This window comes from Xiphophorus maculatus, chromosome 2 (genome assembly GCF_002775205.1).
Source record: "Xiphophorus maculatus strain JP 163 A chromosome 2, X_maculatus-5.0-male, whole genome shotgun sequence".
Taxonomy (NCBI): Eukaryota; Metazoa; Chordata; class Actinopteri; order Cyprinodontiformes; family Poeciliidae; genus Xiphophorus; species Xiphophorus maculatus.
The window spans coordinates 1624872-1759029 of NC_036444.1; the positions used below are offsets into that span (position 1 = coordinate 1624872).

A 134158-nucleotide genomic window follows, 5' to 3' on the forward strand; every position below is an offset into this window, starting at 1 on the left:
AATAGGGAATTATACGGCACATAGCAGAAAATAGATGCAAACATCAAATTACAGAGACAACTATGTAATGAAATCAACTTCAATTCAACATCTCTCACCCTGATCTCTATCACTGCTTGCACTGAGAACAATTTGTGAGATGGAGAACTGAACCACAAGCTCCAGATTGGTCTGTTGGGATCAGTCCTGGTGGAGGGAGGGGGACCCGGTTCTCGGGAAGCCTTAAGATGCCAGAGGGGGTCTTAATCCAGAGCTGCGGGAGTTGGCTTGTGGGGAATTTCCTCATGAGCGTACAGGTGCTCTGCTGCAGCCCCAAAACTCAGAGGGCCCCACAACTCAGAGGGCCCCACAACTCAGAGGGCCCCACAACTCAGAGGGCCCCACAGCTCAGAGGGCCCCACAGCTCAGAGGACCCCACAGCTCAGAGGGCCCCACAGCTCAGAGGGCCCCACAGCTCAGAGGGCCCCACAGCTCAGAGGGCCCCGCTGCGTAGATCCAAGGCATCGTTGATCCGTCTCGGTGACAGTGCAGACCTTACAGAAGGAAAAACCCACTTCTCTTCTTCTGCAGCCGACCGATGCTTAAAGGTCCATCTCATGTCACCATCTTCCTTTTTCCATTGGTTATCTAGATGAATAGATGATCTCAGTTCCACCCTCGACTTGGAGACATTATGTCATGTCTGTGTATTTGTCCCCGGCCTGTTCGAGGGTCACACTCCATCCTTCAGCCTGCAAACCTTCCTTCTCTTCAGCAGTCTGGTTTTGGTGTAGTTCCTCTTTTTTGTGCTGGGCTGTGCTTTTCAGTTCTCCTTTCTCCTAAACTCCCACCTAGAACATCCCTCCAACACGACATCAGTGATCTTTGATTGCAGTTACACATTTTACATCATTTCAAGTTCATTATCAAAATCACATCTATAACCTCTTCAGCTTCTCCAATTCAGCATCAAAACAACATTAATCCAAATATTTTGCACCAGTTCTTATTCAATTACTCAAAATGTTTAGACCGGTTGCCATGGCAGCAACCGGTCTAAACATGGCTGCAACAGTCATCAAGAATGTATAACTATTTTATAATCAAACAAAATGTTTAGTTTTCAGATCAATATTTAGCTAAGATGCAAAATCATGTTGCTATCAAAATAAAACCTTTGTATTAAAAATCAAACATATTGAAATAAACTCCCATTTAAACTGCAGTTCACCAGCAGGAGTTTATATACAGGTTTGCTAGACAGCTTTTATTTTGGTAGTCCACTTCCGGTTATCAGAAAGTGAATTTGCATATTAGCATTTAGCTCTCGGCTAAATACTGAGTTAAATATTTAGCTGATATGCTAAATATTTAGTTTGAAACTGTGACATTTATAAATAAATGAATAACATGAAAATATAACTTTGAAAAATGAAGCCTTTTTTTCTCCTGTGAATCTAAATATCCAAAATTATTTCTGTTAATTTTGATTTTCCAGCTTCCAAACAGATGTCAACGTCCTGCAGCGTTTCCAGAGGACGTGGCGTCCAGATGGAGATCTGCGGCTAAATCATTCCTGTTGTGTTTCCATCGGCCTTCATGTCCGTTTGTGTTGTTTTGCTGCAGAATGCATGCAGAACCCATCAGACAACTGTGTTAGAAATGTGACATCTGAAGTGACTCCAACCTTCACACAGCGCTGTTTCCATAAACATGAGACAAAATATTGTAAACATGTCAAACTCAAGCTGTGTTTAGGAAATCACAGAAGCTCCTGGAGATAAACAGAGCTACAGCAGCCGTGCCTGTAAACACGGAGCTCCGCCGGCTCATATTTACTGTTCGGCTTTTAGAAACGACTCTTTCAGCTGAGACGGCTCAGACTGAGCCGGAGAGCCGGGAACGTGACGGATTTTAAATCAAGTCTGTCTCGTCTCACAAAGTTTTTCATGTTCCTTAAACACATTGAAACCATTTTCAGTGTTATTGGGATTTTATGACAAACCAACACAAGTGAGTGGAGAAATGAATTGATGCTTTTCAAAATGGTTGAAAAATCTGAAAAGTTCATTTATTCTTCATTGTAGTTCAAAATGGTCAGATCCAATAGCTGACCATTACAAGTTATATTTAGATTATGAAACATGGAAAAATGGAGGTGGCGCAGTTGGTAGCACTGTTGCCTTGCAGCAAGAAGGTCCTGGGTTCGATTCCCGGCCGGGGTCTTTCTGCATGGAGTTTGCATGTTCTCCCTGTGCATGCGTGGGTTCTCTCCGGATACTCCGGCTTCCTCCCACAGTCCAAAAACATGACTGTTAGGTTAATTGGTCTATCTAAATTCTCCCTAGGGGTGTGTGTGTGTATGGTTGTTTGTCCTGTATGTCTTTGTGTTGCCCTGCGACAGACTGGCGACCTGTCCAGGGTGTACCCCGCCTCCCGCCTGGAACGTAGCTGGAGATAGGCACCAGCAACCCTCCCGACCCCATTAGGGACAAAGGGTGAACAGAAAATGGATGGATGGATGGATGGATGGAAAAATGGAGGAAGTATTAAACCTGTAAAGTGGAGATATTAAGAAACTACTTTAGGTCAGTATAATCCTTGTTCCTTCCTATAATATCATAAAGGTGATTTTTACATCTTGTATTTATCTTGAGATAAATGACACAAAAAAACACTCAGTGACTCCAGAATAAATGAATGAGTCATCAAACCCAGAGAGAGACTCACCTTTAAATGATTGTTAACATTTTCTAGTGACTCCTTGTTGCAGAAGCTGCAGGCAGGAAGCCTTAAAGGAAATCAAATGAATAAAAAATTATATTTTCCTTCTTCAAGTAATCCATAACTGAGCAGGCAGCAGATTCACCTTCACAATCTGAGGCTCAAATGAACAGAGCAAAGACAGACAGACAGACAGACAGACAGACAGTGAAGCAGCTCCAGTCATCAGACGTTCAGCTGTCATCAAATCCTCTCCAATAAAACGACGGCTGGTGAGATCCAATGAGACTTCACTCGTTTATTTAACCTTTAACCTTCAACATGAACAAACAGGCTCAGAATGTTAAAAAGTAAATTGTTTCAGACCTTTTTATAGTTTTAATGTGACAATTACAGTTTGATTAAAACTAATTTTCTAAAGGAAAGCAAAGTTTAAACATCTTTTAATTCAATTCCAGGATTCGGTCTTCTTGGTTAACCTTTAGCTCAGAGTAAAGAGGTAACAGAGGATTTTATTGTAAATGTCTGTCAGGTGAAGGTTACAGGTACGAAACCGACCCACATTATTATATTTATTCCATGTAGGTTATGGTTGGGACCAAAAAAATCTGCCAAAATCTCAGAAATGTCAACAAAGTTCTGATGTGACTAATCACTGATTTCTTCTAAATATTTAGAAGAATAAAACTCGGATATTCTCTTAAAAAATTGAGTTTGCAAAAAAAACAAAACTTTTTAACTTTTATGATTAAATCCAAATTTCTGACAGTTATAAGAAGTTACTTATTTCTGATTATAAAGTCAGAAATTTGCAACAAAAAGTGACAAAACTCAAGCTGAGGAGGTTCCAAACCCTCAGAGAGTCACATGAGGGGAGCATCCAGATCCGAACGGCGCAGCAGGAAGGTTTAAATACCCAGAGGGGTAAGGAGGAGGCGAGGGGCAGCTGCAGCTGAGCAGGAACCAAGATAAAACCCAAACAGTAAATTACTCAGATGAGCATCTGGATGTTTTCTAAGTGTAACTGCTAGATATGGGCCGGCTGGATCTCTCCCTCATTTTTGTAGTTTCCTCTTTGCTCTGGTGCTTACGATTCAGTACCGTCTCCATGGCGACGTCAGAACCTTCCACGACAGTCGGCGGATGTTTTATTTTGTAAACTCAATTTTGGGACATTTCAAATAGATTCTGTATCATAATAGATGAGAATCAAGCAAATTCATTTGTATATATCATTTCAGCATCAAGGCCGTTCAAAGTGCCTTAAATCATAAAAGCACAAAAAAGTCATAGAAGAAACAACAAGTGTGCAGCGCCGTTGTTACATATCAAAATGTTGATTAAAGTTTCATTTTGAAAGTTTCAGAAGCAGCTCAAAGCAGGAGCATTTCAGTCTAGATTTAAAGGAACTTCAGCGTTTCGGCTGTTTTACAATTTTCCAGAAGTTTGTTCCAGATTTGTGGTGCATAGAAACTGAATGCTGCTTCGTTAATTTCCTTTTCCGTAATAATCTGCTGTAATCCAGGCTGGTCAGGAAGGCTGCCACCTTCCTGTCTGTTGGATCACCGGAGGTAATCTCCTCTACGGCAAGCTGAATGGTTCATGTTTATCGTCGTGTTTCAAGTCTCCTGGAGACTCAAGGTTAGAACCTTAAAGGAACTGAGAAACTCAGCTGGTTCTCACAAGAATTAACTTCAAATATTTTCCAGATATTTCCCTCTCAGCATGGAGTCGGTCCGTTTGTCTGACTGGGAATCCAGCTGTCATGGGAAGACTCTGTTCCTTTGACTTTGCTCCATGTTTTCCACATCTCGCCTCTGGAACGAATCAATTCTGCATTCCTGATACGGACAGGAGGCACCTGCTCCATGGACGCACTGTCATGTCTCCACTACACAAACACTGCAGCTTTCCAGTTAGCAAGTTTACTGCTTCACAGGAAAAGAATCAGCGAGAGGGATGACAAAGTTGAAGCTGTCCATGTGGACAGAAAACATGGACAGCGTTGTTTTCTGCAATGTGTTGGGTGTCCAGAAGGCCCTCCAGGCTCTGGCTGTAAACAGAGGTCTGTAAATCCTCTGAGGCGGCCATTTTCAGGAGACCTGGCTTGTTTCGGTTACTGGTGCTTTTTGCTGACGTGGGCCACCTGTGTAAGCACCGGCAGCCGGGCAGGACGATCAAACAGCAGCTTGTTTATTACAGGAGCTGCCGGTTAAACGAGGCAGTAAAGTCAAGGAGGGGAATAAAAGTCCTGCAGCAGGTCGCCAGCAATTAGTCAAACATTTAATGGATTCTGGTGGTTTTTCTAAAGTTTGGCATTAGAACTTTAAATCGGATCGCAGGATGTTTGGAATCACATATGAAACGTGTCACTGTGTGGGTTTATCTGCTGACTGCCTGGAGGAAAAAAAAAACCTTAATGTGTTCATTTCCTGCCGTTTGTCAGAATATTCCCAACATATATGCTAATTTCAGTGATAACGTCCCAAAGTCATTTAGACCTGGTGTTATGAGTTTACATTCTTACTTTATTAAAGCAAATTTCTCATAGTGACACATTTCTCAAGTGTCACTGTGAGAAATGAGTTTTGATAAATTATGCTTACTGCACTGCTGAGATTTAATCTGGGAGTTATTGAATATTAATTTCTTGTAATGCATCAAACTTTTTTCTTGGCAGCAAAACATAAAAAAAGATTTTATATGAAAGAGCCACATGAAGTGGTGAACAGTTCTCTGGTGGAAGGAACATAATAATAAAACTCATTTATTTTCATACGTTTCAACTTTCACTGCAGCTGCAAGTCTCTGTACATCCTGAGTTGGATTTAGGTCTGGACTTTGACTAGGCCATGTGTTAGAAGAAGAAGAAGAATTACTTTATTCATCCCAGCAGGGAAATTATTTCGCAGTTACAGCAAGAATTTTTTATACACAGATTAACACACACACGACGGGAGCTGCGTCTGCAGGCAGCCAGCTGAGCCGGCGCCATTTTTGAAGGAGGACATGCGGCAAAGGTCGAAGGCCTCCAAATGTGGGGCGTGCTAACCCCTGCGCCACCACAGCACGCCCCATGAATGTGCCCCATGAACATGAATATGCTTTTATCTCATTGTAGTTCCAGCTGTATGTTCGGGATTGTTCACCTACTGGAAGATTAATTTTTACCTATTCCTTTCAGGATGCAACTCAATTAAAAAATCCAAAACTTTTTAAATCCAAGGTTTCGTCCACATGGAGAAGATTGTAGATGGATTCAGAAAACGTCTTTCTCGTTTTGGCTGATCCACATGGATCTGGCGTTCTTGGGAAATGAGAAACGATTATTTTTGAAACCGGGTTCCAAAGAGGCTGAATTTCAAAACGCTGGTTTCATGTTTCCGGTTCTCATGCTCGCCTTGTCGTTTTTTAAAAATGATGACATTGTAGCACCGTCCATCTATTCCACATGCTCCTCACTGTCACAAATATCAAATATGGCGCCATTCTATGCTCCGTGTGTCGAGCTCTGGCAGAGTCACAGCGCCACCCAGTGGCCTGGCATACCAATCGCATCATTTTCTATGGCGCTGCAATGTACATTTTTTCTTAATCATTTACAAACGTTTACTGTGGACAGGGCCAAAATATTGTCATAACTCATATCATCCAGGTATCGTAAAGAGTCGTGGTAACAGTCAGTCATGCAACGAATGTGAAGAGGCCTCTGACTGAAGACTGTTGCTGTATGACAGCCTCATGGTGACATGCTAGCAGCTCAATATTCAGCAGCAGATGGTATTTCACAGTAAAATGTCCTGATGACATCATCAGCTGTTAGCAGCTCTGCTAATCCACCTCCTTTGTGTCAAACTCAAACAGTTTTTGTTCAAAATGTTTCAGTTTTTAATCTTGTTTTGTGATTTCTTTTTCTCAGTATTTTGACAAAAGACTCACACTGAGCAAAATGGCAAAAATAAATTTCCTTTCTTGGACATGAAAATGCTCCAATAACCTGAGGTGAGTCTGTCTCATGCCGAAGCTTCATTTTAATGCCTTTTCTATCAAACAATAACAGCCTGTTCTGAGTCCAGAGGGAAGGACTTCTCAGTATCACGCAGAGCCGGCCCGAGCTGAGCCCAGCGCTCAGCACCACCAGATCAAAGTAAAGACACTTTATCAACTTGTACTGAAAAATATTAGTCTGGCCGATTTTCCAGATTACAGTATAATAAAATCAAATCCTTTTGCCCAGTTTGAAGTGTTTGGAGACAAAAGGTCAAAAAGCAAAACGTTATAAAACTGGAAGACAGACTGTTTATTTCCTAGGGTGTCTGACTCAGATAATAGAAGTTTTATCTAAAGCCATGAAGGATAATAAATGAAGACAGTATATTAAAGAAAATACAAAACCTTCAAGAATTGTACTTTCCTTTATCTGTTACCCTCTAAGGCAGATTTTTCCAGCAGGAGAGTGAAACAAAATGTGAAACATAAATCTTACATTTTGTAACATGTTGATGCTGTTAAAATGAATATATTTCCATTCTGATGTTCAGTAGAATCCAGATATTTACATTAATTTTATAAATTTTTCCTCAATGGCACTAAATCAGACTGAACTATGTTTCTTTTCAACTCATTTAAATGCAACTTTCTCCAGCTAAACAGAAACAGAACTGAAGTTATTATCTTTGGATATAAAGAGGAACGATCAGCGCACAGCTTCAGTTATTACAGCTGGAAACTGGAGATCAGGGATTGACCTCTGACCTGAACCTTCAGAGCCACATAAACACAGTCACAAAGTCGGCCTTCTATGAGCTGAGGACCATTTTAAGGATTAAAGGACTAATGTTTCAGTAAGATCTAGAGAAAGTCATCCATGTTTGATCTTTAGTCACATTGATTACTGTAACAGTGTTTCACAGGTCTGAGTAAAAAAGTTAGACAGCAGAACCAAACATGGAGAAACAGCATCCAGCTTTTATTCTCCTTTAATCTTGAACAAACAAACTAAAACCAGGTCTGCAGATTGTCTTTGTTTCAATTTTGTTTGAATTGCTGCAGTGAATGAGGATCTTTCTGGATGATTATTACCATTAACCTCAAACACTCAAACGTTTAGGATTTGGAGGAATTGAAGGCAAACCAGGTCATGAAATCTCAGAAACATAATTTCTTCAATAAAGTTTCCTGACATTAATATAAATAAATATGAACAGTTTGTGTCTGCTTCGTTGGTTTTCCTAAAGAAGAATTTTCTGCCAGGATGGATCTGTTAGGCTCTTGGAGGTCAAGTTTCACTTATATATGAAACAGCATTCAACACATGCTGGTTTACTTTACTGAATGAACAAAAATAACCTGAAACATGGAACTGGTCATGATGCTAATGAAAAGGCCATGTGTTTAAAGGGATTTTATAATAAAACCAGACAACACAACAAAGAGAAATTTCAATCTGCTGATCAACAACAGATCAAGAAGGAAGGTTATGTTTGTCCGAATCCCTTCCAATGTGTCCCGTAGTTACAGATTAATATGTCAAATCTGCAGTTCTGTTTGTTGATGCAGTTGCAAAAAAAGTTAGAGAAACTTCAACGGCTCCTTTTCTTCCTTTTAAAAAAAGCTTTTTGGATTCTGAGTGCCAGTCAGGTTTTATAGTACTGACCATGTTTAAGCCTAATTTATCTCCATAATAAAAAATACTGTTTATTGTGGTTTTTGACATTTTTTTTGGCCCATGAACTTGAGTACTTTATCCTTGATGATTTTGGGCCCTGTGACAAAACGCTTGGACACCGGTGCTCTAGAATTTTACGTTTTAATCACATAATTTATAGATTTGCGGCTCTTAAATTAATCTTTCAATTGCTTTCTACAACATGAAAGATGAAATGTGTTCTTGTTTCTCCACAGACTCAGTTTCTTGTTGTGATAAGAAGAAGAGTCAAAGCAAAAGAGACGGAGTGAGCGGCGTCCGGTCCAATGAGGAAAGCCGGGCCCCGTGGAGAGTTCGGATCAGGGGAGCAGAACCACGGCAGACTGTTCTGTTCGCAGGAACGGCCCGGTGCTGATCAGCAGGGTCTGGGCCGCCATGTGTTCACACTGCGCTGCCCCGTTTCCATATGGGATTATTTACATGTCGGCTTTGTTGTTGAAAGATCAAAGCGCGGCAGAGATGCAGCTGAGATGATTTTATGACACATTTTAGCAAATTTGCGAGGAGAAGACTTTATATGGCCCGTAAACGCTGCTCCACAGCAGAGCGCCACATGAACTCTAATATCCCACAGGAATAAAAAGCTACATCACTGAAGCTGCGGACTAAAAACCTGGCAGGTAGTTTTTGTTTTGATAAGCGATATTATCAAGGGACCCCCAACACACACATACAGTAAACTGGACTTATTAGTACATAAAACATGTCTTGTTAATGTGCACTCAATAAAAATAATACTCCGCTTCCCTATTTTGTGTTTCTATTTTACATGTTTGAATACAAGAGTGATATGGCCTAAAAATCCTGAACTATTATTTTGCATGAAAAGCATAACTTTTAACATAATGAGCAGATTTTTGCTCATTGAATTTATACGTTTCTAACTGAAATACATGATTTATGCCTCTGTAGCCACAAACAGATTAGCAGTTAGCCGCTGAGCTAGCGAGGAAACTAGCATGTTAGCTCCAAAATGCTAACACAGTAGAATTACTATTTCACTCTCAAAAACATATGATAAAAACTTTATGGTAATCATACATATGTGCTTGGTGAACAATACCAACCTGTAATTAAACAAAAGTAAGACGGAGACACTTTGATGCTTGTGCTCGTCTTCATGCTAATCCCAGGATGAAGGCCTCTGGTTTTATGACGCTCATCCAAACCAGAGAGCAGAACTATCAAATGTATGTAATGTAAAAAACAGGATGAAAAGACTTCTTCTTGCACATTGTTCAGTTTTTATTTTACAAAAAAGGAGAACAGGGCTACAAATCCTGATAATTTATACAAATACAACACATTTCAAAAATAAATTTTAATTTAGTAAATTCTCTGTGAACAAGTTTCTGCAATAGCCCACTGCTTGAGATCCCTGAGCAGAGACACAGAGTGAAACACTTTTTCTTTTCACACCTTTTACAGACATTAAAAATCTTGTTTCCTCAACACTTTAAATATTTACACCAGGAATTAGTAATGAGAAATCAACGTGAACTCTTAACGTTTCCTTTCCACCATCACAGTAAAGAAAGCACCGTGCAGACGACAATATGACTGCTTCATATAACTCCACATATCAAAGTCTCAGCCTCCTGAAGCAGGTGTTGTGTAAATAGCTACATTAGCCGTGTTTGTGAATTTTCTTCAGTAACGACCAGAAACACGCAGAAGCTCCATCAAATGATCTTCCTTCATTTTACATGTGAAAAAAACAACACAGTTCCAGCTGGTTCTGTTAACAGTTGGGATCAGGATCACAACTGTTGGTTCTGATGGTTCTGTTAACAGTTGGGATCAGAATCGTCCCAGTTGGACCCTTCATTAGAATCAACGCTGCATACAGTGCTATAAAAAGTTTCTCTTACAGGTTCTTTCATGTTTGCTGTTTCAGAATATCAAACTAATTTTAAAATCAGCACAGATAACCTGAATACATGCAGACAACAGAGTGTACAGTATAAATGATTATTTCAATTAATGAAGGCATTTAAAGGTTATGTGGAAATAACTCTGGGGAGAAATTTCGAATCACTGAAAAATTGTGTCATTTCAGCCATATTGGAGGGTTTTTGAGTATGAACCGAATGTTTATCATAGCACAGTATATTAAATTGGAGATATGCAAAAGCTGTTTTTAGCCCATAAATACATTTTGTTGTGCAGGAAAGTTGGATTTAGTCTCTCCTGGTGCTGCGTAGATATCGTTATATTCTGTTTATAAAGTATTTGCTGCAGAACTACTAAACAAGGTCATGGATTTCCTTTGTTTTTGCAGATTTTGTCTTGGGGAACCCATGATCCAAACGCATTCAGTGACATTCTTGGTGCCAACATTGGCTAACTCTAACTGTGCCTTGTTTACAACACGTGTTCATTCATAATGTGGCAACATTTCCTGACTCCAAAATGAAAGGCTGGATGGATAAGTCATGTGTTGTTGACATCTTTTAATCAATTTGGCAGAAAAAAGTTTTTGCGTAACAAGCTAATCAAATCTCCGCTATCTGCAAATTACAAAATGGCAGACCAGAGTGAAATCATCATTTTAGTTGTACTTTATTTATGTTTGTCCAGTTATCTTTGTCTGAAAGAAAGGTTGTCTGTTTAATAAATCTGAAACATTTAAGTGACAATAAATCTAAAAAAAAGTACAGAAATCTTTGAAGGAAATACTTTTTCAGAGCACTGTATGAGCCTCAATAGTAGCTTTAAAGTGCAGTAAAATAAAAACAACACAAGCATGTTTATTCTCAGTTCGATAAAGATTTCTTAATTCACTTTGTAACATATTTCAATCTTGTTCCAGTTGTTTTTGTGCTTTATAAACTCAGAAATTTTCTTAGAATATTTAAGTGATTCGGCTGTTTGTGGGGACAAATGAGAACAATATTCAGCTTCCAGTCTGTCTATTTTAAACAGACTGACTGGAACCTCCCCAGTAAACTCTAATCACCTTCATAAAGAGGGCCTCATTGGGGGAAACCCAGACCTGCTAGATCAAAAGGAAATGTGCTATATTAGTCTTGTAATAAACATGAGAATAGATCGGGATATTTAAAAGCTGACAGCACAAAACGCCGCCCCACGCCCCACCGATGGTCCAGCTGGATGAAGAGTCTCAACAGGAAGTATCTGAGGTCTTGATCTCGATCATTTAACAACGCCTCTCTCTGGAGTCCGATCTGGTACCTGGGTTTAGTTCTGGACAGTGGTGGGTACCACTAATTAAAAATGTTAGCTGAACTGACCGCAAAGCACTGATCATAAATATTAGTTCTGGTAACTTGCTACACCGACAAAGCATTGAGCAGAAGCTAATGCTTAAGCGCTAAATTCAACCATGTTGGTACCCAACATGTGTCAATGACACATGTGTTACAACATAGTACATCGCCCTCAACAGGGTGAAGTTTGTCATTACATGCCTAACAGTACGGTTTGCTCTTCACAAAGGAATTTTTATTTTTCACTCATGGTTTCAGTTTTATAGTTGTTGAATTTGCTAACTCTGTTGCTAATTTTGCCTAAAGGTAGGGCTTCAGTCAGAAAACACTGGACATTTTAAACTGTTTACTGTAGAACTACAGCAATGCATTCTGGGTAAAGAATGAACGTCATTTGCTGCACTGCATCGTGAGTGAAGAACATAAGTGGATACAAAAACACTGGATATATGCACCTTATATATGCACCTCAAGGTAAATGTATATTAATTACTGCTCTGAAATCATTGTATTTTATTTTTTGATGTTTTGAGAAAAACAATTGTGAGGACAGGAAGTGGAACAGTCTTCACAAACTTCAAAATAAGAGCAAGAAGAGAAATGTCTGACTACTTGAAGAATTCTTGACAGTCGATAACAAAAACTTCAACTCAGATGATGAACTTTATTTAAATGAAAGTTTCCAAAACAGGCAACTAAATTAGCGCTTCAGGATGTATCTGAAAATATTAATTTAAGGGAAGCTGAGTGTGCTAAGAGTTTTCAAAGTTAGCAAAAATGCTAAAACGCTCAACAAAAAATGAGCTCTGCTACTAACAACAGTACCCACCACTGGTTCTGGTTCTGGATATCACTAATCACAGGTAACAGAGCAATAACTGTATGAGTAGGACTGGGGCCAACAAATAATAACAAATACTGTACAAACCTTTATGAAGGTGGTATTTCTTTTACTAAAAACTGACATAAACAACCAAATATATGAAAACAAATATATACAGATGAGAACAGCTGTAAGGATACCAAAAAACCCTTTACTGTATAGTAACAAGCCAAACTCACTCAGTTAAGGAGCTACAGTTTGCTGTGTTGTTCTGTGTACTAAAACATGGCAGCTATATATTAATATTTATTCAAATGACATAACTTTACCTAAGCATAAAGGCATTTAAACATTTCCCTTTCATCGAGCCGTGACTGTGTTGATCCATGTAAGGATAAAAGTTGGACACTAGCTTAGTGTTAGCTTAGCATTTCCTTTTGGGAAGGCTTTCCATCTGCAACCTGAAGCTTTCAGCTTTTAATGGTGATGGTCGTTTAATATTTAGAAGTGAAGAATAAAAATACCACTGGTAATGAAGACGATTTCAAAGCTTGCTAAAACAGATTAGTTAGATTAACTGCAGCCCTTTGCAGGCCTTAGTTAGAGACTCTTATTGTGCTGAAATAGTTGCTCTGCATTCCCTTTTTATGTTTTTCTCTGAATATCAGGTCAGTTGCTACTTTAGGAATCAATATGTGGTGCAATTTCAGATTAAAGTGACCAAATGAGAAGGTTTAAAAGCAGAGACTATAAATTAAATTTTAAGAAGTTAAATTGTGTCCATGTCTTCATATGTACCTTCTTTCCTTCATTTTCAAGAAAAAACACAAAGTGAAACTAAAATTTGACAGAAAGTCCTTCAGTGCTCCCCTCTGTGTTCTTCATACCTCATTTTGCGGCAGCGATGAACCTGTGGCTTCACTTTAACTTGAAATATTCTTGAATAAAAAACGAAAGCAGTAAATCTGCAGAAAGAAATCCAGATACCACGCAGGGTCTTCCTGACTGTAAGCAATCCTGAGCAAAGCTGCAGGCCTGAGGTGTTTGCAGAGCTCAGAGGTGATTAGTGGGGGAGGCTGAGCGGCACAATGTCTATCCAAACGTCCTCCCTCGGTCTCTTCCTTCTCTCCTGGATGAGAAAACAGAACGAGGGCGCGTAAGCCGCCCGTCTCCCCGGGTCTGGAGTGCAGATGGCGTGTGGGCGGGGCGGGAGATCTCAGGGACTCGTGGTCTTCAGGCCCTGCTTCTCCATGATGTTCCAAAGCTTACGCAGATTCGACTGGGTGATGGTGTCGTCTGGTTTCAGCTGAAGAGCCAGGAGGTAATTGGCTTCGGCTTCTTGCAGTTTCCCGTTGAGGTGGAGAATCGCTCCGAGGTTCATCAGAGCTGCAGGGTACTGAAGCAAACACAAATGACCATTTTAGGACCCGATCAGCTATCATTGAGATATTTAGCTGGTGCACAGCAGCTACTAACTACTTGAAGTTTTCTACTATGCTTCCTTGAACAGGTTAGGACAAGCCTATGGACTATACAAAACATGTTCATGACATTTTCTGCACAAAACCATTCTTAGATGATAAGATTTCAGTCTGCCTAAAACAATAGAGTGAGTTGTTTTAGGGCCTCTGTCACTTTAAATCCAACTCATCGTTTACATTTGCACATGAAAATGGCTGCAAACAGATACGCAATTATATAAACATACATCTTTGAAAAGCAGAAGTGGAACCTTCTGCACAACTAACAACAATGCAGCAAGTGGTTTCTGGATGGCAAGTCAACAACAAAACATTGACCTTTTCCAGCAGCCATTGTACAGCGGTAAAACCAGCTGATCAAACGTGCTGGAACTCAGTTTGGGTTGCTAGGTTACGGTATGGTGCTTATTGAATGTGACTTAATCAGGAGCTTTTGGAAACAGTCCATTTTCCAGACACCAAAAAACATAAACTTACTGCCAAAAACACGGCAGAGTTTTCTTTAAAGTCCTTTGGTTGTTTTTAGAAGCAGTTGAGACCTAAATTGTACAGCAATGTGCAAAACACAAATTTTACATAAACGTTCATCTCTAATAGTCGACAACCAAAACTTCATCACAGATGTCAAACTTTATTCAACTGAAAGATTAAGAAACTACTGAGTAAATTAGCAGATTAGAATTTATCCTGAAACATTAATTTAGGGGAAACTAAGTGTGCTTCAAAAACACAAGAGCGCTAAACAACAAATTAGCAGATTAGTGGATGTTTATCCAACACTGGAAACAAAAGTCAAAAACTAAAACTGACAGAAATTCTATTGGGTCCCTTTAAGAGATGAGTAGAAAAATCCTGAAAAATCTGAGCGTTTGGAAGATTTCCTAATTACTAACTCAGTATGTTGGATGCTGACTGAGTTCTGCCGAAGAAGACTGGATTCTGAAAACGAATCGATCCGATCAGCTAACAGCACATAATGGAGCTTCCTGAGAAAGAGCTGACATACTGTCTAAAGCTGATGTGTTTAGACTGGAGACGTAATGAGATTAGAAATTCACATTTCACCACATCAGTGCTGATGAATAATGCAGCCTGTCTGTTCATACTGAATATTTTAGCAGGGAATGATTTGTGGTTCATCGAGTGACGACATGCAGGGAGTAAAACTCCAAAAAACACAAACGCTGAATTTCCTCACAGTCATCTTAGCTTCTGTTACAAACATCTGATCCTGCAGATGATTCAAAGTGTTACATGATATGCTCTTTAGCCGTAGTGGAGCATTGAGTCGTCACAGCAGAGCCTCAGCGATACGAGCGCCCCGTTGTCAGATCGGCCGAACAGCCTGTCCCTGCGTCTGGTCTGTGGCCATCGATGTCAGAGGGAGCAGCCGGCGCTTTGAAGTGGCTCGAGATGTTTATTTCTGCTGGTGCCAATGGGCAAAGTCATAATCAGTGTGACGGATGAGTCATGGAGATATAAGTACAGGAAAAGTGCCTCGGGTGCAATCATGTCAAGACCAAGAAGTATGTAGGCCAAGGGAGGGGCAACATCTGATCACCATTTTGGTTAGAGATGTGGAAAAAATGCCTCATTCAGCAGACAAGCTCCGGGTCTGCTGCTGAGTTTATCAGCATTTCTGCCTTTCATAGAAGAAAAATCATTTTGTTCCTTGAAATCTGTGTTTTCTATGTAATTATTAACCAGTTGCCTTGAGATGTCTCTTTAATCAGCTGAGGTAAATTCAATCTCTGAATAAATGCAGCTGTTCTGGTTCTGGTGTCAGAGAACAAGCATCAGAGGAGACAAGCAGATCTACCGGGACAAGGACGTCCACCTGGACTGACAGGATGGACAGCGATAACCAGAAAAGCAGCACAGAGATCCCTGGTAACTCTGGAGGAGCTGCAGAGAGCTACAGCTCAGGTAGCAGAAAACTAAAACCTTTAACTCTAAACATACAGCAGCAGCTGTAGCTGCAGCTAAGCGTAGGTCACAAAGGACTCAGTAAATATAAATACAAGCCACACTTTTCAGATTTTTCTAGGTAAAAAAGTCCTAAAACCAAACATTGTTTCCTCTCCATGTCACAATGATGAGCGCTTTGTTTAGATCATCAGAAAAAAAGATAAACATACTCTACAGATTGTGATTGTAATAGAATATGAGTTAAGGGTCAGAATGATGTAAACCAACTTTTTAAAGCTTTACATCATGTTATAATGTTCTTCCCTCACCAAAAAACTACCTGCAGTGTTGCTTTGATTCAGTCATGCATGTCTGAGGAATCTTTACATCTCTCACAAGGTTTTACTAAGTTTACTGTTTCCATCAATCTTTCCTTATCAGATACTTCAAAATAAAAAATGTTGATGGAAACAACTTTAGTTACATTGTGCTATAAAATGTCACAATGCGCCAGGAAAATACACAATAACCCTCGTCTAAGGGGTGTGATTACTTTTGAAAAGCTCTGTATCTGTATGTATGAGTGGAATAATTAGAAAAATAATCAAAAATATGTCAAATTTGGGTTACAAGACATTTCTACCTCCCAGAAATGAAAAAACTGAGATGTGGGGAGACTTAATGATTGGAAAATGAAAAGGAATAATATATTCTCCTTTCCTAGTTCAAAATCAAACTAACAAATAAGATAAACTTTGTTACTGGTTGCCCTGTGGCCTGATCTGATCGATCTCCTCTGACTGAATCTCCGCTGCCTTTCCTTCGTGCTGCAGCAGTTGCAGCAGCTGCAGCAGCAGCCGCAGCTCTGTGACGTAATGGCCGCAGTAATTCTGAGACTGTTTGTGCAATAAATTACCTTCAGCTTGACCTCACTGCTGTAGGGCCACATCACAAAATAATGCTTGGAGATGGATTGTTTATACACATGGACATGATTTGAAGTAATAGTAGTAATGAACAGACCTCACACAAACACTGCATCCAACATCTCCAGGTGACAATTAGGTGTTTATTGTATAACTATAACTTTAATGTTTTACTAAAGATTCAAAGTGCAGTCGCATTTTATTCTGAGTTTGTGAGCTAAGTGGTTTTAAATGGCGCATTAATCAAAACTCTAGGTTGTATGAGGAGAGTGAAAAGCCCTGCCTGGACAACGAAATGGCAAAATAATAACTTTCCTCTCAACACCGTCACCGTAAGTTAAAGCTTCGCTGCAGACAGGGAAGAAAAGGGCCACTGAACAAATACAAATGCTCATTTTTTTAGATTGAAATCAACTTAAAATTTGCAGATTCAACTAAATTCAAAATGTTTTCATTTTCTTGTTTAAAACCTCAAATGCAACTGAAGTGAGCAACCATATGTACAAAGCAGGAAACTTCAGATTAGCAGCCTGGTGGTGGCTTGTCTATGTTTGTGAATTAAATAAAGTTAGAAGTTTAAAGAGAAGAATAACAAGTAAAATCTACTGCTATTGTGTTTGAAACTTTGAAATGAAATACAAAACAAACAGTATTTGAGCAAAAAGATTTATTTTAAAATATCTGCAAAACCAAGTTGTCTTAATTTGAATTCTATAAATCTTCCTTCATGTCTAAAACAATCTTCTGCCTTTCTCACTTCATATATCTGAGATGTTTTCTTTTACTTATACCCTTTTTTCCTGGCTCCTCCAGATTCTGCAGAAAGTTGCTGTTTTCAGAAGCCTTTATTTCTCTTCATCCCCTCATTTCCTCCTGCGCTGCAGCCTCTTTGGGCACAGAGCAGCAGAGCATGGCCACATGGCAAACTGACTGAGTTTGACTTGACCTTCATGACTTTAGAAAGAATTTGAAGGCATAAGAGGGAAAAAGGCTGCAGGTTGCAGAGACCAGATGGTTCTGACCGAGAATCAAACTGGATTTATCTCCTGCTGAAGGACGTGGTTGGGAATGGTTTTCTCAGTCTGACAGTGCGCATATGCAACGTGATTAATGCAAAACAGCTGCGCTGATTAAGAGCCGAGTAAATTATACCATGTATCTTCCTTTTGCTGGGTGGTGCAGGAAGATGGGAAGCCGCAATAAAAAAGTTTGGTAACACATCTAACAGTTCAGATTTCATCATTTGATCACAGGAAAACTGCCACGACTACAAAGGGATTCACTGTTAGTTTAAAACTTTATCTGAGACACATTCAACAGATAATATGAATCTGTTGATTCACATTATCAACAGATAAACTAGTTTTTATTAATTTAAATAAAACACACAGACATTGCCGTGTCATTCCTACTGCAATGTATCCTGGGTAGATGGCGCTAGTTGCTATGAAGCTAGCTGTATCAAGCCAGAACAGTATTTATTGCTCAGTTAGCAACCTTCAGCCTTTCCAGTTTGAACTAGAATGCTTTGAAATAGAAGGAAATTGAGAAATAAAGAGGAGACAAGATGAGAACCAAACAGAGGAAGAGGAGAGAGTCTTGTTGGTTTTTCTGCTGCTGCAGTTTGAAAACGCCGACCTGAAAGGAGAGCGAACGTTGCATAACGCTGATTATGCTAACTGTGCTTACAGTTAGCATCGGGATCAAAACATTTTCTCAAATATATTAGAATGGTTTGTTACAAAGACTCTCACTTTAAGCATCCATTCATTATCTTTTCATTTGTTTTGCCGTTTGCTACTGCTAATGGTGTTAGCACTACCTGACGGTGTTAGCTCTAGCTAAAGGCGTTAGCACTGGCTGATGGTGTTAGCTCTAGCTAAAGGTGTTAGCTCTAGCTAATGATGTTAGCGCTAGCTGATAGTGTTAGCTCTAGCCCCTGGAGGGCCGCTGTCCTGCAACATTTAGACGAGCCTCTGCTGAACCACCTGAATAGAATAATTAGGTCATTAAGGTTCTGGAGAACTGATCTACACAAGCAGGAGGTAATGAAGCCGTTTCATTCCAGTGTTTTGTGCCTGTGGCTCATCTAAAGCCTGCAGGACTCCGGCCCTGGAGGACTGGAGTTTGACACCTCTGCTCTAGCTAATCAGAAGCCAATCACATTAGCTTGTTTCAACATATATCTTGTGTACAATGATTTATTAAAACTTTGAGGCAACTTGCCGCAATTTTGTCAACAAAATGTGTGTTTTGTTTCTAGGAGAGTCCAGTAACAGCTACACACATCATGGACCCAGCCTGCATGACCTGGTGAAGAAATATCGGAGCCAAAAGCTTTCTGAAGCTTCTCACATCCAAAGTGCTGAAATCGACTCTTGTTGATAGGAAATGGAGAACAAAATGATAAAAATCGCATGATTTTGTTCAGAGAGTAATTTACTTTCTCTTCCCTGTTTCTGTTTGTGCCACATAAACATTTTTATATTCATCTCATAGTCCTGCCAGTTGCTGGCTGTGCCTGTTTTTCACTCAGTCATAGAAAGAGTTAACAAAACTCTAAACCATCATGGATACTTTCTGTATAAGAGTTGGCTGACAACAAACTGCATTAATAATCAATAACATGATTAAAATCACAGATCCTGTTGTTTTACTGTTTAACAATCTGTTTCCACTTCTTGAGCTGAGGCTGAGCCAGCAGGAGGCGGAGGAAGAACCGCATCTTGTTTTGATATGATGAACCGAAACCTTCCTGACTCATGCAGCGACTTTCACAACAGAACTGTGTCTGTTTTTAACGCCGTGCAGCCTGGAGGTTCTGCTCAGATCCACTGCATCAGGGGAATTCTCTGGATTCTCTATAAACTACGTCAAACAGGAAATCTCCTCCATTTTTCAGTTTCAAAACTAATAATTTTTTTCATTGAACTTGTTGAATCCTTCTAAATCTTTATTTTTAGAAATGATCTGCCTATTTTGGTTTCTTAATCATTATTACTGACATTTTACACACAGGTCTTCCACCTGCAGCTTTCGAGCCACATGAGGAACTTTGGACCTTCCACAGTGGTTCTTATTGAATTGGCCTAAAAGTTACTAATGATCAGATAAATGCAAGTTTTAGCAGTTTTTCTAGTTTTTTTATTCATAATAATTGCCTCTACTAACACAACAGGATGACATGTCCTCATGTTGGGAGCCTGGTGCTTTATAGTTTTTTCCACAAACATCAAAACATTGCAAAAGTTTTGCAGCTGAATTCTTGCAGCTTCAGGATGAGGCAGATTTCTCTCATTTGCTCTCTGGGTTTTAATTAGACGTTTGGAGAGAAATCTGACTTTACGTTCACATTTTTGCCACCAAACCTACTCAGATCTGAACTCCGTGACTTCTGTGGAGTCCTGCCTGCTCTTGTTTGACAGCCTTTCTTCATATTTTACCCGGGTTTGTGTGCAGAAAAGGCCAAACTATGAGTCCTGTAAAACATTGTAAAGATGTATTTGATCATCAATCCACAGCTGTCTGTTTCCAATCAGTGCCGGGGAACAAACAGGATGACCGCATGCTAAACACTCTCCCCCCTCAGACAAGCGGACCCGTCCCGTCAGGGCTCCATTCAGTTTCAGGATCCCCGTCCTCCGGCTCGGTGTTCGTATCGTTATTCTTTCCAATCTGCTTACCCCGGCCCCTCCTTTGAACTTGTTGATGGATGTTGCACAAGCAAACCTCTGAGCTCAGGAAAACTCAAGAACTCATTATTCTGAGCAGGACTGACAATGAATCCCGTTGTTAGACGCAGAACGGCCAGTAATGATATTGGAAAGTCAGTCTGACCGTAATTGCAGCGCATCCATCAAAGTAAAAGGTAATGAGGAGGAATAGCGAGTCAAGGTTTTACTCACATTGGGTCTTAGGCTCGCTGCTTGTCCGTAATACTTCTCGGCTGCTTCGTTGAGCTTGGCTTGTCTGAAAAGGGAAAAAAAGGGAGAGGCGATCGTTAGTCAATTTTATTGCTGCTGGCTTTGGCCCAGGCCTTGAACCCGGAGTGTTTACCGGTTCCCAGGGGTCACGGAGAAAATAACATGGAGGAACTGCATGAAGAAACGCAACCAGAACTTTCTGCTTTCTGCTCAAACCTGCAAATCACTCGACTCTGTTTGAGGATGGAAATCAGATTTACGTATTACGGCTTGAGGGTTTATTACTTGAGGAGTTTTAGTCCAGTAAAGTCATTCACATCTAGTTGATTTGGGATGTTTGGTTCACTGGATATTTAAGAGAAATTCACTTAAAGGGGATAAAAGCATACTGATGGATTTCAAGCATTTATTTCAGTTCATTTTAATAAAAACCTCAAATTCAGAGTCTTCAAAAATTTTAATATCACATCAGATCAATGAAAAAGTATTTTTAACAGAAATGTTTAGCTGCGACGGTGGAGGCAGCTGCTCATTGGAGCAAATAAACACAATCTGAGTCATAACTGGTTAGTGTGTATTGCAGTTCGATATATTCAAAGATATTGAAAAAAGAAAATATGATTACCTTGTAATGAGATTAAAACAAAGAAAACGTCTCGTTTCACTGTGACAAACAGGATTTGAGGAAAGGTCGTTTGTCAGAATTATTACCTAAAAATGCGACACCTGAGATGAGATCTGCAGTCAAGACATAAATATTGTGTTTTATTTAAAGTCTGTGGCGTCTCGTTCTCAAACAGCAGCAACATTTCCTTTATCTGAACTAATGCTCTGCTCTCTCCAGAACCACCTTCAGGATCCACAGCTGCAGCTTTTTCCCTAATGGCAGTAACGTCTAATTGCAAATAATTTCCCTCTGACAAAGTCAAGGACAGCAGCTGGACGGCTGAGTGAGCAGCGCCTGATATTACCTGGATCAAAGCCGGCGGCCGTCTGGACCCACAGCTTCATTTAGGATGTCAAAGTCTGTTAGCGAATCGACGTCAGTGAGGATTCAGGTCAGAGTCAGACTTCAGAGTCAGACTCCTTCAATCCTGGTGGGTTTATAACCAATCAGCTTTCTTGTGGTTTTAATTTAAAGTCTTCACTTTGAACGGATAAGCGGAAGAAGAAGGATGGATGGATGGATGGATGGATGGATGGATGGATGGATGGATGGATGGATGGATGGATGGATGGATGGCTGGGTCTTCACTTTGAACATGCAAATTAACAGTGCTGGACACACTTCCGCTAATCCACTAACGTGCTAAAATCACAGCTAATTTTTCATTTAGCACGTTTTTGCTAACTGTGGAAACTCTTAGTGCACTTAGCTTCTCCTAAATGAATGTTTACAGATAAATTCTAAATTATTTTGCTGTTTTGTAAACTTTCAGCTCAATACATTTTGACATCTGTGTTGAAATTTTGGTTACCGACTGTCAAAAAGTAGCTTACATTCAAGCTCTTATTTTGAAGTAGCTTTGGGTCACTTTGGATTTCCAACGACCAGCTCAAGATTTACAGGAAGTGGGGGTTTTATGTTGAGAAGAACGGCCGATTTAATCACCTGAGAGAAAAAAGGAGGGCTACATGGTAACGAAAAGCAAAAAGTTTTTGTTTTATTCTGAATTAAAACGACAACTGCTTTGTAATATTTGGCTTTACCCAACTCCTAACCATGAAACGGTTTTGAATATCAGTCATAATACAAATAAATAACCTGGAAAACATGGCAAAAACTTTAAAAATTTTCCCTAGCATTTCTACATTCACATTTTCAGTGATGCGCTAAAGGAGGCAGGCGGGAATTATTAGTTCAGAATCCAAATGCTGACAACCTGAAAACCCCAGAGAGCCATAAACAACATTTACACACTGGTAAGTATCTGCTTCTCCTTCTAATCTCTTCTCTTCTCCTGCGCAGATTCACTTCTGTCTGCATCAAGTAGAGGTCTTTCCACGTCCGTGTCCAACACAAACACATAAAGAGCCTGAGCTGCAGAAGAGCAGGACCCCATGCCAAGCAGGCGGAGATGAGTTCAACCCAAGCATTGCCTGAGAAACGCTTAGGCTTCCAGAGGTCTCTACGCTGAAGGTCTCTACGCTGAAGTCTGTTCGCGGTGTGGATCCCACAGGATCCCAACAATGACGCATGAGAAGTTTTAACTAAGATGTCTCCGTTGGTTGAAGTTGTGTTCAGCTTTGACACTTTTTCCAATCATGACTCATGTTCACCGACTCTCCGGCCTCAGAGCTTTTCTGCTCAGCCTCATCAAACAAATACACTTCCAAGTGAGACTCAGATCCAGAGACAGCTGAAGTTTGAACATCTCTCGCTGCGATGAGTTAAAGCTTCAGTTCTGGATTCTACCACCGTTCAGCGAGAGGGATTACAACGTCCAGCCAAGAAAATCACGCAGGCGGAGAAATGGAGTAAGCCCTCGGATAAAGCGTGCAGACACACTGCTTTCGGCAAGCCAAGGAAAACCGTTCTGAAATACTATGCAGCATCTATGTGCGTGCACCTAGACCGCGGAAATCAAAAATAAGACAGAGAGGTCTGTGTTGAAGGCCGTACCTGAGCATGTGAGCGGCGCTGAACACCACATCGAACTCCCCGCCGTCGAGGCGGGCGGCCGTCTTCGCCATCTCCGCTGCTTCCAGGAGCCGCGACTCTTCCAGTAAAAACTGACCTGCAGGAGAAAACAGCAGTACTGTTAAAACATGAGCAGGTTCTCCTGAAGGCTCAGAGGGACACGCTGTAACAATGTTTACTTTGGCTCAGGCCTGCACTGAAACACCAGATAGGAACTTTACACACCATCCCTGTTTGGTCAGTGCAGATTAGCTGACCCTGATAGGTCAGTGGATGTTTGGTGAAAGTGTTTATTGGAAAAGATTTGCACTTTAATAGGCGTACCTGACTTACACTGAACCTCTGATGGGATCATGGAGGACCAGCAAGGCTGCAGATTCATTGATCCTTGGAAGGTCCAAAATAAAGAGGAATTATCACCTTGTTTGACTTTGTTAGCACCATCACCGCTGAACCACCCACTGAAGTTCAGCAGATCGCCTGATTGACTTCAGGGAAGTTTCTCAACCACTTCTGATTGTAAAAAACTGGTTGAAGTCACAAAAAGCTCAGCAGCTTCAGAGGCTTTTGATAAACAGAATATATTTTTCTTAACTCAAATGTTTCTGTTTCTAAAAAAGCTTTTTCAGCAGTGAAAATAAAATTAAAAGAAGGACAGCAGGTGAAACATCATGGAAGTTGTAGGCATACATTTAAGTTTGGAATGTCACCAGCGTCGCTAAAAAATAAAATGTATTTATTTTTTACATTTTTATATTTTTTTCTGATCTTCCCTGCAGCTTTCTGAGACTACTGAGTCTTCATGGTGGCTCCCACTTTGAAAAACCCTGTCCTATAACATCTTTATTCACATCATTTTCTTATATTTTGTAATAAAAGCCTTTTGCAATGACAGTCAGCTGACATCTTTAAAGAAATATATGATTTATTTAACATGATAATCAAATTGAATGTTTTTAAGAGATTTAAAAATGACTGAAGACAAGAGAGACGCTGAAATTGTCACGTTCCATGTCCGCATCAAACTGAAGTGAACAATAAGAGGAAATCATCCTCTGTTCTCATAAAACTCTCTAACCACACACAGAAAGAGATTCTTGATGTTTGGAGGAAGACGTGACAAAAGGGTCAACAAACAGGCGTCCAGACAGGCGTTCAAAATGTGTAAATTCCTGCCTTTGTGCAGAACATCTTTAACAGCCAAATCAAATAACTGAGATGTGAGAATAAGAAGTCAGGATGTGTCAATTTGAAATAAAAACAGAAATCTCACCGTAATGCATGTAGCAGTTGCCCTTAGTGGGATCCAGTTGGATGGCCTTCAGGAAGTAGCGCTCAGCTTCTGTTTTCTGCCCCTGAGAGAGAAGGATTAGAAGCTGCGTCATTATTTCTGCACCCACTTCTCAAAGCTGCTCATTATGAAAACACCAAGGTCTGCTCAGCAGCCCAGATACCTCTGCATGAACTGAATGCCCCCCACCTCAACCACAGACTGCTGCAACATTAAATCCCAATAAACGGACATGAAACATGGGAACCACAAGTGTTATTCTCTCCTCCTCACGTGTCATCCGTCAAAAGTGCACGGTGTCATGTTTGGCCCAGAGAAGGCTCATTCATTACCGCTTTAATCTGAGGGAGAAACACTTCCAGAGCAGAAGCACCGGAGGCCAGCATGTGTGTGTGTGTGCCTGATGAAACAGGACAGTGTGTGGAAAGTGTGTGAGCGCAGCCACAGAGAACCTTATGGGTCTGCAGGGAGTTGGAGACTCGCATATTTATAAGGATCACACAAGTTTTATTCAATCGAACATTTACTCCGGCCTTTAGAGAGACGAGCGAATCGATTCTGGAGGCTGGGCGAGTTGGAACAGCCGGTTTAAAACTCTTCAGATGCAGAGAGCTCCTTTACTCTCTGCAGATTGGAACAAGGAACCAATCACAGCTCAGACTGACCAGAGCAAGCAGAAAATCTGAGGATGTTTAACACCTGAAAGCCCAGTAGACTCAGTTCGACTGGAGACGAAAACAGCAGCATTTGTTCCACCTCCAGCTGGTTCTTTTTCTCTCTGCTCTGACTCAAACCAACCTGTTCCCCTCCTTCCCTGCGGGGGCGCTGCACCGAGAACCACTGACAAAAACCTCTGAAGAGCAACTTCCTTCTTCAACAAATGGAAACAAAAATGGAGTCAGATTTTAGAACTTGGTGGATTTCTCTTTTTTTTTTTGGTAAAAGACATTTCTCCCACTACTGCTAGGCTAGTGTGTTTGTTTTGTTTGTATTTACCCAGAATGCCCTGCGCTGTAGTCCACTGCCTGCTTTTGGAGCGGTCTCCAGTCTCCCTGGCGTTCACATTATGTATTCAAACTGAACCATAGTTCACTTCATCCAAACCCAGAGCGACGTTTCCATTCAGACCTCCCCAGCCGAAACGGACTTTCTAGACAAACGGACTGGAGTTAGATTAATGCGAACTGGAGTTGGATTAATGTGGACTGGAGTTGGATTAATGTGGACTGGAGTTGGATTAAGGTGGACTGGAGTTGGATTAAGGTGGACTGGAGTTGGATTAAGGCGGACTGGAGTTGGATTAAGGCGGACTGGAGTTGGATTAAGGCGGACTGGAGTTGGATTAAGGCGGACTGGAGTTGGATTAAGGCGTGCATTCATCGGTTTCTAGTACGGCCATAAAGAAAATGCTGCTTAGTTTGTCGATAGTTTTTGATGACAATGTCATTAATTACAGATCCTGCAATTAATGAAATTAAAAGCTTCATACAGTGAGTTACAGTCCATTTAAAAACCACATCTTCTACTGTAAAAATCTGAAAATCAGGTACATGTTTACCAGAGGAGGCGCTGAGTGGTGGTGTACCAGTCTGGGTCAAAGTTCATGTCTGACCAGCATCACATCTGTGCATTTTTGTTCTGGTCTGGATGGAGGGATGGGTGCCTTTAAGGCCCAAACGCATTAACAACAACAGACTTAGAGAAACAGAACAACATCCTCAGAGGTAGAAAAGCACAGAGAAACTTTTGCAAATAAATGTTCCTGAGATGAGTCCGCTGTTAGCTTCTCTTCCTCTTGTGAGAGAAACTCGAAAGCATAATAAAGCCAAGAGGGGGTTGAAAAGACGGATGAGAAAAGCAGCTGTATGCGCTCTTCCTCTTGCTCCAAACATGGCGAGCTCACTGCAGACTCCTCACACCTTAAATCCCTGATAGCACCAGGCGAGCTGCAGACGTAGCTCCCACTCTGACGTCGGCTCTTACCGAGGAAGTGACGGAAAAATGTCAACATGCATCCCAGCCGGCGGCGCCATCATGACCTGAAACCCAGAACTGATCTTCATCATTAACTTCTTCATCGCTCCAGATGTCAGCTACCTGCTCAGCGCCACCATCCTCACCAGACCCCTGTGTGACCTCTGTGTGACCCCTCCGTGACCTCTGTGTGACCCTGCAGCAGAGCGCCATCCGGCAGCCTCCCTGCAGCTCGCGGGGAAGTGAACCTGAAACCCGGTCAGCATCTAAAGTGTCTTCATCATGAAGAGTTGTTCCACAGGGAGCGAAGCCTGAGGGCTGCAGGCCGGTCCACTTCCTGCTCTGCGTTTCATCATTTTAAACGCTGCTGACATGCGAGGCGGCAGCGATCAGGAGCTGCATGCCGGCAGGAACGGGCAGCGGCGGCCAGACACGGTTCAGATGATCGAAACTCTGTTTTCACCTCAAACCAGCTCACACAGCGACTCTTAGCTCATCTGTTTGTTCAGACAGTCAGGGTGCAGAACCGAAAACTCATCCAGCCTGATGCTCAAAACCCAATTTAAACTTATTATGCAGGTTATTTAAGAACACATCAGGGTTTATATTCAGATTAGAATATTTTTCTTTTGCTATTACAATGATGTAAATGGAAATGGAATTATTGTTTTTGCTTTGCTAAGAAGTAAAACCTGAATTTATGCCAAACTATTTTCTGAACAGAACCTCTGAACGACCAGCTTGAGGTTTTACTCCTCAGTTTCTGCATGAACTGATGATAAACCGAAACTTTTAAGGTTTTTGAGAACAAAGATTCCCTGAAAGATTCCAAGACTGATAAGTGAGGATGAACAAGAATTAATAACAAGGAGAAAACTGGAGATGCACCAATCAAACACTTGATCAGTGATCAATACTGAAAATCTGATTTTATTTTCAATCATTAAATGCATCAAACTAATAATTCCCATCATTTGTCACAAATACATACAACAAACAGAATCATCGTTCCCTCCCTCTCTACAGGCTGCATGGTTGTTGGTATTCTAAGGAGCAGCATAATAAGTACAAAGGAGCAAATTTTAACTTCTGTTTAGGTGGGAAATTGAGTTCAGGAAGTTTTCCGTAGGAACAGAAACAATGTCTTTTATTCATGTCTGTTCCTTTAGGGCCAGACAGTGACAGAGAAAGAGATTCAATAAAAGATGAATCTTTGGAAACTTTTTCTGCTCATTGAGATGCAGAAGGAAGCCAAGCAACTACTTTTTTATTTTTTACTATGTTTTAGGAAGTTGGTTGTCTGTTTCATCAAATATGCAACATGAATGAGATTTCAATGAAAGAAGGTTTTAATGTTGAGCTGAAGCCTAAACCTGAGTTCGGGTTCTTCAGTCACTATATCCTGAAACGTTTGGCTGCTGCAGCGCAGCTGAATCCCCTCATCAGCAGCCTTTCATTCAGCTCTGCAGGCTGAATGAAAGGCTGGCATGTTGGAGAAGAGACAAGTGGAAAAATCACAGGACAGTAGATCTGGAGGATTGGAGCTTCATTCCACCAGTATCAATATTGTGATGGGAAAAACCTCTCCACAGAAACATAACTGTGAAATAAGAGCTAATGAGCTAAAGCTAGTTGCTGCATTGAATTAGAGAACGTTCTGAAAGCTGAGTATGATCCAGATTACTTATTTCGGTGCAAAATGTTTCAAATGAAGTCTTACTGTGATAGCCAGGAGTTTTCCGTAGGTGAGGTGAGCAGGAATGTGGTCTGGCTTGGCTCTCAGAGACTCCCTGTACCAGTGCTCCGCTTCAGGCAGCTTGTTCAGGCGCATGTAGGCTTCACCTGGGGGTCACAAGGTCAGATCAGGGGTCACAGAGTCACAGGCCAAGACACCAAACTGCTTCCTGCTCTTCTTCTGGTGACAGTCCTCAAACGGTGGCTGACAGCTGCAACCGGCAACAAGGGGCCGGAAGAGCCAGACGCTTCAAAACACACAACAGAAAAACACTGCAACCAAAAAACACTGCAATCCCAGAAAATAGAAAAACACCCATACAACTAGCAAAACAAATGCAAATGGAAAACGATGCAACCACAAACAAAATTCTGCAACAGGAAACAGGAGCTAGACGGGAAATGCGTAAATTCATAAAAGCAGCAGCAAAAATGAAAAGCTGCAAACTCACTGAAGGAAAAGATTGTTATACTTCATGTCTTTTTCAATATTACTGAACATCAGCGTCTTAACTTAGCTAATATTACTGATTCCAGACTCCCCCTAGTGGTCTGGAGGACTTCCTTATTATGTAGCAAGTTGGCAACATTTTGTACATGTAGTTGTTTTTGGCAGTTTGCAGTTTTCTCGTTAGCTTCTCCTTCCTGTGTTTGCTGATTGTTTATTCACATTTGTTTTGTTAATTGCAGGTGCTTGGTTCTATGTTTTGTGACTCAAACAGTTTTTATTTGCAGCGTTTTTCTGTTGCATTTCTGCTTTTGTGTTATGGAGTTTGATCATCCATGTGTTTTACTGTTGATGTGTGTTGTACGTGTCAGCCACTGCACTCAGTTGAAAGGGAAGTTTCATTCCAGTCAAAGACTGACTTAATTATTTTTACATTCCACAGACAAATACAAAAATATAAATACATAAAGTTCTTCTGATATTAGATAAAAGCCTGAATAATTGTTTGACACGTTCTGGATCAGATATCAGGTTTCTTCCTGTTAACGGGTAGTTTTTCCTCTCCACTGTTGCTACATGCATCCTCAGTCATGTCAATGACTCAACACATATGATTGTGTGCTGTCGCCCCCTGCTGGTCCAGAGGAAGGAATTCTGCAAGTCAACGACTGGATGAGCTGCTGAGTTTCCTTAGAAAATTTTTAAGATAATTTTAATAATGAACTGAAAGTATGTGTGATTGAACTGACTTTGTTGAAATGGCTTTATAGAAATAAAATTGAATAGAATTGAATAGAGCTACAGTCTGGAAGGCAGTGTGTTAAAACCTGCTGATTGAAATAATTGATAATTTCATATAAATGTACAGCGGGTTAGAATTGGAAAATTAAGAATATGGCTCCATCTATTCAGCCTTGTTTTTATCAGGTTGAAGATAAATTATTTATGTTACATTATCATGAATGTGGTTGCTGAGAAACTGAGATTTATAGGAGATGAACGGTTTCTTCAGAAACCACAGGGTTTCCATTCTGTCATTTCTTTTTCATATTCCTACTGCTACTATGCAAGTTTTGAAACTCAACCCGAGTCCTTAACCTCATTTTGAATTCAATAAGGGAGCCCTGCGGTTACTCCAATAAATAATTATTGCTGTAACTTTAATCTGAGTGTCTGTACAGTGAGGTTTATCTGGATTCTGTTATTTACAGGTTTTTATCTCTGACCTCCTGTTTTATTGATGGGTCTGCTCCCTGGCAGAGGTTCTGTGTCTGAGATAAGCACAAAAACTAACATGCAATTAGAAGTGACACTGAGTCCAAGGAGCTGCGAACCGGTTTGAGAGTGAGCAGCATTCCTGAGCCCACCAGAGAGCGTTGGAGGGAGACCAGCAGGGTGCAGATTACCACCCAGGTCTGCCTCTGATGAAAGCTGCTGCTCGTTGGCGTCTGACAAACAGCATGAGAGGAGCAAAGTGAGCGAAACTGGAAACAGATATGAGCACCAGAGCCAAATGTGCAAATCAGTCCAGTGAGGAAGCGGCGCTAAGCAGCAGAAATCATAGATCTCTGGCCCAGCGCCTCCATTTGAAACGGCATGTCGCCCCTTAATGGTGCCGGGAGCTTTAATCAACGTTTTGACATAATCTCCAAAGCTCTGTCATATTGTATTCTGCCAACACACAAACAAGCCCCGGGCATTACAGACATCCCAGGTTTCAACTGTTTGTCTCTTTGTGTAAATATTAAACAGCAAAGGTTTGAAAGGAAGAAGTGGGAAGGTTAGAGGAAAGATAATGAAATCAAGAGCAGAGGAATGAGTCTGAGAACAGCTGGTGTACAGCTGTAGTCCAACAACCAGAGCTGCAGATTAAATCTGTTCAACATGTTAACAAAAATCTATTACTGCCTTGTTAAAACAGGCTTTTCTGTCAGAAGACCCCCATTCAGGTCAAACTTCTCATTTCACAATGTGAGATGAGATAACGTTTTGGTTTTTGAGAGGCGGTTATTGACCTGAATATTTCAACATTTCTGGGTTTTTTCTTTGCTTCTGGTAAATACCATGTTGGTATAGCATTTAGCATTAGTTTCCGCTGAACTGATATTGTGCTTTAGCAATAGATCCAGATATACTGTGTCAGTATAGCACTTTAGCATTAGCTTCCAATAAATACTGGTTTTAGCATTATATTCTGCTAAATACCGGGTTTAGCTTGTCCACCATCGCACACAGGAAAGCAAAGTGTTTGAGGTGTTACCTTAATGCATGTTCACAGGTATCAACCCAAACATTGTGAATTACCATCATCTTTCTCAGACTGTTTAAAGGAACAGTAATAGTGTTTTATTCTCATGATCCGGAAACAAAAGCAGCACTCACCCAGCATGTTGTAGAGGCTCTGCGGTGCAAATTGTCTTGGCATTTTCTGTATTGCTTCTTTAAACATGGAGATAGCCTCCTGTGAAAGAAACAAAGAAATGAGAAAAAGAAGGTAAGGGTTGTTTGTGTAAGAAAAAGCAGATAGACTCTCCCAGATAAAAAAAAAACTGGCTTTGGGGAACTGCTCCGGCGCGGCCGGGTCCGGCCAATATGAATACCCAGCGTGGAATCGGGGGTCTCCGGTTGGGTGGTTCATACAGAGCTGAGCACAAAGCCTCTATCCTGCACGTCACGGCTGTTAGCACAACCAGAACAGTGCTGGTTAGATGTGGTGCATGTCAAAAAATTGACCTCAGAGGACCCCAAGTTTAAATGGGGACTGTTTTAGGTTCAAGCATGCAAACAGTTTATAAAGTACTGAACCAGCAGAACTACAGCTGCAGCTTTGATCGAATCTACAGCATCACTGCTTATACTCAATATAAACGTGCAACATTGGAAAAACGGCCACTGGGTCTTTAGGGGCATGAGATAGAGTGAATTTGTTCAGAACAGCCTGAGGATTATCTGTGCAAACACAACGTCCCTTATGAGCAATTTAAAAAATGTCCGTATAAAAGCAAGTGTTTTACTCAGCGTCCCCTGAAGGCTCCGTCAGCAGCATCCTGCGCTTCATCTCAGTTTACTGTGGTTTGAAATCGTCCTTTATGAAGGGAATGAAAAGCAATTCAACTCCCACAGCAGCAGGACATTTATCAGGAAAAAGTATAAAAACTAAAACTGATCTACACTGCTGTATAAAGTATAACATCAATATTGAACTGGTAATAAAAAGAAGCTAAATGTAATTTACATAAAAAATTAGAAGAATTAATAAGAAATTGTTACAATTTATCTTACTTTAGAAATAGAAATTTCTCACCATTTAAAAAAAACGTAAATCCAGCTTATTAGGGCTGCAGATTCTGGTTCTGATTACAAATGTGAGCAAAACTTTGTCATTAGTAGCGTTTCCATTAAATCAGAAGCTCAAAATCACATGTGAATATGCAATAAGTCATTATAAAGTATATTGTGATCTTCCAAATACTTCCTGTCGTCTTTGTGGTTTGATTATCTGATCCGTAAAAACTGCTTCCATTACAGTTTTGCAAAACAGATCAATTCTGATAAGGCCAAAAAAACCCTGCTGACAAAACCTTTTGTCAAATAACTAGAGTTTCTTTAAAATGATGTTTCCATGAAGCTAATTTACTTTCTAATAGTCAAATTGTGTGATTACATGCTCAGTGGAAACAAGGTGTGCTGGCAGGTTTGCTGAAGGCGTTTGGGTGTGGTACCTCCTGCTGCCCCTGCTCATGCAGCAGCTTGCCCAGGTTGTACAGGCAGCTGGTGACTGAACTCTTGTGGGCGTGGGGGTCCTTCAGGTTCTCATCGGGGATGTCGGCGCAGGTCAGAAAGGTCCGCTTGGCCTCGTCCAGACGGCCCTGATTCATGAGGATGATGCCCGTGTTCAAGTAGGCGGCTGGAGAAAAAACCAACAAGCAGGAGGTGAAGGTCAGGCTGATCTCTGGCGTCAGGCGTTTATCATTCTAATGGACTTGGTCTCCATGCTTTTTACTGCATTACAACAGGACTGGACAGAAATGTGACTGTGACCAACTGAATGGTATTTACAGGATTGAATTAGACTGAACTGGATTATTGCATGTATCTGCCTGGGCATTTGTACATGACTTGTGTGGACTGGTGCCGCATAAACAGATCGATCCGACAGCACTCAGCTCAGTGATGGCTGTTTATTGATTTCCATAATCATATTACATCCCTCGCAGCTGTAGATCCATTTCTTTGTGGTCGCCTGAAACATCCGTTTCTCTGTGTCAAACGAGTTTTATTCCTTTATCTTTCATGACAGCAGAAGCATGTTTACAACCATTAAAGCTGTCCTGACTCAGAAGGTTTGGATGCTTGATCAAGATGTTTGATGAAGACACTAAAATAAAGTCATGAAGGTTTTTTTCCATCTCTTTCCTGGTAATTTCTGCATTTCTGTTTGAAACAGACGATTTTCTGGGATCTAAAAACGTTTCGGTGTCTGATCTCCCTGAAGATGCCTCAGTTTAAGAGCTGAGGTTATCCTGATCTGTCTCTGCTGCTGCTAAGAAAAAACTGACCATTTTCCTCACTTTCTTCTCCTACTACTCTCCAACTTGTATTATTTGCCATTTCATCTGTTAACTTTATGTTTTCTCAGTTACAGAAGCGACACCTGACTCGGTGCTCTGCTGGCTTTCTTTAGACAGAAACGTTTTAAACTAATTTGAATAATTAACTCAACTTGTTTGAAAACAAATTTGTTGTGAATTGGCTCTATGGAAATAAACTGAATTGGTTTAATGTGTGCATGCTCCTCAGCTAATCCAGTTTTCTGAACTATGATCATGTGAAACAGTCGACTGACTTGAATATTGATTCATTCATTTTTTTTTAAATAACTCAGTACTTCATGGTGGTTCTGAGATTGTGGATATTAAAACACGATCTATTTAGTAAGACGATATTTTGTGATGAATTATCCAGTTGTTTGTATGTTTTTTGCATTTGATCATCTCTAGTTACATCTGAGCTGCACATAATTACACCCAACAGATATTATTTGAAACCCAGTCTGAGATTGAAACCCAGAAGTTTTATTCTGTTGGGGAAAACACAAGAAAGGATCAATTTCTATTCTTCTTGTTGCAGCTGGATCAGATTAGAACTGATCAACGCTGGAATGTTTCAAACTCTTTATGGGTTTTGTTAAACTTGTGAAATCCTGTTTGTGAAAACAAAAACATTGTTAGTGTGAGTTTTTCTAAAATCTGGCTGAAGTTTTTCCATCTTTTCTAGTTGACAGCAGGCATTATGCCGACTTATCTGGACTGACAAAGATGGGATCTTCTGATCAATACCTGCTGGTGAGTAATTAGTCCCAGAGGACCTTCCTCTTTAAAGAAAGCCTGGTGGTTAGAATAAATAAACTGGACGCATCGGATCAATCTGCCAGGCTCTTCAAGGCAGTAACAGCATTATGAAGGTAAAGGAGACGAGTTGGGAATTAAACAGTTTCTGCTGTTTTTATCTCATCCTGCACATTTTTTATCTGTTCCACTTGATTCTGCAGTAAACACTTTCCTTTGTGAAGAATTAATAAAACACAGAAAGACGGGGCGTGCTGTGGTGGCGCAGGGGGTTAGCACGCCCCACGTTTGGAGGCCTTAGTCCTCGTCGCGGGTTCGACTCCCGGTCCCGGCGACCTTTGCCGCATGTCTTCCCCCCTCTCCTCACCCTCCTTCCTGTCTGCCTACTGTAGAAAAAATACGAGCCACTAGCGCCGCAAAAACTCTTCAGAGAAAAAAAGGAAGAAAAAAAAACACAGAAAGACAAAACAGTCTTTCAGTAAAATTTAAGCACTTTTCCAGAATTTTCAAGGTAAGTTTTCATACTTTTCCAGCACCAAAACACAAATGAACACAGAGTGACAACAAAGTTTTAATTCACTATATGACGTAATAACTTTGTTTAATGTATAAAACATAAGCCAACCTTTACTTTATTTACACAGATCAATAAGTGACTGAGCCATTAGTAATAATAAATATTCTGAAAACGAAATAAAAAATGTTCTTACTAAGTTCTCTAGCATTTAGCAAATGTAAATAAATTTGGTATTTCTAACAAACATAAAACAAGAAAAGTTTAGTGTGATTTAACTTCTGACAGTGTGAAAAAAAATGTGTCTGTAAAATATCTGGTTCAACTGTAAATAACATTTTTCAGATTTAAGCTTTTAATCAAAAAGATTAGACTTCATAACTAAACTGTGCAGTTTGAATGTTAAGCTCCTTCCAGGACTTTAAACAGAAATCAGACACTTTCTTAAGCTTGAAAAATTCAAGTATTTTCAAGGCTTTCAAGCACCTGTGCAAACCCTGACAAAAGGAAGTCATTTTCAAACCCTCCTACAAGCAGCCAAACAAAACGTTTTTTCTAATCAGAGAATAAGATGTGGGCTGAATAAAAAGCCAACAATGTGCCCTAGTTAGCTCACAATTAAGCAGTGAGTGATGGTGTAACCTTGGAAAGAACACTGTCGCATTAACATTCTGCGTTCAAAATGTCAGCAGCTCGGAGTAATTAACTGCTATCGGCTGCTGCAGATTGGATAATTGCTGAATTAGAATTTCCCAGTTTTATCGCAAGCTTGATTAGATGTTCAATTACTCCGGTGGAGGAAGGACGAGACGTTCAGGACTCTGTTTATCTGTCTCTGACCGAAGCCTGGAACTGGGAGGAAGAAATAACGGAGCAGAAGGTGAGAAAACTGAAAAAGATCAAGACTGAAGGAGGAATGAAAGCAGAGAGAGCGCCGCGGCCCGAATTCATGGTGAATGACATCATGCATTCGCTTGATCTGTTGACATGCGCGGGCTCAGAGAGCTGGTCACACAGCTGTGCTCGAATGTTCAGCTCCGCCGTAGACCCGCTGCCCTTTGCCATCCATTACTTCCCTTTACATAACCACAGCCTTTGTTCACTGTTGCCTGGACACGGCACAGCCACAACCACCAGGGCTGGAGGCTGTCAATAAAAAGACAAGAGCTGTACTTACAAGCCAGCGTTGGCCGGCTCCCAATGGCCAGCTTATAGTAGTGGAGCGCCTGGGAGAACTTGTTGCTTTCCTGCAGCAGCAAACCTCTGGAGCAGACAAAGAGAAACCAGGACGACATGTGAGACGGTTTACAGCTCAACGCAGGCAGTGTGCAGAGCTAAAGCTCCAAATCAAGACAAAAGCAGCTGATAAGAGTGGGAATCAAAGGAATCCTGGTGTTCTACATTTCCTCTTTGACTAAAACGGCATCATTAATACTCCTGTCAGCAACAACACGATGGGGAATATGAGACAAGAGGGCAGTTTCTCAGAGAGAACAGCTGGGATCAAAGCACTGCGTCTCTGGTTCTGCAGCCACTTTACAGAAACACTGACATCCACAAGAGCCAGAGGAAAATAAACCCAAACGGCACACAAGTATGAAAATACATACTCACAGGTTATACAGCATGTCGGCCATGTTGCTGCGGTAATACAGAGCGTTTCTGTAGGCCTGCTCAGCCTCATCCATCTTCCCCTGGCTCTTCAAAACATTTCCCAGGTTGCCCCAAGCTGACAGGTTACAGAGGAAAAGATTAGCTAAATGGTAAATGATGAAGACTTTGTTAAAAACAGGAAGGACCTTTTGTAATAATGTTAAGTTTGTTAAGCAGTTTTTAACGTCTAAAACGATGCAGTTCTGCTGCAGCTGGTGATCTCACACAACAAATGGCTCTGTAGGGGAGCGCCATGTAAGAAAAAACGGTTTTCCAGGGACTGAGCCTGAAAGAAAACCACCGCAGCGCCACTGAGGAGCCGAATGAACTGCAGTTAACAGCAAGGAACAGAGACTGACAGGTGATGTTCGCTTTTTCCACTGAATACAGTAGAAAAGTTTATAAAAGATCCTTGATTAGTGTAAAATAAATGTAGATTAAAACACAATAATCATGGATGTAGTATATGTACTATATGTGAACTCTGATTTTATGTGGCAATAAGACCTAAACTCCACAAAGTTATTAATAATAGATCACAACATTTCACAGAACATCCTGCCTCTAATACCTGCTGTTGGTGTCGGGATTTTGTTTTGCATGATGGGTTTTTATTTTTCTGATCACTTTTAGAATCCAGGCATATAATTCTGATGATTCTTTGTTTATATTGAAGCTTCAGTGGAAACAAATGTCCCAGGGGAATGAAGAAAGAGCTGAAAAATTAATTTAGAGAAAACTAAGTGTACTTAACGTTTCAAAGTTAGTGGAAAGACTAAATGAAAAGTTAGCTCTGCTGTTGGCGCATTAGCAGAAGAGCTGAAACCGAAAGGGAAATAAAATCATAAAGCATGGTGGATTTGTTTCTAGAATCATGACAAACAAGTTTTTACTACATTTATTAAACTCAGTATCATTGCATGTTATTTAACTATTGGAACGAATTGGTTGGATGGAATATTTGGAAGGAGATCATATTTCAAGAGGTGAGCATGCAAATTCTGAAAGATATGAATATATTTGGTCTGCTGGATAAACTGCCACTGATCTTTATGCCAACATTTGATGCATAATTTAAAAGCTAACTCTCACAAAGACGACAAGATAATGGTAAACAGTCATTAAATGTGGGCTAATCTGTCCTGGTCTTTAGAATCTAATCAGCGTTTTGACCATCAATAAGGAGAAGTTAAAACAATTCGAGCTACAAATCCAGACTGATCTGTTTTCTTAGCAGCCTGCATCACTTTTTCTATTTAAAAAAGATTGTGTGGATTTCAGCAATCCAAACAGTTTGTGTGTCTGATGTTGGGCTCCCTTCAAATCTCATATTAGCTTTGTTGAATGTAAGGCGGGACATTGCTGCTACCGTGTCGGCCTGCCAAAGCAAACAGCTGTCATGCCTCAGCTCCGCTGCAGAATCTGAAAGGGAAATTAGAAACTCAACGTGTCCTTCTGCTGCGCCGTGAGGCCTGCGCCTGCTGCACTGCTCAGCAACTCCGCAAACTTAGCTATGGGTTTAAATCTGCGTCTGATTAGTTTGAAGCCTTTTGAATATTTTATGGGCGGCTGGTAGTGACAGTCGGGGACAGGCGAGGACGGCGTTCTGAGCAGGAAACGGCAGGAAAGTAGGAGAAAATACGTCATCAAGACTGACAACTCCGTTTTAACTCACAGCTGTACTGAAGGCAGGTGAATAATACCATATGCAGAATTTAACTTATCCTACTTTTACTCTGTGCACTAAGGTCTCCGTCTATCTGTGGTGATCCTGAGTGAAGGAGACATTTTGAAGCAGATTCACTTTAAATTATTTAGTATTGCAGAAAACCGATGGAGACAAGAACACATTGAAAGCTGAAAGACCTCCTCCAGTTATTCAGGTAATAAAATGTGATGTGTTGGACGCAGAGATGTCTGCTTAACTGTGGATGAGCTTAAGTTTAAACACCGACTTTAAACAATTAAAGGCAAGGATTAGGACTGTTTTAGTACTTGATCATTTTGATGATTAATCTGATTTTTAAAAATTGGCAGATTTTCAATTCAACCAAGATGCAAATAATCAACTAATTCAATTCCTTTAAAATAAGAAAATAAACATTTTATTGCATAGAATGCAATAACACATTCCTGGTTCATTTGTACCAAAAGATGATTCTGCAACTAAAAAAATACTGTTTACTGATCTGTTGATTGTATTTTGGGTTAATGATTGAATAGCAAAATATGCTTAATATATTTTCCTTTACAGAATTTGAACAGGATGAAGCTAAAATCACAGATAAAAGTTTTTTCATCTTAAATGTAAAAAATATATATTTTTTGTACAGTTTTGGTTTAATTACTCTTTCAACAGACGGCCATTTTTAGAGTCTGTATAGGTTGACTGTTATTTCAATAATCGATTAATCACAATTATTACAACTAATCATTTCAGCAGAGTCAGGACAGTCTTACCTTTAGCAGGATTGACGTAGATCCCTGACTTGTAGAGCATCTCCTCGTTCTGCCAGTCCTGATTCCTCACCACAGTTTTCATCCCAAACAGAAGGAGCATGGCGCCGCTGCAGAGCAGCAACAGCCTCCTGCAGGACCTGCGTCGCACTCGCACACACAGCGACCGCAGCCCCACAGCAACAAGCAGGCAGAAGCCCATGCTGGGGATGTATAGCACTCTCTCTGCTATCACAAAGCCAACATAGAAAAACAGGTTTGTAGCAGGTAGAAAGGGGATGGCCAGAAGGCCCAGGGAGAAAGAAACCACATTCTCCGAGGTCGGCAGTGAAGTCCTGCTCTCTGAGAGGCTGCTGGTTCCGTTCTGGGTGAAAATATTATTGGTGTCTGTGTGAGAGTTGTTTGTGTGTTCGTGGTAACTGTGTCCATTACTGTTCCCATTCCTGCCGTTAATGTAATGGTGGCTTTTCCCATTGGTTTCCTTGGTCCTGGTTGCTGAGTGCATCCACAGGCCAAACCAAACCAGCAAAAGCAATCCGAGGTAAAAGAGAACCGTGTGGACGTTCCTCCAGTCGGCCAGGCTCCTGATCAGAGGCAAGGCGTCCATCGACCAATCAAAGCTCAGCGTGTCCGGGCAGAGGAGGAGCCAGAAGTTGACAGCAGGTAGGTGGAAAAAGGTCAAAGTTCTGGAGAGGAGCGAAGGCGAGTCAGCGGCCGGGTTGTCTGAGTTGGAGAAGTTGGGCGGCTTGTTGCCCATCCAGGAGAAGCGGCAGGCCAGTAAGACGACTCCCCACACGGCCAACAGAAACACGTTCAGCAGCAGCTGCTGGTTCTTCCTCTGCCAGACACAAAAACACAAAACTGGGTCACACAAAGCAACAAACACCAGCCAATAGCATATCAGCTAGCAGAGCATGGATATAGCTGCATTTTCTTTCAGATATGTTTTAGGAATAATCTTTTCTGGTATTAGAACAGTTAAATATTGGGACAGGAGAGAAAACGGCAAAATAAGAATGAAAGTTGGACTGAATTGTTGTATTAATTGTTGTATTGATTCCAGATTATTTATGACATGGTTGGTTAAGTTTGTCATCGTCAGTTATTTCTATTTGTTAAACACCAGAAAAATGAGAGACAGAATATATTTCATTTTACTTTTGTCAAAATGAGAGGTTTGTGTGTGAGGTAGAACCTCCTCTGGTTCTAACTCACAGAACCAGAGTTCTGCAGTCCAAACTGTTCAGCTCCAGTCCGGATCAGATCGTTCAGCTCAGCCTGCTTCTCTTTATTGAAACCAGAACATTTATGATGAATTAATTCACTGATTGTTTAAAATAAAAGGGAACAGCAGAACTTTTCTTTACACACATCATTTGTCATCTAAACTTCATGGCCTCCGCAGACAAAAGGAAACAAGCACAGCTGTATGAACTCCATTCATCATAACAGAGTTGATATTCAACACTTTCTCCAATGTGTGGAAATACTGATGAAATATGTAAAGTGTTTGGCTGTTCAATCACTTGTTGGTGGAGAGCTGAAAAATGACCCGACATATTTCTGCAGAAGATATGTCCGATGTTCCGACCAGGCGACCTTCCTAAAGTGTCCAGAATACTAGGAAACGTGCAAAAGTTTCCAATCTCCTCCGTAGTTTTAACTTTCTGAAAATTACATTCAGATATTACATTTAGAGCTCAAGGGAAAAGAAGATACAGAATATAAAAAGATGAACTGGAGGTTAATGAATGCTGGAATAAAAATCTCCAGAGGGATCATAACATCACATTCTCTGATATTTAATCATTTAGAAGATCGTAACATTATAATACTCCAAAGTTTGGCCCAGAAGATGTGATGTTTTAACCATCACAGCTTCAGGGCTGTACTATTGATTGCTTTGTCATTTACAAACTGAGTCTGTAAAAAGGGGCATCATTAACCTTTGAATGCAGCTTCTGTCTGCTAATGATCGCTGACAGCGCCGGGATCTGATGCCTGGAAGGAAACGAGTCCAGAAACATCCGGAAAACGCCATGACAACAGCCTGAACCAACCGCCTGTTTCTGCAACTTCTGAACCGGAAAGATAAATCTCTGGAGCTGGAGCCCAATGTATCTATGACGATTTATGGAAATAGGACAAACATCACACAGAAAAAAGGTCAGGACTGAAAACGACCCCAAGTGATTCTGGGTTTCACGCAGACGGGCAAGGAAGCTGTCGCGTTGCTTAGCAACAGAAGGTCATATTTTCAATCCAGATGAGCATTTCACATTGATTTCTTCTCAGAAAAAAATAAGAATTCAGTGGAAAATTTTAATAATCAATATGTTAACAGAAGTGAGTAAATAAATGAACTGCTTGTTCAAAGTCAGTAAAGAAAAATCTGGTTTTTGCTGAATTTCACACGGAAACTCCAGGTTTAGTCAAATATTATTTGAATGTTACAAAATAAGAAAAAAAGACATATTTCTGTTCAGACAATAAAACTGTCTTAGAAACAGGAAGGATGAAATGTTGATGCATAATTAAAATAAGACTGGAGAAACAAATGTCCTGAAACGTCAAGTTTCAGAATTAAAATGAAATCTAAACGGTTCGTTTGAAAAGACGTTGAAAACCAGAGAGTCTGTGCAGCTTGGAGCCGATCGGCAGAACGCCGTGACCTGAAGCTGGTCAGAGTTCACCAAAGATGCTTATGGGACAGCGTTGGACGCCAGGTCCTGCTGCGCCTCAGATTTACTGAGATTTTCACCTGGATCTCAGGACCTCTGGCAGCTCCAAACAGCAGCTTACAGGAAACCCAACTGTGGGGAATCCAGTCAGTCTGGAGAACGTTTCTCTAAAACCAAGCATGAATCACACAACACCCTGATCTCTGTTGAGTTTGTGACTCATTTCTGCAGGTCTGTTCAGCTGCCGCTGTGATGAGAACCATGAGAGAAGCCATAACCAGCGTTTTTATTTGAATTAAGCGTGTTTGCCTGTTTGGGATCCACTGGTGATCCACTGGAATCACCCCAGGACATGCTCACTCCAACTTGGCTCAGCGATGAACAGATATGTCATCCCCACTCTTTCCAGACTCTGTGCACACTCAAACGCTGCCATCCTAACTGCATCCACATGTCACGTTTTGCTTAAAATTCTTCTTCTGCATTTCAACGTTTGGGTTTTCTTTGTGGAAAAGAACATTTCTGGGCTTCAGTGAAAACATAAAACAACCCTGTGATTGCACTTCAGTCCGTAGCTGTGACCTCAGTGCTGCTGCTCAAGGCTTAAATCACCAAACGCTCCGACTTCCTAAGAAAAATAAAAGGTGACAGCAAAAAATAGACTGCCTGCATTGTTCCAGGAGTGTAATGAGGCACAAACTACAGAGGCAACACAATCAAGACGTGTATTTTCTCATGAATAAATAATCTTGTGCATCTTCCAGTTAAATTTCCATCAGTTGAACCACCAGCCTGGAGCTTCAGCCCCCATTATGCATGAAAACTCAAGACGTCCAGCTTTGTGTCTTTTGTCAATAATCCAGTTTAGCCTGAAATAAGTGGTTTAGCGAAACCCCAGGGAGGTTGAGAACACACTTTTTTCATCTCTTCTATGCTTCCAGCACATTCAGTTCTAAACTGATATAATTTAAGCTTTATTTGGCATGCGGACAAAAAATCCTTGGAGAAATGCAAAACAGGCTAATTAAGGGAAACCCTGCTTTGAGCGCGTTCCCGCCTCTTTTAGCTGTGGCTGTGTTTTTTCCAACAGCACCTTGTTTGTTCTGAGCAAAGGTTGCAGCAAAGTGGAAATGTAATTAGTTTAGAAAACATTTTAGAGAACATGCACAGGTTTTTTTTTACAGATAATTGGCCACTGTGCTGTGCACCACACATGTAGCAGGTTTTCAAGAGTCTCCTAAGAGCAATCCATCACACAACACATCTAACAAGCCCATCAAAGTGCAAAGCCATGTCTGGCTCACACTCCAGTGAGCACCTGAGCAGGAATCCTGAGAAAGAAATGGCACGTCTGACCCTTCCCCTCCTCTTCATCATTACTGAGATCAATTGTCTACAGAGGCTCTTTCATCAAGATCCTGCCTTCCACTGATAGACTTGTAATGGAAGTGAAAATGAGCTCAGGGAACCAATCAAACAGCATTACCACCTTCAAAGCCTTCAGACGAAGGGACACATAAACACAAAGGAAGCTCAGGTTTAGTAAGCACGCCACATTCCCTCCACCTCTGCATAAATCTTTCTGAGGAGGTGATGGATGGATATGAAGTCTGCTTTTGTCCTTCCTCCCTAACCGCTGGAACAGCTAATCTAGCCCAAACTGAAACTTCTCCATCCATCTCTCCTCCTTATCAGACACAGCTGGTGTGATCCTCCAACACAGAAAAGTACCTTTGGCTGGAAAAGCTGAACAAGATAAGAGTCTAATTATTAATTTCCCAACATGTGTTTAGGATTACCAGCAGCTGGCACATAAAAAAATCGCTCATTAATAAGATTTTACAGTTTGTTCTGGATAGCATTTCTGACAAACGTCATTAATATTCCAGATATGCCTGTACGCGCATCAGGAAATTATCATCACCTGCAAAATAGCGTGTTGGTCCAATTTTTGATGCCATAACATCTCTGAGTTGCGGAAGCACTAACTTCCCGCAGGACCTGAGGAGTTTTATCAGCTGCACTGCTTCAGTCCAACACACCACAGACTCTGGAACTATCTGGACAGTACTGGGGACGGCTAACTAAAAGGTTAGCAGCTCTAACCCTAAAGCAATAATCATAAACATTAGTTCTGCCGTCGGTAAAGCGCTATACGAGCATAGTATTTAGCTAACGCTAACACGCTATACCAACATTGTTTTGAGCTAATGCTAAAGCGCTATACCAACATTGTTTTGAGCTAATAGTAAAACACTGTACTAACTTGGCATTTAGCTCATGCTAAAATGCAAACTTTGGTAATAATGATACCTACCACAAGCACACAGGATATCAGTAGATTTTAAACTGTTTACTGTTGACCTACAGCAAGGCATTCTGGGTACAGAATGTCACACAGGAATAATCTGGAAGAAAATGACACTTTATTCATAGCAGCATCTGCAACAAAAACCTAATTTCCATATTTAATTGTCTTCAATTATATAGAATATCCATATAGAGTCATACAAATCAAATTTAAATGCTTATGCCTATCAAATTATATCCGTCTTTGAAAGACTATAATCCTTGAGCACCAATTTAGTTCTGACATTATAATTTACATGTTTTATAGCACCCGTATATATTGTATTTATGCTTATATCTTATTCTCTACCAGCAGAGTTTTATTTTGATCTGGTATGTTTCTTGTTTTAAATTAAGTTATGGGAGAAAAAAGAGAGAACGTGAAGAGAGGAAACGAGCCGCTGCTTAAAGGCTCTTCACACTCTTAAAAATAAGAGCATGAATATAAACACTTAACTGCTAGAAGAATTCTTTCCAATTGACATCAAAACTTCAATAAAGATGTTGAACTTTATTGAACTGAAACTGAAAACAGCAGAGAAATTTAGCAATTTATAATTGATTTAGAAAAATGCATTAGGGGGAAGCCAAATGTGTTAAAAGTTAGCAAAAGCACTAGATGGAAAGCTAGCTCCACTTTTAGCAGATTAGTGGAGATGTGCCCACCTCCGTTTACCAGAATATTTCTCATCTGCTTCACATCTATTTTCCTCTGCCTGCTCCCTTCTCCAGCTGCACCCACTCACTTCCAATTAGCTCACCTGGTTCCTTTGTCTCTTCCACTTCTCCCTCAGTATTTAATGAGTGCAGTAAAAAGCAGTTTTTGGTTGTAAGGAGTGATATAGAGTATTTCTATTCAACTGCTTTGAATTCACTGTTAAACAGGTTCAACAATGTGACCTTTTGCTGGTTTTTATAATGCCACAAATAAAACTTGGGCACTGCTTAAACTTCCATTAAATTAGTTTAAGCCAGATTTTGCAAGCACAGTGTTTCATTGTGAATATGTTATTTTTAAAAGTAAATTATCTAAGCATCACTGCAACACATGCAACATCAGTATCAGTGCTGACTGTTGGCATTGGCTATGTCTGGTGACATTTTCCTACAAATTTCATACAGAAAAAGAAAGTACTCTCAGTGTTTCTACATTAGCTGATGCTACCATCACCATCACAGGCCACAGACTTGATGGAATCACACAGGGCTCTCAAACTTTTACCGACTGAAATTTCAGGTTCAACCAAGTGGAATTTTGTTGCCACGATGACCAGAGAGCAGCACTTTTCTCCTTTATCAATGGATGACCAAGCTCACAAGACTAAACTGGGTGCATTTAGTTGGCTTAAGTGTTTAAGCCAACTTAGACATTTGAAATATTCAAAGTGAACAAATCTTTCAGAATCTATTGAAAGCACAATGTAGAACAAATTCCACAGAAAATTATCCAAAATTCAACTCAAATATTTACAGTTGCAACAGAGAAACTACATGGATCAGTTTAGGATACGAAGCTGAGTTTAGGTCACGAGGTGAAACCTCAGAAACCTCCTCTTGATCTGCTCAGGACCAAACTTTTAACTCATGTGAACCCGTCAGAAACCGTCCAGTCAGTTCATCTGGCTGGTCCACAAACAGCCGAGTCTGAAAGAGAAAATCACTGGAAAAGAGCCAATAATCACCAGAGGTTTATTGGAAATAAAACCAATTATTTAATTGACTGGTAAATGTTGTTTTTTTACTGCTGCCCTGATGTCTGAAGGTCTACAGTGGAAAAAACAGAAGAGCTTACACCCAAATGACTAAAGCAAATACATCTGAGTAAGAAACTTTCCAACCGAGATGTTGTAAAACAAGCCAGATTATGCTGTCTTGGTCAGATTTTATTAACCATAATCACTGGACCAACGTGGGATTCATTTCTTTCAAAACCTTCACTCAACATTCCAGCTTCCCGCTTCGCTTCACTGAGCCTCCGACCCTAAAACACTCTGTGGACGACGCAGAGTGATGCTGTAAAAGTTGCTCTCTTAAAGTTTAAGCAAAGGGATTTTAACTTAGGGGTCACCAGGGGCCTCCCTCTAATGGACTGTAAACTGTATGAAAAAACTAACTTTTTTTCCTATTTTAACATTTATTCAGGCTAAGCTTTTCTGGTTTTAGGTCAATTGGGATTTGCAAACATATTTCTGTTTGGTGAAGCTAAAATAATAAGAAAAAATTTCCCTCATTTTCAAGAGTTGCCAAATGTTTGCTGGAATTTTTGTTCGTTCCTCCATGCAGAGAGAATCAAAACATGGACTCGGTCGTCTTGGAGACACTGAAACTGTTTGGAAGAGTCATTTAAGTCCATGCTTGTTTGTGACCCGCACCAGTCCCTCTTGTAGCAAAACACAATCACATCATGATGGGAAAACATTTTCAGGCTGGCAAGCTTCTCTCTTTTTGCCTCTAAATCTAAAGATGATCATTATGAGCAAAAACTTTAGTTTTAATTTTATCAGACCAAGGGACATGTCTCCAAAAATCCAGATCACTGTCCCTGACTCTGATGAGAAATAAAAATATCACGAATCTTTTGATACTGTGTATGTAAACATCTGGTTTCTGATGTAGAACCGACAAGAAAAAGAGCAACGATTCTGTTTTTTTTCTCTCAGTGGAGAGAAAAAAAACAAACGTCTGGTTGAATGTAAAATGTTTGCTACAGGTATGCAGGATAAAAATATGAGCAGCCCATGAAAAAAAGAGAACAAAATCTCATGATCAATGGAAAATTCTCCACTTTGCCAAGTTCTCAGAGGTTAGTAAAACCTGAGCTTGAAATATGTGGGGAAGAGCAGCAAAACTTTTGGCAAATATGTCCGAAAGTAGAAGCTGCTGTTGTAAGAGTTGACCTTCTACCTGCTGAGCTGGAGGGGTGAGGAGAAAAGTTTTCCAAAGGTTTCTGCTGAGTTGCAAAGCTACAAGATTGTCAAATATAAAAAGTAATCAAGTGAAAAGCTTTAAAAATGCAAAACAGACTGTAAATCTGTCTTCATTTGCTCCCAGTGCAACATTGGATGAAACATGGCATTAAAGTGAGCATGTTGCCTGAACAGGTGAGTTTGAGTCCAGGTTCAGGCAGAGGGAGGGAAACACGACGGAGCTGTCGACTGTGAGAGAGAATTTGTCAACCTTTGATCTTATGGATTTTGTACCAATGAGGAAAAATGTAGTTTAGTCAGAAATTGATTTGAGAAAGTTTGAGGTGAGCCTTCAGATCGGCAGAGCAGGGTGTCGTCCTCCAAACAATGAGAATGGATGCTAAATATACGGAAAATATTGGCAAAGGGGAGGATGTCAGAAAGGAAAGGAAAGGAGCACCAGGACAGAACCCTGGGGACACCTGAGGTGACGCAGGAAAGCTGAGTTGGATGAACTCTGTGTTGTAGTTATTATATATGAATATGTTGTTTGTTGCTATGGTTCCTCAGTTTTGTTTTCTCTCTTTCTGCAGGTCTAGAAGCAGATTCTAGACTTGCTCTCTCCAAGCTTCTTTGTCTCTCTACTTTTATCTCCTTCTTTCTTCCCCTTCAAACATTTTTCCACATTCCTTTCTTTTCCATCTCCATCTTTATTACATTTGAAATAAACCCGGAGAAAATTTGTTGGGCTTCATCTAAGCACTCAGACAATAATTATACCAGACATAACACATGTTAAAAAAAAAAAAAAAACATACTAAGTTTGAACACTGCTTCGTTCCTTATGAATGAATTTACATGCCTGTGAATTCAGGTATGTGTGCACCATACCTGGCTTTCTACTACCAGTAGGTGTAATGCTCAAATTTATTTAAATGTAGGTTTGACTGCAAAAATACAAGTGCTAACATTTTTTGTACAATTTAATGTACATTCAGGGATTATGGGGTTAAATTATTCTGAAAACCAAATCAGTCAAGCAGACAGAGCAATAAGAGCTTAATGACAATGGAAAACCAACGTTGACACAAACCCCTTGACGTTTCAGAGGAGTTATTTATTGAGTGAAACCACAGTAATGGTTTGAAAAATAAACCCAGTGTGTCTCGTTTCTGGCCTTTCATTTCCCCCATTTATTTGTACTCTGAGGGTCAAGTAGACTGTGTGACCACGACTGCAAATTTACTGTGACAGGATGCTGATTCAAGCTTCAAGGCGGAGGAGGAGGAGGAGGAGGAGGAGGAGGAGGAGGAGGAGGAGGAGGAGGAGGAGGAGGAGGAGGAGGAAGATGAAGCAGGTTAGTGCTGCGGGCTGGCTTTGTGAAGCACAGGATGGAGGGGAGAAGTCAACAGAAAAAGTTTGTCCTGTGCATGCAGGGATTCCAGGGATTACTCTGTGGAGGCGGTGAGTTCCTGCAGCATGAATGAGTCCAAGCTGGAGCTGATGGACCGTCCGACGGCGAAATCCTCCTCCGTCTTCTCTTCCCTGGTGGCTCAGGTTACAGGGTGACCACCAGGCCTCACTGACACCACAGCATTTGTTGCTGTTGTTACTGGTGAGAGGTGAACGTGACTGGAACTCTGCCAGCAGCACAAAGATGGCTGCTGGTGAGATGTGATGGCTTCCAGTGGCTGCAGAAAAATCAGAACCAAGATGGAGAAGATGCAGCCTGCAGCTGCCGCAACGTCGCCAAGCAACATTCATCAACATAACAGGAATAACATTATAATAACAAAGTCATTATGTTAGTAAAATAAATATATAAAATTATGGTAATTGGTCTCTATCATTATTACTTAAATTTCATAATATCAGTTTATTCTTGTGATATTACAATTTTTTTCCACTAATATTTTATGACTTTATTCTCGTAATATTACTACTTTATTTTGGTGTTATTTATTCGTTATCATCCTATGACTTTATTCAAGTTAAAAAAAAATTAAATAATAAAGATAAGGAAGGAAATCAAATTAAATTCTAGACTTTTCCAGACTACAAAAGAAACCCTGCTAAGATTTATTTATTAATAATAATTAATTTATTAATTTATTTATGTTTTCATAAGTAAATGTGCTGACTCCACTGACCTTGTGTAGCATTCTAGTCCAGCTATCTGCTCCAGTAGAGCCTGAGATCAGCTGCTTAAAAACAAAAGTCAGCAGATATTTTCCTTCTTATGAACATCGACAAAGAAAATCCTCACTTGGATGGATGTGAAGAGTTACTGTGCCAATTAAAAATCTAATGTTTACTAGAGAAATTTGTTTTTCAAAATTTTTTAGAAATGAATCTACTGTCTTGTGTTTTTTATCTTGACAAGTTTGCTGATATATTAAAAAACATTTAAATGTGAGAAAAGTGAGGAGATTTGGTGAAGTGTGTGTGTGTGTGTGTGTGTGTGTTGCTTTTGATGCATTTCTATTCCTGAATAGCTCAGATTTATTGGGATCAGTGATGTGGAATTCCCAGTGTGACGCATCGTCATGGTCTAGTGTGGAGACATAAATCTTTTAAAATACGTGTTTTGCAAGTTTAATTTTTTCACTAACTGCTTCAATATGTTGAGTTTTAAATAGGATTTTTCTACAATATTTGTATAAGCGCACTCCACTGCTCAAAACAAAATCTCAGTGCCAGGTGGAAAAGTAAGAGGCATTTGTGACGATAAGAAAATAATTCAACCTTCCCTTTAGCTCCTGCACAAGCTAATAAAAAGATAACATCATCATAAAAGTGACTGCAGTATCACAGAAACCTTTTACGACTCGCTGGATTGCTTTAATTCTCAGTTTTCAGTTTAGACGGTAAATCAAAGATGTTCACAGAGAAAAAAAAAGCTCCAGTAAGAAAACACAGAGCAGGTCGGGGAAAAAGAAAGACAGGAACAGAACGAGAGATGAAAGAAACCTTTAATGCTGTGGGAGTATTCTGGGCACACCACCCAAGTTTCTCCAAGTCTGCAAACGCAGACTCAAATTCACACAAGGGCATAATAACTCACTTATTATGCTGAACCGGTGTGTCCAAAGATTACCACTGAGTCTGACGACCGAGAGAAGATTTTCCAGATGTGGAAGCAGAGAAAGAAAGCACCGTTATCTCCTTTAGCTGCAGCAGAAAGCCGAAACACAAACTAAATGTGATTACTCCAACTTTTTTCTAAATAATACACCCCGGCGTGGCTGGATGTCGTGCTAACAGGTACGATGTTTGATGACGCAACAAGCTGCTTCTGAGATGATTTTTTTGCAGATTCTCTCTCCAGGAGGATCTTTCCACCGTCTGCGTCCGTGTTTATGACTCCTGACCGTCCCGTGTGGTTTAGTTTCACCACTGTGATAATCATTCCAACATGTCACAGAGCAGAAATTAGATCTGGGCGTGGACCAGCGCACATTTCACTCAGAGCAATCCAACCAATGTTTGAGGAAGAAAACTGCAACTCAGCAACTTCACAAGAAAGAAGAGAAAACAATCAGGTTGTCCTGTGAGCGTTGAGATGAAGGGAAAAGCTGCCAAAGAGCGACACTCGGCTGCATCAGAGTGGCCCAAAAAAAATCAGCTGTGCTTCTTCACACAGGCTGCTGTGAGCCTCAGAGCATCGCATGGCTGCTCATGCATCACTTCCTCTCTGAATACCAACGGAGCATGTAATGCGAGAAGGCAACCGCAGATCTAAAGTGACACGAAGAGGCTCAGAAATCATTTAAATAAGAAATGAAAAAAATCAGGAAGAAAAATGTGTTGGAGCAGAAACGAAATGCTGGAACCGTCTCATCGGAGAATGTCATCCCTGTGTGTTTGTTATTAAAAAGACAGATTATAAGGTTAGATTCAAGACTATTTTATTGCAAAAAGGCGTCATAGAAGCTAACAGCACATCGTTCCTGCTGTAGTCAGGTTGTCTTAGTGAACTAATGGCCACATCAGTGATTTCCTTTTCAGCATCTTTCAACACAAAAAAGGAAAACAGAACCGATAATCAGCAGATTTCCTTTATCTTGTGATAAAATCTACATTCATGTTTTTGCCTCAGTGTCACTGCTGGGTAAGAAAAGCTGCAACATGATGAACCAACATGGAGCAACAAAAATCTTCCTCTGAAGATGTCATCAAGATTTTAATGCCAGACCAAGTACTGACCCGGTTCTGTTTGGCTGTGGTTCCTTCCTGGAGGACTGCATCAGCTGGCATAATGCTGCCAACACCAAATCGCTCTCACTCTCCTGCTGCTAAATTTATACTTTTCACATCAATAGTTCTCAGTTCTTCTGTTTCTGTTTTTGTCTCAGCTCCGTCTTCTCAGCAGACTGGTTCTGGTACTGAGCCCGGCTCTGGTCCTGGTACTGAGCCCGGCTCTGGTCCTGGTACTGAGTCCGGCTCTGGTCCTGGTACTGAGCCCGGCTCTGGTCCTGGTACTGAGCCCGGTTCTGGTCCTGGTACTGAGCCCTGTTCTGGTCCTGGTACTGAGCCCGGTTCTGGTTCTGCAGGAGGTTTCTTCCTGTTAAAGGAAAGCTTTTCCTCTCTACTGTCGCCACATGCATGCTCTGTATGAGGGATTGCTGTAAGCGATATTGATCGTCTGCCATCGCCCCCTGCTGGTCAGGAGGAGTGAATGCTGTAAGTCAACGACTCGATGCTCTGCTGGGTTTCCTCAGAAACATTTTAAACTAATTTGAATAATAAAATGAACTTAATGAACTGATTGATAACTAGGATCAACTGGAATGATGTGTGATTGAAATTGAGTCGTTTTTTATAAAGTTCCTCCAGACAGTGAACTGCTGTCCTGCATGATCCACCCAGACTCAGCAGGTTGACACCATGCAGGCGTCTTCCACACAGTCAGCATCCCAGGAGGGAGGCAGGTGGGTGAGGGCAGGGGGCGCGAGCCGAGCCCACCGGGCTCAATCTATCACGCAGTGACAGGAACCATTAGAGCACAGAGGAGCATCTGTGGAGTCGCAGGGAAAACGCCCGGCCTGGCTGGGTTTCCCTTTACCGCTTCTAAAACACAGAAACTGTGTTTTAGCGCTGGTTGTCATTTGTTCTGGGCTTCTAGGAAGATACTGCAGGCTGTTTATTGTTATTGAACACAAAAATTCATGATATTTACTATTTTATCTGCTGAAACGATGCACGGTTTTGTTGAAGCAAACAAAATAGTTTGCTGATTTTTTTAGGGAGTGATTGTTTTCTCAGCCCAAATCTGAGAAAGAGTTTCTGGATGTTTGTGGTAATATAATATTACAAAATAGCAACAAATGTATAACTCTGGTCAAAGAATAAGAAACTTGTGTTGCACCAAACTTTTTTTGTAATTTTATGGTATAGTTGGTCTGTAAAATTTGTTGATCTAAAAGAAATAAAAAAGGTTGACCATTGCCTCTGCTTACAGATCATCTCTGCCACACAAAATCATCCAGAGGGCCACATTCAGCCCCCCAGCCACACTTTGGACACCGTTGATTAACATCCATGGAATGAAAATATATTGCAGAGAAACTGCAACATCTCACATCTGGAACTCCGTCAGCTCTCAGACTCTCCAGCGTTCCTGAGGTCTGGCCTCTCTGGCACGACCCGCTCTGAAACACCTGAGCTCTTCACCTACGTAAACTCCATCAGCTGCATCCCACACACACCCACACCCACACACACCCACACACACACGCACACACACGCACAGATACCCTGAGCAGTGACCTTGAACTAACGGGAGAAGTGCAAACAGAAAACAGGAGGTGAGAAAAGATGCAGCCTGACTTCCTCTCAGAGCCAGCTGCGTCTCGTCCCAGATCTGGGAATTATTTTTCTGCTGTGTACTTTGATGATTACAGAGGAATATTTGGAGTTTCCATGGAAGCCTTTCCAGGAATGGATGGATGCAAGGAGCTGACATGACATCAACAAGATAAATCTGCTTCCTCCAGTTTACGGTTTCAGAGTGTTTCGTTTCAGTAAAGCGTTTTCAGAAGTTTCACTGCGGTCGTGTTGGAAGCGTCGGCCCCTCAGTTCTCCGGCTGATGTTCAACGCTCCAGAAATCACAAACATATTCCTCTCCCAGTTAAAAATGTGACTTTAGACAAAGGAACAGTGGATGCTAAACTCCAGAGAAAAGAGGCGATGCACAGAGCGGAGTTTTTCCGGAGGCGTTTACACTGGACCGCCTGCCGAACAGGAATTGTTTTCCTATCACAGCTCTTTCATTTCAGGGTCATTTCCACATGTTTAACATTCATTTTACTGCTTAGTAGAAATGCAGAACAGAGCTCTGTATCTGCTAAACACCATCTGACTGCATTTGTTCCTCAGCTAAATTAGGAACTCTAATCGACTTTCAGTGTCTTGCACAGAAAACGAGCCTATTAACTAACGCTGTGCAGGAAAGAGCCTCATAAAGAGCCTGTTTTCCACATTAAGCATGATTATGGCATCAATATGTTACATTTGAACTCCATCAACTCTCTGCCTGAGTTCGCAGCAGCAAGCGGCCATGACGGGGTTAATAAGCTGCAAACTGGAGGGAATCAAAATAGTAAAGGTCTGTGAGTAAACAACATAATGACACTCTTTTCAAGGCATCACATAATGTGGATGTTTTCATACTTTAGGACCTGACATTACCATTTAAAGGATAAATCTACTCAAAGTTCTCCAGGCGTATCTCGTTTCCTGATGCAAATTTTTTTTTTTTAATCAAACAATTAACTAAGTGAAGCTAGTTAGATTCCAGAAGAGCAGCTCCTCTTCATCGGCTGCCAGGCGTCACACCGACAGGCAGAAAGCAAAACGCTCTGAATATGCAGCAGTGACGGATCATCAGCCGTTTGGTTCAGAAACACTCCTCCATGTGACCAGCGTCTCTTTGCTTCGCTCACCGGAACAGGAAGTTAGCATGACTGCGTCTGATGGAGGTTTTCTAAACGTCAGGTTACTGGAACCAAACTGCATCACATTTTAACTTTAGAAATGTTCTGCTTTAACTACTTTCTCTCCCATTGGAGGAGGAAGATCTCCAAAATGAAAGGACAACTCACACAGTGTGTCATCTCCCCCTTTATGAAAGAGAGCAGCAGTGTTTGCAGAACTGATGATCATAATTCACGTTTTGTCTTTGAGTAGAACAGACTGATTTGGTGTAATTTTATTCACCCTTTCATTTGAGATCTAATCTTGGTGAACTTTGTTGATGTCATAACCAATCATCACCGTCTACCATAAATACGACTTTAAAGATATGAACTACTGAGTTTTTAACATTTTAGTTAAACATCTACAAAATTACGACACAAGAGTTCAGGAGTTGCAACACGAGTGAGCAAATACTAAAAAATAATGAGGAATATTTAGATTAAGAAATGAAATATTAAGGTTTTTCATCTTAAATGTAAAAAATATAGATTTTTTGTACAGTTTTGGTTGAATTACTGTCCTGTTCTTTCAGCAAATGGTCATTTTTAGAGTTTGTATATTCGAATAAATGATTCATCAATTGCTAAGTTAGTTTTTTTTTATTTCAATAATTGATTAATCGCGATTGTTTTCCTGATATTGTGCAGCTCTGTTCTCAGCCTTTCCCAACCTCAGCAGCGCTCGCTCCCATTGGCTGATTTAGAGCAGCCTGGGCAGCCATCTTGTTGGATCTGATATGTTGGGGGAAAATGTGGACGGCCCAACAAACAGGCAGAAAATGGAAAATGCTTCTGACAGGTGCTTATGGGGAAAAGGTCTTCTGTACAGACCGGGCGCTACGGCAACAAGGAGTTATAAAACGGCCATCACATTTTGTTATTTCAGCTAGTTCTCCAGAATATTGCTTTCTTTTCTTTCCTTTCTTTTGTTGAACATGTGGTGAAAGCATGAAGCCACACACACACACACACACACACACACACACACGCACGCACGCACACACACACACACACACACACACGCACACACACACACACACACACACACACACACACACACACACACACACACACACACACACACACACACACACACACACACACACACACACACATAGGAAAAGCCACAAGCTTCGTGCAAAGAGCAGCTTCTACAACACATATATCTAAAATATGCACCAACCATTAAAAACAGACACACTTCAGTTTCAGCTATTTTGCATGTTATCCTTCATATTCTGAGATCTGCTGAATGATTTTAATAATGCAAATCTTTAAAATGTTCTTCTAAGGCCACAGTGAGAAATATTTACAATCATTCAACACACATTTTTAGAATATTTTCTAAATATTGTAAATATTTGACTCTCAAGTCAAAGAAAGACTTTACTAACAAATCTAAAGTTTTCATATTTACGACTGAACGCTGACTCAAGTTTGAAGTCTTGTTGTCACATCTGGTGCTGGATAATAAAACATTTTTAATAATTTAGCAAGAAACATTTTAAGGGGAAGTTTTTAAAATACAATAAGAGACAATAATGTGGCCCAACAGGCCGGAGGTGGAGCCATGATTTGAAGATTCAGTCGTAGTGTGAACCTGATTTGCATTATTTTCTGGTTTTCCTCAGACATATTTACACTTTTAAACATAAATGCAAATAGGATTTTTACATCATTATGTTGCTAACTGAGAAAGTGTCGTTAATAATCCATCAGGTGTTGTTTTGAGGATTTTTTTTAAAAGCAAAGCTGTATAAATGGGACGCAGTGGAGCTCCAGGGCAGACTGTGAGCTTCAGAAAACATTCATTTTCACAGAATGTTTTATCAGGTACAGGATATAGAGCTGCAATACATCACCTGTTAGATAGAGCGCCACCTATCTCTGCTTCAAGAGGAAACTTAAAGAACATCAGGTGCCTTTTAGGAACTTACTGTTTTTGCGAATATTTCATGGCAAATATCAATTTATAAGCATCTCAAAAGACACGAGGCCTTTGATATTGATATCTTAAAATACTTTTTCCCAACCCTGTAATATTTTATTGCCTTTCTGTTCTGTTATTTTTGCATGTGGTGTTGTTTGTTTGGATTCTAATTAATCTGATGTAATTAAGGCAATATTTTGCCTTCATTAATATGAATATTGAAACAGAAACTGAACCTGGATAGAAACCATATCCAGATAAATATCACTAAATATCATCACCACGTTTTGTCCTGCAGATAAAGTGCCGAAAATATTCAGATATAATTTTGTCATGCTTTTATTATGAAAAGCTGTTTGTTTGTTTGCATGCCAGACATAAATATATTCCTCTCATATCAGCCACCAGAAGCAAATGAAGAGCTGTAAACCATCAGCACTGTTCTGCTTGTTCAGGTTGGTTTCAGTGATCCCTGAAGGACGCAGCTGTTCACACACTCAGAACAAACCAGCACTGCAAACACACCTCTGTGTGATCCACCTAACTTCCCTCTGAGGCAGAAGCAAAGAGTTTTACCTTGTAAAGCAGCAGAATGGTCTGTCTCAGTTTGAGTCTGTGGAAAACGCAGACGTCGTATAAAGCCGCTACGGCCAGGACTGTGACTCCCAGCTCCTTCCACAGCATGCTGCAGGCGGCGCAGGCCAGGCTGCTCAGGAGCCACGCTGCAAGCCGCCAGGGCCCGGCGTGGCCCCGCAGCCCGCAGTGTCGGACGTAACACAGCAAGGACAGCAGGAAGAACAGGGCGGCGCCTTCGTCGGCCCGCCCCACCACGCCCGCCACCGCCTCGGTGTGGACTGGGTGGGAGGCGAACAGCAGGCCGGCCAGCAGGCTCCACGGCCCCCCGCCCAGCAGCAGGCGGGCCAGAGAGGTGAACAGGACGGTCACGGCGCCGTGCAGCGCCACGTTGACGGCGTGGTAGCCCCAGGGCTCCAGGCCGCCCACTGCGTAGTTCAGGCGGAAGGACAGGGTGCAGAGGGGCCGGTAGGACTTGTGGCTGCCGCTGTGGGTCAGCAAGGTTCCCCAGAAGTCATCGTAAAAGATGTTGGTCCAGGGCGTCTCCGGAAGCAGGTCCTGATTGGTCTTAATGGCTCGGCTGAGAAGAGACAAACAGAAAAACGTTGATATATGACAAACCAGTAGCTAAATGAGCAAAACACAGTCCATAAATATGATCCTCTGCATTTTACAAGCAGAAAACACAATATTTCATTTTTGTTTCCAATAACAGTCAGAAAACGTGATCACATGGCTACCCCAAACCAGAAATGAAGGCGAATTGGAACAGCAGGAGGACGAGACCAAATCTGACTTTTCATTTAGTCTGAATGGAACAATTCTGATCTTTTCACCACCAAAAAATCCAATTTGTGTCACATGGAGCCAAATCGTTCCTGATAGTATTCAAAGCGTCTGCAGCGTGAAGGTCATGTTGCATTTTATCCGACTTCTACGTGGTTGATGTGAGACGTGCAGCAGAACTCTGCTCCAGGAGAAGCCAGACTGTAAATCTAAACAATGTTTGAAGATGATGATAATGAAGTAATGAAAGCAGTCTGAGTCAGTGAACACGTCACAAACTGGACCAACAGTATACTGAGTCACAAAGAAGTCTGATTCATCTAATCATTAGAATGGACAAACGGGAAAAGAATTTATTTCAGCAAAACAAATTTTAATTGAGAATCAAGACCTGCTGTGAGAACAGAAAAGGAGCGAAGAGCCGTCTGGTTACTGGCCAACTTCACATTTTACTGAGCAGCTGGATTTACTGGATGGACCAAATTTAAAACAGCTAGTTTGCTCCAACAACCAAAGACTTCTGAATTCACAAAAGCACAAGAGAGAAAACTGATTCTGGGATTCATGGAGCCGTAGTTCTCTACAGCCAGACAGAGAGCTAAAGAGGTGGATTAGCAGGGCTAGCTAACAATTGATAATTAGGAATATTAATCTTCAGAGTGTCACACAGAAATGGTCTTCAGTCAGGGGCCTCTTCAGATATGTTGCAGAACTGACTGTTACTGGATTAGCATCATCATCCACAACAACTCTCTGTAGATACTTTTATGATGTGAGCTGCAACATTTAATTGGGAACATTTACTGTCCCTGTGGGAAATTTAAAGTATTTCTTAGCTGAACTGAATCAAATAAATCTGTATTTTAATGAAAGATCTGAGCAGGACAGTCATCACAGCTCTAAGAGTTGCTGCCTTTAGAACTGGAGAACGGCTCGACATCGACGGTCAGGAAAAAAACACTACAGGAGGAGGAAGAGTTTAGAAAGAGGATGGCTCCGGGAGACTGTTTGCTCCTGCTGCCAGGATCAGGCCAGAAGGGCAAAGCGTTCGATACATCCATGTTTAAAGGTATTTAAGGACAACACATGTGGACATTAGGTTTCTCCTTGTAGGCAGCAGCATTCGCCAAAAGGAACAATTGGACCAGCCCTTTGTGTGGGATGAGCCTGCGTGACTTAACCCAATGCTGCTTCATCAGCCACAAGCTGTGTGTGTGAATGGCTGCTGGGGCCACCAGCAGGGGTCAGGGGTCAGGGAGGGTGTGTGTCTCTCCAGGAGTCCTTACAGAGACGGCGAGGCCTTGTCCAACGTTTCCTGCTCCTCTGACAGAGCAGCACCCCCATCATGCTCTCCTTTCAGACAATGATGGCTACAATTTGCTTAATGAGCCCCCCTGTGAGAAAGAAGCTGCAGCAAAAGTCGAGCGGAGGTGTTGTAATTACAAGTTTGATAAATGACACATGACCAGTGATAACAAACCGAGCGAACAAGGTTGTAATCTCCCTGTGGTAGTCACAATTTACACACGTAATTAGCTCAAGGAGAAATGGGTGGAGAAAAGGTGGAGGCATGAGTGTGTGTGTGGGTGTGTGTGTGTGTGTGTGTGGGGGGGGGGGTTCTCCTCATGCAATTCATCACATTTTTATTATGTGGGACAAAAATTGAATCATAGGAAAGAGAAGTGAAGTTAAACACATTTAAAGGTATGAATGCATGAAATAAGACAGCCATGATCTGAAGGACAGTTTTTAAATTAAATCTATATAAATCGATTTTTAAAATATGATCCTTTGTCAAGAAGAAAATTAAATTGTTCATTAAACTCCTCTTGTTCTCTTCTGCTACATTGTCTGCTATAACTTCTGTAGCAGTGTCTCTCCTGCATTAAAAGGACAGCAGATCCAACATCGGTCATCGGTCCAGTGCAGCTGGCTTCATATTCCAGAAGAATCAGATTGTTGTGAGGTAAATACAGCGCCAACTAGTGTGCAAGTTTAATGAAATATCCTGATTTCTTACCAGGATAAGAGTGGAAACTCTAAATATGAACACTCTGAATTTTTCCAAACGTGAACAAACATAAATTTTCCTCTGCGGATGCAGCATGGCGTGTCTGCCCCACCTGCAGCATGCCACCTGACTCTGGCTTTGTGCAGCCAGGATGCTCCACATGATGCTGCTACAGACCAGCTGCGTCTCTAAACAACAGGAATGTGGTGGAGAGTCACCAGAAAGGTGTGCATAAGATGGGTGAAAAGTTTCTCTGTGCAGCATGTTGTGGAAAAAATGTTATTTATCAAACACTAAAAGCATAGCGAAGGATTATTGGCAAAACTAGAACTACTGCACATCCAGTGGTGGCTACTTCCTTACTGCAGGAGGTCAGATCCATTCCAGATATTTGAATAAAGATGGGATGGTTCTGGTAACTAAGCAACGGCTGCTGGCAAATGAGAAGGAGACTGCTACCGTTAACTTTGGAGAAGCTAGTGACTAGCATGCTGAGGCTGGTCACCCTCTGGGTTACCTTCCTATTCTGGCAATTAGCTCAGATATGCTAGCATTAGCCTTGGTAGCCAAAGTGACTTTTTTTTTCTTTAACACAAATTTTAGAAAGGAAAATGTTTGAGATGCAATATCTGTAACGACATCTATTAAACGTTGTGTCCTTTTGGCTAAGTTTCTATCATAACACCAACCATAAACATACAGAGATGAAGTTGGTTTCTGAATCAGCAGATGACTAAAGGTTTTCCGCTATTGTTTCTCTACTTTACTAATAGCATCTTTAATTTGATCTACTTTAAAAACATCAACACTGAGAATGTAAGTCTAAGACTCTTCCAACATGGACTGGATTATTCTACCCTAAAAGCAGAATATTTCAAACCTAGTCTGTAAAATGTAAACACACTAAAATGACCCTTTATTGAACTTCCATCAGTAGAAGAAGAAGTCAGTCCAGTGGGTTTTCAGCTTCTCCAAAGTTAACGTGTGTTACTGGTCTCCTTCTCCTTTCCCAGTGTGAACCGCTCAGCTATCGGTGCCGGCCTATCATTAGTCAGATCAGTAGATCTAGCTTCCTGTGACAAAGAAGTAGCTACTGCTGGGCATCAAATAGCCTTAATTTTAGCACCATGTTTATTAGGAATCTTGCAAAAGACAAGAGCAATAGTGTTAGCTCTAACTTAGAGTTTAAAACATCTTTTAGTCCCAAAGACACAAACTTCAATATTTATAAGACAATATACGAGGACATAAGAAACATATTCAGCTTATCTGACGCCTGCAGCTGCAGACCTGATCCGCTCCAGCAGGCGGCATTCAAAACACAGCAGAAATAAAGATTCATCATAAACCATGTGTGTGGCCAATGCAGAAGGTCATGTGACTTCAGAAACTAAAGTTCAACACAGTCATAAGGACTTTAGCACAATCATTTTTCTATAACAAGCATCACCATGACAACTTTACAAACAGCAATCTTATGGCGCTCACTCTAAGATTTTGGAAAGCAGTAAAAATTATGAACCTGCAAAGCTTTAAACTGCAGCACTTTGATGTATTCATAAATATTTCTTATTAAATTTATGGACGTTGTTTGGTTACAGACCCATTTCAAAATGCCAGTGATGTCTTCTTAGGTCATAATGAAAGTAAAATCCCTCTAAGACTGTTGGGATGCTGCAGAGATTTCCAACCATAGATTGCAGCATTCATCAAATCATAAAATGCGGTGAAATAGTAGAAATTGCAGCTCTTGAACATTAGCAGCCTGCAGGAAGCCTGGAAGAGTGCTGCAACAATCAGCAGAGAGATGGGAGCAAACTGCTGAGCTCCTCAGCACACAACCGATGGGGTTTCTGCATTTTCCCTGGTCAGAATGACGGAGGTGGTGCAGCTCAGCTCTCTACTCCATCCTCAGACATCCCTTTCATTTTCCTCAGTCTATTTGTCAAGTGAGGTCTTTATTCCAGCCCAGGAGGTTCATATGAGGCTCTAATGGTTCCATGACATGTCAAAGCTTTTCTGGACTCAGCTTGGCCCGGTGCTGCCGAGCCGCTACAGCTAGATGCATTAATGCTGCTGGAAAACCACACCGGATTCTTCTGGCAGCCAAGCTGAACACATCGGCAGAGTGAGGCTGTCAGAAGCCAGCAGCTCTTACATCCTGGCATGATGAGCTGCCACGCACACGTTTCACTGCTTGGACTTTCTTCTGCTCATGTCGCAGATCCAAGCAGCACCTGACAGGCTGACGGCCGAGTAACGGAGTATAAAGACGGACGTTTTTAACTCAGCAGATAAATGAGAATTGTTTGCATTATAACCTACAGCTGGGATTTCAGGCTGCTTTCTTAAAATATGGCTAATCCAGTGGTAGATCCACTCCGGCTAATCCGTTAATAGCAGAGCTAATTAATAAAGAAATCATATTTTAAATTCTAAAGCACTAATTTACTTGACTGTTTTGTAAACTTTCAGTTAAGTAAAGTTTGATATCTGGGTTGAAGTTTTGGTTTGGGAATTCTTGAAATAGGTGTTTATATTCATGCTCTTATTTTGACGGGGGTGAAGACTGTTTGTCCAGCAGTTCCAAACAAACATGAGTTGGACAGAGGAATTCATCACTAACACCAGAAACAACCAGGGTGTTAATTAACCACAGACATGCAATATTCACATATTGCTTTATACCATGCTGATAGCGTTTTAGCATTAGCTTCCAATAAATACTATGCTGGTATGGCACGTTAGCATTAGCTTCTGCTAAATATTATGCTGATATGGCGCTTTAGTGTTAGCAGAACTGATGTTTACGATAAGTGCTTTAGGGTTAGCGTAGCTAACTTTGGTGCCCACCATTAGGCAAATCATTAATCCATGTGGATGTTCATCATCATCATCATCATCATTGTCACCACCATCTCCTGCTCCTGTACCAGAATGGAGGCCAGCTCTGGGCTACTGGCTCGGCTCAGTCTCTAAGCAGAACTGGCAGCAGGAAGGACCTCTGTGTGGACTGCGAGTGTTTTCCAGCAGGGAGCACATTCCTCCCCAAACCGCCAGCCTTCACATCGACTCCCAGAGGAGCAAAAAGATCATGTGGCCTCTAACAAGGGAGGCCACTGAAAAACTTTTACTTCTTCTTGAAGCTTCAAGGCTGCAGCCTTGAAGCTTCAAGAAGGCTCGGTCTGTCGTTCCTGCTCAGCTTGTCACAATGACGGCTGAGGCAGAAACATTTTTCAGTTGGTAACTTTCCAAAAGCTTGGGCTTTTTAAGTAAAGGGCGACTGACTGATAAAGAACTATTCATTGAATGAAGAGACGTTTCTTTGTTCACGATAAAAAACTAATTTGAGAAAGTTTGCTTTTAGGCAGATTCCATAAAAAATGCACAGTAAGATTTATGATGAGAAATAATCAAGAGAGAGCAAACCACTTTGTCAGTGAAGCAAGTTTCAGTCATGAGATGAATGCAGTATTAGGATGGAGGTTAAAAAAAAGGCAGAACAAATAAGGAAAAGATCGAAGATTGATTTGGTGGTGCAGCAACCAACCAACCAGAGCAAACACGAAGCCAGGCCGGATATTAGAAAAAGACTGAAAGCCCAGGACAAGTCATCACGTCATCAGGATTTTCCAAACTCAGCGACTCAAAGAGTCTGAGATGAGAAACCAGGCAGAAAAAGCTGCATGACCAAACTGTGACTTTAATATCCTCCGAAACACAGAGAGAAGGTCGGCCCAGTTTAGGGGTGGAAGAGGCCATTGATATACGCTCTTCTTATTTTAATAGTTCAAACACCAAATATAGCTTAATATGCATCAAGGCACACATTGGAAACCGTCTTATCACTAAAGTAGAAGCTTAACAGTCTTTCTTTTTCTCTGCTGTTCAGCCAATCAGCAACAATAAAAATAAATACTGCTCCTGGATTGGCCACTTTGCAAATGCCAGTCAGTAGTGCCAAGTAGTGTTGCTCCAAGAGATTTCAGTTTCCTAAACTGTATTTTCTTTGGAATATTTTATATCTAGTCTACGGAAAACCTGCAAATCTGTAGTGGTGCACTGTGGAAAAGCATAGAGAGGGTCCCTGATAATCTGGCACCAGAAAACACATGGAGGAAGGAGCAGACATGAAAGAAATAGACAGATTTGATTTTCAAATCCTAACCGTAAATCCTCTTAAGTCGTGTGAAACTGCTGCATTACAAGATCACCAGGCAGATTTATTATGGGTCCAGTTAAACCAGTACAGCGCAAAACACCTCCATCCTTCCAGCCAACACAAAGAGAAATAAAACAGTAAACACAATTGAAGGTCCAGTTTAGATGAATTTCCATATAGTTTATTTAATTCCAATTCACAACACATGACATCTCAAAACACACAAAAAAACGTTAATTTGATCCAATCTAGAAGTGGCGCTGTGTGCTCTAATGCTTTTAAAATACAAGGCATGTAAAGATTTCCATTTGTTTCCGTCTGTTAAAATAAAATTCAGTCTGGTGGAAGTTTGGTGAAAGTGATTGAACATCTGTGAGTTATATGTCATCATCCAGATCTAATATCACAAAGCGGCTCAGGCGTATTTTTAGAGTGTAAACGGAGAAACCAGGATATCCCTCTTCGTGTTTCCGGAAAGTTCTTGTCTCGAACTTTCTAGGCAAACAAACTCGAGTTCAATTGTAATTGCACCCATAAGCATTTAACGCCAACAAAACCTGTACAGCACTATAGCTGGCTCAATCCAGACAGAGAGAGCAAAACATTCAGCAGATAACAAGAAGGATGAACATGTAACTAGGATCATTTTTTTCATTTTTGTTAGATTTACTTTATTTACAGATTTATTTAAAAATAAAATCCTCTTTTCCTTAATTTCTTTAGCACAAAAATAAACCAAACGAGAACAAACACCATTCTGTTTGTTCTCGCGTGGTTTCAGGGTCACATGACCGGCTGCTGCTGTAGGTAAGCTTCTAGCTGATCGTAGCCTTTAGCAAATGTCTGTAGTGCTGTTTTTCACTCATATGCCTCTCAACCTTCAGATACGCGATTGTGGCTCAAAACTTTCTATGATCTCACGGTTGGACCAGTGGGAACTGGTGAGTTGTGTTGTTTTGTTCGGAGCTAGCATGCTAGCGCTAGCTCCTGGCTATTGATTAGCCCCGGTCACTATAAACTGATATTATGTTTTATCACCTTGATGACGCATTTAAACTGAAAATACTTTGAACTGTAAAACACAATCCATTGTATGTTAATGAAATGAATGAATACTCGCATGAGTTTAATTGTTATAAACTCATTTCACTACAGTGATGAGAACAACATGTACATGTATGATTTTTATTTTTTTTGATAGACAAAACCCAGGGTTGATAATCGGCCAGGTTTCCGTTTCCAGATCCAGGATTCTGATTGTCTGTTGCCAAGTGGGCCAGACTAAGCTAAACCACACAGAACCAAAAAGAAACGTCACATCCTGTCAACTCCTTCCCATCTGGTATGATTCATGATTTATGATTCATGATTTATAATTCATGATTTATAATTCATGATTTATGATTCATGATTTATGATTCATGATTTATAATTCATGATTCATGATTTATGATTCATGATTTATGATTCATGATTTATGATTCATGCCACAGCCAAACATTCACATCACTCTGGACTGGATCCTTTTTTTTCAATCAGTTCTCTCACCTCCATCATGGAGCTGAACTGGTTACATTTCTTGGATAAAGGAAAAAATATCTTGGATCTCATGAATAATTTTGAATAACTTGTCTGTATATATTGTAAATATCAATACATTTCACTAGTTTTGCACCATTTTGTTGTCGGTGTGTTTTGCCACTCCCTCCAGCAGTTGAACTCAATAATTTTTCTGATTTAATGTGATTATTTACTCAATCATTCTAAAATTATATATAAGTAATATATGTTACAAACAGAATAAAACAAAGTAGACCTCTGCACATCTGGAACCCTGGTAGAAACCTCTCTGATCCTGCTGAGCTTATCTGACTCTTTTAATCCTTTTTTTAATCATATATATATATATATATATATATATATATATGAACAATCAGAATCTGCAGCAGCAGGTCAGAGAGTTAAAACAAAAACCCAAACCAGTGAATCTACAGTAGTTACAGAATAATCTATTAGAATAAATTCAAGAGGTTTGCATTTACCACTGCCAATTCAAAATAAAATATTCACTTATTAACCACTTTCAGAACAACTAAAGCTTTACAAGAAAGATGTGTTCGCCTTTAAGGACAAATACAGTTTGAAACTCAGATGATTAAATTTAACTGAATTTATAATTAATGGTTACATAATTGTGTCCCAACTGCAAAAGTAAAATTTGGAAAATGCAACCAAACTGGTTTCCATTGAGTAAATGTTCCATTCCAGGCAGGTTTTTAGTAGTGGGACTGGTTCCAGCTCGTGTGTGTGTTTCCTCCCAGCCTGACCCATGTCTAATGCTGAGGTAGTCACTCAGGCCCGGCGTGGGGGGGGGCAGCTCTCCTGCTCACAACAGGAGGCTTTTGTCACGGTCTGACCTTTCTGGCCACATGGTAATAAATTTGTTTGATTCGTTCCTCCTCTCGTGTTCAGGCTGCTTCTCTTCACATGGAGAGGCAGATCAAGCGAGGGGAGGTTACTCTTGTGTTTGCGTTTCATTCAAGACCCATCCAGCCCTTCATACCAGCGGCCTGTTTACATTCTAGTTTGGGTTCAGAGGATGTTGACCTGCAGAGCGGGTCAGAAGGACCTGTGTAAGGCAGAGATAATGTCTGAGGCAGAGACAGAGCGCTATGCTTGTCGCTCTACCTAGACCTGTTTGTGAGGAAAAGGTTTTAAGAGCCTCAGCCGGCAGCATGAGCCTGCGTCATGGGACATCAGCAGAGGCCTGCGCTCACTGGGGTTTACTGCAGGGAGATAAAGTGCAGGAAGTACCTCTGAAAACAGCAGTGATGGAAAGAGGAGAAGTCATCTTTAATGGCCAGAACTTCTCAGACTGGTACATTTGAACCAGCTGTTTGCTACTTGTTCTTCTCACTGCAGCAGTATCTCTGTTTTAATATTAATACCTCAGTGAAACCAAGTAACGGGACACTTGGTGTCCTGTAGAGAGGAGGCTTAAGCAACGGTGCACTTTTCAAACCTTTGCTGCTGTTTAATGATACTGTTTAATGGTGCATTCATACCAGTTCTGCTCAGTTTGCTTTAATCCAACTCTAGTCTGTTTGCCAGAAAGTCCGGTTTGTTTTGGGAAGTGTGAATGAATAACCCAACTTTGATTTCCTTTTCACACTGGACCCATCAGATCAGATCAGATCAGGAGCACATTGTGACCTTAACAGCTGATCAGCGTCCTGAACACTGATTAACTTTTTATTGCTCTCAAATCGTTTTTAAAAAGGCCAATCAGAGAAACTTAGAAATAATATTTAACTTAAAATATGAGTCTCTAATTATGTTATTACAGCAAAAGAAAATGAAAGCTGAAGTCCACCGTTGTCTTCCATTCGGTAAAAAAAGTTTCAGCGTTCATTTAAACCAGGAAGACAGCTGAACAGAGGAGAGGAAAACAAACAATTAACCTAAATATCTCCAGTAAAGCTTGCCGTTGCGTGAGAGCAAAGCCTCGTAAACCTATAAACATGTCCAAGAAGAGAACAAATAGCCCCCTATGTGTTTTTAAATGCTTTGTCTTCCACATGGTGTCAATTTGCATTTTTGCAAAGGAGCCCATTTAACAATTTACAGCCACCAAATCACCCAAACCGCACCACCCCTGAAACCATGGCTTGTGCTCTTTACAGACTCTGTATTTCACTGACTTTTCCATTTGCAGAGAGCAGAATCTTAAATCAGTGGCAGTAAACACTGGCCTGACACAAGATAACTCCACGCGCTCAGATGATTCCTGGAGAGCTGCTGAACAGTTCACTGTTATTATCTGTGGTACAATGCAGAAGGCGGATGTTTCATTTGGGTTTTATTTCTCCAAGACGGACGGTGAGAAATGTGTGAATCAGTCAGAACAGAAAAAGCAAAGATGCTGCTGAAGCTGGTCAAAGAGTTTCGTTATTCACAGAGAAGCAAAGTCCACCAGCTGCTGTGGCTACATGGGCTGAAGGGCCGTTTAGAGGAAGAAGCCATTAAGGCTTTGGAAATGTTCGCAGGGATAAAGAGTTTAGTTTTTGGAGACATGTCCTCATGAAACTGGAACGGAGCGGTCCAGTTTGGAGGTTAAAACAGACTTATTCACATGAAGTTTTAATTGCATTTCTTATTTAATGGAAACCCCGAAATTGCAAACTTGTATTTTTTTAGTGATTAACAAAATATCGACGTTTTGTGCACACAGTGTCAAGAAAATCCGAGCTCATCCCACTTCCCCATGCTGGAGATTTTAGTTTAACAGTAATAATAAATAAAGTTATCTTTAAATTGAATCACTCAAGTGACATCAAGGCCCAACAGTAGACTTAAGTGTCAATAAAATAAATCTGGTTGTGTGTGTTGTTTTTGTCTCATGCAAACTTTGCTTTAATTCTACTTTTCTCTATTTAATCATAAGAAATCATAGTCAGTCAGAGAGAGTCATTAAACAGGAAAAGCAGGTTTCCTGGAAAAAGAGGAAGTAAGTTCCAGCCTGCAGATTTATAAAAATAGCTGAGACTATTCTTTATTTCAAAGGTAAAGTTTTAAAGAATGAAATCTAAACATTTTGAGTAATTGGATAAGATTCAAAGTAAAATACTTATATTAATATTGGTTTACTTGTAATAATACTTACACTTACATTTGTGGGAACACTTACAAGAAAAACAAGTAACTGTAACTTTGGCATCAAATAATTAGAATCATGTATTATTCTTGGTTTCTTTTCAGAAAAACATCTGTAATAACTCACATTAGGATTATAATAAGTATAATTAATAAGTTATGGTTATAAAATCATAAATGAATGATAAATCAGAGAAGCTGAAGAAAATAAATGTGATATAAGTTATGGTTATAAAATTATAAATGAATGCTAAATCAGAGAAGCTAAAGAAAATAAATGTGATATAAATGTGATTTTGACATTGAACTTGAAATGGTGTAAAAGGTGTAACTGCAATTAAACATCACTGATATGTTGGAGGTAGAGAGTAGGTGAAAGGTGAAAGGCAAGGAACTAACAGGAGAGCAGAGATGATCAACGCCTTATTTAGGTGAAAGGTTGTGAAGACAACGGAGATAGGAGGTTGAGCAACCCTGAGACATTAGCACAGACATCAGGAAATGTCTGTAAGACAGTGATGGATATGAGATCATCTGTCTAAGCAGACAGCCAATGAAAACGCACCAAAAGGTGGAGAAACCCTATAAAAGGTGGGTGCAAAAGAGGAACCTTTTGTTGGATCCTCCGGGCAGCTTCGAGCCAAGATCGAGATGGACAAAGAACTCTGCAGCTGAAGAAGAGCCGGGGCCACGGAGCCGAAGACTGTCCGGCCATGGGGACCAACCCGTCAGCCCTACAACCTGTGGCTTCGAATCGCACTTCTCTCATCGGCTGGGTTCAGACCCCAAAGACAAAGATGAAGACAAAGGCAAAGACAAAGAAGAAGAACTGGTGCCTTTTTTCCTGCCAGCACCAAGTCCTGTGTGACCTCACCATCCATGCGGAGAAGAAGCTCATCAGACCTACAGAGATTCCTGCCTTCGCCGATCAACATCTTCCTCCTGCTGCAACACCTTCTTCATCATCAGACCTGCGGAGATCCTGGCCTTCATCGATCGGCGTCTTCCTCCTGCTGCAGCACCTTCTTCGTCGTCGTGCCAGGTCTGGGGTTCGAGGCGCCAGGCTCCGTCCGTCTCTCTCAAAGGTTCCCTTTTTTAGTTCTCAGTGTCAGCAGTAGGGAAAGATAGACTAGATGATTGATTTTACTTATTTGATTATTTCTGCTACTGAATTAAGCTGTACTGACCCTTGCAAAACTGCCTTACTAATAAAATATTTAGCATAAAGAAAATCTAAAAGATGTTGTGGACATTCAGTTAATGAGTCACCTTAAAGTTCTTTGATGGTTGTAAAATAGCTGTGATGTTTTATTCTGGAGAGGAAGAGGTGGAAAATGTTTTATAGGTTGCTGGTAGCCCAAATGTAAAACAACATCCTTGGGACTCGCCCGAGTCACTAAAACCTACCTGGTTCAATAACAAATGCAAGTTGTAAAATAGAGAACGAGCGACCGTTAACAGGTGTGCTCTGTGAAACTAGTTGGCTGTAGGCTGCTCAGTCTGGCTAATTCACAGGGGGAAGAAGGGTGGGACACCTGGATGTTGGCCGTCAGAAACCAGGCGAATCGTTTCTCGAAACCAGCTTAAACAGAGTTTACTTCAGTTCTGGACAGGGTAAATCCCAGCAGATTTAGGAAACTCAATTAACCCGTTAGAAGGAGAGCTGGTAGCACATCTCCCCTCTCAGAAGAGGAAGTACGAGAGTGAGAGAGTAGAGACAGAGAGGAGGGGGGGGGGTGTTGCGCAACAACAACAGCTAGTGAGGGAAAACAGGTCACATGTGAATATCTGTAGCTAAGGTTAGTTTAGGTCTTAAGACGGAGGAGACAGAAGAGTCATCCTCCTCCAACAGAAAGTTTTCCTCTGTAACTTATCCTCCATTTGGTCACAACACCACAAAGGCTTCCCATAGCTAATCTTTTTTCCTTTCAAGCAAAAACATTCAGAGGCAATTTTCTTCTGTTCCCATTGTGGGGCTAAATTGAACTCTGCACTAAGATGCAGCAATTCTGCAACTGTCAGCAGTATTGGATTTTCTAAAACCATTTAACACAGACCGTCCTGAACCTAAAGAAAATCCTACCTACAACAGGTCAGACACTAAAAAACCTCAGTAGCAAAGTAATTATTCATCCTGATGAGACTATCATTCAAATTACAGTGGAATGAGCCAAACAGAACCACTGGGATAAAACAAGAAGAAATCAGTGTGCTTTATGGGCATCTCATCTAAAAGTAGGAATCACACGATAGTAATCTAATCAGCTGCTCTCCTCAGGGAAACTCTGTGGTTTAAACACACAGCTGCTTGTTTTCTGGTTCCTGAGTGTGTGTATGAAGGATCTGTGTTCAGCAACTCCATAAGGAGATCAGTCCAATTTGAGTCATGAGTACCGAGTGAAAAACTGGGAATTGTTTTGTCCTAGATGCTGATCCAATTTAAGATAAAGATCAGGCAATTGATGACACGGCGTCCCTCCCTGATACCGCTTTAAAGCTAATAACAGGGAGATGCCTGGAAATTCAGGAAGGTTAAAGTGCAGTAAGACAACAAATGACATTGAATCAGTTATACGGTTTGAACTGCTGCTTCAGAGCTGTGAAGTTTTCTCTGTGAGAATAATGAGGCTGATATTGATCTGACAACATATCGACCAAATCAAGCCTTCCTTCATTTAGAACAATATTTTGTTCTTTAATGATTCAGCAGCTCTGGCATGACACAAACATAACTACTGTTTATATGATAAAAAAGGGGAAAAAACTCATTATGATATAAACAAAATGAAAAGCTCTGTTAAAATTAATATGCTGAATTTCTAATAGAATGTATTTTTTCCAGTGTGTTTAATAAAGTGTCAGTGTGGGACTGGTACCGCAGCATAATGAAGGGAGAAACCTCATGAACATGTGTGAGACATTAAACAGAAAACATATCAATGAAACAAACTTTATAAGCCCTCATGAAAACATTTATAGCTTTAAAATGAAGACAGAGTGGCACAAGGCATGCTACTTTTCAATTACTCTGACGTCTGCTCTTTCCTTCTCAAGCATGACATTTTAGTTAAATTACAATTTCACCACAACTGACGGAAATTAACTAAACTTGAAGCAAACACTGTTAAAAAAAATCTTTCTGGCTGAATTTTAGCCAATGAATAATCCACATTATGAACCGAGCTCAATACCAACAATCATTAGCAAAACCTTGAGAGGCCCAGAGAACCACAAGCCTCCTCACTTCGCTCTTTACTTTGGCACATTCAGGCTAACAGAAAGAAATGCATTCATTACATTTCTGAAATACTTGTTGGTGGCATATTGTAGGTGCAGCGAACAAAGCTGAGGGAGTGGACTCGGAGGCACCGGCCCCCAGAATGCCGGACAAAGGGCCCAGAGGAGCTCAGGCGTAGTGAAAGCCAGCAGACAAAAGGGTTGGAGGGTTCTTTATGGCTGCTTGAAGGAGGCAGTGCTGGGGACCCGGTGCCTGTGTCCGCCGACCCAGGCTCAGGGTTTTGCTGAGCCGCTGGAGTACGACCATGTGTGGTCCACAATCACATCCAGCGAGCGGTGGGAACCACGCCTTCCTCTTTCTGACTGCTCTGCAACCTGGTAAGAAAAGTCCAAGGAACAAAACCCATCACCCCCTTCCTAGGAGGATGTGCATTAAAAGGTCACAGAAGCATGTCTGCCTGGGTCCACTCTTCCTCTGTGGAGGACAATAGACTTGACAGGTGCAGCAGAACCAAAGACAAGAGGAGGGAGACGGATGGGTCTGAGGGAAGAGAAGGAAGACTCTCCTGAGAAACTAACGGCTTCCTGAGAGAGTTCAACAAATAGGTGTGCCATGCATTCCTAATTGGCTCATTGACTGATGAAGTTAACAACAGGAACCTGCTGAGCGAAGTGGGTCCGTTTGGCGATTCTTAACCTTGTTTCTAAGGCTGTGGGTCATTTAATGCCCCCCATGTAGAACCTATGCAGTACTTTTTATCAATGTAATTAGGAAATGATGAATATATTTTTAACGATGGTTCAGTATTTTCACAAATTATAGTGACCAGGGGCTAAAGCGCTAACAGCGGAGCTAGTTTTCTGTTAAGCGCTTTAGCGTTTTTGCTAACTTTGAAATCATTGAGCACACTTAGCTTCTCATAAATTCATTTTTCTGGATTCATTCTAATTTACTTGGCTGTTTTGCAAGTTTTCAGTTAAATAAAGTTCAACATCTATGTTGAAGTTTTGTCACTGATGGGTAAGAAGATGTTTATATTAATGCTCTTATTTTGAAGTAGTGAAATTCAGCATTTCCATTTCTGTTTTCTCTCTTCTGTTCCCAACAACTTTATTTCAAACAACAAACAGGAAGAGAATGAAGCGCAGAAATACAAAGATTAAAACAATATATAAAGCATTATAAAACATGTAAATTGGTGCTCAACAGCCACAGTCTGTCAAGTCAGGTATAATTTGAACTGAAGATAGCATGTTAGCATTAGCTTATGCTAAATACCATGTTGGTATATTGATTTAGGGGTAGCATAGCTAACTTTCAGCTAACAGTGCCGACCACTGGAGTTACATAACTGTATTTCCTTACTGTAAACTGTGTGCAGAGCAAAGAAAATTAACTTAAAAACTTTGAATCACTGACTTTCATTAAAGACACAAAACTTCCCTGATGGAGATGCAAATTGACACAACAGCTTTTTTCTATAATCAAAAAATTTACAATTGTTATAACAAAAACATTGTGGAAATTACCGAAGTATGAAACGGTGAAGTACCAACCACTGCCTTTTATTTTCTCCTCTTCATTTGTAACCATGTCTGGCTCAACCTGTCCTTAGATGAATCTACCACATGCGTAACTATTTTTAGCCTCTTGCATTTCAGCAGAAACGTTTGTTACAACATGAAAAGGTGGTGACTCTTTCTTCTGCTCAGTCACTTCTGTTCCTAAAGTCAAGCTGTGAATGCTGCAGCCTTTGGGGCAGGAAGCAGATGGAGCTGTGTCCTTCATCGCATCTAAAATAAAACAGAGGGCACTTAGCGTCTCTTCTTAAGCGACTCCCTGCGTCACCTGCTCTTTGCACCGTTTCCAGGTCAGCTGCCAACATGAGGATGAGGAAAGGAAACACTTTTTCCCAGGATACCTTTCCTGAAGGAATTAGAGTCAAAGAGAAAGAGCTGCTGACCTCCCAAGAGTCCAGGATCAGAAAATCAGGAAGGAATGGAAGGAAGATTGAACAGACACTTGCGTCATTCGTCATCTGTTCCTGCCCTGCATTTGTTGACAAGGTCTCTTACACAAGAAGATTTAGAGATGCATTATCTGCTGCTAACAGAAGATAGAAAGGGATTCAGAGGCAACCAACCAGCCATCCCTCTTAACTGTCACTTCACATCTGTCAACATTGAGCAGAAATAGCAGCAAACATGCAGACTGAAGCAACGGTCTGCAGCTTTTAGTGATCCAGGCCTGCAAGTAGCCAAGAAACTTTAAAGTATTCCTGTTTTCATTCACTAAGCCATTTGGATTCAACTGGGAGAAGTAGAAATAAACCGCAGCATGCTGGGATGCTTTTAGTTCTTAGACAAGGGTCTTTGTGTTCTAGCTGTAAAACGATGCAGTTACACATCTATTCTCATTATTGCAAGACACAAAACAACAACTGATCCCTGCAATGTTGTTTGCTCTGAGATGAATCATTCAAGCACTCAGGAAACGTTCACGTCTTCTGAAGTCCAGAGGGAGAAAAGGGAAACTCGTAAAGAGAACAAAGAGGCGTCGGGTAACATTCCTAAAATCTGCCAATTTACATAAAACACATGTGAACAGCTAAAAGCAACATAAGTAGAGACAATGCTATAGTAATATTCAATAAGTTATAGTATAGATTTTGATGAGATACTTAAATGTAGCTTTTGGAAATCACATTTAAGCAGGTATTAAACATCATTTTATTAGTCTCACATTTCTATTTTAAAAAGGTTTTTATTGGTTTGTTGCTCAGATTTCAGCCTCAGTCTGTAATCAAACCGACTGGATTAGGAAACATCAGCTGCCTCTGGAAAACTGCAGTTCGGATCTGTCTGTGGAATAAACACAGAATGATGTTTACAATAAGTAACGGTAACCACGGTAACTGTAACAATTACTAATATAAAAAAAAACCTGCATAAATGTCACCTTGTAAACACTAAGTGGACCAGAGACCACGCCAAAAGCAGGAAATGGACTACAGCGCAGGGCATTCTGGGTAAAAAAATCCAACCAAAGCCAGCGCAGGTTTGTGAGTCTAACACTAGCAGGAGAAACGCCTGGAGGTTTTAAAGAGGTGGTGTTTACAGAGCGGAGTGAAGAAGGAATTTGCTCTCAGTGTCTTCAGAGGTTTTAGTGTCGTTTCCTTCAGTGGTTCGTGGAGCAGCGCCCCCACAGGCCAGGAGGGGAACAGGTTGGTTTGACTAAGAGCAAAGAGGAAGAGAACCACAGCAGCAGGAGACAGAGCAGATGATGAAGTTCTGGTTCCTAATCGGACCAGGTCTACCAGACTATCAGGTATTAGTCAACTAGTGAAACCTGGAGACTAAAGAAACATCCATGACTGTTTAGTGGTTCAGTGTGACTAATTGTAAACCAAACCCAAAGCATAACAACGCGGGGAAAAAACCCACCTAACAGCATCATCTCAGATCCAGAATTCATCACAGTTCAACAACGCTCTGTTCTTTGTAACATGAAATATAGACAAAACTTCAAGGATTTTTAGTGTAAAACAAACACAAGTCAACACAGAAACCATCTTTCATCAGAAGGCCAAATGTTGGCTGAAACAAACGCAGTGATGCTGAGGAACAGTAATGAGGTGATCATCTAAGAATCTCCAAATGTTTTACAGCAAAATGATCCTGTAGTTTATTTCCAGCTGACTGATGCTTTGTCACACTATGAGTGCAGGAACATGTGCAGGTAAGAGCCAACTGTATCCAAACTGACTAACGACACGGTGATCTGTTTATCTTCACTCAGCCTTCCTCGCTCGTCATCACTCGGCTCCCACCTCCACGTCAGATAAAGACCCGACACCCAGATATAAACCCAAGGAAGCGGATCAAAGACGGCTCAGAGCTCGCCTGCCAAAAACACCATTCTGAGCAGAGAGTCTCTCTCCAAGTATTTCTCCAAGCAACAAACTGTCAGCTTCAGTAAGTGCTACTGAATATAATTTGCTTGGAAGTTCTCCTCAGGTAGGTTTCTCATCTTGCAACACCTTTGTCTAGATTTCGCGTGGAACCCCCAGACATGCAGAACATGAATAAATCTGGATAGAAATCATCCACAGAACTGTTTTTGGATGTTTCTTGGACACTTGGGAGTAATTTGTTATTGCAGGTGGGCCCTTACAAACCCAGCGTTCCTTCTCAAGTATCCAAGAAAAAAAGAAAACAAAGCCTCTCAGGGTGAAAGTACAGCACTTGATTTAATTGCTCTGTGCAGATATTTCACAGAAAAGGTTCAGCTTTTGATGATGAATCATTTCTGTTTTTTTTTTTGCTTTTGTAGCAAATACTTTGCATGAGCAAATGAACAGCATTAGATCAGTCTAACCCTAGTTTTCCATAATCCCCCTCAGATGGCAAAAGGAAAGGATTTGTGGGTCAGCCCTGAACGCCTCCCCTCCCCCACCCAGACAATCATTCAGACACATGCATGCATCCCGCCCCAAACAAACCAGAAACAAATCGCATCAGAACAATGACCTACAAACCGCATCCCAACGGGAATTATTCTCAAACTTTCAGATCAGATTCCATGGAAACCCTCAGCAGCAGCAGCAGCAGCAGCAGATCAAACCCAGGAGAGTCCATACGTTCTAACATCACATCAGCCAACGAGCTCAGATTAAAACGAAAGACAAGCTGCACACGGCGCTGCTTCTGGCATCCCGTAGAGATCCATTAATGGATCTGCAGTAAAAGATGTCAGCAAACATCTCAAACAAAAGATGAAGAAGGAAAACAGGAAGTAGAACATGATCTCATTTCTGCAGAAAAACCCCCAACAGATCCTGAGGCTGTCAATTTTTCTGGGTGAATCTCTGCAGCACAATTATATCTAAGTTTAGTTGAACTAATTAACCTCAGACAGCTAATTACTTCAGTTATTGATAACAATGTCTGCTGGAAGAAAACCACAGGAAATAAGTAGAAGAAAGATGTATACCATCTGGAATTTACTAAAATGGAAAAGGAAAAAGATCTTCTTCATATTTCTTCATTGCATTAACACAGAGTAGCATTAATGATGAAGAAATATGACATTTGCTGTTTACAGGATGGAAAGTAAAACCTTCATAACATGACTGAATGTGTTTCTGCGGTTTTAAGCCAATGATGCTTCAGCTTCACCTCCATGCAGTTCACTCTGAAGTCAGGATGCAAATCATTTCCACATGAAACCATATGAGGCAGGAGAGTCTGCAGACACTGGCTGCATACACTGAAACATCAGACATTATGTGGTTTAATATTTTCAGATGGAAAACTTTACATTGCTGGACATGTTGACCAATCCGCTCTTCTTATTAGCTCACAAATACATTGCTATTAAAAAAGCAATCTTGAAAACCAGCATGGCTGTGCAGTTTGACAAATCAATTGTAATAAATTTAACATAAATACATATAAACACTGAAAAATCTAAGCTAAGTACAATGGAAGGCTCATTCTAAGTTCTGCAGAAACTCTGTCTACACTGAAGAAGATCACAACAGACTGAAGGATTCGGCTAATAGATAAAACTCGGAGCAGTAAAGCGGAGATGATGAGTTGATGAATTATGGAACAAAAAAAGTAAAAGATGTGACGATAAGAGGAACATCCTCAGTTCTTCACCACACTGTGAGTTTATTCACATCTTCAAGACTAAAAACTAAAAGATGTCAGATTAAAAGTTAAATTTATGAACAAGCAAAGCGAAGTGCTGCATATTTTAGATTCTATGCATTAAATTTCCATTCTGTCAACACTGGATTTACTGTAGTCACATTAGACCTTCTCTCAGTCTGCACTGATGATTTAGATCATTACAATGTTTACGCTGCAGTCCCACATGCTTCCACTTGTGTCAATTGAAACAAATACAATCATTTCTGAATATGATTAACTTTAATTCAACAAAATCAACATGAAGATGTTTGAAACGGATTTCCATGGGTGGCTGCGAACTCTCCACACATTCATGGATCAGTGGCTTTCTGCAGGAATTAATGTTTGCCTCAAGCAGACGATTCTCTTGTTAGACGTACTAAATCTGTGTTGAGTGGAATAACATAAACTGGACCTGCAGATGGAAACAATTAACAGTCAAACCACTTTTTCAATCCACTTTTTTGTTCAGCTGAGTAAATTGTGTTTTATTAGGCCTTCAGACTGGGATGAACAAATTAATTTGTTTACGGTTTAAATCACAGGCTCTTTACTCGAAGCCAATATGTGTAAATCAGTCAGTGAACTGTGGGCTTTCACACATCTGTGCATTAGATAATTTATTTAGCAATAACTTGATCCTGTTTGCGTTTGCATGGTGCTGGAGGCAATCCCAGTTAACACACAGTGAGCGCGAGAGCTCCCAGTTAAAACCAGCTCAGTCACGTCAAAGATGCTAAATTCACTCTGGAGGCGACTGTGAAACCCGAGCTGATCCCGGAGATGCTACGTTACCTTTTTATTGAAAGGGAGAAGCATTGCTACTGGTTTTTAGAGTCTAACTGGTTCTACTGGTCGTCACTGGTCTGATGATGAGAGGCTCATCAGTCTGGAGGCCGCAGACAAAAAGTCCCACTGGCTGTAAACTAAAGGCTAACTGGAAACACACTCAGATGGGATCATAAAAGTGTACACAACATTTACACACACACACACACCTACACACACACACACACACATACACACACACACACAACTCATCAATGTACCCAAATGAACATTTTACATTTAAATGATTGATCCCTGAGGAATCACAGCCTCATTATCCTAAAACGTTTTGACATTTTAACTGATTTAAACTAGATTACATCTTTAGTCTGTAAATGTTTTGATTTAAATTCATTCATTCATTCCTTTTGAACTTGTTCATATTTTTTTGTGTTTAATGTTTTTGAATGTGTTTTTGTGACAGGTGGACACAGTGGTCATTTTCCCATCAGAGTTTCTTCTGCACATTTTTCACATTACATTAAAAATGTTGATGGAAAAGGCAACATTCGAAAACTTCTACTTATTACAGCCACGCGTAGCGTCATCGTCTGATGAAATCGCGCTTCATGCATCCTGGTTGAGTCGCTCCACACCAGCAGATGGAAACACGCCTGACTCACATTTTCTTTTTGAAGAACGGGGAAAATTTCAGACTTGTTGTGTAAAGCTGGTAGAAGCAAAAACGTGATGCTGCAGAAAGGATGCTGAATCAAAAGCACAGTCATCTTACCTTCTATTATTATTCACTACTCTGCGCTTGTTTGTCCCTAAAAACCCAGTAAAATACACTTTAGTCTGTGGAAAAACATGACAAAGTTCAAGGAGTAAATACTTTTTCATCATATTTCCATTTCAATACTGCAAACAGGAAACTGTTACTATTTTATGACTCTTATCTCAGATCCACCTGAGCTGAGTGTTTGCATGGATCCGGCCTGCTGGGTTGTTTTCTGCCGCCGTGTTTGCTGCTCAGGAGGAGAACGTCAGCCAGAATCCCAGCAGCCCTTCACAAGCTCAGGTTGCAATGTTTTACATGAACATGGGAAGTTTTTCCAGAGGTAATGAGATTCTGTGCCAGCTCATGAAAAAGTGCACTCAGAGGGCCCCAGGGGCAGACAAAACAGCATTTACTATTAAGGCGGCTTAAATGGAAAGAAATTTCCTGTGTCAACCTCATTTCCCAGTCAAGGAGTGAGGAAGCCATAATCTGCAGGGGAACATGTTGACAGAACGGCTGTTTTCAGCTCATGGTTTGGGTTTTGGTCATCAATGAAACAAAGAGGTGTGAAGGAAATGTCCTGGCTGCGGTTTGTGATCCTCTGACTCGCATATTAAAGCTTCTGTAGCAAAATGATGAATATATCTGATGAAGCTGCATCATAGAAACACACAGCGGAGAATAAAAACTAGATCTACTAATGGAATTTACTAGAAGCTAATGCTAAAATACTAAATTCACCTATATTAATACCCACAATGTGTCAATGACACAACATGGGTTACAGGCAGAGCTGGGTAGTAACTAGTTACATTTACTTTGGAGTATTTTTACTGTGCTGTACTTTTTACTTTTGTAATTTTATTATTATTATTTGATCAGTTACTCTTGACTAGACTTTTTACCAAACACTTTTTTGATAAATTTCTTGGACGGATGCACGAAACGTTCTTAACAGTTAATAACCAAAACATCGACACATCAACACTTTGTGTTTTCAAATTTATCTGGAAAGGTTCGTTTAGGGGAAGCTAAGTGGGCTAAACGAAACATTCGCTCCATTATTAGCAGAATGTGTCCAACAATGGAAACACATTTTATTAAACAGAAAAAGAAATGCAAAGTTTTTTTGAAGGACAGTAATATCAATGAAAAGAAAGATTATTTTCTGATTTTTATTTGTTACACTGATAATCTCTGGGGATTATCAGTGGGCAAAGTTTCCTTGACTTGTTGGAAACTTGAGTTATTTCTGGCTGTGCTGTGATGTCATGTGGAGTTGTAGCAGATGCTCAAAGTGTTTGTGTTCCTGTTGTTTTAGTGTCACTGAACCGCGCAGCTCCATTAATCCTCTGCTGATCTAATCAGGTTCAGAGAGCAGCGTGGCCTCGCTCTGTTTACATTCTGTCCGCTGCGGAGGAATCATGTCCGCCACAAACATGGACCTCAAATCAAGACGGAAAACAGCCTGTAAGCCCGCCGCATGCAGCTGTGATTAACGCTGAGCTGATTTAATCACATGACGCTGTGAACAAAAGATCTTTGATAAGAGAGTTCAGAGGAGGACGAGTTTTCTCAGAGGAAAACATTTTCTGCCTGTTTGACCTGAAATAAGTCAGGAAAGAGGGAGGATTCCTTTCAGCCTCGCAGTCGTTCATAATGTTGAATTACAGCTGCAGCCAAAACTTTCTGGCCTCATGATGCAAACTCTAATTCATCTCCCTTTTTGGATTTTGACTTACAGCCCAGGTGCAGACAGAGACATCCATCTAAATGTTATTACAGCGTTTGCATCAGTGGACGTCGTGTTGCTGGATGACCAGCGTATTTCACCGAGGTGATAAGCTCAAACTTTTCTTCACAACATTAAAAACAAAAATGTATCATGAAAAGACTAAAGCTTCACTTATATTCCTCATCTCAATCTTAATTATAATAAAATAATCTTTCTACATCCAACACCATAAACTTAACAATAATATGGAATCTTCATTTAGCAGGACTTTTACATAGTTTTTAAAGAATTGAATATCTTTTTGTTGTTTTAGAGCAACACAATTATTATTAGTCAGGCTATCTGCACATGTAGCCTGACTACATGTCAGATACTTCATAGGCAACTTTTAAATAGTTTTACCTCAATATGATGTGTAGTACATCTTTAGTTTCCAGGACATGACTGTCCATGTGTGACCACACCTAGAAATATTTCAAAATGCCTGAATTTTCTCCTTCTCATAGTCGTGGGATTAAGGTTCTGGCATAATTCATCTGTAGTCCTGATGTCAGGTATGACTGACGTAGACGGGTGACCAGAACCACTATTTTGTTCACAGAGAGCCATCCTCCTCCTCCGCAGCGTGTCCTGTGATTGGTCAGAAGTTTGTTGCCTTGTTCTATGCAGAAAAAGAAATGACGACATTTTACTTTAATTAGTCCAGTAGCTGTCCTGAGTCTCTCTGTCGTCCTGCAGCAAAGCGGCTGAAGTCGAACCACAGCAGGTCCGTTCCACTTCATGTTCACGTTGCAAATGAGTCACATGTGCAAAGCTGAGAAACGATCAGCGATCAATCGATCGATCAACGCTCGCTATTCCAACTCCTGACTCTCCACCAGGGGGCGTGTCTGAGTGACTTGGCTTCACACCTGAACTGGTCCGAGTGACACATCAACGAAGCTCTACCGTTATAACCAGGAGGAAAATTCAACTGCAGTAGCCAGCGTTCCACCCTAAGAGGGCAGCACTGAGGCGGTTTTAGGCAGAACATTGCTGACTTGAGCAAGTTAACATGAAAATGTCATAATTTACACAGAAACATAAAGATTTCTCCCTTCAGGACCAATTTGGACGGTTTATCTGGGTTTAGTTACACTTTAACGTTCGAGGTGCTTCAGGAATGAAGAGCTCGTACTCCGTTGGGCCCGTTTCTGCATTTTCACTTTATGAAAAGAATTCATGGAGTTTGCCAGAGAAAATCATGCAAACTGGGTGGAAAAACAAAAGCCACGTCGTGCACACAGTTAGTCTAGCTCAGCAGCAAAGGATTCGTGCCAGACTGCTGCCTTTCTGGCGTAAAATGCAGTTTTTAGTGTTTTAGAAAGTCTGCAGCTCTGGACTCGCCAAGAGCCAGCAGGGAGATGCAGCTGCATGTTCAGCCCATCAGGACGGAGGCTTGTTTATTTTTTTAAATCAGCTGCATTTCAGGGTAAAGATGAAGCTGTGCGTAGACAGACGGTATCACTTTAAAGCCTTCACTCCTCTTTTTAAATCCAGAGATCATTGTAGGGAATCTTCAGCAGCAGCACTTGAGGTGAGCTCCTCTGCTTTTATGAGGTGCAAAGTGAGGTATTACTCCCTGAAAGCGTTCAGCTGCTTTTCCTCAGGCGAGTTATTCTCTGAAAATACTCCTGTGCTGGTGTTTATGACTTGAAAAGTGCCCCTGCAATTGACCGATCGCCTTTCTTGGCTGAAAATTGCTGACTTAGAGGCAAATATTGAAAAGTCTTAGTGGCTGGTTTCAAAGCCAAAGACAAAATTTTTTGTGTTTCTTTTTTTTAACGCCTTCATATCATACAATTCTTTGCTAATTTTTTTTATGCAATACCAACAGAACAGAAGATTATTCTTTGTAAGTTTTGTTTTATGAAGTTTCTGTCTTTGAAAGTGATTTAAATTTAATCAGGATTCCCAACAAAGACGAGTAGCTAAAGAAATATTATTTTCTTGTTCCAGAATGGTACAAGAAAGAAATAAAAGATCAATTCAACAGCAGTATGTCATTCTATCAAGTTACAAATTTCATTAGAAGGAAATAGTTTCTTGTTTTAAGGATATATAAAAATACGTCCCTCTGACAGATCACACTCATTATAAAAGCGTAAAGAGTCTTTATGATTCTCCTTCTACTCGCTGTTTCTTCTTGCTGACGTCTTTAAATTCCAAGTGGTGTTGCTGTTTTATTTTCTTATTTAAAAGAAAATAAATATTTTGGTTTTAATACGATATATATCAAGTCTTTTTAAACCTCGTTTAAAAAAAACATTGCGGCTGAATTTATTTTCAATCTCTGACAGTGAAAAGCTTCCATATAAATCTAATCAAACTGCTTGTCTCTTATTTTGGGTCAAACTGTTGAAGGTTTGTTGAATGGTTGGATGATGAAGGTTACATGCCGTCTAAGAGCTGCGGCCCAGTTTTTCACAACCTCGTCACGTCGTATCGATCTTCAGACTGCTGGTTCTGACTCCGCTGCCTTCAGGACTGGACCGTCGTTTAGTTTCAGCATCAGAAGGGACGGAGTCACAAATCACTTACAGGAGGGACGGAGTCCCTCTGTCATGAGGGGACGCCTTAACTAGTCCTCAACGCCTTAACTAGTCCTGAACGCCTCAACTAGTCCTCAACGCCTCAACTGGTCCTCAACGCCTCAACTAGTCCTCAATGCCTCAACTAGTCCTCAACGTCTCAACTAGTCCTCAACGTCTCAACTGGTCTTCAATGCCTCAACTAGTCCTCAATGCCTTAACTAGTCCTCAATGCCTCAACTAGTCCTCAACGCCTCAACTAGTCCTCAACGCCTCAACTGGTCTTCAACACGTCGGTCTGTTTACTACACCTACACTTCTGGTGAAACTTTATAATAAAAATGCAAATAGTGACTAAATATTTCAACCAACATCTGGAGTTTTTCAGCTCTGAAAAACGGTGGAGATTTTTCATCTTAAATGCAAAATGTTTTTATTTTCTGTTCAGTTTTGGATTAATTGCTGCTTTATGTGTGTTGTCCTCTCAGCAAATGGGATTTTTTAGAGTCTGTACACTCCAATGAATGATTAATAGTTGATCATTTTAGTAATCGATTAATCATGATAAAACCAATTCATTGTTTCAGCCCTACGCCTAACAATCTGTAGATATAGTTAGTTTGTAGAGAAAAGCATCTCACAGGCGTGTTGATGGAGCCTCAGGTGGATTTTCCTGTGAAACTGAAGCTCAAGCTGGCAGGAGGACAGTCATAAACCTGCCAAAGACTGCGCCACCTACAGCTCAACTTGCATCACTGCAGCCCTACAGATTGTCAAGGTGAAAGCTCTCAGCTGTGCCAACTCTTCAATCCTAATTTATTTCCTGCAGCAGTCCAGGTTTTAATGGACGGTCCTGCGAGGTGAAGGACTGCAGGGATGATGCACTGCAGCGCCTGCTGCTTTTTAATCACTGAACATGAGAGCAGAAAAACATCAGCAAACATTCAAAACTCAACAAGATGTTTTTCTGAATATTTGAACTGGTGGTTTTGAGCCGTCAGACATTCGCTGCGTTGAGGTCGAAGCAGCTGGAAAACTGCTTCTCATCTTTCCTTCTTTCTTTCTCTGGCTTGGATCAAAACAATGTTAGGATTCTTTGATCTCTCGTCTTTTCCAAGAAGAAAGTAATATTTGCTTCATCTGGTGGCACTTTGATCCCAGTGATCATTTTTATGGTGAAATCTCTGATGCAGATCACTTCAACGTTAAAAATACAAACATTTAAGTGTTGTTTTAGGAACTCCCTCCAGTAAATGAAATGAAAGCACTCCCTCAGGAGGAATTCATACGAGGAGATGAACGCAGGCTGAAAGATTTCAGCATGAATCTGATTCAGACTGAGGATCTCTGGAGGTGCAGAAACCCAGGAGTTCACTGACGATCAGTAAACCTGAGAAGTCAGATGGGAGAAAAAGCAACGGCTTGTACAGAGGATGCAGCATCATCCATCTGCTTTCTGATGGATGAAGAAGAAAAGTTCTGCTTTGACTCCCTGCAGCAAAAACTTTGAAAAGAAACCCAACATCTGTAAGAGTTTCTATAAAGACGTTTCTCAGAATCAGTTGGAGAGAACGGATGAATGTTTGTATTACACAATGTCACATCAGCACAGTTTACTTTAGTCATATAAATAAAATGTGATTTAGTTTGAGTCACAATTAAACCTCAAGAATTCACATTCAGTTACGTTTCTTTTAAATGCAATTGAATAAAATATGAAACCATCAAATGAACTTTTGTCATTAAAGACAATTTAAAAGTTTTGTTTGGTTTTGGTATTATGACAAAGTTTCATCAAAAAAGATTTGATAAAAACATTGAATGTTTCCAGCTTGTCTCAACTTTTCAAACAACTAAAACTAAAATGTGCATTATTTCTGCCAAAGTTTCTGTAGAATGGAGTATTTTTTTCTAAATTATGAAAATGAAGTAACTATTTATCTTTTTATGTTATTCCAAAAACCATAGATTACAAATCAGCCAAAAAAGAAAAAAAACAAAACATTTAAACCCATTTCTGTTTGAAATATTCATATTTCCATAAAGAAAATGATGGTTTAAAAGGTGCTTTCTTTCAGCAGGATGAAATTACAACCCTGATAAGAATAATTGTAAATGTAGAGAATGAAAGCCAAGTTTAGTGTAAAACAAGAGAACAAAAGCAAATCGTGTTAAAACAAACAGATGACAAAAGTCAAAATGTGAATAAGGGATAATTAGAGTGTTATGTTTAAACTAAATCAGGTTTAATAAAGTAGCTCTGAAGTAAACAGTCTTCAGAAACAGTGGAAAAAAAATGCTGCACCTACTTATCCAGCTCTTAGCTTGGTCTCAAATGTTTGATTTATTATTTATTTTATGTTATTTCTGATCCTGAAGCTACGTGTAAATATTCAGGTTTACCTGCAGCTTGAAGCATCTCAACAGTCTGAGTTATTCCTCTTGTATTCCTTCCCAGAGGTTTGGTTCTCTGATTCCCAAATAATTCCCTGATGTGGAGTTGTTACCGCAGATTAAAAGCTCATTGAGGAAGCGAACGATGCCAGTTTGTCTCCTGCCAACTCGTCTGTTCAGGATGACAAGCAGCATCCATCATCCATCCTCTGGATTTACAGCCAGACATCTCCAACTCTGACACGCAGACGCCTTCTAGACAGATGCGATTTTAAGTTGCTGGCCACACGAAATAGATAAAAGAAAAAATTTGGGGATGTGATCCAGAACTGGACTGAGCTGCAGGTCAATCCGGGTCCAATCCGTATGTTTTCTGGCCGCGTTCAGAACCAGCTCTGTCAAACTAGACCTGAGTGCTGATTTTCTACACATTAATAATTACAATGTTCAAAGTTTATGAAGTATGCAAGGAACTCTTTGAGTATGTTTTGTCCACACCCAATTAAATACGACTGCAAATGAAAAATGTTTTCTAATAAATTATTGCTCAGAAACATAAAAACTGAGGCAGAATGCTAACGTTGCCCAGAACCTCAGAAAAACTTTGTGCAGTGATTTGTGCCGAGTCAGGTGGTCAGACAGAAAAAATATTACTAAACCATTAAAACATCTCAAGTTTTACTTTGAATTCAAGTCAGCGCTCTAGCATTAGCTTCTGCTAAACACTGTATTAGTGTAGAGCTGTAGCGCTAGCAGAGCTAATGCTTATGATTAGAGCGTAAGCCTAGCAAAACTAACGTTTATTTTTTATTTTTTACATACAAAAGTCCAAGCAGAAACATAACTCTGACATTACAAAGATTATAAGTTTGCATTTAGTCAGTAATTTAGCAGCAAAAAGCAGTTTTTGAATTGAGAATGTTGCTAATTTTGTTGATGGATGTTTTTTTGATTAATTACAGATCCTGCAATTAATTTGTTGACATTTTTTAATCGAGTTTCTCCACTAAACCTTTTTCAGCTAAGAAGAGCCAATCATCTGTGTGCTCACACACAATGAGCTGCTGACTGTAGCTGAAAACTCATGAGAAGAACAAGGTGTTCAGGCACCAACAATCCTCCAATCACAGTCCAGAGTCAGGCCACGTTTCCAGGAAGCGGACAGGTTGCTGAGGAAGACGACCGCAGCCTGTCTGCTTTCCTGATGCTGCGATGTGGAGCAGCATTAGTCACCAGCTCCATCAGGCAGGTGGAGTGACTTTTGTGCTGCATCAGCAAATATTTCAAGGTGATATTAAACAATGTTTGACAGAAGTGAAGAAAATCTGCTGTGATTCGTTTGTTTCTTCTCATACGAAACCAATTTGTCTTTAGAAGTGCGGCGCTGTGCCGGTCCTGCCCTCAGCGGCTCCGTTGTCCTTTTCCACCACGGAGCAACGAGTTTCTAAAGCTTAAAACAATAAACCGGTCCATGATTCTAGAGGCTAATGTGTTCTGGCAGATTAAACAAAGGTTTTAGGTGTCTGACTGGCAGCTTGTTTAAACTGAGATGCACAGAGGTGAGGCTTTTCGTCTGGGGCTCCAGCAGTCACTCACTCAAATGAAAATAAAGTTCTTAAGCCAGGAAAGGTGAAAATGGACGTTCCCCCGGAAACGGCTCTAATTAAACCGGCTGCTGATGTTTCTGCCATGTGCAGTGAGGAAATGTTTCGAATATTGATGAAAGATGAATCTGGTGCAACTCCCAACCTTTCATCAGGTAGAGGCAGTAAAGTTTCCTGCTGCAGGAGTTTATCGTCAGGACAACACATGACAACCTCTCGAGCGTTTGAAGCATCATGCTCAGTTTCTCGCAACCCAAAAAACCTGAATCCATCTGAGAGGGAGAGGAAGAGCTCAGTTCCTGGAAAAGTCAGGGTGAAAATCAGAAGGACAGAGATGGAGAAACAGCTCAGCCTCAGTCTGATGGAGCGCACGCAGCTACAATAATCAAGCATGATCCCATCAATCAGTCACTGGTTGATTTTATTCATGATGACACGGCCGCTGAGAGAGCTGGCGGACTGTGAAGCATAAAACACAGCAAGCTGTTCCCCTTGTGGAAATGTCACACTCACCAAGCCTGGACTGAATTTATTCAATCTGCATTTGATTGGATTTCATAAAGTGACATTTTATTGTGGTAAACATTATTAGAGAGCTGTGTGATGTTAGGAAACCATGTAATGTGATGATGCTGGTTGCAGGATTAATGTAAATCTGCTGAGTCCAGATCACAAGTCGTCCACAAACAATCTGCTTAAAAACAGATATTAATTTGAATTTCCACCGTTGAAAAAGTTGCTTCTGGTAAATTGAGGTGGGTGATACAGACGTAAAATTTCATCATATTTTGTGTGATTTATGGTGATAATGATAAAAAATGCTAAAATGATAATGTATTAAAAATATTTACGCAATGAATCGCTTTTTTTTTAAAACGCACAAAAGTTCTTCAAACCACTGAAGGAAACAAGACAGAAACCTCTGAACTCAACTTCCACCTTCACCAAACGGAAACAAAATGACGTCAGATTTTAGCAGTTGGAGGATTTCTCTTTTGTCTTTATTAAAAGACAAGAAAACCATTTCTCCTACTAGACTTATGCATTTGTTTTGGTTTTATTTACCCAGAATGCTCTGCTCTGGTCTGCTATGTATTGGAACCGAACCAGATTTCACTTTTTTGATCCTGGATACCTGAAACTGAGCTACACCTGGTGAAACCCACAGCTTTCAAGAAACTCACTAAATACGCCAACAGTCAAAGGTTTGGACACAACTTCTCACTTGATTCAGTGAGAAGCTGTGCCCAAACATTTAGCCCAAATCTGTAAAATGCCCAAAATAAAACACTTTACTGAAACACATGTGAAGTATCTGCAGATGTGACTGATGAAGAGGAGGTAATGGATGAGTAGGAACAGAAGCAAAAACCTCAAACTACTAAGACAAGCAATTTTGTGTGAAAAACTGCTGTTGAGTTTTTACGTCCCCCCAGGCTGAGAGTCTTTAAAAACGCTTGCTGAAGACTTTCCCATCATGTGGTGAATCTTTTTGTTGTTCTGCATCCTCACTTAAAAAAGCCCATCACATCCTGGACCAGACTGGTTGTCTGGTTGTAAATAGGCTGCGGCGTCGCAGAGGGTGGCAGGCAGGCTGTTGAGCTTTGCACGCATTCTGCAAAGAACTGAAACCACACTGAGCGTTCCCAAGGCTCAGCAGTATCAATTAGAGGCAGCTTGTGAGAAGATGTGCTTCCTCTGCTGCTGTGGTCGTAGTAGAAGGTGGGAATCAGGAGAGAGACTGGGAGGAGCAGCTCTTCCAGCTGGTCCTTTAAACCTCTGCTTTTAGTTTTCTCATATAAAAAGCAACCAGACCATCCAATTACCAATTTTCGTTTTTTTCCCACTAAAAGCAAATAGCAATAATCCTGGCGGACGAAGTACCAAAGCAAATCCTACAGGAGGAAAATCTTAGTGACTCAGAGTTAGAGGTTAGGCTGAGAAACCACAGGCCCTCCTGAGTTATAACACCACCTACAGAGCGCTGCATACCTGCTTTCATACGTGGAAACCGCCTGAACCGCAACTACAACAGAACATTTCATGTTTCCTCCAGGGAATTAACGGCACACAAATTATATAGTTCAAATGTCTGATTTTTAGAATGAATGCAATATATTAGGATTTCTGACACAATCTGTCCTCCTGAAAAAGCATGTGGAAAAATGGAAAAAAATATTTCCGTTTGAACAAGAAGAAATCTCCAGCAGAACCAGAACCGAGCTCAGTGAGAGCGTCCGTCTGCCACAGCCGACGGAGAAAACAGAGCAAACACCAAAAAATGAAGCTGCTATAAATATATATATTTGTTTTATACCTTTGCATTAAAACCATTAAATGGAATCCCATTACTGCCATGAAAGAAAAAATAAAACCAAACAGAAAGTTGTAATTATGAGTTTTAGTCATAATCATTAAAATAAAAGTCACAGCTACAAGTTTAAGTTATAATTTTGAGTTGTAAAGTCATAACAAAAATAAGTAATAACCACAAATTTTAAAGTTTTCATAAAAATAAGTTAGAATTACTAGTGTTCAATTCATAATCATGAGCTTTAAAGTCATAATTTTGACTTTTAATTATATTATAACTACAACAATAGACAAAATTAAGAGTTTTTAAAAAGTTATTTTCAAACTAGACATAAAACTGGTCATTATGACTTCCTGTTGGGTTTTTAATTTGTTCCTTTATGGCAGGAATGTGCTTCCATACCAAGAAATCCTGAAACTGCTGCAGTTTCATTCAAAGTTGTCGTACTGAGCTCAAAACGAGACAATATTCAACCATTTCTGCTCCAATCCTGCTTTCTAGTTACTCCTGACTTTAGCGTTGAACAAAGAAAGAGAAATAAATACAGTAAATAAACTTTTCCATCTGCTTTACTAACTGTAGGGTGTGTGTTTCAACTGGTTCCAGATGTTCCCACTAATTAACCCGTGTCACCCAGAACCAGGGCCAAGCTGGCAGATCCACGACGCAACATCTGTGAGCTCATCATCTGTGAATCCTTCGTCCCACTAAAACAGAACCAGAACTCTGTTCTGGAGCACGTACGACTGGATCAAGTTTACGCGGCCGGTTCTGACAGGTCTGGCACCCGGCACTGCAGGTCCTCTGCTGAATGCCGAGGTCTCGCATTTTTGGTCCTAATAAACAACGAGGCAACAGAACAGGAGATTAATTCTCCTCAATTTGGCGACAAATGATTTCCCTCGCTGAGTCCAGGCAGAACAGACGGACCACACAACCCCTTCTTCTGACAATACACAAAGACGCTGCCTCTGAACGGGCCAGCTTGTGTCATAACCTTTTCAAATGAGCCAGCGCTCCTCGATAGGGAACAATGCCCCAGAGATGGAGAGGGGAGGAGGACGTTTCCGTCTCCAGGCTGAACTAAAGCGTCCCTGCTGGATCCTGGGGACTGGGGAGGTTTTGTGTCTGATGGCTCGGGGTTCTCTGCTCACACGTCGTGCTCCCTCTCATCAACAGCGCTGGTAATCCCATTAATATGAAGAGGGCCAAGAGCCTGAGAGTGGTCACTGCTTAAGAGCCATCAGTCGGCATTAGCCCAGGAAATCCAAACCCTTGTCGGGACCCATTAACAACTTAGTCTGGCGAGTTAAAAATCATTTCAAACCCGTGTCAGCGGCGAAACCTGAAGCCAGCTGTTGCTAATTGGTGGACCATTTCAAAACACTGTTGCTCACACAACACAAGTTTAATGTCGTTTAGTCAGAGTCTTGGCTAATCCTCTATTGTTGCTGCAACGACCCGATCCATCCGTCATTTTAAACTCGGTGTATTTCTTGGCAGCTTTGATGCTTTTCTCACATAACTGAACACCGTCCTGAAGCTCTGCCACAAATAACCAGCCGAGAGGAGGAACCTCTCACTTTAACATGGCAAATTATTTCCATTTAAGGCAATTATCTGCAGGTTTCTGACTGTCTGCAGCATGTGGTCAGTCCGTGTGCTGCCATGACCACATGATGTCTCAGGCAAGATAATCTGCTGGCTTTTAATTAACACAGAAAAGAAGGAAAATATAAGAAGACTGGAGGCGATCAGTAAAGCGTCATTTTACCAGACAGCGTCTAACCCAACATGCATGCCGCATATGGCCAGATTCTGGTCTCACTGAGGACCAATCAAGTGATTACAGAGCATCAGAACCTGATTAATGCAGCTTTAAAACAGATTACTCCAACGTGGCCAGCAGGCAGCGAGGCCACTCCAGAAACGCTGACCCTGGTGACTCCTACACTGCAGCATTTGGTAGTCCAAAGATATAATAGTGCTCAAAGTGTATGACATAGCATCACAAAGGTCTGCTTGGACGCCATCTTTGGTTGGAAGTTATAGTTCAAGAACTAAGGATGCAACAGTTTGGATTCAATTTAAAAATACTTTATTAATCCCAAAAAGAAACTAAAAGTTGTCATAACTCAAAGCATCCAGGTATCGTTTAAAATGTCGATTTTTAAAACCTGAAAGGCTCCACACAAACCGCTAGAAAACCGAAGGTTTGACCGAACAGAGTGGGCCGTGGACTCACATGTCAGGAACAACAAGAACCGATTTCACTCACAAATATTCAGATGTTGGACAGGAGATCTCACAAAACCTAGAATTCAGATTAAACGAGCCTGGCCGACTGGGAATAGCCATGGCGATAGTTTAAGGACAATATTTAACAGAGAAAAACGATACTAAGACGTCTCCAACATCCACCTGATTTGCTGGTGTGTCACGGCAGCATTTTTATTTTTAGTTTCTGATTGGCTACCATCACAGTCAGCAGGCTGAAACAGCATGAAAATCATTTTGTGTGAATTCTGGGTAACAGCTCAACATCCGGGCAGCAGAGGAGATATTCCACAATAACATCTGTTAACGAGCTCTGCTAATCCACCTCCTTTTCTTTTGCTGCTCCTCTTTAAATCTTCCTGGCAGTAAGGGGGAAAACGTAAGAGAAATGTGAGTTATTCATAATCAGTATTGTTTGAACATCAAGTTGCCCTAAAAAAACCAGCTAAGATCATAATTCACTAGAATGAATCTGATTTCTGTCATTAGCCTGGAAAGCTGATCCAGTGTGATCAACTGGACTTCAGCGGTTCCTTCAGACTGCAGGAAGTCTAGACGCCATCTGGCCCTGCAGATTACTGGTTTCTGGGCCTGCAGCTTACTGGTTTCCAGCAGTTTGGAAGGACCCGGTTCTGTGTGAAACGACTTCAGCATTACAGCGGTTTAAGTGACAACAGTTTGGCTGTTAGTGATTATTAACAGGTGCTGCAGGTCAGAATATATTTCTGTCTCTGGACAGAAATATCTTGAAAGGCTTTTTGAGATCAAATTTCCTGCAGATTTATTCTTTAGATCTGTATAGTTAATTATAAATCAAAGGTCAATTTGTTCAGTAAAGAACTTTAAAATCTAATCTAAAAGCTCATTACAAGACAAACACAGATCTTTAACTGGAGCTAATGGAGCTTCTTTCTTCTAATGTTCAACATGTCGGCAACATGAAAATAGACTGAATTTATTGTGGATAAAATAGTGAGAGTATCAACAGGACATAATCTCTATATTTTTGTCCAACTCCACTGTGACTTGAGAAACACCTGATCCTCTGAGATTTTCCACGGGTCTCACAGAACCATAAACCCAACGCTGTATTAAAACCCATTAATATGGATATCTGATAGCACAACAGCCGTCAGCTCAACCTCTCGGCTTCTGCTTTACTTTTATTTGGATCAACAGAACTTTGCTGCTTTGTTTTCTTCATGCAATATCAAAATAAATCTTCCTATGGATTTCATGATAAATCTTTTTGTTTGGATTTTAAAACTAAATATTCTAAAACTAATAGTTTTACTTCTACACTAGGAGAAAGGGCACTGAAAAAAATCCTTCAGCTGCTTCAGAGACTGAAAATCAAAGGGATCTGATTCTTTGGCTGGTCTATGGTTCACCACAGGACAGAGCAAACGGACCAAACAAAGTAAACAAAGCAAACGGAGGCAAGGAAACGTCACAAACAATATTAATGTGTTTTTCTCTCTGAGACAAACAGAGAGACAGACTGAGGTTTGTCTGGAATAATGTTCTTTAGGCAGATGAGCCAAAAGCTGAGAGAAGTTGACCTCATACCTAAAGCATGGAGGTGGAAGTGTCATGCTTTGGGGTTGATTTACTGGAGCAGGACCTGACCAGCTTAACATCACAGAATCCACCATTCTACCAACAATCCATTCTACCAAGTACCAGATGATGTTTGAGTAAAATGACCAAAGCATTGGGAAATGGGGCCTAGTCAAAACCCAGAACAAAAAACACCTCAAACATGTAAAACCTGGAGATGAGGAGAGGGACAAATCTTCCTGAGACCGATGTCAGAGATGGTGACGCTCCTCAGTGAGGTCAGTCCAGCTGATAGAGTCATTCCATATTAAAGAGCCAAAATATTTAATGGTCTCTCTTAATTTTTAATACCTGTGTATGTCACCTGGTTTTCAAAGAAATCAAATAAATATCAACTGTTAACTCAGACTAGAACACAAAGCAACCTGTGGAGATGATTCATCAGGGAATGAAACGGTGAAAAAGACGCTTCCTGTGAGGTGGGAAGGATGAAACATTCCTGTAAAATGAACGTCTTCATACTTTTTACAAGCACAGAAATCAGCCAATAAAACACCAAGACTAGTTTTGCACATTTTCCACATCTTTCCTCACCACAGAAAAAGCAGCACAAAGGCCAACATGTCTAAACTCTGCTGCTGTCTGCGAGATCATTAGGAGACTTTGAGTGATTGAGACATTTTAAGGAGTTGGTCACTGGAATAAGAAGTCAGTAGTTTTCTGCTAACAAAAATACATTTTGTGAGATTTTTCTGAGCAAATTAAGATTCTCACAAACATTAAAACTCCTCACAAGTTGTACTCTGTTAAGCAATTAACTTTTAAAATGTCTGATCTTTCAATTTGTGGTGAAAATGATGCAAATTTGAACCAAGTTTCCAAGGTTTAACGTACCCTAAATAAAAATGGTTTTGTGGACTTTGTCTCGTCTTCAGTGAGTTTGACCTGAAGGCATTGTGGGAAAAAAGAGAAGTTTGGGGCAAAGAGCATCCAGAAATGTTTTGATTTTACTACTAAATTTCATAGCTTTATTTTATAAATTGGAATCATTGCAGAACATTTACAAACTAGAGCATAAGTGAATTGGTGTGACGTTCGGGAATGCTCCCCTCCTCTCAGAGTCGATGTGTTGCAGAACAGAATCCAACAGAACTCATTTCTGTTCTGCCAAAGGATGTTACTCCCTCTGAGAGTGAGGGCAGCAGAGGGAGAGGATGTTCATGCCATCCTCCCATCGCTGATACATCACATCTGTAGGCGTCTTACATGTGACATGTTACGGTTCCTTGAACAGATTAGGATTGGTCTATGGGTGACACAAAACATCTCTACATTTTCTGCACAAAATCATTCTTAGATAATGAGATTTTAGTTCGCTCAATTCTGCCTATTTTAAGCTCCTTTCAGAATGAGCTGTTTTAGGGCCTCTGTCACTTTAAATAAAACTAAGCTACTCTTGGCCACGCCCCCTAACTCAACGTTTACACTCACACAGGAAAATGCCTGCAAACAGATGCACAATTATAAAACTGCACATCTTTAAAAAGCATCAGTAGAGCCTCCTGCACAACCAACCAGAACGAAGCAAGTGGTTTCTGGATTGAAAGTCAACAACTAAACATTTATCTTTTCCAGCAGCCATTGTACAGCACATACAGCTAAAACCAACTGGAAAAATTTACCTGGAGCTCAGCTGGGTTTACTAAGTAATGGGCTGGGGTTGCTAGGGAACATCCTGGGCTTTACTGGAGTTGCTAGGGAACAGGCTGGGCTTCACTGGAGTTGCTAGGCGACGGGCAGTGCCTGCTGGTTTGTGACTAAACATTCTGGTTTTTGAAACGACTCATTTTCCAGTTACTAAAAAACATAAACTTAATGCCAAAAACTGACTGGGTGGATTTTTTTAAGCACTCTGGTTGTTTTTAGAAGAAGAAAACCCAAATGGAAGTAAAAGAAAATGTGAATTTTGCTAAATCCGTCACCTTTAATTTAAACCTGCAACAGAACTTGATTTTTCAACACGGGTGAAATATAAAGCTTTCTTACTGTAGGATTAAAAAAATTAAGCTTTTTATCCAAGAAGCCAAAATTGAGTTGAATGTTGTTCAAAGATTTATATCAGTGGAGAAAACATCCAATTAATAATTTGTGAGTTTTTTGATGCTGGTTGCATCCATGCTGATATAATTTATGCATGAGCCTCTTTCTCTCAGTGCTACCTTCACTCATTCTGTTATTGGCTGACCGGGTCAGGGGAACATTGATGTCTCTATTCTGGCAAACATCACATTTTATGTTTGAATCCACTTCAAACGATCCCTTCACACTGGTGCCAGCCGGGCACATCTGGAAGCACTGGATGATGGGAGCTGGAGGCCCGAGGAGCTGAGGAGACAGCGGAGCCACTGAATACACCGAACCGTGCAGCCAGTCTCAGCCTGCAGGCTGGAGGGTAATTACAGGATCCAGACGCTGAAGTTTGACCAGAGATACTGAGGCTGCTGGGTTGCCGCCTTTGGCCTCTCAGCACAGCAGCTCTAACCACCTTAACCTAGAGAACATGTGAGTCTGGTTCCACACCACCGCACAGAGACAGAGATACGCCGATACCGGGCCAGCCGGGACAGTACAGTTCGTTCTTCATCTGAGATGGACCAGGTGAAACTAGAACTCTGTTTCTGCTGCCCTTCATCAGCTGTCCTCTCTCTGTGGATTCAGGAGTTGGAGTAGTTTTGCTGTTATCTACAGTTTGACTCCTGGCTATAAATCATCCGCTACGCCCGGGGAAGCTGCGTCCTTCCTTTTGACCTGCAACCTTCACACATCCTCACCCAGCCAGGTCTTACATTACCACACCAGGACAGAGTAATGACCAGGATACAGTCCGTCAAACATGTTGCCGTCCTGGCAGGAGGGTTAATCCATAAACCCTGTCTGTCTGAGTGGAGGTGAAACTTACAGAGCCTTGCAAAAATGATAAACATTTTCTCACTAGACAAGGATAAACCCACTTTATTCACCCTTTAGGTAAGTGACCAACAGTGTATAATTGTGTGGAAAGAAAATGCTAATTTGAAACCACCTTTTGCTGCAGAAACAGCTGCAGGTTTTGGAGGTTTGTTTCTACCGGCTTTGAACATAGAAGTTTCTGTCCAATCGTCATGAGCGAACTTTAAAATGAAGCAGAAAAGAAAATGTGAAATAGACGTGCGTCCATCTATGATTCTGGACCAAATCAACCAGGCCACATGAAACAAGATTTTATCAGATTCTGACTTGAATCAAACTGTAGCTGTAATAAACAGAAAGAGATTTCTAACTAGCATGATCAACACATCTCAGAGATTTGCAAAGTCGTCCCCTCCGAGCTGAAGGTTGGGACTTAGAAATGTTTCCAAGCTTCGTGTCTCATAACGGCAGATCCACCCGTGGATGGGAGTTCGCTACGTCAGATCTTATTCTGCAAATGTGTTTCCATTTCCACTTTGCCACATTGAGTCTTTTTCAGAAAAATCCAAGAACATATCAAGCGAGCGTAAAAACTGAGGAAGTTATTTCAAAATGTTACTGTTTCCATTAACTTTTTCATGTGTGATGGCTGGAAAATGTTAGCCGCGCAGTCCGTGAAGCACTAACCATAAACATTAGTTCTGCTAATGCTTTAGCATCTCAGCAGTTAGTAGAAGCTAATGATAAACCGCTGAACAATGACAGAACAGCTTATCACCCTAAAGAGGATGTTCGCCAGAGTGTATCTGTGAACAGCAGTTTTTAAGTCTTGCCACAGATCTGGACTTTGACTAGGCCACTACAACACAAGGACAGCTTTAATTGGAGCTCTGGCTGTGAGTTCAGGGTGTTCTGCAGCTTCTAACAGGTTTTATTCCAGATTGTCCAGATTTAGCTCCATCCGTTTTCCCATAAACTCTGACCAGCATTACTTCACTGTGTGTTGGTCTGACGCATTAAATATTAAAAGAAAAAGTTTATATTGAGCTTTGTTTTAGGAATATTACAAAATGTAAATCGTTGTGTAACCTCAGCACCACATAATGTTCTTTCCTCCAACTTTATCAGTGCTATCCACTGCTGTCAGACCCGCAGTGGACAGCAGCAGAGATATGAACTAAATGACTCATTATTTCCATTTTCCAGTGCAGGTGTCAAAGCTGGGTTGATGAATAAGGAAGAGGAAGAGCATCCCCTGGGGCGATTTGGCACGGTAGCACGGGTCACTCCTCCAGGAAGCCATTTTTCTGCGGAGAGCTGCTGGAACTGACTGCATGCTCACAAAACTGTTTTGGTCGTTAAAATCTGACCTCCTGGTTGGCCCGGTCACTAGTTAACTGTAAAATCCGATTAAAGTGAAACCACTGAACACACATTGGAGAGCAGCTTCATCTTGTTTCTGTGAGCCAATCAAACACCAGGAAAGCTGAGCGTCATCAATCATCTCAGAGATCAATGTTACTCTGTGACAAAGCAGCCAGAATCATTTCCTGCTGAATTATCAACAAGATTCATTCAATTCTGCTTGGAGGCACAAAATGGAAAAACATCAGCAATGGATCTTCCTTCTCTCTGCATAAAACGTTACATTATCTATGACTGATGTCTTTGCCAGTAAATTATGTACACCTCTGGTCTACATGCCTGCAGGGTGTTTGTGTAAGTTGATTTATTGCCTTCATGCATTCATCGTCTTCCAGCTTCTTCACCAGTCATGTGAGTTTTATCTCCACTCCGACAACATTAGCAAGTTAGATCAGTCTGTGCATCCCAGACTGTTTCCCTCCTAAACAAATATATAAATAAACTGGGCTGCAGCCGGCCTCCCCTCTCTCCCTCTGAGTGCAGCCCGTGGAGACATACGGCTGCTAATTGCAAGCCTGAACGCGTGGCGTTAAAAACGGATAACGCTGGATGACAGATAGCCTGAGATGAAAAAATGATGTCAGTTGAGGCTGGCTAAGCAAGCCGTCCGCACGCTTCATGAGGAACCTCCAATTACTCACACCAAGACAAATAAAATATGACTTTATGACAATATTTTCTCATAAAAACAAGAATATGGCTTTGTGAAATTATCCAGCAGACCCCGCCTCTTTTTGCAGCTTTATGGACACAGAAACAGAAACAGAGCAGGAACAGCCTGACGTCTGATAAACTTCACTGTTAATACACCATTTAAAACCCACAAATATAACTTTAAATTCATAAAGAAAAACAAAAATTAATAAATGTACTGCAAAGATTTATTGGATTATTTCTAGAACAGTGTCACTCTGCTGGTTCTGACTGGTTCTGTTTGGAGACTTTTCTGGTTGAATTGTTGCTGTTTGGAAAATCATTCCCTCTGGTTCTGGATGCTGTGCAACTGAGGATTTTAGCTCTTGCTTTTTGATGTAACCGTGGCAACAATATATTGTTTTTGCAAGAAACTGATTAGCATCTCAAAAGCTCAAATAACACCTGACCTTTGACCCCGAACCCCAGAGGAGCTGAAGAGGACGTTTCATGGATGCAGAGCAGAGAGAGAAGGAGGAAGTAAAAAAACACCTCAGAGATTTAAAGAGAAGAAGCAAAAGCAAAGGAGCTGGATTAGCAGAGCTTGTCGACGACACGGAAGACGCGTTACTCTGGAATATTCTCTCTGTTCAGATTTTCAGCTGTTAGAATGTCATGACGGTCAGACAGCAACATTCTGCAGTCAGAGGCTTCTTCAGATTAGATGTGAGACTGACTGCTACTGGAGATCCTTCCTGCCTACAGCAGCAGCAGCAGCGACTCTTCAAAGATACTTGATGTTTCCCTTTGGGATAAATAAAATATTTTTGAATTTTAACATGATAATGCTATCTATGACAGGTATTTGCTATTATTTTCTATCATAATTACAGTTAATTATGCTTGAATATGAGCAGTATTTTCATTGCAAAGGATTAGTTGGATCCTATATTTAATAGGCAGAATTTTTCACTGTTTTATAATATTGAAGAAGAATGAACTTTTATTACCATTTTTACCCTAACTTGATCCAGATCTTAGCGGCTGAGATGCTAACGCTCAGAGAAAATCTGGGTTTTATCGTCTCTCAAATGTTTAAAGATGTTTTTCAATTTGTACAGTTTGTGATACACAGAACAGAACGAAACACCTGCTAAAATTTGAAGTAAGTATCAGTAAAATATCTTTCTGCTGCTCTGCTGTTTGTGCAGGAATGGAATATAATTAGTGGAACCAACTAAAGACTGAGATCCCACTTTTACTCCTGGAAATGTTTCCAAATAGGTAAAATGATCTTTCATGTAAACAAAGAACAAATGTGTCAGCCTCCATTCATCCAGCTAACTGGCAGTGTGCAGCTAAAGACAGGAAGGGGATGGAAGGAAAGTCCAGTCCCTGCACAAGTTTCTCTGGCATCTTCAAGCATTTCTGTTCTTTTAAAACTGAAAATTAAACAACTTCATCCCAGAAACCAAACAATGACTGGTATAAAATGAAGCGAGTCAAATAAATATGAGTAAAAGTAAAGCATCAGTTTGTCAGCGGTGGAAGTCCTGAACAGGAAGCGTTTTAATCCGCAGCAGTCAGTGGAGTGGTAAAGGAAACAGAATGATATGAGGGAAGTTAATTCACTGTTTGTTCCCTGAGATCAACGTTAGATTCACAACACGGCAGAAAACTGAGCCGAACATTTAATAGCTTCAATTAAAAGATGAGGTGAAGACAGGAAGCTCATATGAAAAAAGGAAATGATTGTGACCTACATCAAGACATGGCTGGTGAATAAAGAGCCTGAGGCAGTGACAAGCATTCAGCCGTCAAATATCAAAAGGCCAGCTATGAGTAATGCGTTAGAGCCAGCCGGGCCCCCCAGCTGAGAGGCTGACTACGCTCCATATTTTTAATAATAATAATAATAATAATAATAATACAATATGCTGCTCCCAGTTTCACATTTTAAAAGTCTGAAACTGAGGCTGGAGACACGTTGATTCAGCTGCACGACTCCAGCTTCTTCTGCGAGGCTAAAACACGATAAACTGAGACATCAGGTCAAAGTTTCACTGCTAAACCTGAAGGAAGAAAACTGACGATAAAACGATGCATTCAGGACGGCAACAGATGATTGTTTCAGTCATCCATCATTCTGATGATTAATCATAATCGATTAATTACTCGTGAAAATTTCAATCATAAGAATTTTGATTTGTTTTTATCTTGATAAATTTCAATTAATATAAAAAAACAAAACTGATCTTATCAGAAACACTAGTTTTATTTTCTCCACTGTTTGTTCCACAAGATCAATAAATATAAGCAAATTTGAAGAACATGATTAAATGTAGTTACTGTGTAGATCTTAGTGATATAAACCAAACTTTTATTTAAGTAAGGAAACTATGATTATGGTCACATCCATACAGATACTAAAAAAAGAACCAATAAATAGTTTTTCCACCACAGTTTTTATCTTTTGTCATAATAGACCCACAAAATACCATAATAAAACTTCAAGTCTATATCGCCCACCGAGAAGTTGAGGATTAATCCAATTAATATTCAGTTCTGGAAATATCGCTGCAAAAGCTTCAATATCAAAAATATCCTGAAAATACTTTCAGGAAGTTCTCACTCTCGACTCCCCTGAAGGATGTTTGCTTATTTACAACTTTCACGGTTAACTTAAAAGGAAAATAGATCTACAGAGATCCACTGCAGATTTCAACTGGATGACGAAACTAGAAGAGCCGAATCCACCAAAAACACGTGTGGATAATCCGGCAGATTCCCGAACCTTCAGAGCCACATTCCTCTCCGATACCTGATGCTCGCCCTCTGCTGCTCGGATTCATGGGAAGGGTGAACAGAACCGAGCCAGAACCGGTTCGGAGTGCACTTCATTCAGTGAGGGAAGTACCTGTCATCGTAGCAGAAATCGGCTCCCAGAGTGTTGACGTACAGGACCAGAGCCACGGCGCCGCACAGCAGTTCAGCGAACATCTCTGCTCCACGCAGACTTCAGGGAATCACGTCAATAATCAGAATAAAAAATACAGGAAAAATGGAAACAAAAAAGAAAAATGTGCAGAGAGAGTCGGACTGGGGTGGAGGGGGGGCTGCCGATCCCGGTCACTGTTCAGTCCCCGTCTTTGTCAGGATGTCTCTCCGAAAATAAGTCCATTCTGTCCCCCCCACCCGAACCCTTCATCCTCCATGAAGTGCATAAAGTGGATAATCCATAGGTGGCTTTCTGTCTAACCCATGGTGGGAGCTCTACACCCTGCTGGGAGTTGGGCAGAAAATAAAACAGCGTTCAGTGGATCTGTGACAACATGCTGCACGCCTCCCCGACACACACACTCACACATACACACACACCCTCACACACACACACACACAGAGAGAGAGAGAGAGAGAGGAGGAGGATCAGCGCTCTGATGCTCTGAGCAACGGCCGCCGCTGCTGGAGAAACGTCGTGATTTACGCTGAGGTCAAACTGCTTGTCATAAAGCCGCTGTTTCCGTTTACACTTTCAAAATAAAGTAAAACTAACATGTAAAACAAACAAACAGCCCATTATGACCAAGCGTTTTGTCACGTGGGCCAGAATCATCAAAAACAATTAAGGTGAAAACTTTTCACACCTGATAGTCAGATAGACTCGATTCATTGGAGACCAAAACTGCACATAGGGGGCAGTAGAGAGTATGTTGTTGGGAAGCTAACCAGGATCTAGACCAGCCTGTTCTGGAGGGAAGGTAACACACTGAACTATTGAGGCCTCAGATTTCAGCCACTGTTAGTTTTCCATTTTGTATTTGGTAATAAACCACGAGCCATTTCTTACGCTAGCCCTAGACTTGTATTTACCCAGAATGCCTTGTGTGGTGTAGTCCACTTCCTGCTTATGGACCCGCATCCGGAGTTCACTTCAACTGAACCGAGACCAGGATAGTAGGCGGACTAAAGTTAAATTGTTTGGTCCACATCAGAGTTTGGTTATGCCTTCACATCCCCAAATGAACGGAGTGTCTACTAAAACAAACTGGATTAAATGGGTTAAAGTGGATTAAACCGAGCTGCTGTGAATGCACCACAAAACAACAACAACAAAAACTACGGTACATCGTTTCACTGCTCAAGAATCTAAAAATGGAATAATTTTCGTTAAACAGGTCTGGAAAATTACTGTCAGATTACACACACGTTTGTTTGTTTGTTTGTTTGTTTGTTTGTGTGAGGGATTAATTGATTAAACAAGTGGTCATTTTTTGTTGTTTTTAGTTGAAAAGGGAAGTTTATATTGTTCTAGGTCCAAAACTAGTTTTTTGCATTATTAAAAGAACAACCAATTTGCAAATTCTTTTGGGCTCAGATGAAAAACACACACACCCCTACACGCACGCACACACACACACACACACACACACACACACACACACACACACACACACACACACACACACACACACACACACACACACACACACACACACCCCTACACGCACGCACACACACACACACACACACACACACACACCGGCTCTTCTGAGCAACAGGATCTGGGTCAGTCTCTCTTTAGAAATGCTTGCTGTATTAAGCCAGATTTAATAAAGTAATTAAAATTGGATTTAGGTTCTCTAAAAGCCCAAGTGGAAATAATTTAATAAATGTGGTTTTTACTATTATAGAGAAAACAAAAAGCTTAGTAATTGAAAGACAATGTTTTTGCACTATTTCCTATTATTGACATTTTAATTTGCCAGTAATAATTTTGATCTTATTGTAGAAAAAATATCCACCTGCTCCAGACACTTTTTCTGAGGATCCACACAGAAACAGTCAACAACATGTGATTTACCAAAATCAATACAGTTCACTGTTTCAGTGAATATATACATTTATGTTTCCTGCATGATGGCTTCTGGTTTTGTTTGCTTAAAACTTTATTAGAAATTCAAGCATTACAAAATAAACATAAAATACCAGGAAGTTTCATGAGATAAAAAAAGAAGAGTTAAAATCTTGCTTCAGTTTTGCTCCTTCTTCTTTTATTTTGGTAGTCACCTACTCAACTTCCGTTCCTCCGCCTGGTATTTCTGCTGTTTTGTCGCATTTGTGACCTGAACTCATGTGGCCAGGACATCTCCAGCGCATGCGCAGACCTCCTGTCATCAAGTGATGGCGGGGGTTAATCCGGATTCTGAATCCTGACGCGGAGAGTCACTGAAGACTGTTAGCAGCAGGCTGCAGTTTGACTTCATATCAACACGCTGTGGGGGGTTGCCATGACAACCGCTGGACGCTTTCACGTGTTGCCATCATTTTCCAATAAGCAGTGACAATAAAGTAGTGAGGCCAGTTTGTTCTGCAGTTTAAACATGCAGGTGAATTCAGACTCTAAATGATAAGTAGAATTTTCATATGAAGTTATTAAAATGTGCAACTAAAACAAACACGTTTTATTTAGAAGTAATTATTTTATTAACCTGTTAAAATAAGTACATGGTTGTTTGAGGTAATTTATGGATTTATAAAGGGATTTATCGCTAATGTTGGCAAATTCAACCTGATTCAAATATGGAAATTATAAATCAACCCAGGAATGTCTGAATTATAGGTAGATGTTACCCATTCACTCCATGGTGGAAAGATTTGTCACTTTTAATCAATGAGTTCATATCAGAGGGAGATAAGTGCAACGCTACAATTTGATCCAAGAAAGTTCAGCTCTGGATTTGTTCTAAGTGATTAATTTCATAAATGTTCACATATCTAAACATAATGACATCCTGGCTAGAGAGAGAGAAAGAACTGAAACAAACAGAAAACAGACATATTGAGAAATTAAGAAGACAGACTTTATTTGCTATACCATATTTGGTATAGCAAATATATCAAATATGAATAAGACAGGCACGTCCAAAGTCCGGCCCGGGGGCCAATCACGGCCCGCGGTCAGACTTCATACGGCCCGCAGCTTCGGTTTTATAATGTATTATTTATGGCCCGCCTGCACTGTGAAACAGAATAAATAAATCATAAAACTTGAAACTGTAATTCCTCCTTTCACCAAATGGTGGCAGCACCACTTTTAATACTATCAGTCTCTGCCTCCGTGCAGCGAACCGCTCTCCACTCATTTCTGCCATGGCCACTGCAAAGAAAACGAGGAAAGTTGACAGTGAGGGCCGCCGCTTTCAAGAGAGATGGGAATTATAATACTTCTTTTCTGAAAATCAAGGCAATTGTGCTTGTCTAATTTGTGAGACGGTTGCCTTGTTTAAGGATTTCAACGTATAGAGACACTACCAGACTAAACATGCTAACACATACAACAAGCTAACAGGAAGTGACCGTGCTGAAAAACTGAAGCAGCTCCAAGCTGCCCTGGCATCACAACAGCGATTCTTCCCGCGGGCCTGTGAGTCAAAAGAAAATACCACCAAAGCAATGAAGTTAATGTTAATAGCTAAACATGGCAAACCTTCTACTGAAGGTACATTTATCAAAGACTGTGTTATGAAAATGGTGGAGAACATTTTGCCCTGAGAAGAAGCAAGAATTTGAGAAAAATGTTTGCCTGGCAGTAACAGTGTGGCACTGAGAGCTGAGGACATGAAACTGAGTGTTTTGAACGGCAACGTCTGTCACTATCAGCAGTGAAAAGCCAAAAAACATTTATGCACTTGGATTTATGGCACTTATTTTTATTAAACTCTTGAGTAAGATTTGGTTATGAACCTGTAGATATAGTAAATGACGAGCAAAATTCACTTGTTTTAAGATTTAATAATAACAGACAACTTTGCATTACTTATAACTCCTGTTTAAAATGTTCTTGAGGCAAAGATATTTTTAAACTCATGTAAATTTAAGGTATTTCATACAGTTTGTTCAATGTTATCTGACTCTCCAGATATGAAAGAAAGGCAGAATTTGGGTTTTTAGAGTTATTCTCATTTGCCTGAGTGGCTTATATTTGTTTTTTTTGTCATTTGAAAAATAAAGATAATTGTGACAATGAAAATTGTGTATTTGCATGAAACTTTTGTAGTTAAAAAATGTCCAGGGCGTGCCGTGGTGGCGTTGGGCGACCCATATTTGGAGGCCTTGAGTCCTCGACGCGGCCGTCGCGGGTTCGATTCCCGGACCCGATGACATTTGCCGCATGTCTTCCCCCCTCTCCTTCCCTGTTTCCGGTCAGCCTGCTGTCATATAAGGGACACTAGAGCCCACAAAAGACCCCCTGGAGGGGTAAAAAAAAAAATCAAAAAATGTCCGAACAAACTATTGGCTCCCGGGCATCTTCACTTGATCAAATCTGGCCCTCTTTGCAAAAAGTTTGGACACCCCTGGAATAAGATCATCCCAGACGTTTGTGGCTCCTGTTTGATGTGACCAAGTTAAATCATTTATTCACACACATGTGTTTTATTTATAAAATATCTAAATTATTCTAGTATGCAAATATTGTTTCATCAGAAGACCAAAAAGTGTAATATACCACACTTAGAAGAAGCTCTGAGAAAAAAATATGATGTTGATGAATCTGTATTTTATCAGCAGGTTCAATGAACTCAGTTGTAGAAGAACAGTTCTTCATTTACGCTCTCCTGTTTTATAATTAAACCTCAATTCTTCACTAGCAAGATCAACACACTGTCCCAGTTTACATTAAACAATATTGCAAAGCAAAACCAGCTTTTTGCCCTGCGACAAACTGGCGACCTGCCAGGGTGACCCCACCTCTCGCCCGAAACGTTCACTGGAGTCAGGCACCAGCTCCCCTTTTGACCCCACTAGGGACAAGGATGTTAGAAAATGGATGGATGGATGGATGGATGGATGGATGGATGGATGGATGGATGGATGGAAAAACCAGCTTTTATAATGAAAATCAAAAGAAGTGTGTGGCTGTTCTCATGCCGACCACTAGAGGGCCCACTGTGCATAATGGTTTTACTGATTGGGAAGAATGTACATCTTGTTTGGCAATGATTCAACCTCTATTATACAATTAATGAATGTGTTTTTAAACTTTTGCTAAAAGCAATATATTCTTTTACAAAAGCGATTAAACTTTGATAAGTTTAGTCATTTCAATTCAAAAGGGGAAACTGATCAGTCTCTAAAGTTTGAAATCTGGATGAAAAGTTTCTTTTCTAAAATATAAAGCATAAAAAAACAGAAATATTTTTCATGAATCAGATCATCTATTGCTCAATAAGACACAGAGAGTAAAATAAGTTGACAATTAAAATGCTGAATTGTATTTGGAGCTACTTCCTGTCTAAAGCTTTACATGTTTTCCTTCTTTGCTCTGTGGAGTCTTGGCCTCCTTTAATCAGGGAAAACATGCAGGCTGCTTTGTGAATGTGCAGCTCCCAAATATTCGTCTTGCTATTGCTTACTCAGCAATAAACTGTCAGCACTAAATTGCTTTTCTGCTCAGAGCTAATGGTGCAGCTGGAGGGAATGTGAAGCTGTCGGACAGATTAAGTGCAGCAACAGAGGAAAATGTCTATCAAACATGGAGAGGCGGCGGTTTCATTCACGCAACCCTTTGTTCGTTTTTAATGACAGAGTTAGCGGGTCTGATCATGTTGGCAGGCCCATTAGTTCTTGGTTTTTATAGATTTTCTTTTGTGGAAAATCATCTTGTAGTTTAAATTGATATTTATAGTTACAAACTGTCTAATTTTTTTCATATCAGAACAAATCTTGACTTTAACTGCAGTCCTACATCTGCCAGCCAGATCTCAGCAGAGCCGACATAAAAGCATTTTCAATTTAAAAAGAAAATTAGCCTCTGATCAGAAATGAACCTTCCACAGCAGACCTCCATTATCTTATTGATTATCTAACCCAACACCTTTTCCACCTCTTTCTTTTGCTTTTCCTTTTTCTTTTGATGTCACCACAACAATCTGGAGACTCCAAGGCAGGGTCTGAATTTTGATGATCCTGATACCATACAGCATCATCATCATCATCATCATCATCCTCATCAGCATCAGCCGCCATGCTGATCTTCCTCTTGAAAGGCAGGTCTTCATCTCGGTTACAAGGAGTGCAATGCTGCCTTCAAAATAAGATTTAAAAAACACCAGATCTGAGGTTGATTCTTGTCTTTGCTGGTGAATTTTAAGCAAGTTGCATTAAGTCAGACATTGAATTTTGATGCAAAGGTCAAAGAGATGCGCCACAGCTTCAGGGGTTTATAATAAATGTTAGTAGGACAGAGAATCAGGAGGTTACAGGAACTAAAGTAAAAATGAAACATTTGATATCTGTGTGCAGCCTGTCATTTAAATATCTGCTTTAATCATTACTTTTATCTAAGGAGGAAAACTCAAACAATTAATCGATTTAATCATGATTAATCGGTTACTGAAATAATTGTCAACTAGTGATTGATTAATAATTAACTGGAGTATATAGACTCAAAAAATACCAGTTGCTTAAAGAACAACACACTCAGAGCTGGAATTAAACCAATCTGTACAAAAAATACATTTTTCATTCATGATAAAAATAATCCCTGTTTGTATGTAAATACATTTTACCCAGAACTCCTGGCAGTTTTAGTTTCACCTGGTTCAAATTCTGTAAAACAAACAAAACAAAACAAAAAACCTCCTATAATCACCTTTTTTGCATTCAATTATTAATAAAAAATAACTGCCAGATAATCTGTACTGTATTGCTGTTAAGTCACATGTTGACGTTATTATTAAGTATTATTTTAGCTGCAGACGCATCATTTGCTATATGTGATCAGACGTTTATTAAGGCAGTGTTCCCTGGTCCTCAAGGCTCACTGTCCTACATGTTTTAGAGGTTTCCCTGATTTATTGTGCCTGATTCAACAAACGCCTGTTAATCAGTCATCAATTGAAATCAGCTGGACTGAAGCAAGGAAATACCTAAACCATGCAGAGCAGTGAGTCTGGAGGACCAGGGTTGGGAAACACTGCACGGCATTTTGGGTAATGAAATACTTATTTTCTTATTTGAAGAAGGATTTGAATTATTTGTTTACTCACATCTTTAATGTATTTCTAATTCTGTAAATAACTTAAATGGCTAAATAAAAAAGTCAGCAGAATGTGGCAATTTTCTTTAGCAGATTAATCGTCTGAATAATTAATTTCTAAAATAATCGTAAGTTGTAGCTGTAAAGTTTTGTTTCACAAGCTGAAAATGCCAACACAGCACTAGACTGCAATAAAACTTTTTAAAAAGAAGAAAAACAATGGATGACAAACTAGAGTTGAACTGAGGCGGCAGAGCCAGAGCTCCCATCTGTTTCTGCTATGCAGACTGGGGCATTTTCTAAGGAATGCTGTGGGGTTTTTCCCCGGGTGCCATGTTTTCCTCTCAACTCGACCCAAGGAAACAAGATAAGTGATGAAGAGCCACTGTGGTGTCTGGACTGCAGGGCCGTATGCATCCTGCCCGCCTGCGCCCGTCTCAGCACAGCCAGCGGGGCACGAGCGCATCGGCCTAATCAAATCACCCACAGCGAGGCAATGCCAAGGTTGAATCAACCGCTCCAGTCCTGAGCCAATCACTGGGTCCTTTGCCGTAAGCCAGAGGACCGAGGACCATGGATCCATCCTGGATTATTACTGTCAGCTGGAAATGAAGTAGAGGGATGAATGCTTGCAAAATATGTTTAAAAATATCTCAGTCTTTAAGAAAAACTTTACATTTAGTGCAGAGCAATGATATAAATGGAATCGACAGATCTAGTGTCTGGAGAAATATTTCACTGTATTTATCTAAAAATAACTGTCCATATTTTCAAATCAATTTGTTTTTTTAGCAATAAAATCTAATTATTTAATCATTTTAAAATGTCTGTTACTTTATTTAATGAGAAAATGATACATTCATTATACACGGTGGTGGCAGCATCAGGCTGTGTACAGGGAAGCTGACGGATGGAGTTAAATGCTGGAGGAAAACCTGCCAGAGGCTGCAGGTGGAGTGAAGGTTCACCTTCCAGCAGGATGACCACCATGACAAACCACTATGGTAGAATGGCCTAGTCAAAGCTCACACTTTAATTGATGTTCACAGACACTCACCATCCAACCTGACTGAGAAAAATGATCAACATTTCAGGCTCTGCAGGTGAAAGGCGGATAGAAACGTTTCTCCAACCGGTTGTCTCAGGAAGCCTGAATTTAAATGTGTTATTTTTGTTGGACCTTCAAATAAAATGGATTTTTTTCACTTGCAGATTAATATTTGACATATGTGAAAGTCTTTATGATTTTCTCTGGATTAGTTCTTCATACCATAAGTATTTAATTGGACAAAGATACAATAATTCTCATGAACACGTATGAATTTGTCTGCCTGTGAATCTCAGAGGTCTTGTTGGCGCAGAAGGAAAGGCTGTGAGTGTCTGAATGATTTGCTGAGGCTCTTAAACCAGCAGATCCGTTTATAAGGAGGCATGTTGTAAGATTGATACACCAATCTTAGCTGCTTTTTTCTCTGTGTGTTTTGCTGCTCTGCCTGTGATGAGAACGGCAGCTGATCCTGACTGATGCGTTCAGCAGACGCCTGAAGAGGAAAGCCAAGAGAGAAGAGGCTCTGCGCCGAGGTTCAGGCTCTTCAGCGGGTTTCCTCGGCTCAGGAAGGCATCCAGACGACGGTTAGCTTAACCACGCATTACACGCTCTAACATGTTAATGAATTGTACAGCCTTTTATGTCAAGGCTTAAAATTCACACTGAATCTTATAATATAATTAGTTGTTGGAGTCTCTTAAAATTTTAATCAAGTCAATTTCAGGGTCTGTAATTAACTAAGCCTTTTTGCTGCTAAACTATTGTCTAAATATGAGCTAAACAACAAAAATATTTAGTTTTTAACCTGTTATTTACTATCAGATTGGAGCAAAGTGTTATTCCATCCGTTCAGGAAGCCCTGATCATTCATGGAGCTTCTCTAGAAATGTGGACTGTAGGCGCCAACACGTCCGTGTTGCTGCAACAAGATGTGACCCATATCCGACTTTTTCACTACAGTCGGAACGACACAATTTCAATCTTTTCACCCCACAAAAATATCTGATCTGTTCCACTTCCAAATGTAAATCTGGATGTAAACAGTGGCTGGAAATGATAATGAAGTGATGAAAGCAGTCTGAGTCAGTGAACGCATCAGATCGCAACCAACCACTCCTGGTCTGGCTCCACATCCAAGCAGAACCGGATCAGAACCAGGTCAGAAGCTGCAGCTCCACTAAAGGAAACTGCTGTTAGCTGTTAGCTTCCTGTTTATCAGCTTCCTTTGTCTGCTGACCGTGCTGTCACTCTGGGCAACTTTACAATCCATCCAGAGACAGCGGCCATCTTTACTGCCGTAATCAGAGCGCTGCTGGTGCTACGTTCTTCTTCTTCTGCACATGCAGCAAACCGTTCTCACAGAAATCTGATTGCAGTAGCATTTAATTTGTAGCAAAGAAAATTGTATTTAAGCTAAGAATCAGAACCAAGTATTGAACGTGAACGTAGCTGAAGTTTCTGTTCATAAGCCTGTTGCTGGGCTTTAGACGAAGCTGGCACTCATCAGCCTCAGACCCACAGAGGAACTGCGTCACTGAAACGTTTGTAAGAAACTTCCAGAACATCAACAGGAGAATGACGTCTGTCTGATGTTTGTGAAATCTCATTATTGAAGTGTTCTTTTAAACATCTTTAGTTTTTTAGACGTCAGCCTGAGGTTTCCAGATTTGCACATTAAGTAAAAGTCAAACATGTGGCTCTCAGAGGGTCTCACTGCTGTGCCGTTTGGTTCATGGTGAACTGAGCCCACAGTGGAACGACAACACACGACTCAAGTGCCAAAGCTGAGCGCTGCATGCTAATGTCCTCCTTCCCTTCAGCAGCACAGTTCATTTCCTCGTCTCTGTTGTTCTCTTTATGCAGCTGAAAACCGTCCAGCTTCACATATGTTCCTTTTTATGTAAATGGACAGTTTAAGTTAAGACACCAGCAAAAGCAAGCAAAGCCAACTGGTTCTGATTCCTCCAAGTACTTCAACCACAGAGACAGAAGTTCACACATTGCTCTAATAACGCTACATACCGTGTTGGATTGATGGGTACAAGACATGCCAAAATCTCTCTTCTTCTTCTAGCGGAACTGAACTAGGCTATAATTATCTATTATTGTACTTCAGAGAAAACCGACATCTTCTTTTCTGGTAATAATATCACTATATGTGAGACAGAACAAAGATGAATGTCTTCTGAGACAAATGAGTGGGATCAAATGTAATAAAAGTAAAGATTGAAAAATCTGCCCTTTTCATTGTAAATGCTTAATGGGGATCATGTGTCTCTGGGTTTCACTCTGGGCTTTAGTAACACTGTGGGCTGTTCTTCAGCTCTTCATGTGGGAGAAATTTATATTACTTGACTAATATACCCAGAAACCTGACATCTAGCAAAGACACATTTGGGATCATTGAGGGATTTAAGAACAAAGCAACGTCAGTTTCAACAAGAAAGTGACGTGAAATACACGGAGAAAAGCTGGAATCTCAAGGATCGAGAATCTTTCAGCTTTTCTTCACTTTTAATGAAACGAATGAGCAAAAACCTGAAGAAGAAACAGAGGAATCCTTTCCCAGATCTAGCAATAGGTTACCATGTCTTTTTTGAGGCAGGACACGTTAGGGCTGTATAATTATATCGATTCCATGATATTTATCGATTTTTTCCACCCTCGGAAGGTATCGATTTTTCATCCGCGAGTATCGATATGTTAAACCACAGGGGTTCATAGGCTTGTACCGTCTTTTTAACATGTCTGGTTTGTGACGACGTAGCAGCAAGACTCCGCCTCCCCCAGTTTCACTTTCAACTTGTGCTTAAAGTGCACATTATAAACGCAGTTTGGATATCGGAGCGATCGGTGGCATAATTAAATCCAAGTCTAAGGAACACAAAATGTCACTGAAATTACTCTGTCCTAAAATCTGTCAGAAAATTGTAAAAGTGCATTGAATCGTATCGAATTGTATTGTTTTCCAAATATCGTGTTACATATCGTATCGTGATCAGAATATCGTATCATGAGATTATTGTATCGTTACACCCCTAGGACACGTCAACATCAACCTGCTGGATTTCTCTACAGGTGTGCAGCTGACGCACAGCCAGGAGGAAACAGATCAACAAAGACTGACGCTCCGATCATCACAACAGGCAGAAAAACCTCTGGATTCTGAAGGTTTCATGGCCATTTGCTAAACACAAGATATCTGCTAAAACTAACAAACATGATCAGCTTGTGATCTACAGTCTACTATAGATGTAGGAGCTAACACCGCTAGCAGGAGCTAACACCACTAGCAGGAGCTAACACCGCTAGCAGGAGCTAACACCGCTAGCAGGAGCTAACACCACTAGCAGGAGCTAACAAGACTAGCAGGAGCTAGCACCACTAGCAGGAGCTAACAAGACTAGCAGGAGCTAGCACCACTAGCAGGAACTAGCATAAGATCAAAATGGGAAGATAATGAATGGATGTTTAAAGTGACAATGAAACATTTTTAAGTCTTTGCAACAAACCAATCTAATATATTTGATAGAACATTTAGATCCCTTGCTAACCGTCCGCAGACAGAACAGCACAAACACCAACACGACTCTCTCCTCTCCATCGGTTTGGTTTGTAGACGCTCCAAACTGCTGGAGGTTTTCCACAAGAACCTTCAGCTTTCACTTTTCCAACTGCACCAAACTGTGTATCATTTTTCCTTCCACTCCACTGGGTTTTAGTCTTTGACAAAAAATCGTAACAAAATACTTTGAGGTTTGCGGTTGTAACATTATGAATACTTCTGCAAGTCAGTGTTTGAGTTTTGACTTTAAAGCAAAGGTTTAAAAATGACATTTTGATCTCATTACCATGTGTGTTTATGTATGTGGGCGTGAGCGTGTGTATGTGTTTAAGTCCTTTGTCTTTCTACTGAGATGTGATTGAATGAAGGTAATTATTAAAAATGAGAGAAGAAGCATGCGCTCTTTGCACATGCAACACACCAACATGCTACCTGCAGCCTTGCATTAGAATCTTGCAGCTGGATACAGCAGGATACAGCAGGATGCAGCTGGATGCAGCTGGATGCAGCTGGATGCAGCTGGATGCAGTTGGATGCAGCAGGCTCAGAGCCTTCAGACTGTTTGGAAGCTGGAGCAGCATTACGCCGACCACCTGCCTCTGTGCAGAACTCCCCAGTGATCCCGAATAAAGTGTCACCGGGTCGCTAACGGAGCCTTTAATCTGCACATCCTGTCATCGCGTGGCCCGGCTGCAGCAGACGTGGCTCAGGAGAGACATGTTGGATGCTGAGGAAAATATTTTGACTGTTCGTAAACAGTGGCTGGATAATGTTTGGACGTTTTCTGCAGCAGTTTAAATCCTGCAGGAGGTTGCCTCGCGCAGGTCCACATGTTTGTTTGAGTTTATTCCTGTCCAGAACATCTGGAAGCAGGTCAAGGAAAAGTTTCAGGGATCGGCGTGTCGGCGTGGATCATGTTGTTGTTCTGGTTTCTGTTTGAGGGAGAAACGGTTTTGGATTGTTTAAACTTTTCTTTGAATTTTTTTCAGCATTTTGAAATGAATTCAAAGTCCAGCATAAAGCTTCAGCTTGAAAGATGAAAAAACTTCCATCAAGGCGTTTCCTCTCTGCTGACCATTCATTCATTCATTCATTCATTCATTCATTCATTCATTCATTCATTCATTCATTCATTCATTCATTCATTCATTCAGTTTCAGTATTTCGGTGTAATGTCATGATATCTATTTAGTGAAATCCTCAGCATGATGCTGCCACTTCTGTACTTCACATGTTGTTTTCAGATTTCCTCTGTGTTTACACACTGATAGCCTTTGTTTCTGTTGAATATGATGATTTTCCACTTATATCTAATGAAAACATTTATTAATTAGAATATTACATCAGACCAAAAAAGCAGCTTTTTAAATTTTGAAATATAGCCTTGATAGCAGCTGCTTAAAGATTCTCAATTTTCCAAAAGTGCTTTTAATCTGACGGATTTTTACATCTGACGGATTTCAACGCTCCGGCTCAAATTGAAAAGGATTAATGATGTTAATCAGCCATTCTGGCTGGACGGGTCCAGAGCAATCTACTCAAGCATGTGTCATTTACCCAGAATCCATTGCAGCGTAAACAACATGGTGACATCCGTGTGACAATGTTTTATTAAAATTTATAAAAATTAAACAGCCTGCAGTGTTATTAAAATATTGTTTTTACATCTAATATAAATATTTGGCAAAGTCTATTGCTACAACTAATCAATTGCATCAATAGAGAACAATTAAAACAATAACTTCTGTTCTGACAACAACAATACAAATATCGTTAATCCTAACTGATCAAAAACAAGTTTTGTCTGATTTAGGTTCAGCGAGAACAAAGTTTTGCATTTTTTTTCTCCAGGTTGTGTAAATGTTTGGTTTCAGCTGTTGATGTCTAGAATCTGAAAATCATTTGGGAAAAGTTCCAGTTTTTTGGATCCAGAAGGAGACAAAGACAAAGAAGCCGTGTTCCTCTTATTGGAGTCGAAGTTGAATCAATAATCTGTGGTTAAATCATCAGGTTGTAATGAAAGACAGAGCTGATTTCAGTCTTCAGGATTTCATTTAATCTCCATCCAGAGTTAACGTCACTACACTATATTAAATTAGTTCAGCGATCATCTGCTACTGTGTTATCTGACAAACTAGATTTGCAAGTGACCACATTCCCCTCATTCCTCCTGAGTGTGAATCATTTATTTAGAGGCCTCAACATCAGCCTGTTGCTATATCCACATTATGCAGATTTTAGATTTAAAAAATCTGTATACACAGAGGAAATATTAAGTTATTGGTGCTGATTAATGTGTTAAAAGTCTGGAAAGTTGCTTAGCAGCATTTAAGTTAAGATAAAATAAACACATTTCTAATCTATGGTAATTTGCTATAAATTCAGAAGGATTTTTTGAACGAGCCACAGATTTATTAATCATGATTTTCATACTTTATTAATAACGTTCAGGGGTTTGGGCTTCCTGGAGTCAAACCCAGCTGTTCCTGGGTTCCCAGGTTGACCCGGGTTTTTCTAGTCAAAAGCAGGAAGTGGACTATAGCAGAGCATTCTGGGTAAATACAACAGAAGCAAACATGTGAGTCTAGAGCTAGAGGGGTCATGGCCCTTTACTGATAACGAAAGATAAATCCTACAACGGCTAAAATCTGATGGCGTTGCAGCAGGAAGTGGCGCTCAGTGTCTTCTTCAGGGATTTTGTAGTTTCCTGCAGTGGTTCTCGGGTGTGAACAGATTCCTCCAAGACTTTGGTTGCACTGCAGCTGAAAATGGAACAAATGTTGCAACTTTAGTCTAAAAATGGGCCAAGCTTTCTGGATTATCAGGTTTAGAAACACGCAAAAAAAGCAACAAGCTCTTCCTGGAAAAGCTGCTTGAAATCTAAACTAGACGGCCATGACACCTCCCGTCAGAACCTATAACTCTGAAAATGTCAATTGTCTGTCAAAAGAGAAAGAAAATATTTTTAGGACATTTTGATTGCTCGCAATAGGACAGTGGTAAAACGGAGTGTTTGATAGTTTGATAATCTAATGCGATTTGCCAAATATTTAGTGCAACGTATAGGATTACAGATTATTTATAGTAAGTTTAGTAATTTTAGGTTTTCATAGGACAAACATTCCTGGTGCAGACTGTCAGTAAGCAACAGCCTGAGGAAATGGGAACAAACACACTGAAAGTTAAACTTCTGGCTCTCAAACTAAACATTGTCCTGGAAAGGTTACAGTCGGTTCCTTTTCTCTCCTTTCCATCTTTGTTTTGCATGTCTGTCCTCTCATGGTTACTTTTGGGAAACATCTGCAGGATTTCCAAACTCCTCTAACAGCCAGAAATCCAGCTGGACCTTCTGCAGTGTTCTGCCTTAATTAAAATAATTCAGCCTTACTTGTTCTCAAACAAAACTTGTTGCTCTTAAATCTGAAAACTCAGACGATTCTGTAACGTTACTACACTAAACAGAAACTTCATCTGCTTTTGGAGAGCAGTTCATTTGAGTAATGTCTTTCAGATGTTGAAGAAGACCTCTGGAAGCCAACACACTCATTTTCCACGCTGTTTGTGCAACAAGCTCTCCGCTTTCCGTCCCTCTGTGAACAGACTTGTTTTGCTTTCAGCACACATTCTTGAACGCATCTCGTTAAGCTCTCAGACGTTTCTTTTGCTCTCTGAGGTCAGTGATGGAGTGTGTTTACTGTTGTGATGACAATGTGGCTATTGTGCATCTGCATGCTTTGTGACTATGAACCAAAACATGCAAAGACGGGAAAGAACACGAATAGCAACAGAAACCAGGACCTGACAATGCCGGGCCGTCGCCTACACTCTGCTTTAAACAAACATGGGACACATTGAATTACTCAAACCAGGACTTTTTTTCTTTATGTGGCTTCTCTTATAGAGAAGTGGTGAACTGTTTGAACTGGACACACTCCGCCCATCCAAAAACATGCAGAGTAAGGTCTCGGTAAACCGATTTGACCCAGACAAAATAGCTTCAGGGATTAAAATCAATCGACCTGCAGGTGAAAGGGGTGAGATTGATTTTATTTGTTGCTACCGTAAAGACTTTCAGAACCATCTGTAGGAGTTGAGCAGGATGCTTTGCAGCATTAATAGGCCTCCCACATTGGTAGGCTCTAAGCTGCAGCATGTGAAAGGTCAAGTGTGAAACAGCAGCGCAGCGTAAGTTGACAGCCTGAAATAGTAACTAGCTCACAGGCATCGACTCATTTCAGATATTTTCCCTTGAGGGCAGAAATTCCACTTTGATTTGTGCCTGCACGCCTGGCGCTGTATGAACGCTGCATACAGAGCCGAGAGCCGGAGGTTTCTCCCTCCTGCCTCTCTCTGGGTCTCGGCTCTGCAGACAGGAGAAAAAGAAACAGGAGGAGATCTTCGACACATAACTTGGGTTTTTTCAGTATATGTTTTATATATACTGAAAACTGTTTTCCATCTTGCTGATTTTCTGCACTCTTCTGCTAATCTGCTAATAGTGAAGCTACATTTTTTGCTTTGTGTTTTTGCTAACTTTGAAACGGTTGAGTGCATTTAGCTTCTCATAAATGATTTTTTTTTCAGAGAAATTGTAAATTATTAATTTATAGGCTGTTTTGTAAATTTTCAGTTAACTAAAGTTTTACATTTTGTTTAACATCTGAGTGTTTGAAGAATTCAAACACTCAGATGTTAATATTCATGCTCTTATTTTGAAGTCTGTGTATGCAGCAGTTTAATTTCCTCTCCTCATGTTCTCTCATTATTTTATAAACTTTATTTCAAACAGCAGCAAAATAAATCTTGAACAGCAGTAAACAAGATATGAACATGAACACAATATCTAAGAGCTTTTCAAAACTCTGAACCTTCTTGTTGCTAGGAGCAACACCTTCCCAACCGGCTCAATTCAGTTCAGTTTATTTAAATGGAGAAAATTAAAGTCTCAGTTCCTTCATGAACTGTGAGACTTTGGTTTGATGTGTCACATCTGATCCTCTGTATTCACTTTTCTCTTCAGCTCTCATCCTGTTTTTTTTTTTTTTTACATATTTCCTTCTAGGATTTCTGTCTGTTTTCTCTCAGGACTTTCTGGTCTCTTTTAATTAATCTCAACTGGTTCCAACACCACTGATCATCTTCAGCATTTAAAGTCTTCTCAGTTTCTTTCACTCCCTTCCAGATCCTGACAGAGTGCCCTGGTCCTGCCTGCACACTCTTAGCTCTGCATGTTCCTACATTACTGGTGTTTTTATGGGTTTAATTGCTTGGATTAAAGCTCAACCATCAATAACATTCTACCAGCCGTCTGCACGCATTTGGATCCTCAATCATCACAGATGTGATCTTTAATGTTTGAAATCTTAATCTTATTTATATGCAACATTGATCTTGTAGTTTAAAAGTGACTGAGTGAGTAAAATGTGTCTTAATGTGAAGCTTAAAAGCAATAATTTCATTTTTCTGGATTCTGACAACAGAAACAAAAATCCATGTGAAAGATGGATAATAGGAATATGGCTGCATTCAAACGGCTCAGTTTATGTGAGAACAGCGGATAGGAAAGAACTTGACAGATGTAAATAACCTGGAGAGCACCATGTGAGCAGCGCTTCAGCGACACAGTAAAATTCACACCCAGAAACATATCGAGCATTTATTTCTTGGTAGTGTCATAATCGCTGCCAAAAATATTTCTGTCTGTTTTTAATGAGAAACAGCAGACCTCAGGAGTTGGTTACCTCACCGAGACCCAAGCTGAGCAAATCTGGATCCAGAAATCAGCGATCTCAGATCTCACATCACAACGATACGGACCGTCTGTAACTCTCCTCACTCCAACCATCTGCTGCACATCGTCACACGCTGACACACGTCCTCATGGCTGGGAGCAGTACAAGCTGCAAGGACACAAACAAATAAAACGTCAAAAACACAAAGCAGCAGTGAATGTGTAAACACTGACTGGTGAAACAAAACATGGATAAAAATGAAATACCATTAAATACAAACCAGAGCCCAGATTTCAGTCAGCTCAGTTAGAATCTGCCATTTTAGAAATAGTTGTAACTTTCTGCTCCTCTCAGCAACTTAGTAAAAACTTTGTTAAAAAATCATTTATGTTTTTTTTCTGGGTTTTTTTCTATTGCTTCTCAAATGTTTTTAGAGAGAAAGACAACCAGAGTTATTTTTTATCACTTGAAAACACAACATTAGCCACAGCACTAAAAACTTAATGTTCCACAGACAGAAATTGAGTTTATTTCAAATATTCACAGAGATGGAATATAAACGGAGAACGGTGGGAAAATGACTTTAAGAGAAGGAAAGAGACTAAGAAGAAAATATGCCTCTACACCTGCAAAAACAGAGAAAAAATCTTTGAGTCCTTTACAGAACAACTGAGAGTAAAACGCACAGGATTATGAACCAGGAGACCTTTTTCTTTATTTGAGGGTTAAATATTAAAAACAAATTCATGCCACCAGAAAGTCCGATCCGTTTCTCCAGTAACTCCATTAATATTCCATGGTCAAGAATTCCACAAGCTGTTCTGCAAACAATATCAAAATATTTACATGTATATTAAAAAACGAGAAAAATCTGACATTAATATAAGAAATGATAATCTATTTTCTGCTTTACTGTTTGTTCAAACGTTTCCTGTTCAGGGTCAACTCAGACACACGAGACAAATCATTCAAGCCCACCATCACACCAAGGGTCAAGTTAGAATCAGTTTAACTAAAATACATATTTAGTAAATTCCACTCATGCATGATGAGAACATTAGACCCCCCACACATCAGGACCTCACCCTGTGTTCAAACCAGAGATGTTCCAGCTGTGAGTATCGTAATAAACCAAATGAATTCCTTCAATAAGACAGATCTGTTTCATTCCTCATACTAAGAGTTTTAGAAGTTTTATTTGTACAAAGCAACATCTTACTAAAATGCAGAAAAAGATAGAGATGAATTCAAACCATCCAAAGAAAAGCACTTTGGTTAGCTAACAGCTACTAGGACCCGTCTGACAGGTGGGCTTTATGCATTAGCTGCTGATTGCTCATGTAAATGAGTTACATTAAAGTTAATGCTAATGTACTTCTGAGCTTAGCAGGGATTTGTGATGAATTTGGAAAAAAACCAACAGGAGGAAAAAGGTTGAAAACAGTCAAAAGGACGAGTGAAGACTCAGGTCTTCCCATCCTGAACTGAAGGGACTCGTGGCTCTTTACCTCCTTCTGAATCTTCAGCATTTCTTCCCTTCAAAGAGCCGCTGAGCTGATCCACTTCTGAAACTACATTCTTCTCTGAACAAGTCAAATCGTTCCTGGTTTAGCTCTGTGTTAAATGTTTTTGTGGGTGAAATTCACAAAAACATTGAACCATCTGAATTAAGTAACAAACTGCAGTATTTTCTTGCTGAAAAAAAATATTTTCATGAACCATAGAATTTTTACAAGTGTTGCGTGCATTAACTGCATTTCAGTGTTATTTGTCATTTAGAAGCAGAATTAAGAGAAAATAGAAAAAGTAGTGGAAAACGTGGATATGATTTGCTTTGGCAGAAATAAAAGTCTTCTTCTGCACCATTAAATATAACATTTAAGGTTATGCATTAATGATAATCAACAACTAACTATAAACATGAGCCTAGCAACAATAAGCAAAAAGAAACCAAAAGAAAAGGGAGCACATTGTAGCTTCCTCGTCATCCCTGCATGCAGAGGCACCACGATGCGTAATCTAACAGTTAGTGACGAGAATCCGGCACTTTCTTGTGTTTTATTTATTTGCCCATTGAATAAATATAAATTTAAAGTAAATATAATAGTAATAGCTACTGCAAAGTGTGCAAAGCATTGCAAGAAAACAAAGAACATCTGTCACTAAGTGACTCCAGTCCCATCGTTCAGGGTAAAAAAACCAATCAAAAGAATCAGATCGCTGGTGAACGCCACATCACTAAAGTCTTTAGAATAGGTTCTATAATTATGGTTGAATGTTTTACTGTCAGAAGTTTCCCCTCTTTGTTGTCTGTGTGTGTGTGTGTGTGTGTGTGCGTGTGTGTGTGTGGGTGTGTGTGGGTGTGTGTGTGTGTGTGTGTGTGTGTGTGTGTGTGTGTGTGTGTGTGTGTGTGTGTGCGTGCGTGTGTGTGTGTGTGTGTGTGTGCGTGGGTGTGTGTGTGTGTGTGTAGGTGTGTGTGTGTGTTTATGGGGTCTGGGGGATGTGCATCTCGACTGGCACCAAGCAGCCTCTACAGCGTCCAAGTTACCAAGTGTTCTGTTGCCAACCTGCTGGAACCGGTTCTGCAAATAAGAAGAAATTAAACTCAATTGCAAGTAATAGATTAAGAACCGTTCTTCCACCAAGTCTGGAAACTCTGAGGGAAGGTGTGAAAGTTTATTTAGCTGTTATAAGACTAAAACTGTTCCAGGCCTGATCAGCCTGCTCCACAGTGGCCTCCATACCAGGAAGGTTCAGCCATAATTAGTTGCAGGTGACGTCCTCCGCTCCGACTCCAAGTCAAGCAAAACTAAAGATTAATTAATGTCCCTGGATTGAACCTGAGTATTACATCCAGCATGCATAGTGTTTTTAAATGTCATTAGGTTGTGCAACACATTTTTGCAGATCATATCTGTCCTGTGTTACAGGAAATTCCACACAATGAGATCTGGGAGACTGTCAGCTGGAAAAGTGATGGATAGATACATAAAACATTTGTGCTGATGATCTGAGGTCTTGCAGAAATGGAGTCTGGTCTTTATCGGGCCAATAAGACAATTACGTTTACGCAGATCATCATGAAGCTATAACTTTTAAGTATAATAACCTGGAGCAACATTGTCTGTGGTTCAGTTGTGGCTTTCAGAAACAAATGAAACTGAGCTCAGAATGTACCCATCTTACATGACAAACGCTTCTAAAGTTATGAATATCCACTGAGATAATCACCGGTTTTTTCCCAGTGCCTTTTTGTCCTTTCAGCTCCTTAGTCTGTCTTTGGGGAATCATCTGGGAATCTCATGGAATCACATTAATCTCCCTGATTTAATTCCTTTTTATCCCGTAAACATTAGCCACTGCATGATAAGGGATTTGCAGAATAAAGGCGGAATGAAGAGGATTTTTTCTCACCACTTTAGTAAGAAGTGATTCTCTTTAAAGCCCCAGATCAGTTCAAACATCTCAGCTTCCTTAAACTAATGTCTTGATTCATCTGTGCATTTTTCCACAGCCATTAGAAGATCACAGGATCTCTACAGAAACCTTAATTGCTGCTCATTCCAGCTCTTTCTTTTTTTACATATGTATGAAGGGGATTCATATGTTAATATTGAAATGATTTATAACAAAGAATTCATTTCTTTTTGTTGCCATCATTTCCCTTTTCATTTGCAGCTGTGGTTTGATCCAAAGTAATGGTTTCTTCCCTTTTCGGTTCAGTTGAACTGAAGCAAGGCAGCGTGGTGGGACAGTTAGTTGAAGGTTCTGGGTTTGAATCCCAGCCTGGGTTCTTCCTACATGGAGTTCACATGTTCTCCTCGTTTAAACTTACTCAAATCAAAGAACTTTCTTCATAAACTCTGTGGACTTTACAGCATTAGATCACATTAACGTCTTAATAACCCAAGAGAAACTGTGTTGAACTTTGACCCTGCTCAGCATTCTTACCCGTGGGTTTGAAACCACCGCCGTGACGCCGCATGAGGGGTGTGGAGGGGAGCAGAGGAGGACGGCCTGACAGGGGAGTGTTGGAAAGAGTAGGAGCTTCTTAAAGAGACAGTGCCCAATTTCAAGGCTTCATTTTGCAAAGTCAAATATACACAACATTTTTAAAGCAACTGAAGGAAACATAATTATTGGTTTGTATAATAAAATGTTGCTATGTGCCTGAACAACAATATTGAGCCTTTTAATGACAGAATTTTATAGTTTCATAAACAACAAAAGCAGATATCTTGTAATAAATAAAAGCTTTTGGTTAAATTAAGGACACATACAATCACTCATAACAATTTAGCATTTAGCTGTGCTAAATGCAGCATCCAGTTGGCGCGGACACACACATCAACCAGCTTTTCACTGTTTCATTTGCTGAATGAGTCTGGTCCAAAAAGCCCAAAAAATCTTTTAAAGGATGTGGTTTTCCTCAATCAAAGCAGATTACTGCAATGCATTGCACACATAAACACACATGGCCAACCCTTAAAACAGCCTTAATTTAATCTGCGCTCCATTTGGCCCTCAGGTTGTTAGTTTTTGTGATTATGTCAGCAGACTCGTTGTCTGAGTGCTGTGCAGATGTTTGTGGTTTCCGGACAGTGAGTCCGGCTCAGAAAGGTGTCCTGGTTATCATTCATGTGTCAGATTCTCACAATCTGACCGCCTTCAATGTTTCCATCAGTCAGTTGGACCATCTGTATTGTTGCTGTTCCCTCTTATCTCTTTCCATAAACTTTACATTCCCTTTGATCACACACTCCTTAATGAGTTTGCTGCTTTTCTCTGGAGCTTTTAATTAGTTATTTTCCCAGGTTTTCCCCTTTAGCTGGTTGTTATGAAGTGTCTTCTAATCAGTTTCCCTCTCATTCATTAGCCATACATCACAAGTTGAAGTGTGTATATGTATTTAATGTAACCCAAACCGTGTCATTTCCTGTGTTTAGGACCTTTTCATTCCAAACTGAGCCTTGTTTCAACCCCCAGCAGGAAGCTGCTGGGGGTTGATTGTGAATTTTTGCAGGTTGGTTCCAATGTCTCCCAAATCCCACTTTTTCACTGTTCTGTCTGAAGAGACGCTAGCAGATTGTCAAAAATATTCCTTTGACTTATGATCTGGTGACGATGCTGTCGGCTCTGATTAAAATCCATCCATTCACAGTGGCGGCCATTATTACCGAGGGTTAAAGAACTTAACTAAGGGTCTAATGAACAGGATCTTCATGATAACATCTAACCCTTCATGAGACATGACCATGTTCAGAATTTGTCATAAGACGCATTCATATTAAAGATAACCTACTCGGATGGGAATGATGAGCAGGAGAAAGAAAGCTGCTTGGCGTACACACACTTCACCCACACCAGCTTTGTTCTTCTCACAATGAAAGCCACAGTTTGTTGGTTCCCATCTGAACCTCATCAGTTCCTAACAAACAGAGGTTTGGCCTTCAGCGACTGACAGCAAAAAGCTCCAGAACCATCTCGTGGGTCAGCGCAGATCGCATGGAAAACAACAGAAATGATGCAGCGGCAACAATATCTGCTACTGGGAAACAAAACTCCCCACCTGCTGAGTCAGCAAATGTACGATCTAACTTACAGTTCAACCTCCGAGAAACGAAACGTGACAGGCAGGTTTTATGTTGATTTATGGTTATGAAATTTACCGTCACAACAAAACAACACGTGACTCAGTATTAGTTTACAGATCAAATAGTTGTTTTTAATCTGTTTTCTGTAAAACTGCAGAAAAGTTTGAGTCGCATGCAGAGATCTGCTGCTGTGGGACTCCGAGCCCTGCAGGGCCAGCGTTGCTCTGTAACAATAAAACAGCAAAATCTGTGCAAACAAACATGAAAAGTGGAAATAATTTATGTTTTAATCTCCTTCTGCTTCAAGGCTTTGGCATTTCAGAAACTTTAACACAGATCATATTTTCACCACTATTTGTTCTAGCAAAATTCACAAAGGGATAATAACATCTTTTTCACGTCATTCTTCTTAACAACAAACCTTGTGCACAACTCATCACATAAAAAAACTTAAGCTTTCTCAAGCTTATGAAATAATAAGAAGTCATTGAAGAATGGGTCTACTGCAATTTGTTTCAGAAGAACAGAAGAAAAAGTTCAACATTTTTGTAAACCTGAAATGTCTTCTGAAGTTTGTAGATCAGACCTCATGGCTCTTCATTCTGGGATCCTGAGCAGCACTCGGGTCAGCCTGTGTGCCCATCCACAGCGTATGCAGAAGAATTTATTGGCCATATGGTCTGCAGATTTGCACCATACATTATTTTGGATTAGCATGGAAAAGAAGATATTTGATTCATGTCTTCTTGCTCAGCTTCTTATCTTTTTCACAGAACACATTTTACTTCACAAGAACAAAAACAAGAGAAACCAAAAACACATGAAAACATGGAATAAACTCAACTTTATGTTGTGTTCTGTGATTTACTGCAGCGTCGCCTGGGTTCGCTGTGCAGCATGTTCTCCATCTAAATGAGTTCAGATTATAAACCACAGAATTAAAGTGAAGATATATCAGCAGTTTTAAACAAAGGAGAAATCGTTTTAAAGGGATGGAGGGAGAAAACTATTTCTAATGATTATGTGTGCATTTTACCTTGGTTTGAGGAATATCTTTTATTTTGCAAAAGCCTCAAATCTCCATACTACATCACTTTTGATTAATTTGCATAAACAGTAATGGTGGAGGAGTGCAGTGTTCTGCATCAGAACCAGGGCTGGTTCTGTTCTGGGAACTGTTCTGGAAATAATCACGCAACAAAGGATTCTTCATAAAATCATGAACATTGCAGACAACCATGAATATTCTCTTACATGCTCCTAACTTGGATCAAGTCAGCCAGAGCTTGTCAGCAAAACTTTACCTTTTGTTAGTATATGAAGCTACAGTGAGTCTCTGGCGGAGTCGTGTGATGCTTCATGTTTTCAGCTGATAACCTGTAAATACAGGCCAGTATTGCCGATTCCAAAACTTCTGACTTTTAGGTGTTTTTGTGTTTTTTCCTTTGAATTATTTTATTCAAACCTACAACAGAATCTGGACAACATTTATAGGTAACTACAAAACACTTAAAGAACACACTAACATGATTTGTGGGCATCTTCTTAAATAAAGTGAAAAAAATTATAATTTCAGAGCAAATCAAAACTAAATCTTTTTTCACGTAGAACTGAGAAACTACAATATGAAAATAAATACAATTTTGATAGAAAATTTGAAACTACCTTAACTTATTAATCCGATACTGATAGTGACTTGGTATTGATATTATCGATATTTTGCTGTACTGTTGCTGTTAGTTATCACATGTGTTTTTAGCCACTAAGGTGAGGACACTAAGTCAGTCAGACATGGAGGAGAAACTTCACCAATCAAAGCTCATCCACAGCTGATATGCAAAAATAATTGTTCTTTTAGAAAAAGTCATTCATTGTCCTTATTCCAACAACGCCCATGCACTATTTGCCTCCATTTCAAGCTTCCATATTTCATTTATCTTATGCAGAAAGGTTCCAGTAACACTTGATGGACGTCCATTAACTTTGGTACGATCGAACAGCTGCTGGTCGGTCACATAAATGCATGAAGGCTGTAACTGCGTCACTTCTCTCTATTAAAAAAACGCACGGTGATGACAGAAAGTAGAAACTAATCACACCGAGTTGTTTCTGTTGCGGCTTCCCCTGCTGGACCTGCTGCAGGCAGGGAGTGAGTCCCACCAGAGACAAGCAGAAGTAAAGGGACAAAGTTTCTTTTCCCTTTTGCAGCTAAATGTTTATTAGGACAAAACAGCAAAAACTCTGAATTTCTGTTGAGGAATTTTGGGAAAAAATTTTAAAAGGTGCACAAGAAGGATGTGGGTCACCTGATATTAGGGATATTAATTAGGGACTAATCCTTAATCCTCAGATAACAGATTAACAGCAGGTAGAGTGACAGAAAAAGACACATTTCAGGGTGATTTGTTGGCTTTAGTAAACATTTTACTGGATCAAACTTTTGGTGTATTCTGACTTTAATTTTGAAACACTTTAATTCTGTGAGTCTGGAATTTTTTTACCTGAGGATTTGCAGGTAAAAATGAGCAGAATTAACAGGCAGCAGCTATTTGCAGCTGCTAATCCGCAGATATTAGCAGACTGCAGGCTGAAACGAGCCGTGACGATGACAGACAGGGATCATCTTCAACTACTTAAACTGGAATGAATCAACTTATATTTTTGTTTCATTTATTATCATTATTATTATTTCTGTGCTTGTTTGCACCAGCAAAGAAGACAAAAGAAAGAAATCTGTTGCTGTCAGTCCACTGGATCTTCTTCATGACCTGCTTCCATCTGTTTTTGTTACAAATGTGCAACATGAAACTTTTAAACTGCAAGACAATTTTATTTCTTTCTTTGAATCAGTAAAAATGTTTAGGATGAAACAGTTTGTTAAAAATGTGATAAAAGAGATTTACATGAAGGTTTTTGCCAGAGACTGAGGGTATTTTTAAGATCTAAAGTATCCCATCGTAAGAGCACAGGAACAAAACAATGAATTTCAATATTATTCTTTGATTTATTCATTAATTCATAAGATCTTAGCTTTGTGAACCCGGCTTTATCCATAGGTTGTTCCAGCGCCTGCAGGAGGCGTTGGGATATAATACAATTTATGCTTAAAAAAATTTAAATTACTGGTAAAATACAAACATTTCACAACTTTCCCGCATAAACTTTAAAGATCATCAAATCTGTTGAAGAAGATTTATGCTCGTCTTTAACTTTATATCCCTGAAAGTGACAGATTGTAGTCCCAGATCTCTGCAGATTGAAGCCAAAGCAGCCTACTTTACATCAGATTATCATTCCCAGCAGTGCTTTCCCAGAGTGGGCGCTTTCACTGCGCCAGAAGTGGAGTTTATTTAAGGCCAGCTCTGAAAGTGTTCCCTCAACTAGCAACACTCAAAAATGATTAATATGCACAGAGGGGCCAGCTCAACACAGCCATTAAGAAAACGAAAGCAGCAGAAATAAAAGTCAGAAGTGCGCCATCCATCATCAATTTGAAAAAAGTGACTTCATTTTAGAAGATTGCTTGTGAGGGTGATCAGTTTGTTCTGCAGAGCTGGACACGTTTCCTCCTCACTGCACTCATTCCACTTGTTTCATTTGGGTCCAGCATGTTTACAATATGTCACCGGATTCACTAAACCAGCAGCTAAGCTATTTTTATGCTGATAAACATAATATTCCAATTTGATCCTGGTCATGACACCATCACAGCACATCTACATGCCAACTTTTAAAAAGGTTTCGTATCTAAAGGCACACAGCGTATCATGTCAAGTTGTTCAGTTTGCAAAAATCCCTCATATTTAGTAAACATGAGGAGACAGTGAAACGAAACGCCCCAGTTTGAACAGAAGGAACTGTTCAGCAGGACCTGCTGCAGTATGAACCGCTGGAACCAAACGGGCGTTTGAGAGGACAGAGCAGCAGCACAAACAGCTCAGATTCTCTGATTCACCTTCAGTTCAAAGAAAAAGAGCTGAAGGCTAACACTAACCCTAAATATCGACATGTTGTAACTTTATTATTCTAAAGTCTAAAAACTGAAATAAAAGGATGGTTTTATGAACATGAGAAAGAGAGTAGAGAGACTTTCTTTCCAAAAGATCATGTAACGTTTTCAGCTGTAAATAGTTTTATTTAGGTGAAATCTTGCAGATCCCTGTTATAGAGTAAAACCAGGCTAATTTGTTGCTTGGGTGTTAAAAATGTGATTTCCTTTCCTGGGATAAATAAGAAATGTGATCAGTCTTCAATGTGAGAACATTTCTTATTAAAGAACTGAATATTTAATGGAGCATCCCTCATCCTTCATGACTGCACTCCTTCTCTTTTAAAGACGAAGCATTGAGGGAGACCAAACCCCCTGCAGTCGCTCTGCACAGCCGTGTGTGTTACCTTCAAAACGCGTTTAAAGCAGACACTTGTGGAATCTAAAATCCTTCCACGCTTTTCCATTTTATGGCTGAATTAAAGGCATCTGATGCTTTTTTCCTTCAACCACCAAAGTGAACAGAAAGTGATCAGCCCTGATAATGAGCTGACTGACCTTCTGTTTGACCAAAACGCTTTAATTGTTTCCAGGTCACTTGCTTGCATTTCCACCAGTAGTTAGCTGGAACTCTGTTGTTGTTTGGTTCAATTAGTCAAAGCTCAATTTGGATTAAATGATCGTGTTGGAGGGACAGTATAAACATCATTAAAGGAGCATTTTATGTGTGGAAAGAACCAATAAAAGATCACCTGCAGCAGTTCTTTTCTCCCTGTTAAGAATCACAGAACTGTGACTGCATGTAAACTTTCTTCATTTTTCCGTTCATTACTATCCAGCAGTAAATGTTCTTGGTGCTGAAAGCTTTTGTACAACTAAATTTGTCGTTTTACCCTCACTCTGTGAAAAGCTGTTTTACCAAATTCTTCTCAAATCTTTAGTGGCTGATGAAAATAGACCTGTCATTTCTGCAATTATTCTGCTTATGAATGACATTAAACCATAATGTTAGCAATGAAAGCAGTCAGAGAACATTTAATGAATTTGTAACTTTTTTGTATAAAGATTTACAAAAAAATAATCCCCCTTTAATCCCAATCTGGGACAAATCAGCGACCCAAATCTAACGAGGGAAAATGTGTTGCCATCTGCCACTTCTCAGTCCATTTGCTCACATTTTGTGATCTGGAGCTTCATGATCAAAGTCAGGAAAAAATAAATATCTGCATGAGTAAAAGTGTTCCTCTTGCCAAGACAATCCAAAGAAGAACTGGTCCAACATGGACGGTTATTATCTGAAGCCAGCAGTGGATCTGCTGACTCAGTTGGAACAAAGTGGACAAAACTTAAAATCCTGACCAAACAGAAAGGAGGTTTTCTGGAAAATAGAGAAATGTGTCAGTTTTAAAGCTGAATGAGTTTCACACTGGATTAACTGGACTCCTGCAACATCTATAAATTAACTTTTGCTGGAATCTTCATCAACCTTGAGGTAAATTATAGCCCAGATCATGTTTGATTCCTGGATGAGGATCTTTCTGCACCCGGTTATTAAATCCAGCCTCAGGATGGTTTCAGGAAAACGGGTTCTCCGTGTTCCACTCTGGTTGAGGTTTTGGATGGTTCCTTCTTTCTCTGCTGCTCGCTGTGACTGATGACCTCCAGTGCACCAGGCCAAACCCAAAGCTGGCCCGGCCGCCGTGTTGACTTCTGGTCAGAGCAGACGTCTGACAAGTGGTACCACCCAGTCGGAGAGCGGTACCCTCTGGCCCAGTGATCGTCAGTAGGAGGTCCAGTCGCTCCCTGCCTCAACCCGCATAAATCTCTTCAGATGAGGTTGGATCATTTTTCCTCTGCATCTAAAAATATCCATCTTCAGGGTTTCTGCAGGTTTCACCAACTCAAATGTATGACTTTAAGATCTTTTTAAGATCATTATGAATGGAATTTAAAACTTGTCAACTAAAATGTACAAAAGAAAATTGCACATTATAAAAGAATAGAAAACTAAAGAGGAATAAATGGTATTCTTTGGGAGCTCAACTATAGTCTAACTGATATACACACAACTGGGTGAATTAGTTAGCTTAATTTAGAAAATGCACATCTGTTTGAGTTATAAGTAGACTGAGTCCCCAAACATGAGGATAAATAACGTTATCAATGATGTTTATGAGGATAAATAACATTATCAATGATGTTTATGAGGATAAATAATGTTATCAATGATGCTTATGAGGATGAATGATGAGGTTTGGTCGTGCAGTGTGTGGTGTGGAGTCACATGGCAGCAGAAAACCAAACGATTTCACTCCAACATTCAGATCTCAGATGGAAAATCTCATAAAACCTCTTGAGACCAAATGTGAGTTCGGAGTAAAACTTCCTCACAGCTTCCTTAAGGTCGTTGACTCTCCTGGATCTTCTTCTCCAGGACCAACCAAGCTGCACTTCCTTCCCCTCTTCCTGCCTCCTCCAGGCGGTCACTGCTAAATCCTCCTTTTAACCTAAATATGATAAAATCAAACAGTTTTCTTTACAAACAGCACAAAAATTCTGTTTTTTTTCTATTCCTTTAAAACACATCATGTGAAAAGTGATTTTCTTTGTTTACACCTCCAGAAGTTCCTGCTTCTTCCGCTCAAACTCAAAGTTTATCCCAAAAACGGATTTCTGGAACGATTGAAATAACACCTGCAATTTACTTTTGTAAGTAGCATTTATCCTCAACTTTTGCAGGCTTGAAAATGGTCCTTTTTTCCTCCTTTGGGCCCAAAGTTAACTACTATGGGTTGTAAAATTTGACACGTGAAAGCCTGGGTCAAATAAAACATGCACAGGTTACCAAAGTCAGTGGAAACAAATCCGATGGGACACATTCAAATATGGCAGCAAAGATTCTTTTATTACCTAAAACTATTTTTAGTGGTTGGCATGAAAGTCATATTTAGTCATATTTCATTTCGTTCATCATGTCTGTGCAGTTCTGGATGTAAGAACTTTATAAAACTTGTTAAACTGGTAACATTAATAAAAACGTTTGAGCGCTTAGTTACTGAGGACAGTTTAACTCTGTCCTGATGATGATGATGATAATAATGATGATGATGATGATGATGATGATGATGATGATTCCTCTCTGTCTGTCTAATAATATAACCTACCCACTGATGAAAGTGTAATCAGTGTTACTCATTTTCTCTGTCATAATGTTATTACATATAATCTGTACAAAAAATAATTTTGATTTACTTCAGCAGCTATAATGTACAAATCTACAATTAGATAATAGGAAGATCACCTGTTGTCATTATAAACACCTGAAGAAACCATTTTAATGAAAGAAATGAGTTTCCTGTCTTGCTGCCTTTGGTTCTTATGTTAAAGGTATAACGTTATTTTAAGAATGTGTAGAAAACTCTGAGAGCAGATTTTCCTCTCTGGCTTCATGAATCAGAGGCTGGAGTTACCTTAATAACTATAAAATCTAAAAAATAGATATTTCTGGTGTTGTGGTGACGCAGAACATGTGACTTTGCCTCTCAGTGTGTCTGTATCCATCATGCAGAGGAGCAGGTAAAAACAAACGGTCCCGTCATCCTGTTGGGTCTGCATGTGTGAGTCCAACTCGGCAGGCTGCCGGGACGCCACATAACTTCACGCCAAACATCTCCTCTTTCTTGGAAAATAACCCGCCGCTGCTACACAGAAATACATGGACGTAACAAATGAAAGCAGAAACACATGAGGAAGAGACAAATACCAACCGGGGGTTTTCCTGTAACTGCAAATTAAGTTAGCTATAGCTCCCAGACAACGGCACATTAAAAACAAATCAACATTTCCACTATAGTCCATATTTACTCTCCCACAGTACAAAGTTATTTACTCCACTGTAAACAACTCCCTTCCACACAAAATACCAGGAATAAATATGGAGCTTATTTTTCTTTGGTTTGCAAATATGTGCAGATAATAAACTGTAAGAGCCGAAACTACTCATTAAAACTATAGTTTCTGCTATGCAATAATGTTTTATTGCATATGAGGCCCAGTTGTGTCAGGTTTGTGATTGTAGAAATCAACTCTCAGGGGTGTAAATCATTCAGCACTAAGTTGCGTTGAAGAAGGCTGCCCCCTAGAGGTTCCTAAAGGTCATTGAATCTGAAGTCAGTCAGTGTATAGTTCAACCTGAGATGACCTAGGAGAAGTTTTTATGAGAACTGACAGAAATGCTTTTAGCCTAGCATAAATCTGATCAGCGTAATCCCAGAACCACGGAGACAAAAGTAAGATGAATACACAGAAAACTTCAGGAGCCACAACCACATCCTCCATCATCCAACCAACCAAATGTGAAGTCAGCTGTTCCCGGCAGTGCTGCGGCTGCACAGCTACGTTTTTACTTTTCCTCCATGGGATTAAATGATTGGGTGGGGGACCTTTAGCTAATAACATGTTTTACTGCTAGCACAGGATTAGGATTTATTGCCATGATAGTGTTAATAATCCCAGAGTGTCCAGAGATGTAAACACATCTGGCTCCAACGGAAGCAATGTGGCTCGTTCATCTGTTTTCTGCAGACCAGCGTTTCAAAAACACTTTGAAGGAGAGAAAATCAAAGCAAAGACTCAGAAGCTCACAACATGTGTGGAACATCCACTCAGATCCATGAAACGTGTGACAAACGTATCCTGCATGGGGACACGCCTCACTCCTGCATGGCTGCTGCTAATGGGCCATTCTCACACTTTTCCTGCTATAAGCTTTATCCAATATGATTTATAAGAATGAGAGAAGACTCATGCAGCATTTGTTGAAATATAAAAGAGAGTCTGTGGGCCTAAACTGAAGGCGACTAGACTCTGTTTTCCCTTTTGTTTCTTGAAGATATTTCACTTCTCAGCCAACTCTCTCCCTCTGCTCTGATCATTATCAGCGTTATACATCATAACCTATCATAAGATCACAAGAGAAAAAGCCTTTTAGGTGAAAAATGAAATGTTTTCAAATGATAAAAAGTCCAGTTTCCTTTCATTTAGGCATCTGCTTCAACATAGCATGTTAAAATACTGACTTCTATAACAGGTAGCAATTGAACGTTCTCCTGGTTAACAAGATGATTTTCTCTTTGTGCCATTTTAAAATCCATCCTGCACTGCCCTCATCTGGGTTATCTTGGTACTACAACTGCACACAAAAAAGAAACAAACATCCATCTGTTTTCACTCCAGGATAAAATTGATAGAAATAACAATCTGAAGTTTAATGAAGCAAAGAAAATGAGATGATGCGTTGAATTTTGATTCCTGGTCAGAAATGATGTTACAGTCAGAAAATAAGTTTCCAAAGGAGTCGGTGCCCAGATGGGCCCCCTGACCGCACATCACATCCAAAACCTGCTGCAGACTTTCTGAAGTTTTACCATGTTGTCCTCAACTTTATGGTGCAGAGCCCAGGAGTGTGTGGGAGGCTCGTTTTAAAGGACAAGAATTAGTCATGAGCCCAAATAAATCAATAAATAACTGACCTCAAAAAGCCAATTACATGACAGGAAATCAATACGTCTCTGTATCCAGATGTGGTGAAGACGGCTGGCTGAAGTTCAGAAAGAACATCAGGATGAAGACTCCGATGGCTGTGGAAATAAATATGATGAGTTTGAGTTCTATATTGAGATATTGAGCTATGTATTCAAACACAAAAAAAACACATTCACAAATACATTCACAGATATTGACCTTCAGAGGACTATCCTGCTAACCTGGGAAATCTGACTCCCAAAAGATCATATGAAACATTTTAAATCCATATGGATATCAGTTTTTATCCCGTTATTAATCACCAGATCTATCTGTGAGCCGTTCTTTGGTCACATTTGGCCTTTTTAGATGTAAAACGTTGGGCTGTTTAGCTAAACATTTATCCTCTCACCTGTTCTCTTTGCTCGTATATTTTGTTTTTTGTTAAAATAGCTGCTTTCAGCGGCACATTTGAATGTTAACACTGTTAAAAATCTAAACGAACCGAAAATGTTCACTAAAAAAAGTTAATTAGGACAATTCAATTAAATGTTGCAAAAAAAAAAAAAGATTAGCTGTAGCTATCAACATGTACCAATCTCTTTTTGGCTTTATTTATTTTTTTCTGGTTTAAATTTTTTCATTTATTCTTGTATGTTGACTTTCTGTGCTCTGAAAGGTACCTTTTAAATAATTATATTAATAATCATCATCATTATTATTATTATTATTATTATTATTATTATTATTATTATTATTATTATTATTATTATTATTATTGCGGTCATATTTAATGAATTACGTCAGGATGAACCTCGTTTGTCAGATTAAAACATTAATTTTTGTCTACTTCATATACACAATGTGTTTCACTTCTCAGTAATATTCTCATTTATTAAATGTGTCTGTAAATATTGGCTGCATGTATGTAAAAT

General features: G+C 40.3%; 1 protein-coding gene across 1 annotated transcript; it reads right to left on the bottom strand.

Annotated features, from left to right (window-relative positions):
• Nucleotides 1-9642: 9642 nt before the first annotated feature.
• On the bottom strand, nt 9643-101166 carry LOC102226718 (transmembrane and TPR repeat-containing protein 2). The gene is made up of 12 exons (XM_023348459.1): nt 100652-101166; nt 56182-56758; nt 38765-39599; nt 36266-36380; nt 35829-35914; nt 32512-32696; nt 31172-31250; nt 28328-28449; nt 24616-24697; nt 23325-23439; nt 20684-20747; nt 9643-13859 (listed from the first exon to the last, which is right to left on the bottom strand). Exons 1-12 carry the CDS (start codon nt 100732-100734, stop codon nt 13680-13682), a joined length of 2523 nt encoding a protein of 840 aa, XP_023204227.1. The 5' UTR covers nt 100735-101166; the 3' UTR covers nt 9643-13679.
• Between the last annotated feature and the right edge of the window lie 32992 nt (nt 101167-134158).

Bases quoted from the DNA above. Each gene is read 5' to 3' on its own strand.
- LOC102226718 (XM_023348459.1), bottom strand. From the start codon at position 100,734: ATGTTCGCTGAACTGCTGTGCGGCGCCGTGGCTCTGGTCCTGTACGTC. The intron at 56,759-100,651 runs GTACTTCCCTCA...GTCTCTTCTCAG, and splicing joins GATTTCTGCTACGATGACAG to CCGAGCCATTAAGACCAATC. The intron at 24,698-28,327 runs GTAAGACTTCAT...CTTCTCTCTCAG, and splicing joins GAAAACTCCTGGCTATCACA to GGGCAGAAAACAGAAGCTGA.